Consider the following 144,179-nt stretch of genomic DNA (forward strand, 5'->3'; position numbering starts at 1 on the left):
TACAATTTATACAATTTAAGATTTACAATTTATGAACCTTATTACAAGCCGAACCCAGAGTAAATAACTTTGAGTTTAGGCTGCCATGCCCGGATAGAAGGAAAGTTAGGTGAAGACCCGGGTTAAACCAGGGCCAATGTTTTTTTGTCAAAATCGGAAACTTGAGGTATAAAAGGGGTAGTAATTCTTCCAGTGTTGGCATTAGTCCATTCGTTTTGCCATTCCTGGAGGAACTGGTTTCTTAATCTTTCACTGGCACGTCCAGGTTAACAGAAAACTGGTTGAACTGTGCTGCAATACCCTTCCTTCTACAATACTGAAAGTAATTGTACAGCACCTCGTATTTAATTGGTAGTTTTCCGTTGATGACCTGTAGTGCTGACCTTGAAATTGTGCGACAAGCTCTTGAAGTTGCAATCAGGAAGAAGCGCTGGGCTTGAGTCAAGATTTTTTCCACCGTGACTCCGCGTATACTGGGGCCCCAAGCGCCCGCAGCATAACAGACAATAGGAATAAATATACATTTGTAGTACAGCTTGAGAGTGGAGGGTTTCATACCCCAAGAACCTTTGGTAATTCTGATTAATTTGCCTGTCAAAGTCTTGATTTTGCTTAGTACGTATTTGGGTAATGAATTGAAGTTTGTTATCTAACATAATTCCTAGGTATTTGTATGAGTTAACTAATTTTATCGATTGTTCTTTAATCTTAATACTTGGAGGTCTATTTGGGTCTAATTTTCCTTTGAGAAGAATTTGTTTTGTTTTTGAAAAAGAAATAGTTAATTTATGTGTACTATACCACTCATCTAGGTCTGATAGGACTTCAATAGCACGGATTTCAAGTTGTAGTCTGGAGTTTCCAGAAACAAGGATAATTAAATCGTCTGCGAAAGTGATCTTAGTAGTGCAATTATGTTCGGTAGCCAGCCACCCATCAAGGACCACGTTCCAGCATACTGGTCCAAGAACTGATCCCCGAGGGCAACCGCGAGTCACAGGTCTCGCAACAGAGCAGGATCCACTGGAGACCATAAGTGAGCGATTCTGGAAATAATCCGTGATGAGACGATAAATAGGCACGGAGACCCCGGCCTCTCGGACGTCTCCAGGACACTTTGCCACCAAACCGTGTCAAAGGCCTCTTTCAAGTCCACAAGGAAGCCGAGGACATACTTTTCATTGGAGGCTGAAACGTTATTAATAACTAGGTTTATGACATCCACTGTAGACATCCCAGCAGTGAAGCCAAACTGATATTTGTAGTTTAGGTTTCTTTCTCTATAGTGCTTTTGGAATCTCGCTACAATCAGCATCTCTAGTATTTTTCGAAGACCGGAAGTAGAGCGATTGGGCGGTATGAATTTGCCTGATTTGCTGTTTTGTTGGGATTCTTAATGAGTAATTTTTAAGATTTGATTTTTTCCAAGGAGAGGGGAATGATCCATATTGTAGGCAGGCATTAAAGAGGTTCATCATCAGTTGGGGACAGGTGCTCCAGATTCTTTTAACTACGATAACTTCTAATAGGTCCAGTCCAGGGCATTTGTCATCACGCAAAGTCGCAACAGCAAGACCTACCTCGTATCTGTCAAAATCATCTTAGTGGCTTTGGCCTACGTAGGAAAGATGTTCTAAACGAATGCCTGTTTGTACCGGACTTTCTGATACAGTTTCATCCTGCATAATCAATTCATCAAAATTGTTTCCATAGTCTGGCCATTGTCAGAGTTTCAGAGTTATCAGGTCTAAGTACAGAGGAGAATATTTCCCCCGGATGAATTTTGGCTGGAGTCAGCTTGTAGATCAAGCCCCAGGGCTCCTGGTCCATAGTTTGTTTAACTAAGCGTTTCCAAGAGGAGCGTTTAAATATTATAAATATTGTTGAAATATGTCCTTCTCGCGTTTTTGTATATTTCATTCAATCGGTTTATCTCGTCTTCAGGTCTACCATTTCTCCTAGCTCTCTGAACATCTCGTCTTGCGCTCTTTGTATGATTCCTTAGAGTAGAAAGGGTCTGGGACCACCAAGGAACCGAATTTTGTCTTCTCTGTTTCTTCTTAATCGTCTCGTCGCATATTTTGGCGATGATTGCCATCAATTCTTTTAGATGTTGGTCCAAAATAAGGTTTGTCAGATTTCTCAGTTTTTCCTTAAGTAGTTTCTCAAAAGGATTCCAATTGATTTGTCGAGTTTTGTATCTGGGGAAGTCATGAGTGCCTCTCAAAGCTGCTGCATTTTCATTAGATATTATGTCAAAGGTTATTACATTGTGGTCGCTTACCGACCAAGAGGAGTGAACAGCCCAGTTTTCTATGCATCTCCCGAATGTTGCATTCCACAGAGTGACATCTATGTAAGACTGACCAGAAGGGGATGAGTAAGTGGGCAGATGCTCGGGGGAGTGCCAGACAATCAATCCGTTAGTTATTATGAGTTCCTCCAGTAATTCACCTTTATTATTCGTTACGGGGCTGTTCCACATGGTGGAAGAAGCGTTTGCATCGATCATTATAACCATCTTTTTGCCTGATAACCTAATTAAAGCTGTCTCAAGGAAGTTTAGATAAGGCTCAATTTGTTGAGAATGCTGTGAGCGCTGCATGTAGATTGAGATGAAGAATATTTGTCCAAAACTACTTTTTAATATTATTTGCCTGATACAGGCAGGAACTTCAATTATCCAGTGTTTGTTGTTTTTGTTTTTAGCGTTAATCTTAAACTTCACCTTGACCCCCTTTTTGAAATCTTCCTCATTAACATTGTGCTCGCACAGGTTTTTGACATACAGATCCTCCAAGAATTCTTGGTCTGACATATCTTTTTGTATGTCATAGAATATCACAGTCGGGTTTAGTTTTCGGGGCGAGTCTACAATTAATTTGTGTTCCCCAAATTTCGGGCAGTTCTTTAATTTAGTAATGTCTTCATCAGTGGCAGTTTCAATTACAACGCCTCTTTCTCTAACTTTTGTGATAGATTTTATTTTAATCTGTTTAATTTCGGGTTTAAAATTCGTTGCAATCACCTGTTTAACTTCTTCACTCGTTTTTAATTCACACTTTTCACTAGCTTTAACCAATACTACATGCTTTGACCGAGTTCCCGAGGGACTCAGTTCAGCAGCAGTCTTTATGCCTGCACTCGCTGCAGCCACCTTAGTATAAGTGGCCACAGGGGTGGACATAGGCAAAACTCTCAAGTCTAAATTTGTTTTTAACCTCTCATTATCAATGGTGAGATCAATCACCAATCGTTCCAGATTTTACCAGCTTCCACCACCATGAGGGAGATAACGTTGGATCCTGACTTAAAAATATCTAGAAAATTATTTTTCAGAACACTTAAGTAATCCAAATTAAGCTACAGTTCGAATGCCCCGGGTTATTTACCGACTGAGAATCAGCTGCACCTTCAGGCGATCCCAGTTGGGGTAATTCTTTCCATAGCATATCTATAAATTCGTCTAAAGGTTCTTTCAACCCAGTATTTAGAAAGTCTGCAGCTAATATTAGATCTCCAGGCATGTCCGATAAAGAATAATCATCAGACATTATTACACTGTTAACAGTTTTCCTGTTACAAAACTAAACCACACCTGGAAGAAACACCTGACTTTAACTTAGTTCTGTAAGGCCTGAGTTTTCGTTCAAACCAGGAGCAGTACACAAGGAGAATTAGGGTTAAGCGATTTCTGGCTGCGCTGTATAGCAGTCACAGTCTTTGTCCTTGCAATCAGTCCAGTAAGGTAAGATCAGTTGGAGTAAGGCTACTTGACCCACATGCAGAATGGCATGTTAATCCGGACATGGTTCGTTTTACAGTAGGAATGTACTACAATTGTCTTTCCCATACTGTTTCAAATTCCTTATTTATGTGAAGGCAGTGAAGAAGCTTCAGGCAAGGATTAACCTGCAGGGGTCACTTCCATGCCTTCTTGCGAGGCTCGCGACCTTGACGACGTACCTTGAACAGTCTGACTATGGGAATATAGTCATTTATTAACAGAATTTTCGAAAGCAATTACTAAAGATTTTACCTGTTGTATCTGTCCTAGAGGATGGAGATTAACACTGTATGAAGTGTACATTGCGTCCTCACGATGGGCAAACTTTCAATACCGTTGGCGATTTAGATCCAACCAGAGAACTATGTTGAACACAGAGCACAGTAAAATGCAACCACACTGACAAACGCCACTTAGAAACCCCGGAACAATGTATCACTAGTCTCCGCTATCGATTGTGTACACCCAGCTATGTTACGCTTTTTCCCGAATGGCGATGGTGTCTTCCAAGATGACAATACGCCGAGCCATCGGGCATTTGTTGTACAGGAATGGCTTGAGAAACACAGTTCTAACTTCCAGCATATCTCTGAGTTAGTCGGTCTCAGTGATAGATAGCAAGGTTCTTCACAAAGAATATTCTCACACTCGCGAAACTGCTGACTGGGAGACGATGCCATTTCACCAATTTCAGTGATTTATTACGAACTGAGTTATATTGTATTAAGTTGTATTAATTTGCACTGACTTTTATGTCTATTAATCTAATAGTAATCTGCATAGATTACTATTGTAAGTACATTTAGGATTCCTTCAAAGTTTCTTTTAATTAATTGCGAGAATGTAATTTGGCGAGAGTTGTGTGGTTTCCTCTCCCACAAACAGAAAATCGAACATAGAACACATAATATATGCGACGCAATGTGGTCTAAGTCGCTGATGTGCCTGAATTCTTACAACAACCAACTAATCATAACCACACAGTGTGATATTATGATGGTTTCTCAACAACTATGGCCAACAAGTTTCTCAACAATTATGGCTGTCTATGCCGCTCACATTCGATGCAATGCAGCCCTAATGTGGTAAAACAAGAAGGGGTCCATTTTTGTTGAGCATTTCCAGAGAACTCGTTATAGTGCTCAGAATATTGTCCCAGAAAGAGAATGGTTTGGTATTCTGATAATGTGCAGTTCTTGTGATCCATCTACCGTCGGATGGATTTTAGAAATTAGACAAATTCCGGGAGCAAATCATGTAGAAGAAAATGATCACTTTTGCACTACATTATACAATAACCCCTCAACAAATCCATGTTTTGAATGCAGTATAATTGCGCTGCATTGCTTTCGGGAAACTGTTGCCGAGGGCAGTTCTTCAGGGTTTTTTCGTTTCTAGTGCTTCTGATAAAATTCCTTACGGTATGTTTTGTGTTGTCACATTAAAATTAAGGAAGCATTCTTTTGTACAATGCTTCAGAGCTCCAGCAATTAATAGCAAAAAGGGTTTCACTACAACCAATCATAGTATCTTCCACAGAGACACGATGAATGAATCAACAGAAAACTCCAATATTAGTAATACTTTATAGTAATTCTACATTACGAAATCCTTCTATGTTTTTTTTTAATATTTTGGTGTCCCCATATTTCTTCCCATCTGCTGGTACTTTTCCTTGAATTCATCTTTTAGTAATCTTCGAAGTGTGGAATCTCTGTAGATTTAATATTTTTAATTAACAAAACTTCGGATTTTCAGAGATCGTTTATTTGGACTTTGCACTTTGTTTCCTATAATTTTCTGAATCACAATTTACACCTTTAGGCAATGGATTAGTCACCACTCTTCCTATTGGTCCTTTCCGCAGCTCTTACTCTTGCTACCAGCTTTTCTTATTGATCCATCCGTGGTTACTTAACCTCGCTCAGAAATTATGGAAGGATCCCTCTCTGATTGGTCCATCCCCAGCAGTAATATCTATTTAATGATCTATCCGTCCCAGCAGATCATTAAATTATCGTAGTTTAGTCCCAGTACAGCATTTTACCAGGTAAGTTTCTTTCTTTATAAATTTTTCCCTTTTTTTTTTTTGTTGGTAATAACTAATATATTTATTAATTGTTTTCAATTTGTAAAAACTAATATATGATACATATTTTGTAGTTATTTAAATTACGGATATTTGGTTGATACATCAATATTTAAAACATTTTTTGCCATGGTTTTTTGTTCAATGTTTACAAATTTAGCAATAACTAATATATTTATTAATATAAGTTGATACCAATTCCACCGCTCAAGCGTTGGAACTGGTATCAGCTAATTATGATATAAAATTCACAAGAGTTGATTTTAATAATGAATTTGTTTTCATTTATTTCCAGTGGACTCTGCAATTTTTGTGATTTTCTGGAAAGTTTTAAACTGGATCTTTCGAAAATGTTTTCAACCAGCACCCAACTGAAGAAGTGGACATTTCGCAGCAGTGAGGAGTTGGAAAATTTTAGGAAGGAAGCAAATACTAAGTTTATTCAAGCTTTTGATAATGGAAGATCAGAAGAGATATCTAGAACTTACTTCTTGTCACCAGCAGAGGAGAAAGAGTTCTGCAAATACCAGGAATTATTGCTAAGAGACTTTTGTCGCATGTTTCTGCCACCATTGCCAAGATCAGTTATAGGAACTTCCTTCCATTATTTTAAGCGATTTTATCTTTATAATTCCGTAATGGATTACCATCCAAAGGAAATTTTAATAACGTGTGTGTATTTAGCCTGTAAAGTGGAAGAGTTCAATATTTCTAGTACTCAATTTATTTCAAACATAAAGGATGATAGAGAAGATGCTTTAGAAATAATTTTGAATAATGAATTTCTGTTGGTAGAAGAACTTCGTTTTAACCTCACTATTCATAATCCGTTTCGGCCGATGGACAGACTGTTGAATGATATGAAGACCAGATGTCAAAATATAGATCCTGACCGGTTTAGGCCTTTTATAAATGAATTCCTTGAAAAGATGTTCTTTACAGATGCCTGTCTCTTATTCTCACCTTCAGAGATAGCGCTTGCTGGAGTAGTGTATGCTGCAAACAAAACTGAGCAGGATTTGGAATTTTATTTATCGGAATTCGTTTTTCATCAAAGGACCAATGAGTTATCACTCATAAAACAGACAATTATTAATGTGTTGAATATGATACAAGACTTCAACATTCCTTCAAATGATTATGTTAAGGTCTTGGAGAACAAATTACGTATACTCAAGGATATAGAAAATACTTCAAATGGCGCAGATTGTAAAAGTAAATCTCGAAAAGTTTTAGAAGAAAAAGAACTGGTGTCCCCTGGAAAATGCAGTAGCAATTTGGAGGAAGAAATAGATATGGATTTCGAGTGGATCCAATCAGATAGTGATTCAGAAACAGTGTAATTTGCTCTTACTATTTTAATATCTTTGTAAAATAAAATGTCAAAGGAATCGATTTGTGCAATAAATATTTCCATGCTTATGTTTTTGTTATTATTATTATTTTTTAGACAAAATTGGTGTAACTAGATCTTAATGCGCATGAGTCATAAAGAAGTTAAATGAGCGCTATGAATAAAGTTCTGACTGCATAGATAATGGAGGTCTATCACCAATCTTTAAGATGCCTCCTCTTATCTAAAGAAATACACTCATTTATTCCTGAATTTTTGACTAATTAAACCATAAAACAAAGGGGCCGAGTTTGATTTTAAGATAAAAATTGTCGTTTCCCTATGTTGTTGAGATCTGAAAATAAAAGTATCTTCATTCTTAGTTTTCTGGACCAAAATTCCACCTGTTCTTGAGAATCTGAATAAACTTATAACCAGAATAAAATCGAATGTCTAGTTCAAGATATTGTCAAGTTACAGTTTTGAGAAAATAACATAACCATTGCAGATAAAGTGGACAAGACTTCACACACACACAGGTTTAATTTTTAGCTCTTCAACAACCTTTTATCAGCTGTTAAATTTACTTTGGAATAGATTTTACAAACCGCCATTGCAAATAAAACTGACAGAACTTCAAGGATACACACAATTTTAATTTTCAGCTTTTCAAGAATAGGTGTGGCTTTGACAAGTAAACTTTAAGAACACAGATAATTTTATTTTCAGAAAAAAAAGCTTTTCATCCCACACACAAGGTTCTGGGCGGGCGGCAGCCCTCCTCACAGCATGAACACTCCAAAATAAACTCCCAACATACAACTTCCCTATTAAGACCCACAATGCATTGCCACATAATTAATCACAAAAAAAAATCACTATGACGTCACAACCGATAGTTCGGTTCGTGAGTCATACGTCCACCTGGTACCACCACCCTCTATCGGTTGTGACGTCATTGTGAATAGTTTTAACCTTAAATATGTGGTAATACATTGTGGGTCTTAATAGGGTAGTTGTATGTGGGAGGATTAATTTTCGAGCGTTTATGCTGTCGGGAGGGTGACGCGGCACCTTGTGTGCTGGATGAAAAACTTTATTTTTCTTCTTGAAAATAGGTACAAGATTCACAACAAGTTCCAGGGCTTCACCCTACATTTCAGTGTGATTTAGCAGATGTTTCCAATCTGTCTAAAGAGAACTGAGGCACATCCAATCTTTTGATTTATATCGACGCCTTTTTCAAGATATGTTTGGGTGAGATCACTTAAAAATAAAACTTCACAACAAACGGTTGAGGCATTCAAACCTATTTTCAAAGAAGAAACGCCTTTCAATCTCAACTCAGACCAAGAAAATGAGCTTACAAATAAAGAGGTAAAAGCTTTATTTAAGTCTCTTAACATTAATTTCTATACAACTAGATTTAAAACAAGGCAGCAACAGCAGAGCGGTTCATCAGAACCCTGAAAGAAAAAATATTCAAATGGATAACTTAATCTAAAAGTAAGAAATATGTTCATATGCTTCCAGACATTTTCGATACTTATAATCGAACAACGCATCGCACCATTGGTATGCCCCTGAGCAGTCAGGGGCACCCCTACAGTCCTCCACTGTCCAACCCTGGTTGGACAGTGGAGGACTGTATACAAGTGTTGTGCTGGTCACATGAATGCAAATACCTGGCGAAATACGCCTACGGTCGTATTCCTGTATGGCGCAAGCAACACGAATCCATGGACCCGTCATGCATGAGGCCACCACACAGGCAGGTGGCCGAAATTGCATAATATTGGACATGGTTTGCTGGCAAGAACTAGGAACCCTGATGCGTATGAAACAACATTTCACTGGTGAGGTCTACCAGCAGCTCTTAGAAGACCATGTGCACCCTGCCATGTTGCATTTTTTCCTGGATAGAAATGGAATCTCTAAGGCGATATTGCGCGTGTCGTCGGGCTGTACTGGTGTTGTTGTTGTTATAGGGTTTTGAAAGCATCAGCAACCAGAGCCATATTGCTCTGTGGTCGATTTTCCTGTACTGTATCACTCATCTTGATTTGTCTCCAAATTTGCCTGACCTCAATCTAATGGAACAACTTTAGTTTTTTTTCGAACGGGAAGTGAGTTGTATGGACAGGTAATCGTCATCTGTTCCCATACTGTGAGAATAGATGACGTCTTCAGACATCTATTGGAGTCGATTACCATGCATGAATGGTTGTAGTGGTGACGTGTTGCATTTCTGATGTCGAAATGTCGTTAAGCATGCGTGTACCATCCGAGTTTATGTAATATATATATATATGGTGTGTGTCAATCGTCATAGTAGCCACACGTCTAACAGTCGATACAGATTCATTGTAATAGTTCGTTCTTTGCTGAAGATTTAAGTAAGTAACGCTTTCATAAATAATGATATTTAATATGTTTATACGATGTAAAATTTCATTTTAACCATGGTGGAACCGAAAGCTAGGCAATTTCAAGCTATAAATGTGGATGTATTCAAAATGTAGACAATTGTGTGTACCTGTAACTGGTTCCCCACATTCAACGAGGAAAGTCAATATTACAGGAAGCGCGTTATTTCATTGATGATATTAATTAAATACAAAAATAAAATTAGATTACATAAAACGTTGTTCTGAATTATGGAAAATAATTCATTTACCTTGAGGAGTTATGCGTATTAATGTTAGAGGAGGATTAGACACGAATACCTACCAAAGGATTAGACATTTTGAATAAATTAGTGGAGTTTGCGCCCTCGTAGGCAGCACGGTTGGTAGAATGACCGTCCCCCCCTCACACCTGGTGGAAAAGACCTGAGTTCGAGTTCCTTCCATGACGAGAAGATTTTTTTTCCGGGTATTTTTCCCAACGTGGCAGAATTAGTTGGTTTCAGCCGTGGGTGATGGTTTTTTCTCCCAGAATCGGAGGTTTTTCATCCAGCAAATAGAAAATCGACCAGAGAACACATGCAATTTATAGGCAGTATACACGAAGCAATATGCCTTTAGTCGTTGAGTCTCCTAAAACCACACTAACAACAACATAGTGGAATTTGTAAATTTAAATGAAATTGGTCATCCGATTATATCATTTTGTTTTGTAATTCGTGAAGAAAGTTTGGGTGCTGAGGCATCTGCAAAGCAACTAACTGAAGTTATGACTTTGTGGTGAACGTCATAAATATAAGTGTAGATGTTCATTTATAACATATAGGAGATTTAAATCTTGTTTTGGAAGAAATTGGTATGAATATGGTGACTTATCGCTACAATCGGAAGTTTGTTGGCTGACCAGAGACTAAATTTTAAATAGATTTTTAGCCTGTATGAATGAAATTGAAATATTTGGAGAAAATTAACAAATGAAATGCATTAAATCCATTACGAAGCAGGCTAACAAGAGAAAACTCAGAATCGTGTGCGCGGTTAAAATTAACAAAATACCAACCGTAATTATTAAATTTATTAAACCTTTCTGGAAAAATTCAGGATTAAGGAAGCCATTAAAAATTCTTAGGCTTCACGTACTTTCATCGATTTATTGTAGGGCAGTTTCCTAAGCAGCATGTTAGAGAGACAACTAGAAAGAATAATACTTGAATCCATCCCGAATTTGGCTATGCCCGGAACAAGGTGTACCCATAATCTGAAGTTCAACCCAGAGATTTCCCAATAATTTATTTTTGCATGACGGATAGGAAGTCAACAGCGAGGATTCCCAAAAGAGAATGGAAATGTTGAATAATTATATCGAACATAAATTCCGTTCCAGAAAAAATAATGGAGTCACTGAAGTGCAAAACGATGCACACAGGAGCTCAGTTATACTTCAGTCACAGCAGGCATTTGTTAAAGGGAAATCTTGTCTCACTAATTTGATTGGGAACTGTGATGCAGTGACAAAGGAACTTGATGAAATACATTTCATAACATATACTTGGATTTCAAAAAAGCTTTTAATACAATTGCACATGGAAGACTGCTGTAAAAACTAGAACATTGAGGTATTAAGGACAAGTTTCTGCTGTAGATAAAGGAATGGTTCAGTTGGAGAAGCTAGAGAGTTGTTATCAATGAACACTGCTCTTCGTGGACTAACGTCATCATTGGAGTCCAAAAGGGTTCGGTGTTCCGCCCATTCTTAGTTTCTGTGTAGGAATGACAGGAATGTTGGCAGCGGTGGCTAATAAAATACAGTTGGGGGAGGAGAAATTACATTTGAAATTTAATATTGACAAATGCAAAGTACTGCATATGTGTAGCAGTAACCTCAGATTACCGTACCCATTCTATGGGGCTACACCCAGGTCAGTGATCAATGAAAGAGAACTGAGGTAATTGTGTAGTTCGATATGAAGTTTTCTTAGCACTGCTAACAAGATTCAGCGGAAGCACATGCGTTTTTAGGCCACATCTGTATACGGGTCAGAAAGCTTCATTTTAGAAAGGATATATAGAGCAGCTTCAACGAGTACAGAGAAGGGCAACGAGATTGGAGAGGGGAACGAAAAGTTACTCTTATTAAGGCGCACTCAGATATGAATATTTCGACATTTGGAGGCTGGACACCTGCCATGCGAATTGATTCAGGTGTGTAAAGCGTTGAATTTCTTGAGAGAGGTCAATGCTGATGGGATTCTTTCTCTTACTCACACAACGCACATAAATTCAAATTGGGGAACGATGGTTGCAGAATAGATGTGAGGAAGTTTGTCTTCAGTCAAGGGGTGGTTGAGTCCTGAAACAAACTTCGATCTCATTCGGTAGACGTGTATTAGCTTAAATAAATTCGATGAAGAGCGAGACAAACTGTGGATAGGTCAAATGGGGAGGATTTTTTTTTTGATGATGATGTACAAGCTTGATTTCTTACATCATTTGCCAGTACTAATACTAATCCACCACAACAGCCTTCGTGGGTAGCACAGTTGGTAATATCACCGGGTGGTAAAGAACTGAGTTCGAGTACCGGCGATGACGTCACGAATTTTTATGGGCCTTTTTCACAACATGCCTGAATTAGTTGGTGCCAGGCGAGGATAGAGGGCCAAGGTCACCCGAGGGCTACGTCAACCAGAGCAGACCGCTGTCTTGGTCTAACAGCAAGACTGTAAGCTACAATGGTTTCTTAACTGTCTTTGAGGTTGTTGTGACCACAGGTAAAAATTCTAACCGGACTGTGTTAAAAAGGCTGAATTAAAGGGGACTCTGCGCAAGGAAGACACTGCTTTGTGTCCCATTGACCCCAAACCCGCGAAGAACTCGTTGAAACTGGTGCAGTGAATAAATGTCCCTTATATATGTTTGTAGTTTCTCCCTGTGTCCTCATTTCATCTTTATTCTGTGGTACGCCATATCAAATTTCGCCCCTCTTCATCGCAACCTGCATCAGTTATACCACGTTTTCAACGAGTTCTGTTAATTTTGTCGAGCAGTGTATTATGGCACTTCCAGAAAAAAGACAACAAAATTGTTAGAAATTATTATTAGAAACTTCACCCATAAAAAAAAAAACAATGGCAAAGTATTCACAGGAATGTCGACTTGCTTGACAGACCCGTTAATTTGATACTTTCATTTTTGTTAATAATATTTTCTATTACAACTTTTTTACTGAACATTCTTCTTTTTCTTCTTGCAGAAGTCGTTGCACGCAAGGCAAATTTTGTGCTTAAAATGGAATTTTGGCAGTACACCTTTATAATCCTAGCCCTTATAATCTGTGGTTTTGGGACCTTTGCCAAAATACTAGTAGCAGCAGAAGACGTCATTGTCACCACTAAGATAGGTCCAATCAGAGGTATAAATATTCCAACACCAGGTGGGAAATCTGTGGATGCTTTCCTTGGAATACCATACGCCAAAGCACCTGTTGGTGAAAATCGCTTTCGTCCACCACTGCCTGTTGATCCTTGGATTGATGTCCTAAATGCTACCGAGAAACCAAACGCCTGCTTGCAATCACGGACTAATTCTTCAAATTTTGCAGGAGCTTCGGAAGACCTGTATCCTAAAAATCCTAAAGAGGATTGTCTAACGTTAAATGTATGGCGTCCTCACCCTATGCCCCAGAAAGCTGCAGTTATGATATGGATTTTCGGGGGTAGTTTTGTATCTGGAGCGACCAATATATATTACAATGATCCTAAGGTGTTAGTTTCCGAAGAAGGTGTCATCGGAGTGTCAATGAATTATAGACTCGCATCTATGGGATTTCTATACTTTGGGCGTTCTGATGCACCCGGAAATGTAGGGTTGCTTGACCAGAACTTGGCAATTCGTTGGGTCAAGGAGAACATCGTTGATTTCGGAGGTGATCCAGAAAATATAACATTGTTTGGAGCAAGCGCAGGGGGTGCGTGTGTGAGCTATCATCTGTTGTCTCCACTCAGCCATAGCCTGTTCAATCGGGCCATCATACATAGTGGATCAGCAACTGCTTCGTATGCCATGCACAACAGGGAAAAGGCCATTAGTCAAGGTCTAAAACTTGCACAACTTGTCGGCTGTCCTCATAATAAGGATGACCTTGATGCCGTCCTAGATTGCCTCCGCATGAAAGATGCAAACGAACTAATGATACAAGAGACTGGATTATACGGAGTTTTTGATTTTTCCTTTGTTCCTGTAATAGACGGAGAATTCATTGAGGAAGATCCTCAAGTATTGCTGCAAAACAAGCAGTTCAAAAATACGAGTATTCTCCTCGGAAACACGGCAAATGAAGGATCTTTTTTTCTAGCTATTTATCTTCCTCAGATTTTCAAATTAGTTGAGAACCTGACCATCACTTATGAGGAATTCCTTATAGCCTTGAAGACATTCTCTCCTTCCCAAGACGAATTGATTATACAGTCCATCGTGCAGGAATACACTGACTGGGTAAAATCGGACTATGTTGATGGTGCCGAAAAAGCTGTTTGCGATCGTTATTTCGTTTGTCCAACTGATCAGTTTGCCAAAAATTATGCCAGCGTGGAAAATGATGTCTACCTTTACAGTTTCGATTATCGAGGACCTCTAAATCTACTCCTTCCGAGTTGGATGGGAGTTACTCATGGTTCAGATATTAACTATGTGATGGGATTATATTTGAATCCCGAACAGAATGGTGGTCCTTCAGAAGTGGAACTGTCTTCACGAGTAATGAGAATGTGGGCAAATTTTGCCAAAACAGGGTAAGAATTTTATATTTCTCATGCGTTAATTGTTTATTCGATGGAAGATGTTGAGCTCATCATAGTGGCTAATCCTTTTTGTAAAGATCTATTTCAATAGATTATTATATTCTTATAATGTCAATATTTTAGATTCCTCTTTTGAGTTCTGTGTTATTTAATTAACTCTGTATGCAGGTATAAGTTAGTAGAGAAAGAAGGATGCAAGAAAGCTTCATTGTTTAAATCAGGGGTCCCCAAAGTGGTCAATATCGACCCCCATTAGTCGATGATAGAATCTAGGGGTAGATAAATTTCAAGTGGTCGATTAAAGGTTTTTACTCGTATTCTTAAATTTCATGCCAATTCCAGAAATTGAAGAAATAGTCAAGATTTTAATACAAAAGTATAAAATATCTACAGCATATGTTTAGAAAATTTAGTCATTTTTGAACAACCCAAATTATTATTATTTTTTTATTTACTGATCAAATATAGTTCTCCGAGACCCCTCCCCTCTAGAGTTTCATTAAATGTTTCTCGCATTTTTCAATATAAATTAAGAAACAAATCCTTTTCACTGCTACTAAACTCAGAAACCATCCTTAAAATATTGTTATTGATTAACTGGTGGGGACTGATGAAATATAAAAGATTTCATTAAGGGGTCGCGACTCCAAAAAGTTTGGGAACCCCTGGTTTGGAGCAAACATAACGAATCTAAAACGAAAATTTTATTCCGGTTGATCTAACTGTTTCGTCGTATGAGAGAGCATTATCTTTGTTCACTACGGTACACAAGGACCATGGGCAACAGAGTAGAACCCTTGTCCTATCTACCTCGGGTGGAAAAGACCTGAGATCTGATCCCATCAATGCTGCTAGGAATTTTATGGGTCGTTTCACAACGTGGTTTGGTTAGTCGAAAGCAGAATAGGATAGCATGGTTTCCCCCCTCCACAAATTGGGTTTTTCATCCAATAAACAGCAAATCGAACAGAACACAGGCAATTTACAGATATATTATATAAGACCCAATATGGCTAAGTTGCTGATGCGCCTAAACGCCTACAACAAACACACAATCACTTCTAATAGTCAGGAAATCTTTTCTTATGGAATTAACGGTTATAAGCAAACTATTGATTCATTGTTTCAGTAAAATTACTCTATCACATTTAGAGAAAGAAGATAACACTGAGTAGCACTTTATAGGATATACCTTCCTTTTAGAGAGGAATTCTACCCCTTCAGAACAGCCTGAATTCGTTGTGGCATGGATCCACCGAGGTTTCGAAAGCGTTTCCGACACCTCTTTAACGAAGACTCAATTGCTAGCAGAACGGTCGAACATTGGGTGACTAGGGATCCCACCTGCGAAGACTTTGTTCCACTTCATTCCACAAGAGCTCAATTCAATTGAGATCTCTGACTGGGGCGATCAATGCAATAGGTGGAATTCAATCTCATTTTCCAGAGACCAGTTCTGTACAATTCTGGCCTTGTGGCATGGAACATTATATTGTGCGAAGAACTCATTCTTAGATGAATACACTGAAACCATAAAGGAATGCATATAGACAAAAACAATTTCCATAGAACCTAGAATCTATCAAGGGGTTCGATGTGATGTTCGCCACAAATCATTCCCCACATGATTACACTCCCATAAACAGCTTTCACTGTTGACAGCTGGTGAGTTAGGTCCATGGACCCATCCTGTTTTCGTCATACTCTTTTTCTTGTTTTAATGAAAAACGCAAACATGAGAGATATTAGAACTATAATGCTTAATACCGTGCACGAATTGAAGATTCAGAAGATGGAAGAAGATATTTGTTGAAATTAGACTTCAATTTCTGTAGATTGTAATTTTCAGGAGATATTATATTATATTTATATTAAATATATAAAACCGTCAACAATTTGCATGTAAATCACGAAATATGAATATTCATGACTTTTATTCACAATTTCTGAGCGAAATTGTAAAATAAATATTACTTTCGCGAAAGAATCCCAATAATGAAAATGTCAAAAGGTGTTCATTTCTTTAGCAGTGTAATTAATTTATTTAAATTAGTTTGAGTTTTAATCTTTCGTATTCTCTGTTCCAGAAACCCGAATTTGTCGTCAGATGATGAAGAAATATGGCCTCCTTACACACTGGAAGAGAAAGAATATTTAATTTTCGATGAGGCAAATTCAAGTACCATAGGTTATGGACTTCGTTCCAGGCAATGTGCCTTCTGGCAGCAATATATACCTTATTTGATGCAAGTTGCAGGTTGGTAGAACCTAAATGTACTTATATGTGTTTGTTCTGTGTTTAAACTCCATTTGTGACCACAGCCATGGCTACATTAATGAGGACCTGAGTGACAAAGTAGGGTGTGGCCACAGAGGACCAAATGACGACAATTCATTATAAGGTTTTTCCATATAACCTAGAATCTATCAAGGGGTTCAATGTTTATCACAAACCATTCCCCACATGATTCTGCTGCGTATTTAAGAAAGAAGTTTTATTTTTTGGCGTAGTCAGTTTAAACAGTACCTTGCGATGCCTTCTGAGCATGACAGTGGTTACAACATAGTCCTGATCTTGCCCCATCTGGCAAAAAAAATATCATTTCAGGTAGGATCCAACTGTAGTTCAACGCCATCCTAACACGGTCGTCCAGGATCTCAGTATGGGCCGAGTTATCGAAGTGAAAAGATTGCAATGGCCAGAGAGGTGGAAATTATCATCTTCCTTGTTATTTTTCTATTATTTTTGGATTTCCTCTCATGTTTCCTTAACTATCCAAGTTTTTAATTAGTAAATTCGTAAGTTAAATCATTTTATATAATGTGCTCAAAGTATTGTACATGATATTGCATTTCTTTTGTATTTTTGGCCCTTAAATATTGCCCATCTCATGTAAAAGGACTGAATTGGAATCCTATCAAAGGCCCAAAAGTTTTAATAAACCTTTGACAACGTGGCTGGGTTAGTCGATCTCATCCAGGAATTGTATGGATTTTCATCCAGTTACTCTGCTTTTTCATCCATCAGCCAGGCATATCAAAGACAGAATATACACAATTTTCAAATATAATATATTGTAGCCTCACTGCTTTAGTTTTTATTAAAATTAATTAATTAATTGTTAAATTAAATTATTTTTTTTTAATATTAAAAATGATCAGTTTTGAAGTTTTATAAATATTTATAATATAAAGGAAAACAATAAACTGTAATAATTTTCTGACAAAAAAAAATAATTTGTTAAATATTTTATCATTTCAGATAAACTTGAATTGTGCGAAAACCAAGACGAAAACGAAAACCAAGACGAAAACCAATAATCCATAAAGAATTCATTTAAACTTTGATTTAAAGTTCTGTATAATCCTGATGCAAATTTAAAAATAAAATAAATAAATATTTACTGTTACATCTTGATGGAAAGAATTAGCATTTTATTTCAGAAATATACGCAGACAATGAGTTTACAATGTAGTTAATGACAGCTGGTCTTCAAGAGTCCACACTTTGGTATTCGAACTACCAAAGCTGTCCTGTATACTCAATACATTAAATATTGAATATAATTTGTATACTCCCTGGCCAAAAAATTAGAAATTGTTTCTGCGATCGGTGTCAACAGATAATTAAACATACCGTTTGCAAATGTAAACTGTCATATACCATGATCTAAAGATCCTTGGTGTAAGAAAAATACAAAAATCTTTCAAGGGGTTGCTTAGCAATCCGAGTCCTCGTGGATAGTACAGTTGGTCGAATCGCCGTCCTTCACACATCGATGGAAAAGACCTAAGTTGGAGTCCCACCATCGACGGGAGGAATTTTTATGGGCTTTTTCCCAACGAGGCTGAGTTAGTCGGTCTTAGGGGAGGGTGTCCTGGTTTTTTTCTTCCGGAAATTCAGGTTTTTCGTTCTGCAAATAGAAAATAGACCAGAGAACCCATGCAATTTACAGACAGTATACACGGAGCAATATGGCCTTGGTTTCTGACGCTCCTAAAACCTTATTACAACAACTACCAGCAATGAATCTTTCTCTTGTATTGGATCAACTTCGCCCTGCGATCACTCAGGAAACACCTCCCCCTTTTTTCCTGCTTCACCCTCATGTCGGGTCCTGTGTCCACGATTTCTGAATGGGTGAAGTATGCACAACGTAACTTGGAATTTGCTAATACATTCAGAGCAAAGCACGTGAAAATGTATCTGTACACTTCTGATTTCATAGTCCATTGGACCTTCCCAAATAAAAAATGATTTAGATCGTTGTAAAGGAAGACGCATATGAGCCACACACATTAATTGTTCTCATCATGATAAGTAGAACAGCTGTCTAACCTCGAGAGGGGTGTTACTGTTGGATATTGAATTCCTGACTTGTCGAACTTGCAGTTTTTAACAGCCTACACTATCTTTAGTCCACCGATACTGTTATCAGGAATTGGAAAGCGTGACATTACTACCAGCATCGCACAGAAAACCATGTAAGTTCACCCCAAGTGGCCAGAGGGTATTCAGAAAGGTATTACGACAATTTCATCAGATATCCCTGAAAAACACCAATCAGCAGTTCAAGGCAGCAATATGGTTTAAATCTTCATTTATTAAATAAAGCGGCCCCTAGCCAAATAATCTGGTAAGTCATCCATTATTCAATCTTAACTCTTCCAATTGCAAAAGAATATTCCTTCTCACGAAAACTGAACTTGCAAAGTTTAGAAAGGCAAAAAAAAAAAATTCCCATGTTTTAATAAGCAATAACTCAATCCTATCGACTAGACAGTTACATTATCAACATACAGATCCCCCCCACCAGCGATCATAGACGTGTGTGTGATTTAGCTCCTGATTTATAGTGATTTTAAGTAGTTTTTAAAGGGCATCTTTATAAAATCTGTGTACTGACATGTTCCTTAGATGATTATCAAGCAACTTAGATGGTTTTTATGAAGTCTTCATCAAGTTAAGTACTATTTATTTAAGCTTAAACTTTTAGTGTGCAACGTTACTGAGCCTTTGTTTAGCATAGCTACAAACAGCAATTTTGCAGTCAGCCACTCCCACGTCCGAACTGTCTTATTATTTCTTCAGGCTTAATACTCTTCTCTTCGATTCCCTGCTGTGTCAATAACGGCTCACCTGCTTATTTGTTACATTCTGTTTGCTGATATTTAAAGCCATTCTCAACTCTTCAACATGCCACCTAAAGAAGCGGTTTCATGCAATGTTTGTCTAAAACAGTACGGAATTGGGTTATCTGCAAGGGAATTTGCAGTATGGTTTTTTGTGATGCATGTTCATTAATAAAGAACTTTTCTAAATCCAGTAATTTAAAAAACAATTTCGGATGCCCTTCATGCAAAAGTGCTAACAAGGGAAGTGCAAACTTACAGTCTCCTAGTCAGCATAAGCTGAATTCTCAGGATACCTCAACAGATGCTGATCTCCTTAGCAACGTTGACCATCCCTCGTCTCCCACCGTCAATATAGTACGATCTCCTAAGCCCTCAGACCATACAAGGAAGTCAACTAAAGATGCCTCCGCCCAAAGGGATGACGCTTCCTCTCTGTCCCCACTGCCTTCAACAGCCCGAACAATGATCCCTCATCTGCCTCTCTGAAACAAATGTTGAGGAAACAATTTAGAGAAAAAGAAGATATTAAACAGCATCTCTTTCGAATAGAAGATCAGCAATGTAAATTCTACCACTTGCTTCTCGAACTAAAGGCTATGAATCGAAAGCCATCCGGTGCCTCACCGTTCTTTTCATCAGGCTTCTGCAGTTCCAGCCCTCAGTCCAGACGCTGTAGAATTCGTTCCAGAAAAAACAGCTGCGCGATATCAAAAATCAAGCTCTAGCTCTCTTTCTGTCCGAGAACACAATCGTGCTTCCTCGCAACGTGTTGAAACAGGCAGACAACCGATATCCACCACTATTAGTAATCAACAAAAACCGAGCAATTTGTATGTGCATTGTCAAAATGATCGCTCTGAGCATTATCCTGAAGTGCCTTCCCATAATGGCTTGCCTACCAACTCCCCACGTCTTAAGTTTCCTCGCAGAAACAACAGATATACAAGCATAATAGGAACAAGAAATATGCAGTCTTGTATTAAAATTAGAAACAGAAATAGTTCGACGCTTAGAAGTAACAACATTTTTGTTAGCAGGCTAGACCCGAATACTACTTCCCAGCAGATGGACCAGCTACTATTAGAGCTAGAAATTCCAGGCAGAGCGTTCAAAATAAGAACGAAACATCCCACATATTCATCATTTAGAATTGAGCTAAAGAACTGTGACCTACAACAATATCTAAACCTGATATCTGGCCAAATGGTCTACTCGTCATGCCATTTTATGGAGCTATTGGAGGATCGGTCAACAACTCTATTGAAAAGTTACCAACTAATTCTCAATCTGCTGAATTCTCTGCATAGCTATAGAATAATATTCCTAATTCTCATCCTAATCCACCATTTAACTTGCCATCTAATACATCTGTTTGCAAAAATCCTTCTAACACAAATGTCCATCTCAGCATTTTTCTTCAAAATGTAAGAAGCATAAAAAATAAACTGTCTACGCTTATTTCATTAATGGTTGAAGAATCGGACATCATATGTTTAGTTGAAACGTGGATGCAGGAATCTTTACAAGATGTTTTCCTACTGCCGAAGAACCTCAGCTACACGCCATTCATGACATCAAGAATTAATCGTAGAGGTGGTGGGACAGCAATAATTGTAAAATCCGATTTTAAAGTTTTGAACACATACAACTCTAATACTTTCAACTTTGAAGGAATTTCCCTACTAATCCAAGTTGAGGATTCTCTGCTTCAAATTTATAATATTTATATTCCACCTGGACCTACTGATGACATCATTAATGAAATAATAACCTGGATCACTACTGTTCTTAAGCCTCAAGCAGACAAAGTTCAACATGATGTGTCTCCGGATCAAGCCCTGCTAATTAACCAAATACGCCCTGATAGTAGTGAAGGTCCTGACGGCATCCCTGGTTTTATTATTAGATTGTCCAGCGTATACATTATTGATCCTTTAGTGCATATAATTTCCAGGTGCATCTGCGAGCCATTCCTTCCAAGACAGCGGAAAACTTTCAGGATTACGCTGATTCCTAAAAAAGCTTGCAGAAATAACCATCCCGGTCATCGACCAATTGCTGTTTCGTCAATAATTACTAAAATTATTGAAAAAATCATGCTCTCATATCTTCAACATGCAATCTTCGCTAATGCCCCTTTCAATATGCATTTTGGTCCTAGAGGGCGCTTCACAACTACAAGCCTAGCTGACACCATTGTACGCATCCAAACTGCGTTTCAAGACAAGGCACAATGCGATGTATTTTATTTTGACCTCAAAGGTGCTTTCGACAACATAGATCTCAAAAAAGCTTTTCAAATACTAAAAAATCATTTTCTCGTTGACACAATGATTATTTCCTATCTTCAATACAGCCTAAATCGCAGACTTCTCCTCTTCCCCACTAATACTGACGATATTCTCGTCACAACCTCAACAGGCATTCCCCAAGGGAGCCGTTCTCTCCAGTACTATATTTTCAGCATCTCTTCAACCACTTCTACAAGAAAATCCAAATCTACTGGCATATGCTGATGATTTAAAGTTATTTATAATCTCCAAAGCCAGTGATGATATTCGCAAAGTTATCCATGATGCGAATTCACAGATTTGAGAAATCATCAAATACCTGAAAGATCTCAATCTGAATATAAATGCGAGCAAATCTGCTCAAATTACATATTCCCTTCAGAAACAACCCAACCACATAGAAATAAAAATTGCAGATGTCCCAATCCCAAATGTTTACGCTCACAAAGACCTTGGAATTGTTTTTGATAAAAATCTCTCCTTTAATGCCCACTATTTATATTTTGCTGAAAAAATTCAAAAAGCAAAATGGTTAATCAAACAAGAAACAGCAGCGATTCAAGACAGAAAAACAGTCATTAAGCATATTCAAAGATGCATTTTTCCCTTTCTGTCCTATGCTTCCGAAATCTGGTCTGGTGCTCCTCAAGTAACCGTCAAAAATTCCTTGCCCTAGAATATTGGGTTCCTAGATGGCTCAATAGTAAGCTTCGTTTTCCCCATACAATATCCAGGCAACAGCTTTATAAAAACCTAAAAACAAAGCCTCTGCAACAGATGATCAACGAGTCTGGAGTCATGCTTCTTGCAAAGTTAATCACCTCTGCATGCGATTCACCAAACTTAGCCAATATAATAGCTGCCCCCAACAGGGAAAATGCAAGAAACCAGCGATTCAAATCCAACCTCTCCAGGCTCAAACAAATGGACAGAATGTTCCCCAATGCATCCCTTCGCCTCATAAATCATCAAAACATTGACTGCAACAAGTTAATCAACTCTGAAGCCTACAGGAGTCAGATCTCCGATGAAATGAAGAAAAATAATCCAACCCAGTAATTGCAACTGAAAGCCAAATGTCCTGTTCTGCAATTTTTTTAAATTCATAACTAAAATTCCTAGCCATTGTTAATATCTATATAAAATTTCTACGTACATATACTCGATTATTTTATGTCATTTCCTTTGTATTCTTATCTGCCCCTAGCTATGTGCTGTGATGGGCTTGCTGTATTTGCAATAAATGAATATCTATTTATTTATTATTGAGTAAATGCCTCGTCAACCGCTGGTGATGATGGAGTTCCCCAATTCATGCTCAAATGCCTAAGTCCGTACATTATTCAGCCACTTTTAATTATTTTCAACCAGTTACTCTCGAACCAGATTTTCCCACAGCAATGGGAAAACTATCTTATCAAACCTTTAGCCAAAGTTCAGTCGCCATCGAAACCTAAACATTTCCGACCCATCTCCAACTCCTCCAGCCTGCTGAAGCTCCTGGAGAAGACCTTACTCCCGATCCTCACCAAGCAGATCATGCCCAGTAATCCAGCCCAAATTCACTACTCCCTTCCAAACAGATCAACGATCACAAACCTGCTAGCCACAACGAATACTATCTTGTCAGCATTCGAGAAAAGGCACGAACTAGCTGTGACTTACTTAGACATTGAGGCTGCATTTGATGCCGTCCAAGTAAACCAACTACTCACTCTCCTGGAATGCCACTTCCAGATCACAGGGAACATATTATGCTTTCTCTCCTCTCTTCTGAATAACAGAGTTATAAAGCTTCATACAGGAGATCGCACCCTTACTAGATCCGTCACCGCAGGAGTCCCACAAGGAGGGGTCCTTTCCGGCCTTCTGTTCTCATCTATTATCTTCCCACTGGTTGCACATTCTCGATGTCTACTGAGCTATGCAGATGATATCAAGATACTGACTCCCATCATCCCTGGTCAAGACCTTGATCTGGTAAAAACGGAAATTAACAACACTCTCACTGCAGTCACATCTTACCTCTGCCAGTTCGGGCTCAAGATCAATCCTGCTAAGTCCGAATTCATGGTGTATTCATTGAAGCAAACTCCTTCTTCTCTCCAGCCTTCGGTCGGCAACATCCTCATCCCAATTGCATCCAGCCATCGTGATCTGGGCGTTGTATTCGACTCCAAACTTCGATTCAACGCCCACATAGACATGCTCCTCACACGTGCTTCAAGACTCCGGTGGATAGCAAAACAGCATCTCCTTCATATCAGAGATAAAAAGACAACCGTGAGGTACATAAGAGCAATCATCTTTCCACCTTTACTCTATGCTGCTGAAATTTGGGCGTCAGCGGCACCATCAATAAAGAAACCACTCTTTGCCACAGAATTCTGGCTCCTAAAGTGGGCCAACAGGAAGCACAACCTTCCAGCTCTGATTCACACCACGCAGCTTGCCAACTCTCTCGGGATTCCACGGCTTCCCACCTTAGTCGAAGACCAACGCCTCCTAGCAACAGTCAAGATGATAACAGGCATAATCGCAACACCTTCATTCTGGGATACCTGTGGCTGGAGGATCCCCCCTGCTGCCCTTAGGGCCAATCCCGAGCTCTACTCGCATTCAGCGCGACTCCATCTCTCGGACAGGTTCCTTCCTCAGCAGATGTTCAAGCAAACCCAGGCACTTGACGCCGACCTGAACAAATTCGCTATTGACCGGACTTACAGGAAAAAAATTATGTCTAGTAGGACTAATCTGCATTGACATGTGTACCTTGCATCTGTTCCTGTCTGATTGAGCTGGTGCTCTTATCTCGATGTTAAGTCAGCTCAATCAGACCTAACTCTCGTAAGGAGTTCTCTCCTTTGTATAAAATATGTTTTCTTTTGTAAAATTACCTGTTTTTGTAAATTAATTGTTCTATTTTCCCGGAAGTTTCGGGAAGTTGTACAAATGTAAACCCCTGGCTTTTTGGCCGTGAAGGGCATTAAAGATTATCTCTCTCTCTCTCTCTCTAAATCCAAAAGTAGGGTTGAGATCTGTACGAACGGACTATGCATGGAGCTCCACAGCCCATGTTTTCTTCTGAGAACCCAAAAGCATAAATAAGCCAGCGTCACTAACCAGTAAACAAATCAACGGACGCAGTAATTGAATTCATTCAAAGGTGCCCCTTTCTGCTTGGTCAACCGGTTAACTGGACGATCATTTTCAAGCTGTATTTTCCAAGAGATGGATTCAACTTAAGGATCCACCTCAACGTTGATTCTTCACTCCAACATAGGCCTAACCTATTGGAAAATAAAGTTGCCAATCTTAACCTGCTAACAAATCTCATCACGGGGGTCGTAGGTGCACCCACGAATTTAAGTATTTCACTGCTGGACAAAATAAACAGAACACGTAGAAAGCGTGATGGGTCTAGTGCAGCTTGCGATAAAGCGGGACAAAATTTCGTATGGTAGTTTACCATAGAATAAAGATGGAATGAGGAGACAGCGAGAAACTTCCCTGGGTATAAGGGACATTTATAGGGGTTGTATAAGAATTATCAAAAAAGGTAACATTACAGAAATCGATAGAAGATTCGCGAAAATATGGTCACATGACATCAGTAGGCGTATGATCCCCTCCAACGGCTAAACAAGCATGACAGCTCTGAACCATTCTCAAAAACAAAAAAAAAAAAGGGTGTCTATAAGATTCTGTGTCAACAAATCCCATTTTTACAACAGTGCAGACCTTAGTTCATCAAGTGGCCGAGGATTTGGCTGTCTGCATACAAAGCGATGTCCAAGGGTGTCACACACATGTTTTATCGGATTTAAGTATGGCGATCGTGCTGGCCACAGCAGTCGTTGGAGATCTTCACTTTAAAGGTATTCCTCCACCACTTGAGCCCTATGTGTAGTGAGTGGTGTTTTCGTGCATGAAAAGAAAATCTGGGCCAACCGCACCCCTTAAAAGTCGCACATAGGGTTAGAGGGTTTGTTCTCGGTACCTCTACTCAGTTACAACACCCCTATCAATGAAAAGGTGGCGGCCGTTGATTATTATTCCGCCCCACAAGACAACACGGAATCCATCATAAATGTCCCTTTCTCTGATGTTCGAGGATTGGTAATACATTCCTCGTTGCCTCCAGATGAAATAACGATTAGAATCGTTTGTAGGCTAAAACGATTCTGGTCTATTCTAAAATGATATCAGGGAACGGAACTGTATCCCATTTAGCTGGGCTGCAAGTAGTGACGGTATTGTTTTGACGAGCTCTGGGGTGGTTTGGGGTTATTGGGACTTATAGAATTCTTGAAGGGGTTAATGGGATGCAAACCACTGGCTTCCTTGCGTAGAGTCCACTTAAATTGACCCTTCTTAACAGTCTGGTTGGAAATGTTTTCACCTGTGGCTGCAGCAACATCTAGATACACTTGATGACAAAATATCGCAGGGTTCCATCTTGCTGTAAGAGCCAGGTAGCGGATTACATACATGAATGGTTGTAGTATGCGGAGGCGTGTTGCATTTCTGACGTTGATATATCGATACACATACGTGTAACATCTGAGTTGATGCATAATGCTGTATGCGACAATCGTCATAGTAGCCTGGCGTCTATCAGTCGATACAGATTAGGTGCAATAATTCGTTCTTCAGTGAAGATTTCAGTAAGTAAAACTCTCGTAAATAATTAAATTATATATTTATGTGATGTAAAATTTAATTTTAGCCATGTTGGAAGCTAAGAAGCTATCTGGAAAGAAAAATATGGATGAATTCAAAGTGTAGACTTAGTTTTGTGTACCTGTAACTGGCATTCTACATTCAACGTGGAGATTCATTATTACAGGAAGTACGTTATGTATTAGCATACATAAAACGTTGTGTTTTGAATTATGGAAAAGAAACAGGAACTTTGCGAAATATTTTAGTCAAGGACGGTATTCAACAAAAGCCAACTTTGATGATGCTGCTGTACGTACAGGAAAAAACGGTAAACGTTTCATAGATGATGAGGACCTAAAGAAAACTTTTGTGGATTGCGCTGAGGAACGTTTTAATGACTTTAACAGCAAAGAAGATATATCAAATAGAATTATTAAAGAAATGTCATTGTCCATTCGCACTGTTCAACTTAGAGTCGATGATATATCAAAAGATATTGAAAAACAGTTGAAAAATGACTTAAATTCTATTTTATTAGTACTCCTCTTGATGAAAGCAAGGATATTTATATTGGTCGACTGGCAATAGTTGCTAATTAGGGTCAAATTTAATTAAATCAGTGAATTAAATTTCTTTGGCTAAAACAGCCCCTCTCTACTAAAATTTCAATTACTGTCCCTTAATTTCAGCGCCCTTATTCAATTTACAGCGTCTTCTCAGAGTTTTATAGACCTCAATGATATTACCTTTGAGTTATCAATTCACCAAGCTTTGTAGCCCTCAATTCGAAGTCTTTCCACGTATGAAACACCTCTAGCCAATCAATTTCACGAAGGGTGTTTCCCATTAAGAAAATTGAAGGACATATGTTGCCCATCATTGGACTGTTTCAAATAAATCAATATTTTTCTTTAGGTCCTGTCTCCATACTTGAACACTGTTCCCAATGCACCCTTATATTTGCCTTATACAGTGTAATTATCATCTCTCCTCTCTCTTCAAACAAATGTTCTATAAATCAACGATAGGGCACCATGGACCCACACTTTCCGCCTCTCTACACGCAATTTAAAGACATGGAGCAACTTGGCCTTAGTCATCGATGCTTCTAAAAATCCAATTATAACAACAGCAACTTTATTTCATCTGAAATCCATTTAGCTCAGAGCATTGAATGGTATTTCTCAGTCGGTATGAAAAGCTTACTACCTTCAATAATTATTTCATTGATTTTTTTCCCTTTAAGAATTTGCTGATGGTAAGATCATCAGTTGTTCCCACTCTATACAATTTAAAAACTGTCTGAGACCACTATGAAAGCAAAACGCTACTTTCATCCTTGATGGTAGTTACATCTTTCAATAAATCCCACACTTATGCACTATGATTACTTCCACCTAGAGATTCTTTTATCTGCAGATTCTTGATGCAGAAGAATCACTTCTGATAATCAGATCATGAATATTACTCTCTCTAACATGCCGCTGTAGAAAATAGTCATCCAATAATTCTACAAATTGATGTGTTTAAAGATTTGAATGGCTTCAGCAAGCTCAATGCTGATGGGATTCTTCCTCTTGTAAGATCATGAACATGAGAGGACAAAAACTTAAATTAAGGAAGGACAGTTGCAGAATAAATGTGCAAACATTTGCTTCAATAATCAACCACCTACGAGTGGTTGATTATTGGAACAAGCATATTCAACCGTTTTGGGGGAAATCGATAGTTTGAACACATTCAAGGAAGAAGTAGGCAAGCCATTGGAGAGAACGAATCGGTGAAATAGGGTTCTTTGGGAGGAAATGATGCTGTATAAGCTTGCTTCTTGCATCATTTGCAACTACTAATTTTAACGCAGGGAAGTTTTCCAATTTGGAAGGACAGGGAAAGTTCCATAGGCTCTCTCTCTCTGTCTCTCATTTCTTTTCTCTTTCTTTCTACATACCAGGAATCGGAGCTTTGGGTTTTGTTCCCATAATATTAACAGCGGGAAATATCCTGATATCTAAGAGTTACAATACGCTTGTATCATGAGATGATCGGTGGACTACCATTGTATTTGGAATTTGGAACATTCCATGATACAATGCCAAATGAAGATTATCGGGACTATTATGCAGTGGTTAAAATAACGTAACGTATTCTGGTTCTCAACAAGACAGAGACAGCCATAGTTTTTCATAACAGGGGTGTTGTATTGCGTAATTACAGAAGGCACGAAAGTTGGCTTTGTAAACAGGCACAACTCTAGATTTTTCTGTGTTCTAATCAAGACATAATGTCGATGTCACTCGAGTAACATCAACAGCCTTCAGCAAAACAGTCAAGTAAGTAAATCCAGATTTTCTACAGTTTCTATCATTTCTTATAAATTTTAATAAATGTCAGGTGATATGTTCCTCCACTCGGCCTTTAACGCAGCCACCAGTTCAGCCTTGTCTTTTCGGTGAGCTCGACGTGCACATACCCGACGGTCCAATACATCTCAAAGATGCTCGATAGGATTCAGATTAGCACTCTGGGCTGGCCAGTCCCATTTTTCTACACCCATGTCCTCAAACCACTCTGTTACGGCCCCGAGCAGTATGAATAACGCGTTATCTTACTGATGTATGGGCCTTCGCCGAAGTGCTGCCATAATGTTGGACGGGCATAATTGTCCAGGTTTTCCTGGTATTGTACAACATTCGTGGTTTTGTCGATAACGACTAATGAGCCCGTGAAAGAAGCCCCATACCATGATACTGCCTCCATCAAATTTCATTGTTGAGAGGATAGAATCAGGAAGGAACTGTTCCAAAGGCCATCAGACTGGTAGGGTGCGAACCTTGACTAGTCTGTCCATAGGATTGGCGTTCTTTAGACCATGTTAATCGGCGTCTAACATTTGTTGAGGTGATCAATTCTGTTGAACTTAGTATGTCTATTTTGGCGATAAAAACTGATTTCCAACCTAAAAAGAACTCCATCTCCTTCCACAATCCACTAAATCAACCACTTCCTGGAAAGTGCTTGAGATGTTTCTGTCATTGACACATTTCTAATGAACATACTTGGATTGTGACGGGAATTAGGGTAATTTGAAAGTTTCTGCAATTCTGCCCAGACACGATAGGAGGGAGTATCTGATGAGAGAGAATTGTCAATAAATTCGGCCCTGGAGACATTGCGCAAGGCTCTTGGGGTGGAATTTTTCTCAACGTGGTCTGTGCTTGTTAACAGAAGAGACTGCTTCTACAGAGATGGGATACACTTAATAGAAAGCGTGCTAGATTGATCGAAAAACTGCTAGCTTGAAGGAATACACGGACTAACTAATAGATTAACAGTAGCTACAGGTAGAGGTTATAGTGACTTCTGTACTCTATCTATTAGAACGTGCAGTAGACCGGAAAGTAGGTGCTAAGAATTTCAAGGCCTGCTGTGCGTCATTATGAACGGGTAATTAGAGTAACTAAGAGCAAAAACAGGTGCACCTACACTAATATAGGAGCAGAGTTAATAGATTTTGTGAATTTGAATTACTGATCAAATCATCAAATACAAACATTTTAGGGATGTCAGACTGCGGCTAAATTCCAGAGGAACAACAGAGCAACACAACCCAACACTAAAACTCGCGTTATTTCTGGTCTTTACAGAGTTTGTACTGCGAAACAGAGTATTAAAACGCGGGGTGGGGAGTATGGGGAGTGTATAGTGTTGATTGTCAAGCGGCACCTCCCCACCCCCGCGTTTTAATACTCTGTTTCGCGGTACAAACTCTGTAAAGGCCAGAGATGGTGTGAGTTTTAGTGTTGGGTTGCGGTTGCGTTGCTCTGTTGTTCTTTCGTAATTTAGCCCCAGGACCCTAGTGGGACGCCATGTTTTCCGTCCTCTACCAAGACGGCAGGCAGGCCAAGTATAGAACAAATACAAAGCTATTTGGAAGGGATGAACCCTGGACGATATCTGAGCTTGCCAGAGAGGGCCCCAGAAAAACAACAAAACACTTATGGTAACAAAAATTTGTTACCATATTGTAGGAGTAATCTCAGATTAATGTGCCGACTATATGGCACTGCAGTCAGGTTGGTGGACAATGAAAAAGACCTGGGGTAATTGTGCAGTCCAATACAAAGGTCTCTGAGCAGTGCAGAGAGGCTACCAGGGAAGCACATGGGATATTGTTAGTGATATGCAGGAATTTTGTTGGCGAGGTGTATACAGAATACACCTTGAATTCTGCTTAGGGATCTGGAGGCCTCATTTTACAAAGGATATAGAGCTGCAGGAACGAGTAGTCTGCGCGGTAGCACAGTGGTATCGTAACCTCCCTCTCCACACCTGATGGAAAAGGACCGGGTTCGAATCCCGTCGATGACGCGAGGAACTTTAGTGGGCTTTTTTCACTCCGGGGCTGAGTTAGTTGGTCTCAGGTGTAGGTTTTTCGTCTAGCAAACAAGCAAATCGACCAGAGAACACACGCAATTTACAGAGTATACACTGAGCAATATTACCTTAGTCGGTGGTACTCCTAAAACCCCTACAACAACAAAAAATGTATAGACATGAAGGGATATAAAGTTCACCAGTAATCTGCTTGGCATTATTAACAGAACACAATGTTTTTCATGAATGTTTTATTGTGAACAGGAACCCCGAAGGCAAATATTTGATATAATAGTCATCCTGACATGCAACTTCCGAGTACCCAATATAAATCGATCTAGCACCTTACAGAGCAGTACATTATGCAAATTATCCATATCTTTAAAATCACGGGTTGCAACAAAATTCCATCATTCCCATTTCTTGACTTGCTCAGTGGGATATTCACATCTCCAGTGCTCAGAATGGCAAGTCATGGTTGTTTAAAAACTGTTTATTAGGGTCGCGCGGAGTCATAGATTGGACTAACACCGAACTGGAGAATATCATGAAAAGACAAGGACAATGATGACCAAGAGCCGCCAACACCACCCGAATTCAGCCGTGGAGAGACTGAAAATTACTCGGAAAGAAGAAGGAACGGGTCTGACAGACCTCATCGAGCAACAGAAAACACCGATTGCTAACTTGAAGGATTGCTTCCCGAAATACACAGCAGCACCCCATCAGACCATAAGGAAGAAAGACAAGCGGTATACCCCACTCAACCAAAGCGAGAAAATCCCTCCCAACCAGGAGGCACAAACGAAACTAGAAAGATGGACAGTAGACGCTCCATGGCAGACACTACAATGATCTCCATCAAGATCACATAGATAACATTGCTTCCAATCAACACCAGAAACTATAGAAAATACATCACCATGGACCCCCAAATATTCGATGACACATATTGGATCGTTTCTGAGGCCAGGTGGCCCAGAAACGAATCACCCAGACTGAGCACACTCATAGATACGACCAGGTAGCTAGGATAATACATCAGAAGCTAGCAAGGAAATACCAGTTGATGAAAGAACGCGTACTGTACTTCAAGTACGAACCCCAGGCAGTACTAAAGACTCAAACTCACAAGCTGGGACCGCGCCATAATAACGGATAAGAGAATCCCGAACAACAGAACGGACATAACTCATGTGGGTAAGAAGGAAAAGGATACCTATCTGATTGACATAGCGGTATCCAACACTAGCAACCTGTAGAAACCCACTGGGGAAAATTAGGAAGTTCAAGAACCTAAAACAGGAGATCAAAGAGATGTGGCATGTGCAACAAGTTACGACCATCCAGGTCATCTTGTCAACCACAGATCAGGAGCACAGGTTTTGAGAACAAAACCTGTGCTCCTAAACTTACTCCTGTTCTTTGCCGCCTTTTTTCACTTTCTAATTCCAAAGGTGTTCTTCCTTCTGCTTGGAAATTTGCTCATATAAAACCTGGGAGGGACATGTCATCCTAAAAAGGATGACAAGTCCCTCCCATCCAATTATCGTCCCATTGCAATTACTTCTACTCTTTCTAAAGTAATGGAGAAATCAATTAATCGCGAACTCTTAAACTACCTAGAAACCTTCCATCTGATCAACGATCGCCAGTATGGATTCCGTCAGTGTCGATCCACTGGTGATGTTCTGGCTTATGTTACCCATCTATTGCAAATTCAATGGAAATGTTTGTTGAAACACAAGCAGTTTCTCTTGACACCTCAAAGTCTTTCGATCGTATTTGGCATAAAGGTCTTCTAAACAAGCTTCCATCTTATGGTTTGCAACTGTTTTTTGTAATTGGTTATCCAGCTTTCTCTCTGATTGCCCTCTAAGGGTGATGGTAGATGGCTCTCTGTCTTCTAACTTCTCCGCTAATGCTGGTGTCCCCCAAGGTTCAGTTCTATCCCCCACACTATTCATAGTGAATATTAATGACCTTCTTCCATTGACTGGATATCCTATCCATACTTTTGCCGATGACATCACATTGCATTCCACTTTCCACTTTGAGAAACCTTGTCCTGCTCAATCAGCTTCAACTTCTCGAATATCCGCTATCAAGTGGGGCAAAGACAACTTAGTTGATTTCAATCCTTCTAAAACTCCGTTTTGTCTTATATCTCGCAAAAAGATTCTCCTTCTCCTTTGCTTATCTTTGGTGACACTTCGCTTTCTAGGCAAGATGATATATCTCCTTTTGGGGATTACCCTGACTTCTAATCTCTCTTGGCACAAGCACTACAAATATTGCTCCTTCTGCATCTAAAAAACTTTGGTTTTCTCTTTCGCTCTCGGCATTACTTTTCTTTCAAACAGCAGTTCACTCTGTACAAATCTCAAATCCGCCCTAGCATGGAATGTTAGGGCGGTGCCCCCAAAACCTCTCCTCAGGCTTCTAGATTACATTCAGAACAGGGCATTTAGTTTAATTAATGACTCCTCTCTAACAGAATCTCTTCACTTGCTGTCTCATAGACATTCTGCTTTTGCTGCATGCCTTTTCTGTAGATACTTCCATGGGCGCTGTTCTTCTGAATTGGCTTCTATAATTCTCGCTCTCTCTTTCAAAACAGTCTGAACGCGTGCCGCCACCAGCCATCATCCATTTACTGTACAACTTCAAACTCGCAGAACCAACTTTTCATCTTCCTCGTTTATTCATTCAATTGCCATAGCCGGAGAGTTCCTTGACCACAGTAACACCAGACATAACAACAACCACCCTGTGCATTTGGTAGCACTACATGTCACGAGGTGGAACCCCCAAACAGGGAGAAATAATATAAGGATAATAATAATTTTATTTTGTCTTAATATTTCTATAACAACTATTTTACTGATCATTCTTCTTTTACTTCTTGCAGAAGTCGATGGTCATTGGCTCCAAGGCCACAGTAGAAGCAAACTGTGTTTAAAATGGCATTTTGGAAGTGCATCTTTATAATCCTAGCCCTTGTAATCTGTGGTTTTGGAATCTTTGCCAAAATGAAAACCGAAGCACAAGATATCATTGTGACTACAAACCTAGGTAAAATTAAAGGTAAAAATATTCCAACACCAGGTGGGAAATCTGTGGATGCTTTCCTTGGAATACCATATGCCAAAGCACCTGTTGGTGAAAATCGCTTTCGTCCACCACAGCCTGTTGATCCGTGGATTGATGTGCTCAATGCTACCGAGAAACCAAACGCGTGCATGCAATCAGGAAGGAATTCTTCAGAGTTTCAAGGCGCTTCGGAAGACCAGTATCCTAAAAATCCTAAAGAGGATTGTCTGAAGTTAAATGTATGGCGTCCTCACCCTACACCCCAGAAAGCTGCAGTTATGATATTGATTTACGGGGGCGGTTTTGTTTCTGGGGCGACCAATATATATTACAACGATCCTAAGGTGTTAGTTTCAGAAGAGAAGGTCATTGTTGTGTCAATGAATTATAGACTCGCATCTTTGGGATTTTTATACCTTGGACTTCCTAATGCACCCGGAAATGTAGGGTTACTTGACCAGAATTTGGCAATTCGTTGGGTCAAGGAGCACATTGTTGATTTCGGAGGTGATCCAGAAAATATAACATTGTTTGGAGCAAGTGCAGGGGGTGCAAGTGTGAGCTATCATCTGCTGTCCACACTCAGTCATAACCTTTTCAATCGGGCCATCATACAGAGTGGAACAGCAACTTCTCCGTGGGCCATGCACGATAAGGAAAAGGCTATTAATCGAGGTCTAAAACTTGCACACCTTGTCGGCTGTCCTCATAATAAGGATGACCTTAATGCGGTCCTGGACTGTCTCCGCCAGAAAGATGCAAATGAATTAATGATACAAGAGAAAGGGTTATTATATGAAGGTTTAGATTTTTCCTTTGTTCCTGTAATAGATGGAGAATTCATCGAGGAAGATCCTGAAGTATTGCTGCAAAACAAACAATTCAAAAACACGAGTATTTTTCTCGGAACCACCGCAAATGAAGGATCTGTGTTTCTAATGCTTTATCTTTTTCAAATTTTCAAATTAGTTGAGAACCTTACCATCACGTATGAGGAATTCCTTACAGCTTTGACAACCTTCTCTCCTTCCCAAGACGAGTTGATTATACGATCCATCGTGCAGGAATACATTGACTGGGTAGGATCGGACTACGTTTATGGTGCTGAAAAATCTCTGACTGATCGTTATTTCGTGTGTCCAACTGAGCAGTTTGCCCGAAATTTTGCCAGTGTGGAAAATGATGTCTACCTTTATAGTTTCGATTACAGAGGATCTGCAAATCTCCCGAGTTGGTTGGGAGTTCCTCATGGTGGAGATATTTCCTATGTGATGGGATTACCCCTACTGACTGGTGGTTCTTCAGAAGTGGAGTTCTCTTCACGAGTAATGAGACTGTGGGCATATTTTGCAAAATCAGGGTAAGATTTTTTTTATATTTTCATGTATTTATTGTACAGTGGATGGAAGATGTTGAGATCACCATAGTAACTAACCCTTTGATTACTATAGTATTATGTCAAATTTCGGTATCTCTTTTGAGTTCTGTATTAGTTAATTAACTTCTGTATGCCTGCTGCAGTTAGTAAACAAACAGGGATGCAAAAAACTTCATCCTTTAGAGTAAGCATTAAGACGAAAGTCTTATTTCTGTTAGTATTAACTGTTTTGTTTTATGAGAGAGCAACACAATCACTATATTGTGTCTCTAAATTGCGTGCATTCTATGGTCGATTTGCTCATTTATTCTCTTGAGCCACCTTGTTAAAAAAAACTCCAAAGATATTGCTCACGTCATCATTGGAATCTTGTTGCTGTTGTTGTAGGGTTTTAGGAGCATCAGCGACCAAGGCCACATTGCTCCATATATGCTGTCTGTAAATTGCATATGTTCTGTGGTCGATGTTCTGTTTGCTGGACGAAAAACCCAAGTTTCCAGGAGAAAAACCATGCCACCATTGCGTAGAATGTTTGACTCATCCACGTTGTGAAAAGGCCCATAAAAATTCCTTCCGTTTTCGACGGGAATTGAACTAAGATCTTTTCAACTTGGTGCAGGGAGGACAGCGATTCTCCCAACAGTGCGACTCCAGAGGACCCAATATACACGTTCGAACATTCTACGAAGTATCTACAGAAAATTCGGCTATGGGAGAGAAAGTGGAGAGACACTGTTAGAGATGAATCATTAATTAACCTAACTGCCCTCTTTTGAATGGAATCGAGAAGCCTGAGAGGCGTTTTGGGGCACTGCCACAGATGTGGAAAAAGTATTTGACAGTAGGGTGATTTGCGATTTGTACAGAATCAACAGCTGTTTGGAAGAAAAGTAAAGCCGAGAGCGAAAGAGAAAAATCAAGCTTTTTAGATGCAGAGGAAGCAATCTTTGAAGTGTGCTTATGCCAATAGATATTAGAAGTAAGGATAATCCCCAATTGAGATATATGATCTCAGTTGAAGTCGAAGTGTAATCGAAGATAACGCTTTTTGAAGATATAAAACAGACGGAATTTTAAAAGGATTTAAATGAAGACAGTTATCTTTGCGCCGCTGGAGAATTACCTTTAGCATTTAAAGAATTGGTAGTGGATATTCGAGAAGTTAAACTGTTTGTGCAGAGCAAGATTGCTCAAAGTGTAAGGTGGATGTGGCAATGTGCTATCATCAGCAAAACGATGGATAGGATTTCCGGACAATGTTAGAAGATCTTTGATAGGACGAGAAAACGAGAAAGAACTTAACTTTAGTGAACATCAGCATTAGTAGAGAATTTAGAAGACAGAGAGCCATCTAGCATCATCCGCAGAGCGTGGTCAGAGTGAAAAGTGGATACCCAATTACAAAGAACAGTTGGCAAACCATAAGATAGAAGCTTATTTTGAAGACCTTTATGCTAAACACGATCAAATGCTGTTGAAATGTCAAGAGCAACTGCTTGAGTTTCACCAAACCTTTCCATTGAATTTGTCCATAGTTAGGTAACATGAGGATGTCACCAGTGGATGGACACTGACGGGATCCATACTGGCGACTGTTGATCAAAAGGAAGATTTCCAGACAGTTTAAAAGCTTGGGTTTAAATGATTTCTCCATTACTTTAAAAACAGTAGAAGTAAGTGGAATGGGAGCTATTTTTCGTCGTATTATGATTCTCTCACCAGTGTGAAACAGTAAGAAAGAAGATTCTTCAGACCAGATATACCAATTGTTTTAGTTCCTAGAATGATATAAAATATTCCACTAGTTTCCATTTATTTATTTATATAAAAAATTACTTGAATACTATCATCCGTTCTGTATAGTTATTGTGAAATCGATTCTTCTAACGCTGACAAAGTGGCTTTGGAAGAAATCAAAGTAGAATACATTAAGAACTGGTCACAAAAATTTGCCTTTGAAAGGAAATTATGGATTTATGAACAAAACCAGAGTCTAATGGAACTTCACACAGCTGGGCCTGTTTGGATAATCTTTCAGATATCCAAACCGGCCCGTCTGTGTGAGTTTATATTTTATTTAATAAAATTTTAAATATTATATTATTTTTAAATGAAAAATCAAGGAAGCAAACGCAAATCAAGAAACAAGAATATTCATAATTTTAATTCACAATTTTTGTTCGAAATCGTAAAATAAATCTTACTATCGGGGAAGAATCACAACAGAAAATGTTAATAGCAGTTAATTTCTTTAGCAGTACAATTAATTTATTTAAATTGGTTTGAGTTTTAATCTTTCGTATTCTGTGTTCCAGAAACCCGAATTTGTCTCCAGATGGCACTGAGGATGAACAAGTATGGCCCCTTTACACACTGGAAGAGAAGGAATATTTAATTTTCGATAAGGCAAATTCTAGTTCTATAGGTCATGGACTTCGTTCCAGGCAATGTGCCTTCTGGCAGCAATATATTCCTTATTTGATGCAAGTGGCAGGTTGGTAGAACCCAATTGTACTTATGTGTTTGTGCCTTGTGTAAATTCCATTTCTTACCGCAGCTATGGCTACATTAATGAGAACCTGAGTGGCAAAGTAGGGAATGGCTATGCTGACCAGATTTTTTGCGGGCCAAAGCAGAACACTTGGTGACGTCAAACAGCTTTATTTAAGAAAGAAGTCTGTTTTTGGTGTAGTCAGTTTAAACAGTACCTTCATAATGCCTTCTGCACAGGACAGTGGTTACAACATTTCAACATAGTCCTGACACTGCCCATCTGACTTTCATCTGACAAAAAGAAATAACATTTTAGATAGGAGTCCACCGTACTTCAACCGCAATCGTTGTACTGTCGTCCAGGATCTCAGTATGCGCTGAGTTATCGATGTGAAAAGATTCCAATGGACAGAGAGGTGGAAATTACAATCCTCCTTGTTATTTTTCTATTATTTTCGGATTTATTCTCCTTCTTCCTGAAACTATCCTATTTTTGAATTAGTAAATTACCGGTTAAATCATTTTGCAGATTTAATAATAATGTGTTCAAAGTATTCTTTCGCATTAGCATTAGTAGGGGCATATGATGCAAGAAAGCAAGCTTATACAGCAACAGCCAAAAACAAACTCTTCCCATTTTAGCCATCCATTCACTCCTAATATTTGTATAGTTCTGCCTTCAACTTATTTAAGTTCCTGACCTCCAATACAACAGATGGAAGTTTGTTCCAACTATCAACCTCCCGTCGGCTAAAGGCAAACTTCCGCATATCTGCTCTACAACTGTCATTCCTCAGCTTCAATCTATGCCCCCTCAGGTGAGTATCTGAGCAAAAGGAAGAATCCCATCAGAATTTAGCCTGCTCAACCTTATACACCACCTCAATCAGATCATCTCGCAGTTGCCTAGTCTCCAGACGCTACAATTTGCAAAAGTTAAGCCTTTCTTGGTAAGACACCACCCCTTCATTGCCCTTACCAATCTTGTTGCCCTTCTCTGTACTCGTTCCAGCAGCTCTACATCCTTCCTAAAATGAAGCCACCAGACCGTTAAACAGTACTCAGGGTGTGTCCTGACCATTGCCTTATACAAGGGGAGAATAATTCCCTTATCCCTGCTGAAAAAATCCTATATAATATTGACAAGATACCATGATCTACTTTTGCAGACCACCTGCACTGCTGAGAAAACTTTACAATTACCCGCAGGTCCTTTTCATTCTGTACTACCCTGAGTGTAGTACCACCCAGTTGCTATGTTAATGTGGGGTTGCTGCTACTCATATGCAGTACTTTACATTTGTACATGTTAAACTTCAGTTGCCACCTCTCAGCCCATCTGCTCAACTTTTGCAGATCCTGTTGCAGTAGCGTACTGTCATTAACAACCCTGTCGACCTTCGTATCATCTGCAAACTTATACATTATCCCTGAATACCATTGATAAATACCGAAAACAACAATGGGCCCAACACCGAACCCTGGGAGAATCCACTAATAACATTAGTCCATGAAGGGCAGTCTCCATTGATTATCACTCTCTGTCGTCTCCCACTCAATCATCCCTTTACCCATTATAGCAACTTGCCTCCAATGCCACACTTCTCCAATTTGTGCAGTACTCTTCCATATGCCACAGTATCAAAGGCTTTCCTAAAATCCAAGTATACGATATCAAAATTATCCTATGCATCCAGTTCCTTTGTGAACACATCATAGTATACTATAAAATTTTTCAAATAAGGCTTCTCCTTAACAAACCCATGCAGTCTGAACTATGACTGTAGTCTTGTCTGGTTGATCCTGCAGTGCTTCTTTAACCAGTGCCTCCATTAATTTTTCTGGAACAAAAGTTAAACTAACAGGTCTCGAATTACTTGTGTCACTCTTTGATCCCCCTTTGAGAATTGGGGACACATTTGCACATCTCCAGTCCATAGGGTCCTCTCCTGTATCCAACGAAGCTTTCATAATTATGCCTATGTGTTTCCTTACTTCTTTTGTTGCTTACTTTTGTATAACTAGATAGATACCATCCACCTCAGGTGCCTTTCTTATGCTTAACTTCAACAATTTCGCCTCCACTTTGCTCTCAATTATTACAAAATCATTTAGCTCCCTGCCAGAGTTTGATAAGCTTCTGGTCTCCACTTCCCTAGCGACCCTAGAGACTGCCTTTCATGTGTGGATGTAGAGGCAACATACTCCTTCAGTTTGTCAGCTAACTCAGCAGGTTCATCTGCAATCGAACCGTCGATGTCAAGTGGACCAATCTCATTCATCCCCTTCCTTCTACAATTTATATAAGTAAAGAAGTCTTTGCTGTTTTTCTTTGCATTATTTGCGAAAGATTTCTCGTAATCTACCTTTGTTTGCCTAACCTCCTTTGTGACTTGATTACAGACTAGCTTATATCCACTATAGGCATCTGTGTCTCCTAATAATTTACATGCGTCCCATGCTTTTACTTCCCTGCAACGAGTCTCATTAGGTCATGTGACACCAATTTAGGCCTAAACGTTGAACAGAATTTCTTAGTTGGTATGAAAAGCCCAGTAGCTTCCACGATTACTTCCTTGAATGCTTCACATTTAGAATTTGCTGTTGGTAACATCATCAGTTGGTCCCACTATACAGAATTTAAAAACTCTCTAAGACCGCTGCTGTCACCTTTGCGAAAGCAAAACCCTTCCCCTTACCACTTACATCTTTAAGTAAATCCATACCAGTACACTGTGATCACTGCCACCCAGTGTTTCCTTTACCTGCAGATTCTTAATCGAACCGTCGATGTCAAGTGGACCAATCTCATTCATCCCCTTCCTTCTACAATTTATAATCTGATTATCAGCAGTGAAGTATCACTGCTGATAATCAGATCAAGAGTATTATTCCCTCTGGTTGCCTCTCGAACATGGCGTTGTGGAAAACAGTTCTCCAATAAAATCACAAAAGTCTTACTAGTGTGCGAGTGACCAACTCACAAATCCCAGTCAATATCTGGGAAGTTAAAATCCCCATTATAAGTTACTCTAATTTATTGGCCACTGTATTTCTCTGAATAATTGTTCATTGTACTCATCAGAGTCATTATGCCTATAACACACACCTACTCTCATTTTACCTTTTCCAGTGGTTATGTCACATCAAACTGTCTGAACATTGCAATGTCCACCAACATCAATTGAATGCACTTCCTTAGATTTTATGTGTTTCTTAACTAGCAGCTTAACCCCTCCTCCCTTCCTGTCCTGTCTATGCTTTCTGTACACATTGTACTCCCCAAATTCCAGTTCTGCATACCTTATATCTGCGTGACACTACGTCTCTGATATCGCAACAATATCGAAATCAATGACTTAACCAGCACTTCAAAATCATCAATTTATTTATCCAACTCCTAGCATTTGTGTACATGCAAGTATACACCCACCCATTCTTACTCTTTGTTACTCTAACCCGACCCATTTTTTACTTGTTCCACTATGACTCCCAGCAGTCTGGGAAAACCCCATTGCCTTGCTTTCCAGGCTGCTGCTCATTCCAATAGCAGCATTGCAAGAATCACTTTCACCTCTGCCTGTGACTACCGTTAATCGTTTAGTCTCTGAATCCCCTAACCTAGCAGTTTTCCGACCCACCTAACACTGTCTCAATAGTATCAGCAAATAAAATTTCTTTTATATTTCCATGCTTAAGTATGTGCCCTACCGTAGCAAATCGGATATGATCACAGTCCATTCCACACCTGATGTAAAAGGTCTGAGTTCGAATCCTGTCAAAGACGCGACAATTCTTATGAGCTTTTCATGATGTGGCTGAGTTAGTCGATCTCAGGCAAGAATTGGATTAAGTTTTTCATCAGGAAACTTTACTTTTTTCGGTCAGCAAAAAGGGAAATCGAAGACACCATTTCCAGATACAATTTGAGTCCTCACAGTCTTATTGGGTTAGCACTTAAATCCACTGACAACACGATACTTTGAATATGTCCTTTCGAAAGAGAAATTGAGATGCGAAATTTGTAGGTTGCCATATTAATTTATTAATAGATTTTAAAAAATTGTCATTTGAAGTTCTGTAAATATTAATACAATTTATAATACAAAGATAAATAATAAAAAAATTCCATAATTTTTATAAAATTTGTTAAATATGTTATTATTTTATCGTTTCAGAAAAACTTGAATCGTGTGAAAACCAAGACCAAGATCCATAAAGAATTCATTTAATCTTTGATTTAAATTTCTGTATAATTCAGATGCAAATTAAAAAATAAAACCAATAAATATTTGCTTTTGTATCCTGACAATTGATAGAAAGAATTACCATTTTGTTTCATAAATAGACGCAGACAATGAATTTACACTGCTTTAATGACAGCTGTTCTTTGAGAGTCCACACTTTGGTATTCGAACGACCAAAGATATCTTGTATACTCAAAACATTAACTATTAAATATAATTTGTATACTCACTGGCCAATAAATTAGAAACCTTTTTAATCGATACCAACAGATGATTAAACGAACTGTTTTCAAATGTAAATTGCCATGTACCATGATCTAAAGTTCCTCGTAATAAGTTAAATTCTGTAAGCTTTCCAGTGGTTGCTTTGTCGATCTGGGTCCTCGTAGCACAATTGGTAAGATCGCCTTCCTTCCTACACGGTGTGTAAAAGACACACCGTGTCTTTTACACACCGTGTAGGAAGTCTCAGGCTAGGATAGGATGGTCTCAGGTTAGGATAGGATGCTTTTTTCTTCCCGGAAACTCGGCTTTTCGTACAGCGAAGAGAAAATCAACCAGAGAACAACTGATGCTTCTAAAACCCAACTTCAGCAATAACGTAATCGATCCAGTCATGGGGAACAGGGGAACTCCAAAAACGAGACCGAGGAATTTAAAATGAAAATGACTGAAACATTCAAGTAAAGAAAGAACCCAGTTCCAAAAGAAGTATGCGACGGAATTTGAATAATCTGGGATGTGGTACTTTTGCGCCTATACGAACATTTTTTCACTTTTTTTCATCGATGGTGGGGCGAAAGTGTGGCATCAACCGCATGAAGCCAAGCATTGAGACTGTCTCGTGTCCACCATTCAAGTGGCCGAAGTGGTGTCATGGTATGGGATATGTTCTGTTGATACGAATTGGTACTGTTAGAAAGGTCGTGCTGCCTCCAATGAATGACTTTCTCTTGTATACTGGATGAAGTTCTCCCTGAGGGCTTAATTTTTACCCTGATTGCGATGAAGTCTTTCAAGGCGAGCGACAACGATTAAAGCAAAACATCAAATTATTTACTAAAATAAATCAGACATTTCATTCCATTGCTCATTGGTCTGCCCCTAGTAGTCTATTTTTTAATGTTTCTGTTAACTGTCTTGCCCTTTTGAGTATGAAAGATTCCCATGAATGGTCGTATTTAGTGTTGGTGTTAGTGCCGCAGAATTGCAGTAGACCATATCTTTAATAAGTCCAGCTCCAGAGTCCTGAATCTTCACCACCACAAAAAAGGAGAGATCTTATGGTAGCTGCAGTGCCACACCTGATCCTTGCTCGTTGTCCAAATTGAGACAGATAGGATCCAGTATTTGATTTTATCAACGCAAACATGAAGGATTACTCCCTAATGAAATGGTTATTGATGAAAAACATGATTATATCATTGGGTGCCTTTTTTCCGCGTAATAAGCAGGATAACCCTACATGCTCCATAGCCATGGTTTTCTCTAAGAACCCAAGAGCATGATTAAGCCGGATATCACAATCCACCATCAATGCACGAATCAACGAATGACATAATTGAATTCATTCAAAGATGCCACTTTCTGCTTTCACTATATGCCTCCGTTATTTGTTCCTCAGCTCCACAAAGAGAGCTCAGGATATACAAGGAGATGGCATCTTGAGCTTGCCCAACCGGTTAATTGGACGATCATTCTCAATCTGTATTCGATTAGACTGAGAATCAACCTTGAGTATTCATCTCAGAATTGGCTCTCACAAACATCAAATTAGACATAACCTATTGGAAAATACAGTTGTCAATGTTAACCTGCTAGCAAATCTCATCACAGAGATCGTAGGCGCACCCACGAATTTAAGTATTTCACTGCTGCACAAAATAAACAGAACAGGTAGAAAGAGTGATGGAAGTAGTGCAGCTTGCGATGAACGGGACAAAATTTCGTATGGTAGTTTACCATAGAATAGAGATTGAATGAGGAGACAGCGAGAAACTTCGCTGGGTAAAAGGGACATTTATAGGGGTTGTATAAGAATTGCCAAAAAAAGGTCACATTACAGAAGTCGATAGAAGATTCGCGAAAATATTGTCACATGACATCAGTAGGCGTATGATCCCCTCCAACGGCTAAACACATCTAAACAAGCATGACAGCTCTGAACCATTCTCAATAAAGGGTGTCTATAAGATTCTGTGTCAACAAATCCCATTTTTACAACAGTGCAGACCTTAGTTCATCAAGTGACCGAGGATTTGGCAGGCTGCGTGCAATGCGATGCCCAAGGGTGTCACACACATGTTCTATCGGATTTAAGTATGGTGATCGTGCTGGCCACAGCAGTCGTTGGAGATCTTCAGTTTTAAGGTATTCCTCCACCACTTCAGCCCTATGTGTAGTGAGTGGTGTTTTCGTGCATGAAAAGAAAATCTAGGCCAACCGCACCCCTTAAAAGTCGCACATAGGGTTAGAGGGTTTGTTCTCGGTACCTCTACTCAGTTACAACACCCCTATCAATGAAAAGGCGACGGCCTTGATTATTATTCCGCCCCACAAGACAACACCGAATCCACCGTAAATGTCCTTTTCTCTGATGTTCGAGGATTGGTACCACATTCCTCGTTGCCTCCAGATGAAATAACGATTAGAATCGTTTGTAGGCTAAAACGATTCTGGTCTATTCTAAAATGATATCAGGGAACGGAACTGTATCCCATTTAGCTGGACTGCAAGTAGTGACGGTATTGTTTTGACGAGCTCTGGGGTGGTTTGGGGTTATTGGGACTTATAGAATTCTTGAAGGGGTTAATGGGATGCAAACCACTGGCTTCCTTGCGTAGAGTCCACTTAAATTGACCCTTCTTAACAGTCTGGTTGGAAATGTTTTCACCTGTGGCTGCAGCAACATCTAGATACACTTGATGACAAAATATCGCAGGGTTCCATCTTGCTGTAAGAGCCAGGTAGCGGATTACATACATGAATGGTTGTAGTATGCGGAGGCGTGTTGCATTTCTGACGTTGATATATCGATACACATACGTGTAACATCTGAGTTGATGCATATGCTGTATGCGTCAATCGTCATAGTAGCCTGGCGTATATCAGTCGATACAGATTAGGTGCAATAATTCGTTCTTCAGTGAAGATTTCAGTAAGTAAAACTCTCGTAAATAATTAAATTATATATTTATGTGATGTAAAATTTAATTTTAGCCATGTTGGAAGCTAAGAAGCCATCTGGAAAGAAAAATATGGATGAATTCAAAGTGTGTACTGGGTTGTGTGTACCTGTAACTGACATTCTACATTCAACGTGGAGATTCATTATTACAGGAAGTACGTTATGTATTAGCATACATAAAACGTTGTGTTTTGAATTATGGAAAAGAAACAGGAACTTTGCGAAATATTTTAGTCAAGGACGGTATTCAACAAAAGCCAACTTTGATGATGCTGCTGTACGTACAGGGAAAAACGGTAAACGTTTTATAGATGATGAGGACCTAAAGAAAACTTTTGTGGATTGCGCTGAGGAACGTTTTAATGACTTTAAAGCAGAGAAGAAAATATATCAAATAGAATTATTAAAGAAATGTCATTGTCCATTCGCACTGTTCAACTTAGAGTCGATGATATATCAAAAGATATTGAAAAACAGTTGAAAAATGACTTAAATTCTATTTTATTAGTACTCCTCTTGACGAAAGCAAGGATATTTATTTTGCTCTACTGGCAATAGTTGCTCATTAGGGTCAAATTGAATTAAATCAGTGAATTAAATTTCGTTGGCTAAAACAGTCCCCCTCTACTAGAATTTCAATTTCTGTCCCTTAATTTCAGCACCTTGAAAATTCGCCCTTTTTCAATTTACTGCGTCTTCTCAGAGTTTTATAGACCTCCATTATATCACCTTTGAATTATCAATTCACCAAGCTTTGTAGCCTCAATTCGAAGTCTTTCCACGTATGAAACACCTCTAGCCAATCAATTTCACGAAGGGTGTTTCCCATTAAGAAAATTGAAGGACATGTGTTGGCCATCATTGGACTGTTTTAAATAAATCAATATTTTTCTTTAGGTCCTGTCTCCATACTTGAACACTGTTCCCAATGCACCCTTATATTTGCCTTATACAGTGTATTATCGTCTCTCTTCAAACAAACGTTCTATGTGCACATATGCACATGATTATGCACATGAGAGGACAAAAACTCAAATTGAGGAAGGACAGTTGCAGAATAAATGTGCGAACATTTGCTTCAATAATTTTACTAATTTTAACGCAGGGAAGTTTTTCAATTTGGAAGGATAGGGAAAGTTCCATAGTCCTTCTCTCTCTCTCTCTCTCTCTCTCTCTCTCTCTCTCTCTCTCTCTCTCTCTCTCTCTCTCTCTCATTTCTTTTCTCTTTCTTTCTACATAACAGGAATCGGAGCTTTGGTTTTGTTCCCATAATATTAACAGTGGGAAATATCCTGATATCTCAGAGTTACAATATGCTTGTATCACTCGGATTTCTTTTGATAAAGATCTGTAATCATGAGATGATCGGTGGACTACCATTGTATTTGGAATTTGGAATTTGGAACATTCCATGATACAAGGCCAAATGAAGATTATCGGGACTATTATGCAGTGGCTAAAATAACGTAACGTATTTTGGTTCTCAACAAGACAGAGACAGCCATAGTTTTTCATAACAGGGGTGTTGTATTGCGTAATTACAAAAGGCATGAAAGTTGGCTTTGTAAACAGGCACAACTCTAGATTTTTCTGTGTTCTAATCAAGACCATCACGTGATAAGTTTCACCATAATGTTGATGTCACTCGAGTAACATCAACAGCCTTCAGCGAAACAGTCAAGTAAGTAAATCCAGATTTTCTACAGTTTCTATTATTTCTTATAAATTTTAATAAATGTCAGGTGATATGTTCCTCCACTCGGCCTTTAACGCAGCCACCCTATCGAGTATCTCAAAGATGCTCGATAGGGTTCAGATCAGCACTCTGGGCTGGCCAGGCCCATTTTTCTACACCCATGTCCTTAAACCACTTTGTTACGGCCCCGAGAAGTATGAATGACGCGTTATCTTGCTGATGTATGGGCCTTCGCCGAAGTACTGCCATAATGTTGGAAGGGCATAATTGTCCAGGCTTTCCTGGTATTGTACAACATTCGTGGTTTTGTCGATAACGACTAATGAGCCCAGACCAACCCATGAAAGAAGCTCCATACCGTGACACTGCCTCCACCAAATTTCATTGTCGAGAGGATAGAATCAGGAAGGAACTGTTCCAACGGCCATCAGACTGGTAGGGTGCGAACCTTGACTAGTCTGTCCATAGCACTGTTTTCCGCTGCTCTACAGTCCAGGATTGGTGCTCTTTAGACCATGTTAATCGGCGTCTAACATTTGTTGAGGTGATCAATTCTGTTGAACTTAGTATGTCTATTTTGGCGATAAAAACTGATTTCCAAACTGAAAAGAACTCCATCTCCTTCCACAATCCACTAAATCAACCACTTCTTGGAAAGTGCTTGAGATGTTTCTGTCATTGACACATTTCTAATGAACATACTTGGATTGTGACGGGAATTAGGGTAATTTGAAAGTTTCTGCAATTCTGCCCAGACACAATAAGAGGGAGTATCTGATGAGAGAGCATTGTCAACAAATTCAGCCCTGGAGACATTGCGCAAGGCTCTTGGGGTGGAATTTTTCTCAACGTGGTCTGTGCTTGTTAACAGAAGAGACCGCTTCTACAGGGATGGGATACAATTAATAGAAAGCGTGCTAGATTGATCGAAAAACTGCTAGCTTGAAGGAATACACGGACTAACTAATAGATTAACAGTATCTACAGGTAGAGGTTATAGTGACTTCTACACTGTATCTATTAGAACGTGCAGTACACCGGAAAGTAAGTGCTAAGGATTTCAAGGCCTGTTGTGCGTCATCATGAACGGGTAATTAAATAGCCCTGTTAGAGTAACTAAGAGCAAAAACAGGTGCACCTACACTAATATAGGAGCAGAGTTAATAGATTTTGTGAATTTGAATTACTGATCAAATCATCAAATACGAACATTTTAGGGATGTCAGACTGCGGCTAAATTCCAGAGGAACAACAGAGCAACACAACCCAACACTAAAACTCGAACTATTTCTGGTCTTTACAGTTTGTACTGCGAAACAAAGTATTAAAACGCGGGGTGGGGAGTATGGGGAGTGTATAGTGGTGATTGTCAAGCGGCACCTCCCCACCCCCCGCGTTTTAATACTCTGTTTCGCGGTACAAACTCTGTAAAGGCCAGAGATAGTGTGAGTTTTAGGGTTGGGTGCGTTGCTCTGTTGTTCTTTCGTAATTTAGCCCCAGGACCCTAGTGGGACGCCATGTTTTCCGTCCTCTACCAAGACGGCAGGCCAAGTATAGAACGAATACAAAGCTATCTGAAAGGGATGAACCCTGGACGATATCTGAGCTTGCCAGAGAGGGCCCAAGAAAACAACAAAACACTTATGGTAACAAAAATTTGTTACCATATTGTAGGAGTAATCTCAGATTAATGTGCCGACTATATGGCACTACACTCAGGTTGGTGGACAATGAAAAAGACCTGGGGTAATTGTGCAGTCCAATACGAAGGTCTCTGAGCAGTGCAGAGAGGCTACCAGGGAAGCACATGGGATTTTGTTAGTGATATGCAGGAATTTTGTTGGCGAGATGTATAAAAAATACACCTTGAATTCTGCTTAGGGATCTGGAGGCCTCATTTTACAAAGGATATAGAGCTGCAGGAACGAGTAATCTGCGCAGTAGCACAGTGGTATCGTAACCTCCCTCTACACACCGGGTGGAAAAGGACCGGGTTCGAATCCCGTCGATGACGCGAGGAACTTTAGTGGGCTTTTTTCACTCCGTGGCTGAGTTAGTTGGTCTCAGGTGTAGGTTTTTCGTCTAGCAAACAAGCAAATCGACCAGAGAACACAAGCAATTTACAGACAGTATACACGGAGCAATATTATCTTAGTCGGTGGTACTCCTAAAACCCCTACAACAACAACAACAACTGTATAGACATGAAGGGATATAAAGTTCACCAGTAATCTGCTTGGCATTATTAACAGAACACAATGTTTTTCATGAATGTTTTATTGTGAACAGGGTCCCCGAAGGCAAATATTTGATATAATAGTCATACTGACATGCAACTTCCGAGTACCCAATAGAAATCGATCTACCACCTTACAGAGCAACACATTATGCAAATTATCCATATTTTTAAAATCAGGTTGCAACAAAATTCCATCATTCCCATTTCTTGACTTGCTGAGTGGGATATTCACATCTCCAGTGCTCAGAATGGCAAGTCATGGTTGTTTAAAAACTGTTTATTAGGGTCGCGCGGAATCATAGATTGGACTAACACCGAACTGGAGAATATCATGAAAAAGACAAGGACAATGATGACCAAGAGACGCCAACACCACCCGAATTCAGCCGTGGAGAGACTGAAAATTACTCGGAAAGAAGGAAGAACGGGTCTGACAGACCTCATCGAGCAACAGAAAACAGCGATTGCTAACTTGAAGGATTGCTTCCCGAAACACACAGCAGCACCCCACCAGGCCATAAGGAAGACAGACAAGCGGTATACCCCACTCAACCAAAGCGAGAAAAACCCTCCTAACCAGGAGGCACAAACGAAACTAGACAGATGGACAGAAGACACGTCATGGAAGACACTAAAATGATCTCCATCAAGATCACATAGATAAAACTGCTTCCAATGTGGCTCACGAGCGGGACGCTCTTCCCAGAGACTGAAGGATTCATGCTCGTCATCCAACACCAGGTAATCAACACCAGAAACAATAGAAAATACATCGCCACGGACCCCCGAATATCCGATGACACATGTTGGATCGTTTCTGAAGCCAGAAACCATCAAATTCATCACCGCTGGATGCAAGGTGATCACCCAGACTGAGCACACTCATAGACACAACCAGGTAGCTAGGATAATACATCAGAAGCTAGCAAGGAAATACCAGTTGATGAAAGAAAGTGTACTGTACTACAAGTACCCCAAGCAGTACTAAAGACCCAAACTCACAAGCTGTACTGGAACCGCGCCATAATAACGGATAAGAGAATCCCAAACAACAGACCGGACATAACTCGTGTGGATAAGAAGGAAAAGGCTACCTATCTGATTGACGTAGCGGTACCCAACACTGGCAACCTGTAGAAAACCCATGGGGAAAAATTAGGAAGTTCAAGAACCTAAAACAGGAGATCAAAGAGATGTGGCATGTGCAACAAGTTACGACTGTCCCGGTCATCTTGTCAACCACAGATCAGGAGCACAGGTTTTGAGAAAAAACTGTGCTCCTAAACTTACTCCTGTCCTTTGCCGCCTTTTTTCATTTTCTAATTCCAAAGGTGTTTTTCCTTCTGCTTGGAAATTTGCTCATATAAAACTTGGGAGGGACATGTCATCCTAAAAAGGGTGACAAGTCCCTCCCATCCAATTATCGTCACATTGCAATTACTTCTACTCTTTCTCAAGGAATGGAGTAATCAATTAACCTCCAACTCTTAAACTACCTAGAAACCTTCCATCTGATCAACGATCGCCAGTATGGATTCCGTCAGTGTCGATCCACTGGTGATGTTCTGGCTTATGTTACCCATCTATTGCAAATTCAATGGAAATGTTTGGTGAAACACAAGCAGTTTCTCTTGACACCTCAAAGACTTTCGATCGTATTTGGCATAAAGGTCTTCTAAACAAGCTTCCATCTTATGGTTTGCAACTGTTTTTTGTAATTGGTTATCCAGCTTTCTCTCTGATTGCCCTCTAAGGGTGATGGTAGATGGCTCTCTGTCTTCTAACTTCTCCGCTAATGCTGGTGTCCCCCAAGGTTCAGTTCTAGCCCCCACACTATTCATGGTGAATATTAATGACCTTCTTCCATTGACTGGATATCCTATCCATAGTTTTGCCGATGACATCACATTGCATTCCACTTTCCATTTTGAGAAACCTTGTCCTGCTCAATCAGATTCAACTTCTCGAATATCCGCTATCAAGTGGGGCAAAGACAACTTAGTTGATTTCAATCCTTCTAAAACTCCGTTTTGTCTTATATCTCGCAAAAAGATTCTCCTCCTCCTTTGCTTATCTTTGGTGACACTTCGATTTCTAGGCAAGATGATATATCTCCTTTTGGGGATTACCCTGAATTCTAATCTCTCTTGGCACAAGCACTACAAATATTGCTCCTTCTGCATCTAAAAAACTTGGTTTTCTCTTTCGCTCTCGGCATTACTTTTCTTTCAAACAGCAGTTCACTCTGTACAAATCTCAAATCCGCCCTAGCATGGAATGTTGTTCTCACATCTGGGGACGGTGCCCCCAAAACCTCTCTCGGGCTTCTATATTACATTCAGAACAGGGCATTTAGTTTAATTAATGACTCCTCTCTAACAGAATCTCTTCACTTGCTGTCTCATAGACATTCTGCTTTTGCTGCATGCCTTTTCTGTAGATACTTCCATGGGCGCTGTTCTTCTGAATTGGCTTCTATAATTCTCGCTCTCTCTTTCAAAACAGTCTGAACACGTGCCGCCACCAGCCATCATCCATTTACTGTACAACTTCAAACTCGCAGAACCAACTTTTCATCTTCCTCGTTTATTCATTCAATTGCCATAGCCGGAGAGTTCCTTGACCACAGTAACACCAGACATAACAACAACCACCCTGTGCATTTGGTAGCACTACATGTCACGAGGTGGAACCCCCAAACAGGGAAAAATAATATAAGGATAATAATAATTTTATTTTGTCTTAATATTTCTATAACAACTATTTTACTGATCATTCTTCTTTTACTTCTTGCAGAAGTCGATGGTCATTGGCTCCAAGGCCACAGTAGAAGCAAACTGTGTTTAAAATGGCATTTTGGAAGTGCATCTTTATAATCCTAGCCCTTGTAATCTGTGGTTTTGGAATCTTTGCCAAAATGAAAACCGAAGCACAAGATATCATTGTCACTACAAACCTAGGTCCAATTAAAGGTAAAAATATTCCAACACCAGGTGGAAAATCTGTGGATGCTTTCCTTGGAATACCATATGCCAAAGCACCTGTTGGTGAAAATCGCTTTCGTCCACCACAGCCTGTTGATCCGTGGATTGATGTGCTCAATGCTACCGAGAAACCAAACGCGTGCATGCAATCAGGAAGGAATTCTTCAGAATTTCAAGGCGCTTCGGAAGACCTGTATCCTAAAAATCCTAAAGAGGATTGTCTGAAGTTAAATGTATGGCGTCCTCACCCTACACCCCAGAAAGCTGCGGTTATGATATTGATTTACGCGGGCGGTTTTGTTTCTGGGGCGACCAATATATATAACCACGATCCTAAGGTGTTAGTTTCCGAAGAAGATGTCATAGTAGCGTCAATGAATTATAGACTTGCATGTTTGGGATTTCTATACTTTGGGCGTCCTGATGCACCCGGAAATGTAGGATTACTTGACCAAAATTTGGCAATTCGTTGGGTCAAGGAGCACATTGTTGATTTCGGAGGTGATCCAGAAAATATAACATTGTTTGGAGTAAGTGCAGGGGGTGCAAGTGTGAGCTATCATCTGCTATCTCCACTCAGTCATAACCTCTTCAATCGGGCCATCATACAGAGTGGAACAGCAACTTCTCCGTGGGCCATGCACGATAAGGAAAAGGCTATTAATCGAGGTCTAAAACTTGCACAACTTGTCGGCTGTCCTCATAATAAGGATGACCTTAATGCGGTTCTGGACTGTCTCCGCCAGAAAGATGCAAATGAATTAATGATACAAGAGAAAGGGTTATTATATGAAGGTTTAGATTTTTCCTTTGTTCCTGTAATAGACGGAGAATTCATCGAGGAAGATCCTGAAGTATTGCTGCAAAACAAACAATTCAAGAACACGAGTATTTTTCTCGGTACCACCGCAAATGAGGGATCTATTTTTCTACTTATTTATCTTTTTCAGATATTCAAATTAGTTGAGAACCTTACCATCACGTATGAGGAATTCCTTACAGCTTTGACAATCTTCTCTCCTTCCCAAGACGAGTTGATTATACGATCCATCGTGCAGGAATACACTGACTGGGTAGAATCGGACTACGTTTATGGTGCCGAAAAATCTCTGACTGATCGCTATTTCGTGTGTCCAACTGAGCAGTTTGCCCGAAATTTTGCCAGTGTGGAAAATGATGTCTACCTTTATAGTTTCGATTACAGAGGATCTGCAAACCTCCCGAGTTGGTTCGGAGTTACTCATGGTGAAGATATTTCCTATGTGATGGGATTACCCCTACTGACTGGTGGTCCTTCAGAAGTGGAGTTCTCTGCACGAGTAATGAGACTGTGGGCAAATTTTGCAAAAACAGGGTAGGATTTTTATATTTTTCATGTATTTATTGTACAGTGGATGGAAGATGTTTAGATCACCATAGTAACTAACCCCTTTAGATTACTATAGTATTATGTCAATTTTCGGTATCTCTTTTGAGTTCTGTATTAGTTAATTAACTCTGTATGCCTGCTGCAGTTAGTAGACAAACAGGGATGCAAAAAACTTCATCCTTTAGAGTAAGCATAATGGAACTGAAATGAAAGTCTTATTTATTTCTGTTAGTTTAACTGTTTTGTTTTATGAGAGAGCAACACCAATCACTATATTGTGTCTGTAAATTGATTGCATTCTATGGTCGATTTGCTTATTTATTCTCTTGAGCCACCTTGTTAAAAAAAACTCCAAAGATATTGCTCACGTCATCATTGAAACGTTGTTGCTGTTGTTGTAGGGTTTTAGGAGCATCAGCGACCAAGGCCACATTGCTCCATATATGCTGTTTGTAAATTGCATATGTTCTGTGGTCGATGTTCTGTTTGCTGGACGAAAAACCCAAGTTTCCAGGAGAAAAAACCATGCCACCCTTGCGTAGAATGGTTGACTCATCCACGTTGTGAAAAGGCCCATAAAAATTCCTTCCGTTTTCGACGGGAATTGAACTCAGATCTTTTCAACTTGGTGCAGGGAGGACAGCGATTCTTCCAATAGTGCGACTCCAGAGGACCCAATATACACGTTCGAACATTCTACGGAGTATCTACAGAAAATTCGGCTATGGGAGAGAAAGTGGAGAGACACTGTTAGAGATGATCATTAATTAACCTAACTGCCCTCTTTTGAATGGAATCGAGAAGCCTGAGAGGCGTTTTGGGGCATTGCCACAGATGCGGAAACAGTATTTGACAGTAGGGTGATTTGCGATTTGTACAGAGTCAACAGCTGTTTGGAAGAAACGTAAAGCCGAGAGCGAAAGAGAAAACCCAGCTTTTTAGATGCAGAGGAAGCAATCTTTGAAGTGTGCTTATGCCAATAGATATTAGAAGTAAAGATAATCCCCAATTGAGATATATGATCTCAGTCGAAGTCGAAATGTAATCGAAGATAACGCTTTTTGAAGATATAAAACAGACGGAATTTTAAAAGGATTTAAATCAAGAAAGTTATCTTTGCACCACTGGAGAATTACCTTTAGCATTTAAGGAATTGGTAGTGGATATTCGAGAAGTTAAACTGTTTGTGGAGGGCAAGATTGCTCAAAGTGTAAGGTGGATGTGGCAAGGTGCTATCATCAGCAAAACGATGGATAGGTTTTCCGGACAATGCTAGAAGGTCTTTGATAGGACGAGAAAACGAGAAAGAACTAAACTTTAGTGAACATCAGCATTAGTAGAGAATTTAGAAGACAGAGAGCCATCTACCATCATCCGCAGAGCGTGATCAGTGTGAAAACTGGATACCCAATTACAAAGAACTGTTGGCAAACCATAAGATAGAAGCTTATTTTGAAGACCTTTATTTTGAGTTTCACCAAACCTTTCCATTGAATTTGTCCATAGTTAGGTAACATGAGGATGTCACCAGTGGATGGACACTTAGGGGATCCATACTGGCGACTGTTGATCAAAAGGAAGATTTCCAGACAGTTTAAGAGTTTGGGTTTAAATGATTTCTCCATTACTTAAGAAACAGGAGAAGTGGAATGGGAGGATAATTCGATGGGAGCTATTTTTCGTCGTATTATGATTCTCTCACCAGTGTGAAACAGTAAGAAAGACGATTCTTCAGACCAGATGTACCAATTGTTTTAGTTCCTAGAATGATATAAAATATTCCACTAGTTTTCATTTATATATTTATATAAAAAATCACTTGAATACTATCACCAGTTCTGTATAGTTATTTTGCAATCGATTCTTCTAACGCTGACAAAGTGACTTTGAAAGAAATCAACGTAGAATGTATTAAAAACTGGTTTTACCGTTGAAAAGAAATTATGGATTTATGAACGAAACCAGAGTCTAATGGAACTTCACACAGTTGGGCCTGTTTCCCTCCTGTTTCTATATGAAAAATCAAGCAAGCAAACGCAAATCAAGAAACAAGAATATTCATAATTTTAATTCACAATTTCCGTGGGAAATCATAAAATAAATCTTACTATCGGGGAAGAACCACAACAGAAAATGTTAATAGCCGTTAATTTCTTTAGCAGTACAATTAATTTATTTAAATTGTTTTGAGCTTTAATCTTTCGTATTCTGTGTTCCAGAAACCCGAATTTGTCTCCAGACGGCACTTTGGATGAACAAGGATGGCCTCTTTACACACTGGAAGAGAAGGAATATTTAATTTTCGATAAGGCAAATTCTAGTTCTATAGGTCATGGACTTCGTTCCAGGCAATGTGCCTTCTGGCAGCAATATATTCCTTATTTGATGCAAGTGGCAGGTTGGTAGAACCTAATTGTACTTATATCTGTTTGTTCTGTTTTTAAATTCCATATTTTAGCACAGCTATGGCTACATTAATGAGAACCTAAGCGGTAAAGTAGGTTATTGCTATGCTGACCAGATTTTTTGCGGGCCAAAGCAGAACTCTTGGGGACATCAAACAGCTTTATTTAAGAAAGAAGTCTGTTTTTGGTGAAGTCAGTTTAAACAGTACCTTCATAATGCCTTCTCCACAGGACAGTGGTTATAAAATTACAACATAGTCCTGACACTGTCCATCTGACAAAAAAAAATAACATTTTAGATACGAGTCCACCGCAGTTCAACCGCCAACTGCTCAACTTTTGCAGATCCTGTTGCAGTAGCGTACTGTCGTTAACAACCCTGTCAACCTTCGTATCGTCTGCAAACTTATACATTATCCCTGATATACCTTCATCAATACCATTGATAAATACCGAAAACAACAATGGGGCCAACACCGAACCCTGGGAGAATCCACTAATAACATTAGTCCATGAAGGGCAGGCTCCATTGATTACCACTCTCAGTCGTCTACCACAAAACCATCCCTTTATCCATTGTAGTAACTTGCCCTTAATGCCATACTGCACCAATTTGTACAGTACTCTTCCATATGCCACAGTATCAAAAGCTTTCCTAAAATACAAGTATACGATATCAAATTTATTCTATGCATCCAGTTCCTTTGTGACCACATCATAGTATATAATATAATAATGATCTGTAATAGAGCCACAGAAAAGGTTCGACAGGCAAAGGCAGTTTATGAGAAATCACTAGCAAACAGAGCAAAGAGGGGGGATAAAGAATTCTTCACATATATGAATGCCAAGAAGAGCAGGACAAACCAGATCGGACCTTTATGTAAGGGAAAGGGGATAGTAATAAATACACCAGCTACCGTTGCAGATGAACTCAACAGTTATTTTGCATCGATATTTACAAATGGAAAACCTTTTGTGGCAATGGAAAATTGTGGGAGCGAAGTTAAAAAATACGTAATTAATGATATTGAAATTTCGCAAGATTATTTAATGAAAAAACTTTCGAGCCTACAGACCAGTAAGGCTCCTGGAGTTGATGAAATATACCCTATAATCTTAAAGAAGGCGGCAAGTGAGTGCATTGAACCATTGAGGCTAATTATGCGAGCATCACTAGACTCTGGGGAGATTCCCTTGGGTTGGAAAAGTGCCAATGTATCTCCCATACATAAGGGTGGCTCTAAGAGTGAAGTGGGAAATTATCGACCTGTCAGTCTGACTTCAGTGGTAGGGAAAATCATGGAGGCAATGATCAAGGGTGGATCATTCAGGATCATTTGGATAGAATTGAAATTCTCGAGGATACTCAACATGGTTTTGTAAAGGGAAAATCATGTTTAACAAATCTGGTCCGCTATTTTGAAAGGGTCACTCACGAGCTGGATTTAGGGAATAATTTCGACATTGTTTATTTAGATTTCAGCAAAGCTTTTGACTCAGTCCCACATGAGCGGTTGCTTTATAAGCTGGAACAGGTTGGAATCACTGAAAAAATCCTTAGATGGATAGAAGGATGGCTTCAGAGCAGGAGGCAGAGGGTTGTGATAAATGGCTATTCCTCAGATTGGGTTGATGTAAGAAGTGGGGTTCCCCAAGGATCAGTATTAGAAACACTGTTGTTTTTAATTTTCGTAAACGACATTGGTGAAGGAACAGAGGGCGTGATATCTAAATGATCACTGTCAAGCTGGGCTTCTTCAGAGAGACCTAGATAGACTTCAGGAATGGTCAGAAAAATAGCAGCTATGCTTTAATCCAACAAAGTGTAAGATATTACACCTGGGAAACAGCAATCCCAAAATAACTTATTCACTTGGTGGAGTTCAACTAAACCAGTACTGGAGGAAAGGGACGTGGGTGTTACAATACGGTCAGACAGAAATTCTCTGATCATTGTAAACAAGTTGCAAGGAAAGCCCATGGTGTCCTATCGATGATCTATCGAACTTTTGCAAGTAGAGATAGGGACGTGATAATCCCATTATATAAGGCTTATGTTAGACCACACTTGGAATACTGTGTTCAAGTATGGAGACCGCACCTGAAGAAAGACATCGAGCTTCTTGAAAGGGTGCAAAGAAGGGTAACTCGCCTGGTGAGATCGGCAAAAGGGCGTCCTTATGAAGAAAGACTTCGAATATGTGGGTTGCAGAGTTTGGAAACTAGACACCTTAGAGGAGATTTGATTGAGGTGTTTAAGGCTCTGAGAGGCATCAGTAAAATTAATAAGGACAAAATTTTCAAGATTATAAATGATGCTAGAACTAGGGGACATAAATTCAAGTTATGGGGGGAAATGTTTAGATTGGACTGCAGGAAGTTTTATTTTAGCCAGCGAGTTATAAATTACTGGAATAAGTTGCCTTCATGGGTGGTAGAGGCCGACAGTTTGGGGAAATTCAAAGGTCATCTGGATAGTACTTTCGGGTAAGGGAAGCGCGTAGGATGATAAGTTTAATTTCCTTTTCTTTTGTTAATTATTATTATTTTTTTTATCATTGTTTTATTCGGTTTTTTTTTTTTTTTTGGCTGATTCAGCTGAAGCCATAGGCTGATGCTGAACATAGCCATAAGCCATAGGCTTGCTCAATCCACTCAAAACTTTAAACACACCTTAAATATATCACATAGCAGGTGCCTGGTCTCCAGATGCTGACATTTGCAGATTTGAAGCCTTTCTTGTTAAAAACATCCCTTTGTTCAGCTCACCAATCTCGTTGAATTTCTTTACTAATACTAATAAAATTTGTCAAATAAGCCTTCTCCTTAAGAAACCCATGCTGTCCGAACTAAACTAGAAGATACTGCAGTCTTTCTTTAACCAGTGCCTCCAGTAATTTCCCTGGAACAGAAGTTAAACTAACAGGTCTGGAATTATTTGTGTAACTATTTGATCCCCCTTTGTGAATTGGGGACAGATTTGCACATTTCCAGTTCCCTGTATCCAACGAAGCTTTCATAATTATGATAGATACCATCCACCCTAGTGCCTTTCTTATGTTCAATTTCAACAATTTCGCCTCCACTTTGCTCTCAGTTATTATAAAATCATTTAGCTCCCTGCCAGGGTTTGATAAGTTTCTGGTCTCAACTTCCCTAGCGACCCTAGAGACTTCCCCTCGTATGTGAATGTAGAGGTAAAATACTCCTTCAGTTTGTCAGCTAACTGAGCAAGTTCATCTGCAATCGAACCGCCGATGCCAAGTGGACCAATCTCATTCATCCCCTTCCTTCTAGAGTTTACATACGTGAAGAAGTCTTTGCTGTTTTTCTTTGAATTGTTTGACAAAGATTTCTCGTAATCTATCTTTGCTTGCCAATGTCCTTTGTGACTTGATTACAGACTAGCTTAGATCCACTATAGACATCTGTGTCTCCTAATAATTTATATGCTTCCCATGCATTTTTCTTCCCTGCCACGAGTCTCATTAGGTCATGTGACATCCATTTAGGCCTAAACGTTGAACAATATTTCTTGTTGTTATGAAAAGTAATGAAAAGTCTAGTAGCTTCCAATATTAATCCCTTGAATGCTTCCCATTTAGAATTTGCTGTTGATAACATCATCAGTTGGTCCCACTGTATAGAATTTAAAAACTCTCTGAGACCATTGCAGTCACCTTTGCGAAAGCAAAAACCCTTCCCCTTACCACTTACATCTTTAAGTGAATCCCATATCAGTATACTGTGAACACTGCCATGTAATGGTTCCTTTATCTGCAGATTCTTAATGCATGAATAATCAGAACAAGAGTATTATTCCCTCTGGCTGTCTCTCGAACATGCTGTTGTGGAAAACAGTCCTCCAATAAAATCACAAAAGTCTTCCAGTATGCGAGTGACCAACCCACAAATCCCAAACAATATCTAGGAATTTAAAATCCCCCAATATAAGATTCTCTGATTTACTGGCCACTGTATTTCTCTGAATAATTGTTCATTGTACTCATCAGAGTCATTAGGTCTATAACATACTTCTACTCTCATTTTCCATTTCCCAGTGTTTATATCACATCAAACTGACTGAACATTGCAATGTCCACCAACATCAACTGGATGCACTTCATTAGATTTTATGTATTCCTTAATTAACAGCATAACCCCTCCTCCCTTCCTAACTCTCTATCCTTCCTGTACAGATTGTACTCCTTAAATTCCATTTCAGCACTGCTTATGTTGATGTCTTAACCAGCACTTCAAAATCATCAATTTATTTATACAACTCCTAGCATTGGTGTACATGCACCCGTTCTTACTCTTTGTTACTTTAACACAACCCACGTATTTACTTGTTCCATGATGACTCCAAGCAGCCCTTGAAAACCCCAGTACCTCGCTTTCCAGGCTCATTCCAATAGCAGCAGTGCAACAATCACTTTCACCTCTGCGTTGATCTTTTAGTCTCTGAATCCCCCAAGTTAGCAGTTTTCCGATCCACCTAATACTGCCTCGATACATGACCAAATAAAATTTCTTTTACATTTCCCACCCTTAAACATGTGCCCTACCGTAGCAAATCGGATATGATCACCGTCCATCCCACACCTGATGTAAAAGGTCTGAATTCGAATCCTGTCAAAGACGTCACAAATTCTTACGGACCTTTCATGATGTGGCTGAGTTAGTCCATCTCAGGCAAGAATTGGATTGAGTTTTTCATCAGGAAACTCTACTTTTTTCGGTCACCAAAAAGGGAAATCGAAGACACCATTTCCAGATACAATTTGAGTCCTCACAGTCTTATTGGGTTAGCACTTAAATCCACTGACAACACGATAGTTTGAATATGTCCTTTCGAAAGAGAAATTCAGATGCGAAATTTGTAGGTTGCCATATTGATTTATTAATAGTTTTTAAAAAATTATCATTTCAAGTTCTGTAAATATTAATACAATTCATAATACAAAGATAAATAATAAAAAATTTCCATAATTTTTATAAAATTTATTAAATATTTTATTATTTTATCGTTTCAGAAAAACTTGAATCGTGTGAAAACCAAGACCAAGATCCATAAAGAATTCATTTAATCTTTGATTTAAATTTCTGTATAATTCAGATGCAAATTAAAAAATAAAATAAATAAATATTTGTTGCTGCAAGCTGACTATTGGTAGAAAGAATAGCCATTTTATTTCATAAACAGACGCAGACAATGAATTTACAATGCTTTAATGACAGCTGTTCTTTGAGAGTCCACACTTTGGTATTCGAACGACCAAAGATATCTTGTATACTCAAAACATTAACTATTAAATATAATTTGTATACTCACTGGACAATAAATTAGAAATCTTTTTAATCGATACCAACAGATGATTAAACGAACTGTTTCCAAATGTAAATTGTCATATACCATGATCTAAAGTTCCTCGTAATAAGTTAAATGCTGTAAGCTTTCCAGTGGTTGCTTACTCGATCCGGGTCCTCGTAGCACAATTGGTAAGATCACCTTCCTTCCTACACAGTGTGTAAAAGATGTCGAGTCTTGTCGATGACGTGAGAATTTTATGGGTCTTTTTCACAACATGATTGTGTTTGTCGGTCTCAGGCTAGGATAGGATGCTTTTTTATTCCCGGAAACTCGGCTTTTCGTCCAGCGAAGAGAAAATCACCCAGAGAACAACTGATGCTCCTAAAACCCAACTTCAGCAACAACGTAGTCGATCCAGTCATGGGGAACACAGGCACTCCAAAAACGAGACCGAGGAATTTAAAATGAAAATGACTGAAACATTCAAGTAAAGAAAGAACCCAGTTCCAAAAGAAGTATGCGACGGAATTTAAATAATCTGGGATGTGGTACGTTTGCGCCTATACGAACATTTTTTTCACTTTTTTTCATCGATGGTGGGGCGAAAGTGTGGCATCAACCGCATGAAGCCAAGCATTGAGACTGTCTCGTGTCCACCATTCAAGTGGCTGAAGTGGTGTCATGGTATGGGATATGTTCTGTTGGTACGAATTGGTACTGGTAGAAAGGTCGTGCTGCCTCCAATGAATGACTTTCTCTTGTATACTGGATGAAGTTCTCCCTGAGTGCTTAAGTTTTACCCTGATTGCGATGAAGTCTTTCAAGGCGACAACGATTAAAGCAAAACACCAAATAATTTACTAAAATAAATCAGACATTTCATTCCATTGCTCATTGGTCTGCCCCTATTAGTCTATTTTTTAATGTTTCTGTTAACTGTCTTGCCCTTTTGAGTATGAAAGATTCCCATGAATGGTCTTATTTAGTGTTGGTGTTGGTACCGCAGAATTGCAGCAGACCATGTCTTTAATACGTCCAGCTCCAGAGTCCTGAATCTTCACCACCACAAAAAAGGAAAGATCTTATGGTAGCTGCAGATGCCACACTTCATCCTTGCTTGTTGTTCAAATTGAGACAGATAGGATCCAGTATTTGATTTTATCAACACAAACATGAAGGATTACTCCCTAATGAAATGGTTATTGATGAAAAACATGATTATGACATTGGATGCCTCTTTTCCGCGTAAAACGCGGGAGAGCCCTACATGCTCCACAGCCTTGGTTTTCTCTAAGAACCCAAGAGCATGAGTAAGCCAAATATTACCAACCGCCATCAATGCACGAATCAACAAACGACATAATTGAATTCATTGAAAGATGCCACTTCCTGCTCTCACTATATGCCTCCGTTATTTGTTCCTCAGCCCCACAAAGAAAGATCAGTATATATGCAAGTAGATGGTATCTTGAGCTTGCCCAACTGGTTAACTGGACGATCATTCTCAATCTGTATTCGATTAGACTGAGAATCAACCTTGAGTATTCATCTCAGAATTGGCTCTCACAAACATCAAATTAGGCCTAACCTATTGGAAAATACAGTTTCCAATGTTAATCTGCTAGCAAATCTCATCACAGAGATCGTAGGCGCACCCTAAAATTTAAGTAATACGCTGCAGAACAAAATTAACAGAACACCTAGAAAAAGTTGTGTAACTCGTGCAGCTTGCGATGAAAACGGACAATATTTAGTATGGTGTGGTACCAGAGAATAAAGATGGAATGAGGAGACAACGAAAAACTTCGACAAGTCCCCACATGTTCGATCGGATATAGGTCTGGTTATTGTGATTACCATGATAACCAGCCGTTGGACAGCTTCAGGGGTTCGAGGATCTGTTCTCGGTAGCTGTGCTCAGTTGCAGTACCCTATCAAAAACATGAAGAGGGGTGCAGCCAATGATCATTATTCTGCCCCATAAGAGAACGCCGTATCCACCGTAAATATCCCTTTCTCTGATGCTCGAGGATGGTACCGCGTCCCTCGTTGTCTCCAGATGAAATAACATCTAGGATCGTTTGTGGCTACAACGGAATATCAGAGACCAGAACTGTATCCCATTTGGCTGGGCTTCAAGTAGTCATGGCACCAGTTTTTACGAGCTCTGAGGTGGTTTGGGGTTAATGGGATTCTTGTTTTTTGAGGCGGTCTCCCTACAGAGTTTCCTCTCTTGGAAATGTTTTCGCTGGTGGCAGCAGCAACATTTAGATGCAATTGATGACAAGACATCGCATGGTTCCATCTTGCTGTAAGAGCAAGGTAGCGGATTACATGCACGGTTGCATTATGCGGAGGCGTGTTGCATTTGTGATGTTGACGTATCGATACGCATGCGGGTAACATCTGAGTTGATGAATATATGCATGTGCTGTATACCTCATTCGTCATAGTAGCCAGGCGTCTACCAGTCGATACAGATCGATTGCAATAATTCGTTCTTCAGTGAAGGTAAGTAATGTTTTCATAAATAATTTCATAAATAATATAATTTCATAAATAATTAAATTATATATTTATGTAAAGTAGAATTTAATTTTAGCCATGTTGGAACGAAAAGTTAAGAAAGCTAAGCTGTCTGTGAAGAAAAATATGGATGAATTCAAAATGCAGATTAAGTTGTGTGTGTACCTGTAACTAGCACTCTACATTCAACGTGGAGATTCATTATTCCAGGAAGTAAGTTACTTCAGTGATGAAATAAAATTAGTATACATAGAACGTTGTTTTTCGAATGATGGAAAAGAAACAGGAACTTTGCGAAATATTTTAGTCAAGGACGGTATTCGACGTTATTGTTGATCAATTCGGCCCTTGAAAGATTGTGCAAGGCTCAAGGAGTAGAATTTTTTTCAGCCTGGACTACACTTGTTAACAGGAGAGATTGCTTCTACAGGGATGGGATACACTTAAATAGAAAGGGTGAAAGAATATTTGCTGATGCTATCGAGGCAGTGTTAGGTGGGTCGGAAAACTGCTAGCTTGGGGGGAGACAAAGGCGAATAGATTAACAGTAACCACTGGCAGAGGTGAAGGTGATTCTTGCACTGCTTCTATTGGAATGAACAGAAGCCTGGAAAACAAGATGCAGGGGATTTCAGAGGCTGCTGGGAGTCATTGGGGTACAAGTAAACTCATGGGTTGTGTTAGGGTAGCTAAGAACAGAAACAGGTGCAGGTATACTTGCGTGTACAACAATGCTAGGAGTTTAGTAAATAAATTTGATGAATTTGAGGTATTGCTCAAAGCATCAAAGGCAGATATTGTTGGGATATCAGAGACGTGGTGTCACACAGACATAAGGGATGCAGAACTGCAATTTGGGGAGTACAACGTCTACAGAAAGGATAGACAGGATAGGAAGGGGGGGAGGGGTTATGCTATTAGTTAAGAAATACATAAAATCCAAGGAAGTGAAGCCAGTCGACATTGCTGGACAGTGCAGTGTCGAGTCAGTTTGGTGTGACATAAGCATTGGGAGATCAAAATTGAGAGTAGGAGTGTGCTATAGGCCTAATGACTCTGATAAGTATAATAAGAAACTGTACAAGGAAATAGTGGGCCAGTAAATCAGAGAGTGTTATAATGGGGGATTTTAATTTCCCAGATATTGACTGGAATTTGTGGGTTGGTCACTCACACACTAGCACGGCTTTTGTGGATTTATTGGATGATTGTTTTCTACACCAGCATGTTCGGGAGGCAACCAGAGTGAGTAATACTCTTGATTTGATTATCAGCAGTGATTCTTCATGCATTAAGAATCTGCAGATAAATGAACCACTAGGTGGCAGTGATCACAGTTTGCTGAAGTGGGATTTACTCAAAGAGGTAACTACCATTAGGGGTAAAGGGAAGGGTTATTGCTTCCATAAAGGCGACTACGATGGACTGAGACAGTATTTAAATTCTATACGGTGGAACCAACTAATGATGTTACCAACAGCAAATTCAAAATGGGAAGCATTCAAAGAATTTATCTTGGAAGCTACTAGGCTTTACATACCAACTAAGAAATATTGTTCAAGGTTTAGGCCTAAATGGATGTCAGATTACCTATGAGACATGTTACAGAGAAGAAAAATGCATGGGATACATATAAATTAACACGTGACACAGAAGCCTATGATAGATATAATATAATCTGGTCTATATCCAAGTCACAAAGGAGATTAGGCAGGCAAAGGCAGATTGTGAGAAATACTTGGCAAAGGATGCAAAGAAAAACAGAAAAGAGTTCTTTACTTATGTAAACTCTAGAAGGAAGGGGATGAATCAGATTGGTACACTAGATATTGATGGTTCAACAGTTGAGGATCCTGCTCATGTGCCTAACAAACTAAACGAGTATTTTGCATCTACATTCACACATGAGGAGTTATTCAGGGAGGGGAATGCCAGATGTGAAGTAAACTCTGGCAGTGAGCTAGATGATTTAGTAATAACTGAGAGGAAAGTGGAGGAGAAATTGTTGAGGATAAACATAAAAAAGGCACCTGGGGTGGATGGGATCTATCCAGTTATATTAAAGGAGGCAGCAAAGGAAGTAAGCAAACCCTTAGCCATAATTATGAGAGCATCCTTGGATTTAGAGGAGGTCCCCACGGACTGGAGATGTGCAAATGTAACCCCAATTCACAAAAGAGTATCAAAGGCTGACACAAGTAATTATAGACCTGTGAGTTTAACTTCTGTTCCCGGAAAATTAATGGAGGCACTGGTTAAAGAAGCACTGCTGATCATCTAGACAAGACTTCAGTTATAGCTCGGACACAGCATGGTTTTGTCAAGGGGAAGTCTTGCCTTACCAATTTGATTGGATACTATGATGCAGTCACGAAAGAACTAGATGCAGGGAATAACTTTGATATTATATACTTGGATCTTAGAAAGGCTTTTGATGCTGTTACACATTGAAGACTGCTGAACAAATTGGAGCAGTGTGGCTTTGGAGTCAAATTGCTGCTATGGATAAAGGGGTGATTGAGAGGGAGAAGACAAAGAGTGGTAATCGATGGACACTGCTCTTCGTGGACTAATGTTATTAGTGGAGTCCCTCAGGGTTTAGTGTTGGGTGCATTATTGTTTTCTGTATTTATAAATGATATTGATGATGGTATATCAAGCTTAATGTCCAAGTTTGCAGACGATACAAAGGTTGGCAGGGTTGTTAAGGACACTACTGACGCTATGCTGCTGCAACAGGATCTGGAAAGGTTGAACAGATGGGCTGAGAGGTGGCAAATGAAGTTTAACATTGACAAATGTAAAGCACCACATATAGGAAGCAGCAACCTCAAAGTGACGTATCAACTCTCTGGTACTACACTGACAGTGGTAGAGAACGAAAAGGACCTGGGGCTAATTGTGCAGGCATATATGCAGTTCTCTGAGCAGTGCAGACGGGCTGCAAGAGTAGCTCATGGTGTTTTATCAATGATATACAGGAATTTTTCTAGCAGGGATAAGGAGGTGATTATTCCTTTGTATAAGGCAATGGTCAGGCCACACCTAGAGTACTGTATACAGGCCTGGACACCTCATTTTAAGAAGGATGTAGAGCTGTTGGAACGAGTACAGAGAAGGGCAACAAGATTAGTGAATGGAACAAAGGGTTGCTCTTACGAAGAAAGGCTTAAGTTTTGCAAATTACAGCGTCTGGAGAGTAGGCGCCGGCGAGGTGATCTGATAGAGGTGTATAAAGCCTTGAATGGTTTGAGCATGCTCAATACCGATGGGATTCTTCCTCCTACTCAGAGTAATCACCTGAGAGGGCATAAATTCAGATTGAGGAAAGACAGATGTACGATAGATGTGGGGAAATTTGCCTTTAGCCAGCGGGTGGTTGGTTGGTGGAACAGACTTCCATCCCTTGTTGTGGAAGTTAATAGCCTAAATAAATTTAAGGCTCGGCTGGACAGGTATTTCGAACGAACCGACGGGTGAAATGGAAGTAGTTTTTGTTATTCAACAAAAGCAAACTTTGATGCTGCTTCTGATGATGATGATGTACAAGAAAACAGTAAACCTTTTACAGATGGCAATTAACCGAAGGAAACTTTTATCGCTTGTGCTGAGGAACGTTTTAATGATTTTTACATCAAAGATACATTAAATAGACCTGTGAGTTTACCTTCTATTAAAGAAATGTCTTTGTCCATTCGCATTGTTAAACGCAGTCGATGATATATCAAAAGATATTGAAAAACAGTTGAAAAATGATGTATTTAATATTTTATTATTGTTTTTATGAGTATTCCTCTTGTTGAAAGCAAGACTAGCAATAGTTGCTCGTTAGGGTCAAATTGGATTAAACTGAATGGGAATTAAATCCCGTTGAAATAAATCTCATTGGCTAAAACAGTCCCTCTACTATAATTTCCATTTCTATCCCTTAGTTTCAGCATCAATTTCAGCAGCTTGACAATTCACCCTTATTCAATTTTACGGCGTCTTCTCGGAGTTTTATAGACCTCAATGATTCGGGTAATTGCCACCTTTGAGTTGCCAATTCAGCAAGCTTTCTAGCCCTTAATTTGAAGTCTTTCCTCGTATGAACCACCTCTGGCCAATTTCACTTAGTGTGTTTCATATTAAGAAAATTGAAGGTCATGTGTTTCCCATCATTGGACTGTTTTAAATAAATCAATATTTTCGTATTGGCTCTGTCTCCATGCTTGGACACTGTCCCAATACCATCTTATATCTGCCTTATACAGTGTATTATCATCTGTCGTCTCTTCAAGCAAATATTCTATAAATCAACGATAGGGCGCTATGGACACACACTTTCCGCCTCTCTACACTACAGGGAAAAGTCTATGTCCGCCTGAACAGTAACCTAAATTTCTCTCTTTGTCCTCCTCCTCTACTCTGTTTCACTGAACTCCACTTAATAAATGAGTCATTTCGAGACTGTAATTTCCAAGGCGCAAAAAAAGAAAAAAAAACTTCCATTTTGCACAATAAAATTAAAAGACAGCTCCACTTTTCTAATCATCCCTCAAGGCTGTCCAATTGGTGCCTAAGGAGTGCTTCTTGTCACTGTCATTGACCAGTCTCTCCATCTTGATATTATATGCAATTTTAACACGAGGTTCCCTATCTTTTCGTCAATGTCATTTAAAGAAAATCAGAAGGAACAGCGCTTCCAGCACCGATTCTAGATTGGACCCACTTCTAATACCAGCCTAGTCTTAAGAGTAAAGAAGAAAAAAAAACACTACTGAGTTTCTTAAGTACTTTATTTTTTTATTATAATTTGTCAAAACAGGATTTAATGGGGTCATGACTATTAAAACTTTGGGGACTACACCTGCGTAATTTCGCTCTTTAATAGACTATTAAAATCCTTAATATGTAAACAATTATTACAAATGTTCTCATAAGATTTACAAAACTGAAGACAAAATATATGAAATATTTTGGTAATAAACTTTATCTTTCTACAAGAACATATCATGATGTGTCCTAGAAATAGGTCGACGCGAGCCTGTTTTTCTCCCAAAGAATCCCAGACATGTTCAATCGATTCAATCTGGCCATTTCAACTAAAATATATTCTTACTTGGTAGCGATTCGTCTCATAGCCTTAAAAAGCAATAATTATATTTATTTGTACTGGAACAAGACCTTGCTAGTTTTTCTAGATTCATGTTATGCTTATTTCATTGTCCTGGCGGGCAGATATTCAGTCGAAATAATCGTCATACACCACACCAGTGGAAAACGTGAGTCCGAATCTTTGTATGCCAGTGGAATAGGGTTGCGTTTGAATCTTTACACTCCGGTGGAAAGGAATGAGTTCGAATATCATCCACAACGCGTCAAGAAAAAGGACTTCAGTTCTGCAATCTGCAATCTCTGAAGTTTAGGCACCTATCAGGTAATCTGATTAGAATCAGTGTTAGTAGTGAAAAATTATACAAGAAAGCAAGTGTATAAAGCACCAGCCAAAAAAAACAAAAAAAAAACTTTATACATCCATCCATCCCCTCAAGAAATTTCTCTAGTTATTCGTTGAATTTATTCAAACCACTCGGTTCCATAGCAAAAGGTGGAGGTTTATTCCAATAATCAACCACCCGCTGTCTGACTGTAAACTTCCCCACATCTATTCTGCAACCGTTCTTCTTCAATTTGAATTTTGCCCTTTCATGTGTGTGTACAATCTGAACAAGAGGAAGAGTGCCATTAGCATTGATCTTGCTCAATCCACTCAAAACTTTAAACACACGTTAATCATATCACATCGCAGGTGCCTGGTCTCCAGACGCTGACACTGTAATTTGCAGAATTGAAACCTTTCTTGTTAAGAAAACCCCTTTGTTCAGCTCACCAATCTCGTTGCACTTCTTTGAATCCATCCCAGCAGTTCTACATCCTTCTAAAAAGAGGCCTCCAGACCTGTATGCAGTAATGAAGATGTGGCCGAAAAACGAAGAAGGGTTTTCGCCCTCTCTTGAAACACCTTCTTTCTTTTAAATACTTTTCATGAATTTTGAATTTTTATCACCATACATGACTTCGAATTTAAAAGACTTTTACGTTAAGAAAAACAGATGTAGTGTGCGTGCATCTGCGTTTCATGTCTATTAAACGGCTTGCATTTTAGGGTTAGTTTGTTAGCTGAATGAAAAGCTGTAATTTCTGATAGAAACCAGGATGTAAACTGTGTTTGTTCCAAAATGGGCAAAAGAGGCAAGCCGGCCAAAGAATACACAGATTCTTGTCCAATGTACTGGTACCTCATAGCCTCGGATGAACTTCCACTTAATCTGCATACATGACATTGATGAGATTAGTATCCAGTGGGGAGAAACAATTTTTTAAAAAATATTTTTATAAATATTACTCTTTTTAATTAATGTATTTTGTAGTATATATATATATAAATATATTTGAAAAATTGCTAGCTTGGAGGGATACACGGACTAACTAATAGCTTACAACAGACGAGGGCAGAGGTAAAACTGTTCTTCTACTGTATCTATTGGAACTCGTGCAGCAGCCTTGAAAGCAGGTGGTGGGGATTTCAAGGTCTGCTGTGATTCATCATGAACTGGTAAATAGATGGGCCGTTTTACTAAGAGCAAAAACAGGTGCATTTATACTTTCACCTACACTAATAAAAAAAGATGTTCTTGTTTATATTCCGGCACGAACACCAGATCAGTGGAGTTTACAAAAAATCAATCAATACAATTGTTAATCGTATTTAGCAGTCACAGCCTTGAACCCCGGTCCACTCAAAGAGCGTGTGCTATTGCACTCGCGCTCCTGACCACTCGGTTACGTCGGGCCTAAAATAAATGTTCCTTCATCCATCGTGGGAGTCGACCCACGACCTTTGGATTAGAAGTCCGACGCACTGTCTAATGACTCCCGAGCTCCCTTTTTTTCAATTTCCAGTGTTATTCATTTTCTGGTGCCCTCCCTGGCATGTACAATCATCGTCCAGGATTCATCTGGACAATGAATTTACATGCGAGGGAGGTAAGTTATGGCAGTATATATTGGGACTGTACATACCAGGGAGGGCACTTAAGGAGAGATGATTGTATATGCCAGGGAATAAACTTATGGGGAGTACAATGTACGTACTGTTGATTGTCAAGGGGCACCGAAGTCTTCTCCACAACTCCACGTTTGTATAGTCTGTGTCTCAGTAAAAACTCTGTAGGTAGGGACAGTGTGAGCTTTAGTGTTTCTCTGTTGCGTTTTCCTTCGGGCCATTTAGCCGCATGATCCCTAGTGGGACCCCATGTTGCCCATCGTCTGGCTAGGGAAGACAGGCTGGGTATGGAAGGGAATATTAAGATCTATGGTGGAGCGAAACCTGGACGATGATTGTACATGCCAGGGAGGGCACCAGAGAAAAAAGAAACACTCTGGAAATTGAAACAGAGAGCTGGGGAAACACAGTACAATGCATACAGACAGGATGGGAGGAGGTTATGCTCTAAGTTAAAAATCACATAAAGGCAGAGCGCAACAACTTAACATGAGTGGTAAGTACAAAGTTGAGTTCGTTTCGTGTGGCATAAGCAGTGGGAAAGCAAAAATGAGAGCAGGAGTGTGTCTGAGGCGATAATGCACCAAGCCAACGTGGATTTATGGGATGACAGTTTTCTGCAGCAGAATGTTAGAGAGATAAAGAGAAAGATTATTACTCTTGACTTGGTTATCAGCAGTGATGAATCATTCAGAATCATGTAAACAGCAGAGCAGTTATACCTCAGTCACACAGGGGTTTGTTAAGGTGATATCATGTCTGACCAATTTGATTGGATACTTCGATGCAGTAACAGAGGAACTTGATGCAAAAAGTAGTTTTCGTGTCATATACTTGGATTTAAGGAAATCTTTTGATACTGTTGCACATGGAAAACTGCTGTACAAATTGGAGGGGTATGGCATTAAGGGAAAGTTGCTACAGTGGATAAAGGGATGGTTGAGGAGGAAAAGACAGGGAGTGGTAATCAATGGACACTGTCTTCTTGGTCTAACGTTATAAATGGAGTCCCACAGGGTTTGGTGATGGGCCCATTGTTAGTTTCTGTATTTATTAATGAAGATATATATTAAGCTTAATGTCGACGTTTACAAATAATGGGAAGGTTGGCTGTAGTTGTAGGATACAAAAGCAAGTTTTTGTAAGTTCAATTCTGTGAATATCTCAGTTAGCGCACGTAGGTACTTTTGTACATTGTACATGTGGTTCCTCGCACCTCAGTATTTAAATTTCACATCCTCCCGGCACATTGCCGTACACAGGTGACACACAGTTTCTTGGAGAATTATTTCAGGGAGAAATAATACAAGAGCAATAATAATAATAATAATAATAATAATAATTTCATTTTGTCTTATAACTTTTTACTGACCATTCTTCTTTCTCTTCTTGCAGAAGTTGATGTTCTTTGGCCACAAGGCTACAATAAAAGCAAACTGTCTGCTTATGATGGCATTTTGGAATTACATCTTTATGATACTAGCCTTTGTAATCTGTTGTTTTGGGATCTTTGCCAAAATAAAAGCCGCAGCACAAGACGTCATTGTCACCACAAATCTAGGTCAAATTAGAGGTAAAAATATTCCAACACCAGGTGGGAAATCTGTAAATGCTTTCCTTGGAATACCATATGCCAAAGCACCAGTTGGTGAAAATCGATTTCGTCCACCACAACCCGTTGATCCGTGGATTGGTGTGTTAAATGCTACCGAGAAACCAAATGCGTGCATGCAATCAAGAAAGAATTCTTCAGAATTTCAAGGCGCTTCGGAAGACCTGTATCCTAAGAATCCTAGAGAGGATTGTCTGAAGTTAAATGTATGGGTTCCTAACCCTACGCCCCAGAAAGCTGCAGTTATGATATGGATTCACGGGGGTGCTTTTGTATCTGGAGCGACCAATCTGTATACCAATGATCCTAAGGTGTTAGTTTCCAAAGAGAAGGTCATAGTAGCGTCAATGAATTATAGACTCGCATGTTTGGGATTTCTATACTTTGGGCGTTCTGATGCACCCGGAAATGTAGGGTTACTTGACCAAAATTTGGCAATTCGTTGGGTCAAGGAGCACATTGTTCATTTCGGAGGTGATCCAGAAAATATAACATTGTTTGGAGTAAGTGCAGGGGGTGCAAGTGTGAGCTATCATCTGCTGTCTCCACTCAGTCATAACCTCTTCAATCGGGCCATCATACAGAGTGGAACAGCAACTTCTCAGTGGGCCATGCACGATAGGGAAAAGGCCATTAGTCAAGGTCTAAAACTTGCACAACTTGTCGGCTGTCCTCATAATAAGGACGATCTTAATGCGGTCCTGAACTGTCTGCGCCAGAAAGATGCAAATCAACTAATGATACAAGAGAAAGGATTATTATATGAAGGTTTATCTGTATCCTTTGTTCCTGTAATAGACGGAGAATTCATCGAGGAAGATCCTGAAGTATTGCTGCAAAACAAACAATTCAAAAACACGAGTATTTTTCTCGGAACCACCGCAAATGAGGGATCTTTTTTTCTATCTATTTATCTTTTTCAGATATTCAAATTAGTTGAGAACCTGACCATCACTTATGAGCAATTTCTTATAGCCTTGAAGGCGTTCTCTCCTTCCCAAGACGAGTTGATTATACGATCCATCGTGCAGGAATACACTGACTGGGTAGGATCGGACTACGTTTATGGTGCCGAAAAATCTCTGACTGATCGTTATTTCGTGTGTCCAACTGAGCAGTTTGCCCGAAATTTTGCCAGTGTGGAAAATGATGTCTACCTTTATAGTTTCGATTACAGAGGAACTTCAAACCTTCCGAGTTGGGTGGGAGTTACTCATGGTGGAGATGTTGCCTATGTGATGGGATTACCCTTACTGACTGGTGTGCCTTCACAGGTGGAGTTCTCTTCACGAGTAATGAGACTGTGGGCAAATTTTGCAAAATCAGGGTAAGATTTTTATTTTTCTCATGTATTTATTGTGTCTATAAATTGCGTGCATTCTGTGGTCGATTTGCTTGTTTATTGTATGATCCACCTTGTGAAAAAAACACTCCAGAAATACACTGGTGTGCAAAATTTAAGGACCAGTCTGGTTTTCACCTGTAGCTTCTCATAAGAATGTCCTGGATATGGGAGAAGCATACCAAAGGAACCTCGTGAGGTACAGAAACGATGAAGGAAACAACAACAGAAACAAAACGGCACAAAGGGACTTTATTTAAAAATGGCAACATAGCACTGGCTGCCATGATACAGATGCATCACTGTGAAAAATGGACCAAAGGGAAGAGGTGGTCTTCAGTAGGAGATATTGCCACCCCTAATGTTGATGCAAGCTTTGCACCGCCTGCCAATACTTAGAACAATGTTGTTGATAAGTTCTTGCGGTAACATCGTCCATTCCTCTGTCACCGCCATCTTCAGCTGGTGGGTGTGGACGTGCCGCTAGGCGTCTCCCCAGAGCATCCCATATGTGTTCGATGGGATTTAGATCAATTGAACGGGCAGGCCAATCTATACGAACAATGTCCTCACTTTCCAAAAGCATAACAACAGCTACAGTACGATGGGGTGTGGCGTTATCATTCATAAACACGAACTCGGGGCCAATGGCACCTCGGAACAGATGCACACGGGGAAGAATTACCTCAGTACAGTAGCGTGCACCGGTTACAATACCGCCTTACAGTATCTGTAGTTGTGTACGTCCATCGAAGATAACGCCTTCCCAGATGAGAACACTTCGACTGCAATATCGATCCCTTTCAGTGATGTTTGCAGGGTGATACCGTGTGCCAACATCTCGCCAAATTAGCTGACGTCCAGAATCCCTGTGAGACTGAATCTACCCTCATCAGTAAACAGTATCTTAAGTAAAGATTTTGTGGCTCTAATCTTTAGAAATAATGTTGGTCCTTAAGTTTTGCACACCAGTGTATATGCTCACGTAATCGTTGGCATTATTGTCGTTGTTATTTAAGACCATATTGCCCCATATATGCTGTCTGTAAATTGTGTGTTCTGTTGTCGATTTCTGTTTGCTGGACGACAAACCCGAGATTCCAGGAGAATAAACCATGCAACCCTTTCGCAGACCAGCTACCTCAGCTACGTTGCGAAAAATGCCCAAAAAAATCCCCAATAAAGTTGTATTATATTGCCTAGAAATCAGAGTGTCGTCGAAGATAAGCATAGGGGCAGAAGAATCCTTTTCATGAGATATAAGGCAAAACTGAGTTTTAGAAGGATTTAAATCAAGCAAGTCATCTTCGCGCCACTGGAGAATTACCTGGAGATCAGCATTTAAGAAATTAGTAGTGGATATTCGAGAAGTTGAAACTGTTTGTATCAACAGCAAAACGATAGATAGGATTTCCGGTAGAAGGTCATTTATATACAAGAAGAAAAGAGTTGAAGAAAAAATTGAACTTTAGGGAACAGCAGCATTAGTGGAGACGTTAGAAGACAGAGAATCATCTACCATTATTCACAGTCTGAATGAAAACTGGATACCCAATTAAAAAGAACAGTTGGTAAACAGTAAGATGGAAGCTTATTTAGACCTTTATCCTAAACACGGTAAAATTCTTTTGAAATGTGAAGAGCAACTGATTGAGTTGCACCAAAACATTTGCATTGAATTCGTCCACGGATGGATAACATAAGCCAGAAAGTCATCTGTGGATCGACACTGACGGAATCCGTAGTGGCGACTGTTGATCAAAAGGAAGATTTCCAGACAGTTTAAGAGTTTGGGTTTAATTGATTTCTCCACTACTTTAGAAACAGTAGAAGTAAGTGCAATGGGACGATAACAGGATGGGAGCGATTTTTTGTCGTATTATGATTCTCTCATCAGTGTGAAACAGTAAGAAACAAGAATCGTCATTCCAGATATAGCTATTGTCTTAATTCCTAGAATGTTATAAAATATTCCATTAGTTTTCATTTATTTATTTATATAAAAAAATCACTTGAATACTATCATCAGTTCTCAATCGATTCTTCAAACGCTGTCCAGTGGCTTTGGAAGAAAGAAACGTAGAATACACTGAGTGATCACTGACTTAGGAACACCTACCTAATACTTCGTAGGTCCTCCTTTTGCCTCAGTACAGCAGCTATCCGACGTAGCATTGATTCAACAAGATGTCGGTAGCTTTCGGGAGGTATGGCCAACCAAGCTGTGTCTAATGCGATCAGCAGTGCAGGTATGGAGGTGATTGCTGTATCCAGACGCCTGATATACCTTTCCATAGTGTCCCACAAGTGCTCTATGGAATTGATATTGGAGGAGTTCGGAGGCCAATCGATACGCTGGAAGTCAGAACTGTGTTCCTCAAACATTCTTGCACAACAGGTTCCCGATGGCTCGGCGAATTGTCATCTTGGAACGGACCATTGCAATTCGGGAAAAAATGCAACATACCGAAGTGTACACAGACAAGAAGTTCACAATAGCGGAGACCACTGATAAGTTGTTTCACGTGAACCCGGAGTACAAGGTCCTGCCAGCAAAACATGCTTCACACCATACAACCGCCTCCATCGGCATGCACTTTTGATACCATGAATGATGGATCAAGAGCCTCATCGTTGACGCCGAATCCTTACACGACCATCCACGGTGTGGAGTAAATAACGTAACTCAATCCGACCAGCAAACCTTCTTCCAGTCTTCCAACGTCCAACTACGTAGGTCATCTAATTCCCTACCTTGTACTTCACCTAGTCAAAAGGTCGTATTCTGTTTTCTCATAGGGGTGGTCATAATTCAGTGATCAGGCATGTGTATTAAGAACTGGTCACACAAATTTACCTCTGAAATGAAATTAAGGATTTATGAAAGAAACCAGAGTCTACTGAAGGTTCACACCGCTGGACCTCTTTGGATACCTTTCAAATAGTCAAACCGACTCTCATGTGTGAAGTTTATATTTTAAATTATATTTAATAACATTTTAAATATTATATTATTTTTATACGAAAAATCAAGCAAACCAAGAAACAAGAATATTCATAATTTTAATTCACAATTTCCGTGGGAAATCATAAAATAAATCTTACTATCGGGGAAGAATCACAACAGAAAATGTTAATAATTTCTTTAGGAGTGTAATTAATTTATTTAAATTAGTTTGAGTTTTATTCTCTCGTATTATGTGTTCCAGAAACCCGAATTTGTCTCCAGATGGCACTTTGGATGAACAAGGATGGCCTCTTTACACACTGGAAGAGAAGGAATATTTCATTTTCGATAAGACAAATTCTAGTTCTATAGGTCATGGACTTCGTTCCAGGCAATGTGCCTTCTGGCAGCAATATATTCCTTATTTGATGCAAGTGGCAGGTTGGTGGACCTAATTGTACTTATATGTGTTTGTTCTGTTTTTAAATTCCGTTTTCTTAACACAGCTATGGCTAGATTATTGAGAATCCGAGTGTAAAAGTAGGGTGTGGTCAGGCTGACCAGATTTTCTGCGGATCAAAGCAGAACACTTGATTATAAGGAGACTAAGGAGTCGTCAAACAGCTTTATGTAAGAAGAAGTCTGTTTTTGGCGTGGTCAGTTTAAACAGTACCTTCATAGTGCCTTCTGCACAGGACAGTGGTTATAACATTACTTCTGAAACAGTGGTTATAACATTACGAAACAATTGACCCTGAGTCCCCAGTGGCTTTCACTCCCCCTCTTACGTGAGGATCAGAGTGGAAGCAGAGGTTGCTAAGAATCTCTGGGTACGACCAGGCTGCCATGCACGGAAACTGAACTTGGCCTGTTACAACGAAAGATCGCTCATCAGTGAAGACAGGATATTAGAGCTGGAAAAGGAATTAGAAAATGGGAATTGGAATATCATCGGTTTGGCTGAAATAAGAAGAAGAAACGAATCACTTATAAGTTTATCAAGTGGAAATCTGCTGTACACCAATGGAAACAGTGAAAGGAGCGAAGGTGGAGTTGGGTTTCTCGTCCATAAAGATATAAAAAACAACATTTTGGAATTCAAAAGTACATCACCAAGGGTGTCAAGACTAATACTCAGTATTTCTAAACGGTACAAGCTAAAGATTATAATGATTTATGCACCAACATCGAGCCATGATCATGAAGAGGTTGAAGAAATGTACACCGAACTTGAGAGTCTTCTAGATGAGCAGAAAACCCACTACACTCTTATTATGGGGGACTTCAATGCTAAGGTTGGAAAAAGGCAAAACAGCGCAAAAAGGGGAACTATAGGAAATTTTGGAATTGGTGAAAGAAATGAAAGAGTTTAAAGACTTGTGGAATTTGCAGAATCTCAAGGATTGTCAGTAATGAACACTTTTTTTCAAGAAAAAGGTAAAAAGAAAGTGGATATGGAAGAGCCCAAATGGATTAACAACTAATGAAATCGACTTCATCCTCGCTAACAGAAGATATATCGTGAATGATGTTACCGTCCTGAACAAGGTAAATGTTGGAAGTGATCACAGAATGGTAAGATGTACACTTGATATAGATGTAGGAAAGGAAAGGAAAAAACTGACTCTAGTAAATAATACAAAGGTCTTTGAGATAACAGAAGAGGAGAAAAAGCAGTATGTACTGGAACTTAAGAACAAGTTTGAGCTTCTGCAGACTGCTCAGGACCAAGATATCGACGAGGAATATTACAACTTTCTGAAAGTGATAAAGCCCAAGAAACCTATAGGGAAACAGAAATCCGAAGAAGGAAAAATTAGTCAAGAAACACTTGTCATGATGAACCGAAGACGACAAATGAAGAGCAAGAAAAACAATGACAGGGAGAAAATTGAGTATACTGAGTTATGCAAAGCCATTAGAAAGAGACTCAGAGAGGACATAAGAAGATTTAACACAAGAAAAGTAGAACAAGCATTAAGGGAAAACAAAGGATTTAAATCAGCAGCCAGGAGCAGTAATACAGAAAGACAAATGATACTGAAACTGAAGAATAGCGATGGTGTACTTATAAACAGCAGAGAAGGCATAATTCAAATAGCAGAAGACTACTATAGAGAATTATGCAAGGAGCGAGGGAATGATACCAGCAGTGGGGAAGATGGATTGCAAAGTAGCAACACATACGACATACCCGATATTCTTCCTGATGAGGTAGAACATGCATTGAAGAAAATGAAGAATCGGAAAGCCCCGGGGGAAGATGAAGTTACTGTAGAGTTGTTAAAATTGGGAGGAAGAGACATAACACAAAAACTGGCAAGGCTCTTCACAAAGTGCATTAGAAAAGGTGTGACGCCTAAGCAGTGGAATAATGCAATCATAGTTTTGCTGCATAAGAAAGGAGATAAATCAGAAATTGGAAATTATAGACCAATTAGCTTGTTATCCCACATCTACAAGTTGTTCACAAGGGTCATTACTAACAGATTAGAAAGAATACTTGATGAGAATCAACCAAAAGAGCAAGCTGGCTTTAGGACATAATTCTCAACTATGGATCACCTTCACGTAATGTCACAGCTAATGGAGAAAGCAAATGAATATAAAACACCATTATGCCTGCCATTTGTGGACTATGAAAAGGCATTTGACTCCATACAGCATAAGGCAATGTTTCGGGCACAGGAAAGACAAGGCATAGATACCCCATATATTATAATTTTGAAGAAAATATATGAGTGCTACCTCCTTTATTAGACTAGACAAAGACAGTAGCAAATTTAAAATGGAGAAAGTAGTTTGACTTAAGATCTCCGAAGTTGTTTACTGCTGTCTTTGAGGAAGCTTTCAGAAGATTAGACTGGTCACAGAAAGGAGTCAATGTGAACTGAGAGTACCTAAACCATTTAAGATTTGCAGTTGACATTGTGGTCATAAGCCACGATCACAAAGAATTAGAGGAAAATTTTAAATCAGTTATGCAGGGTTAGTAAGGATTTTGGACTAAAGATGAATATGGCTAAAACAAAAGTAATGATGAACAAGTATGCCACAGAAAGTGACATAATGATTGAAGGAGCAGTAATTGAAAAGGTGGAGTCATATACTTATCTGGGACAAGTTATTAGCTGTAATAATGATAAATGGCTTGAAGTCAAGAGAAGAATACATTTTGGATGGATAGCATTCAGGAAATATAGTCACATACTGTAGAGCAATATCCCAGTTTGTCTGAAACGTAAAATAATGAACCAATGTATACTCCCCACCATGACTTATGGAAGTGAAACTTGGGCACTCACCAAAAGAATGGAGGAGAAGCTGAGAACGACACAGCGAAGAATGGAACGAATTATATTGGGAATCAGACTGTTAGATAAGAAGAGAAACACATGGATTAGGCAGCAAACTCAAGTCAAGGACATTCTTATTAAAACTAAAGAATTAAAATGGTCTTGGGCAGGACACATAGCTCGAAGACATGATGACAGATGGACTAAGAAAATAACAGAATGGTACCCAAGAGGAGCTAGAAGAAAACCTGGAAGACAAAGGCGGAGATGGGTAGATGAAATTCATGAGTTTTTGGGTAGTAAATGGATGGCCATTGCACAAAACAGAAGGAACTGGAAAGTTGCTGGAGAGGCCTTCATCCTGCAGTGGATTTAAAATGGCTGATGATGATGGGTTTGCTTACTTTGGGTTTGCTTTATGGGTTTGCTTACTTTCTTTGTTGCTTACTTTAATATAACTAGATAGATCCCCTCAACCCAGGTGCCTTTCTTATGTTCAATTTCAACAATTTCTCCTCCACTTTGCTCTCAGTTATTACAATATCATTTAGCTCCCTGCCAAAGTTTGATAAGCTTCTGGTCTCCTCTTCCCTACAGATCTCGTCATGTGTGAATGTAGATGCAAAATACTCATTCAGTTTGTCAACTATCTCAGCAGGTTCATCTACAATCGAACCGTCGCGGTCAAGTGAACTGGACGATGACAAGTATATAAGTAAAAAAAGTATTTGCTGTTTTTCTTTGCATTCTTTTCTAAAGATTTCTCGTAATCTGCCTTCGCCTGCCTAACCTCCTTTGTAACTTGGTTACAGATCAACTTGTATCTATCATAGGCTTCTGTGTCACGTGTTAATTTATATGTATCCCATGCATTTTTCTTCTGTGCCACATGTCTCATTAGTTCATCTGACATCCATTTAGGCCTGAACCTTGAACAGTATTTCTTAGTTGTTATGAAAAGTCTAGTAGCTTCCAAGATTAATTCCTTGAATGCTTTCCATTTAGAATTCAACGTTGGTAACATCATCAGTTCGTCCCACTGTATAGAATTTAAAATCTGTCTTTCACCACTGTAGTCATCTTTACGAAAGCAAAAACCCTTCCCTTTACCCCTGATGGTAGTTACGTCTTTAAGTAAATCCCACATCAATACATTGTGATCACTACCACCCAGTGGCTCCTTTATCTGCAGATTCTTAATGCATGAATAATTAGATCAAGAGTTGCCATTCGAACATGCTGCTGTAGAAAACAATCATCGAATTTAATCCATAAAAGCCTTGCTAGTGTGCGAGTGACAAACTCACAAGTTCCAGTCAGTATCTGGGAAATTAAAATCCCCCATTATAAGGCACTCTGATTTACTGGCCCACTCTATTTCTCTGTACAGTTGTTCAGTGTATTCATCAGATTCATTAGGCCTATTACACACACTTACTCTCATTTTTCCTTTCCCAGCGCTTATGTTACACCAAACCGATTCAACACTGCCCTGTCCACCATGTCAACTGGATGCACTTCCTTAGATTTTATGTGTTTCTTAACTAATAGCATAACCCCTCCTCCCTTTCTACCCTTTCTGTACACATTGTATTCCCCCAATTTGCAATTCTCCACTGCTTATGTCTGTGTGACCCCACGTCTCTGATATCCAAACAATATCTGGCTTTGATGTCTTGACCAGCACTTCAAATTGATCAAATGTATTTAGCAAACTCCTAGCATTGGTGAACCTACAAGTATACATGCACCTGTTCTTACTCTTTGTTGCCTTAACACAGCCCATATATTTACTTGTTCCATGATAACCCCAAGCAGCCCTTGAAATCCCCAGCACCTCGCTTTCCAGGCTGTTACTCATTCCAATAACAGCAGTGCAAGAATCACTTTCACCTCTGCCTGTGGCTACCATTAATCTTTTAGTCTGTGAAAACCCCCAAGCTAGCAGTTTTCCGACCCACCTAACACTGCCTCGATACATCAGCAAATAAAATTTCTTTTACATTTCCCACCCTTAAATATGTGCCCTACCTTAGCAAATCGGATATGATCACCGTCCATTCCACACCTGATGTAAAAGGTCTGAATTCGAATCCTGTCAAAGACACGACAAATTCTTACGGACCTTTCATGATGTGGCTGAGTTAGTCCATCTCAGGCAAGAATTGGATTGAGTTTTTCATCAGGAAACTCTACTTTTTTCGGTCACCAAGAAGGGAAATCGAAGACACCATTTCCAGATACAATTTGAGTCCTCACAGTCTTATTGGGTTAGCAGTAAAATCCACTGACAACACGATAGTTTGAATATGTCCTTTCGAAAGAGAAATTGAGATGCGAATTTTTTAGGTTGCCATATTAATTTATTAATAGTTTTTAAAAAATTATCAGTTTGAAGTTCTGTAAATATTAATAAAAGATAAATATTAAAAAATTGCCATAATTTCTACAAAATTTGTGATATATTTTATTATTTTATCGTTTCAGAAAAACTGGAATCGTGTGAAAACTAAGATCAAGATCCATAAAGAATTCATTTAATCTTTGATTTAAATTTCTGTATAACTCAGATGCAAATTAAAAAATAAAATAAATAAATATTTGTTGCTGCAAGCTGACTATTGGTAGAAAGAATTGCCATTTTATTTCATAAATAGACGCAGACAATGAATTTACAATGCTTTAATGACAGCTGGTCTTCAAGAGTCTACACTTTGGTATTTGAACGACCAAAGATATCTTGTATACTCAATACATAAACTATTGAATATAATTTGTATACTCACTGGCCAATTAATTAGAAACCTTTTTAATCGGTACCAACAAATGATTAAACGAACTGTTTTCAAATGTAAATTGTCATGTACCATGATCTAAAGTTCCTCGTAATAAGTTAAATGCTGTAAGCTTTCCAGAGGTTGTTTAGTCGATCCGGGCCATCGTAGCACAATTGGTAATATCATTCGATTGCTCATTGGTCCTCCCCTATTAGTGTATTGCTTAATATTTCTATTAACTGTCTTGCCCGTTTGAATATGACAGATTCCCATGAAGGGTCGTATTTAATGTTGGTGCTGGCCGCAGAATTGCAGCAGACCATGTCTTTAATAAGTCCAGCTCCAGAGTCCTGAATCTTCACCACCTCAACAAAAGGAGAGATCTTATGGTAGCTGCAGATGCCACACCTGATCCTTGCTTGTTGTTCAAATTGAGACAGATAGGATCCAGTATTTTATTTTATCAATAGGCTATGTATTTTATTTTAATAACACAAACATGAAGGATTACTCCCTAATGCAATGGATATTGATGAGAAACATGATTACATCATTGGAAGCTTCTTTTCCGCGTAATAAGCAGGATAACCCTACTGCTGCGTTTCTTGTCTCTTATCCACAAGACTATTAAAGTATGTCAAGCCTACAAGGGTTTCACTAATTTTATTGAAGTCTAAATTTAAAAATTTTATTTACATTTTCTTCCTGCACATAGGGGAAACTCTGGAGGTCTCCCTCCAGAGTTTCCCCTATGTGCAGGAAGGTGTTAATGGGACACAAACCACTGACTTCTTGCGTAGAGTCCACTTAAATTGAGCCTTCTTAACACAGTCTGGTTGGAAATGTTTTCACCTGTGGCTGCAGCAACATCTAGATGCAACTGATGACAAGACGTCGCAGGGTTCCATCTTGTTGTAAGAGTCAGGTAGAGGATTACATGCATGGTTGTAGTATGCGGAGGTGTGTTGCATTTCTGACGTTGATATATCGATACGCATGCGTGTAACATCTGAGTTGATGCATATGCTGTATGTGTCAATCGTCATAGTAGGCGTCTACCAGTCGATACAGATCAATTACAATTATTCGTTCTTTAGTGAAGATTTCAGTAAGTAATACTCTCTTAAATAATTAAATTATATATTTATATGATGTAAAATTTAATTTTAGACATGTTGGAACCAAAAGCTAAGAAAGCTAAGCTATGTGGGAAGAAATATATAGATGAATTCAAAATGTAGGCTGAGTTGTGTGTACCTGTAACTGGCATCCTACATTCAACGTGGAGACTCATTATTCCAGGAAGTAAATTACTTCAGTGATGATGAAATAAAATTAGCATACATAAAACAACGTTTGAAAGAACGGTTGAATACCGTTCTTTCCTGAAGTCAACAAAGTCGATGATATATCAAAAGATATTGAAAAACAGTTGAAAAATGACGTATTTTATATTTTATTCCTGATTTTATGAGTATTCCTCTTTTTGAAAGCAAGTATATTAATATTGCTTGACTAGCAATAGTTGCTCGTTATGGTCAAATTGGATTAAATTGAATGTGAATTAAATCTCATTGGCTAAAACCACCCCCTCTACTATACTGTAATTTCAATTTCAGTCCCTTTGTTTCGGCATCAATTTCAGCACCTTGAAAATTCGCCCTTATTCAATTTACTGCGTCTTCTCAGAGTTTTATAGACCTCAATGATATCACCTTTGAGTTACCAATTCACCAAGCTTTGTAGTCCTCAAGTCAAAGTCTTTCCTCGTATGAAACACCTCTGACTAATAAATTTCACAAAGGTAAGTGGATCTCTTCCTCGATACCGAGGAACAGATGTCCTTTAATTTTTAACACATGTCCTTCAATTTTCTTAATGTTTCCCATTAAGAAAATTCAAGGACATGTGTTGCCCATCATTGGACTGTTTTAAATAAATCAATATTTTTCTTTAGGTCCTGTCTCCATACTTGGACACTGTTCCCAATACACTCTAATATTTGCCTTATACAGTGTATTATCATCTCTCGTCTCTTCAAACAAACGTTATATAAATGAACAATAGGGCACCATGGACCCACACTTTCCACCTCTCTACATTACGGGGAAAACTCCATGTCTGCCTGAATAGTAACCCTAAATTTCTCTCTCTGTTCTCCTCCCCTACTGTCTTTAACTCAACTCCACTTAATAAATGAGCCATTTCGAACATTTATAATCATCCCTCAAGCCTGTAAAATTGGTGCCTAAGGAGTGTTGCTTGTCATTGTCATTGATCAGTCTCTCCATCTTGATATTATATGCAATTTTAACACGAGGTTCCCTATCTTTTCGTCAATGTCATTTAAAGAAAATCAGAAGGAACAGCGCTTCCAGCACCGATTCTAGATTGGACCCACTTCTAATACCAGCCTAGTCTTAAGAGTAAAGAAGAAAAAAAAACACTACCGAGTTTCTTAAGTACTTTATTTTTTTATTATAATTTGTCAAAACAGGATTTAATGGGGTCATGACTATCAAACCTTTGGGGACTACACCTGCGTAATTTCGCTCTTTAATAGACACTATTAAAATCCCTAATATCTAAACAATTATTACAAATGTTCTCATAAGATTTACAGAGCTGAAGACAAAATATATGAAATATTTTGGTAATAAACTTTATCTTTCGACAAGAACATATCATGATGTGTCCTAGAAATAGGTCGACGCGAGCCTGTTTTTCTCCCAAAAGAATCCTAGACATGTTCAATAGATTCAATCTGCCCATTTCAACTGAAATATATTCTTACTTGGAAGCGATTCGTCTCATAGCCTTAAAAAGCAACAATTCTATTTATTTGTACTGGAACAAGACCTTGATAGTTTTTCTAGATTCATGTTATGCTTATTTCATTGTCCTGGCGGGTAGGTATTCAGTCGAAATAATCGTCATACACCACACCAGTGGAAAACGTGAGTCCGAATCTTTGTATGCCAGTGGAAAAGGGCTGAGTTTGAATCTTTACACGCCGGTGGAAAGGATTAAGTTCGAATCTTCACGCACCAGTAGAAAAGGACAGAGTTCGAATATCAAATAAATAAATTTGATAAATAAATTAAAATAAATAAATTTAGTAAATAAATTTGATGAATTTGAGGTATTGCTCAAAACATCAAAGGCAGATATTGTTGGGATATCAGAGACATAGTGTCACACGGATATAAGCAATGCAGAACTGGAATTTGGGGAGTACAATGTGTATAGAAAGGATAGAGAGGGGAGGAGGGGTTATGCTATTAGTTAAAAAACACATAAAATCCAAGGAAGTGAAGCCAGTCGACATTGATGGACAGGGCAGTGTCGAGTCAGTTTGGTGTGACATAAGCATAGGTAAATCAAAATTGAGAGTAGGAGTGTGCTATAGGCCTAATGACTCTGATGAGTATAATAAGGAACTGTACAGGGAAATAGAGTGGGCCAGTAAATCAGAGAGTCTTATAATGGGGGATTTTAATTTCCCAGATATTGACTGGAATTTGTGGGTTGGTTACTCACACACTAGCAGGGCTTTTGTGGATTTATTGGATGATTGTTTTCTACATCAGCATGTTCGGGAGGCAACTAGAGGGAGTAATACTCTTGATTTGATTATCAGCAGTGATTCTTCATGCATTAAGAATCTGCAGATAAATGAACCACTAGGTGGCAGTGATCACAGTGTGCTGAAGTGGGATTTACTCAAGGAGGTAACTACCATCAGAGGCAAAGGGAAGGGTTTTTGCTTTCGTAAAGGCGACTATGATGGTCTGAGACAGTATTTAAATTCTATACAGTGGGACCAACTGATGATGTTACCAACAGCAAATTCAAAATGGGAAGCATTCAAGGAACTAATCTTGGAAGCTACCAGGCTTTACATACCAACCAAGAAATATTGTTCAAGGTTCAGGCCTAAATGGTTGTCAGATGAACTAATGAGACATATGGCAGAGAAGAAAAATGCATGGGATACATACAAATTAATGGGTGACATGGAAGCCTATGATAGATATAAGTTGGTCTGTAACCAAGTCACAAAGGAGATTAGGCAGGCAAAGGCAGATTATGAGAAATCCTTGGCAAAGGACGCAAAGAAAAACAGAAAAGAGTTCTTTACCTATTTAAACTCAAGAAGGAAAGGGATGAATCAGATTGGTCCACTGGATGTTGATGGTTCAACAGTTGAGGATCCTGCTCAGGTGGCTAACAATCTAAACGAGTATTTTGCATCTACATTCACACATGAGGAGTTATTCAGGAAGGGGAATGTCGTAGGTCAAGTAAACATTGGCAGTGAGCTAGATTATTTTCTAATAACTGAGAGGAAAGTGGAGGAGAAATTGCTGAGGATAAACATAAAAAAGGCACCAGGGGTGGATGGGATCTATCCAGTTATATTAAAGGAGGCAGCAAAGGAAGTAAGCAAACCCCTAGCCATAATTATGAGAGCTTCTTTGGACTCAGGGGAGGTACCCATGGACTAGAGATGTGCAAATGTAACCCCAATTCACAAAGGAGGATCAAAGGCTGACACAAGTAATTATAGACCTGTTAGTTTAACTTCGGTTCCAGGAAAATTAATGGAGGCACTGGTTAAAGAAGCACTGCAGGATCATCTGGACAAGAATTCAGTTATAGCTCAGACACAGCATGGTTTTGTTAAGGGCAGGTCTTGTCTGACCAATTTGATTGGATACTATGATGTAGTCACAAAAGAACTGGATGCAGGGAATAACTTTGATATTATATATTTGGATCTTAGAAAGGCATTTGATACTGTTGCGCATAGAAGACTGCTGCACAAATTGGAGCAGTGTGGCATTGGAGGCAAATTGCTGCTATGGATAAAGGGATGGTTGAGTGGCAGAAGACAGAGAGTGGTAATCAATGGACACTGCTCAACGTGAACTAATGTTATTAGTTGAGTTCCTCAGAGTTCAGTGTTGGGTCCATTGTTGTTTTCTGTATTTATAAATGATATTGATGATGGTGTATCAGGCTTAATGTCCAAGTTTGCAGACGATACCAAGGTTGGCAGGGTTGTTAAGGACACTACTGATACTATGCTGCTGCAACAGGATCTGGAAAGGTTGAGCAGATGGGCTGAGAGGTGGCAAATGAAGTTTAACATTGACAAATGTAAAGTACTACATATGGGAAACAGTAACCCCAGATCAACGTATCAACTCTGTGGTACTACGCTGACAGTGGTAGAGAATGAAAAGGACCTGGGGGTAATTGTGCAGGCAGATATGAAGTTCTCTGAGCAGTGCAGACGAGCTGCAAGAGTAGCTCATGGTGTCTTGTCAATGATATACAGGAATTTTTCTAGCAGGGATAAGGATGTGATTATTCCCTTGTATAAGGCATTGGTCAGGCCACACCTTGAGTACTGTATACAGGTCTGGAGGCCTCATTTCAAGAAGGATGTAGAGCTGCTCGAACGAGTACAGAGAAGGGCAACAAGATTAGTGAATGGAACAAAGGGTTGCTCTTACGAAGAAAGGCTTGAGTTTTGCAAATTACAGAGCCTGGAGACTAGGCATCGGCGAGGTGATCTGATAGAGGTGTATAAGGCTTTGAATGGCTTGAGCATGCTCAATGCCGATGGGATTCTTCCTCTTGCTCAGAATAATCACCTGAGAGGGCATAAATTCAAATTGAGGAAGGACGGATGTCGGATAGATGTGCGGAAATTTGCCTTTAGCCAGCGGGCAGTTGGTTTGTGGAATAGACTCTCATCGCTTGTTGTTGAAGTTGATAGCCTAAATAAATTTAAGGCTCAGCTGGACAGGTATTTCGAACGAACGGAGGGGTGAAATGGGAGTATTGGTTGTTTTTTTTTTTTTTTTTGGCTGATGCTGAATAAGCTTGCTTTCTTGCATCATATGCCTCTACTAATGCTAATGCTAATGCTAATCATCCGCAACGCGTGAAGAAGAAGGGCTTCAGTTCTGCAATCTGCAGTATCTGAAGTTTAGGCACCTATGAGGTAATGTGATCAAGGAATTTCCCTAGTTATTCGTTGAATTTATTCAAACCACTTGCTCCATAGCAAAAGGTGGAAGTTTATTCCAATAATCAACCACTCGCTGGCTGACTATAAACTTCCCCACATCTATTCTGCAATCGTTCTTCTTCAATTTGAATTTTTGCCCTTTCATGTGTGTGTACAATCTGAACAAGAGGTAGAGTCCCATTAGCACTGAGCTTGCTCAATCCACTCAAAACTTTAAACACCTTAACCAAATCACCTTGCAGGTGCTTAGTCTCCAGAGGCTGTAATTTGCAGAATTGAAGTCTTTCTTGTTAAGAGCCCCGCTTTCTTCAGCTCAACAATCTCGTTGCACTTCTATGAATCCGTCCCAGCAGTTCTACATCCTTCTAAAAGATGCCTCCAGATATGTATGCAGTAATCAAGAATTGGCTTGACCATTTCCTGATACAATGGGATAATCACCTCGTACCTTATACCTGCTAGCAAAATGTCTGTATATCATCGACAACACTACATTATATGCCCTGGTAGCCTATCTCCAGTGCTAAGAGAACTTCTTAGACTGCAGAATTACCCCAAGTCTTTTTTCCTTTTCCACTATGCTCATGTAGTACCATACAGTTGGTACGTTAGCTTTCTCCTATTTAACTATCAATTATTACAAAATCACTTAGCTCCCGCTTAGAGTTTGATAAATTTCTGGCAGCCACTTCATAAAGAATTCCTTGTATGTGAATATCCATTAAAAATTCTCATTCAGTTTGTCAATCTGAACAGGATCATCAACAGTCTAGCCATCGATATCAAGTGGATTAATGTAATTTATTCCCTTCTTTCTGATGTTAACATAAAAAAGAAGTCTTTGCTATTTTTCTTTATATCCCTGCCAAAGATTTTTCATAATCTGCCTTAATTTGCCTGACACCCTTTGTGATTAGATTGCAGACAAATTTATATCTTCTATATCACTTGATAATTGAAATGCGTCCCATTCATTTTTCTTCTCTGGAACGAGTTTGGTTTCTTCAAGCCCTCGTGGGAAGCAGGTTGGTAGGATCGTTGTCCTCCCCGACACCGGGTGGAAGAGACTTCAGTTCGAATCCCTTCGATGACGGGAGGGAATTTTATGGGTCGCTTCACAACGTGGCTGAGTTAGTCGGTCTTAAGCGAGGAAGCAAAGTTTTTTCTCCCGGAAACTCGGATTTTTCGTCCAACAAAAAGAAAATTGCCTTCAGTACACACGCAATTTACAGACAATATACACGGAGCAACATGGCCTTAGCCCCCGATGATTATAAAAATCCAGTAATAAGAATAACAACATTACTTCATCTGACATGCATTTAGGTCAACGCATTGAATGGTATTTCTCAGTTGGTGTAAAAAGCTTACTACCTTCAGTAATTATAATAATTATTTCCTTGATTGATTCCCTTTTAGAAATTGCTGATGGTATCATCACCATCATCAGTTGGTCCCACTTAATACCATTAAAAACTATCTGAGACCACTCTAATCTCTTTTATGAAAGCAATAACCCTCTTTCTATCCTTAATGGTAGTTACATCTTTAAGTAACTACCATTGAATCCCCCATGAATGTAGTATAATCACCGCCACCTAGTGGTTCTTTTTTATCTGCAGATTCTCGATGCATGAAAAATCACTTCTGATAATCAGATCATGAATATTTCTCTCTCTAACAGGCTGTTGTAGAAAACAGTCACCCAATAATTCTAAAAAATTGATGTGCTTACAGATTTGAATGGCTCCAGCAAGCTGATGGGATTCTTCCCCTTGCTAAGACTATGCTCATATGGGGATAAAAACTCAAATTAAGGAAGGATGGTTGCAGAATAATGGGCTGATGTTTGCTTCAACCTACGAGAGGTTGATTTCGGAACAAGCATTCAACAGAAACTATAGAAAATACATCGCCGAGGAGTCCTGGGTGTCTGATGATACATGTCGACGATGACACCTGGCCTCAGAAACGATCCAACACATCACTGCGGGATGCAAGGTGATCACCCAGACTGAGTACACGCGTAGACGCGACCAGGTAGCCAGGATAATACATCAGAAACTAGCAAGGAAATAGAAGTTGATCGAAGAAAGTGTACCGTACTGCAAGTGCGAATCAGCAGACTTAAATCCAATCGAACATGTGTGGGACGCCCTTGGGCGTGGCATTGCACGAATGGGATTTGTTGCCACAGAATCTTATAGGCACCCATATTTGGAGCATGGTTCACTGCTGCCAGGCCTGCTTAGCCGTAGGAGGGGATCGTACGCCTTACTGATATCATGTGACCATATTCACATCGATGTCTACCTGCTTTATAGATCAGTCAACTTCGATACTTTCATTTTGTCTTAATGATTTCTATAACAATTTTTTAATTGACCATTCTTCATTTTCTTCTTGCAGAAATCTATGCTCATTGGCTCCAAGGACTCAGTAAAAGCAAACTGTGTGTTTATAATGGCATTTTGGAAGTATATCTTTATAATCCTAGCCCTTGTAATCTGTTGTTTTGGGAACTTCGCCAACCTACTAGCCACAGCAGAAGATATCATTGTCACAACAAAGCTAGGATCAATTAGAGGTAAAAATATTCCAACACCTGGTGGGAAATCTGTGGATGCTTTCCTCGGAATACCATACGCCAAACCACCTGTTGGTGAAAATCGCTTTTGTCCACCACAGCCTGTTGATCCGTGGTGTGATGTTTTAAATGCTACCGAGAAACCAAACGCGTGCATGCAATCACTGACTAATTCATCAGCTTATGAAGGAACTTCAGAAATACAGTTTCCTAAGAGTCCTAAAGAGGATTGTCTGAAGTTAAATGTATGGGTTCCTCATCCTAGGCTCCAGAAAGTTGCAGTTATGATCTGGATTTATGGGGGTGGTTTTGTATCTGGAGCGACCAATCTATTTTACAACGATCCTCAGGTGTTAGTTTCAGAAGAGAAGGTCATTGTAGTGTCAATGAATTATACACTTGCATGTTTGGGATTTCTATACTTTGCGCGTCCTGATGCACCCGGAAATGTAGGGTTACTTGACCAGAATTTGGCAATTCGTTGGGTCAAGGAGAACATCGTTGATTTCGGAGGTGATCCAGAAAATATAACGTTGTTTGGAATAAGTTCAGGGGGTGCAAGTGCGAGTTATCATCTGCTGTCTCCACTCAGTCATAACCTCTTCAATCGGGCCATCATACAGAGTGGAACAGCAACTTCTCCGTGGGCCATGCACGATAGGGAAAAGGCCATTGATCAAGGTCTAAAACTTGCCCAATTTGTTGGCTGACCTCATAATAAGGATGACCTTGATTTGGTCCTAGACTGTCTCCGCAAGAAAGATGCAAATGAATTAATGATTCAAGAGGCCGGGTTATATGGAGTTTTTGTTGCTTCCTTTGTTCCTGTAGTAGACGGGGTATTCATCGAGGAAGATCCTGAAGTACTGCTGCAAAACAAACAGTTCAAAAACACGAGTATTCTCGTTGGAACCACCTCAAAAGAGGGATCTTCGTTTCTAATTGGTACTCTGCCTGAAATTTTCAAATCAGTTGAGAATCTCACCATCACGCATGAGGAATTTCTTACAACTTTGAAGACATTCTCTCCTTCCCAAGACGAGTTGATTGTACAGTCCATCACGCAGGAATACACTGACTGTATAAAATCAGACTACGTTGATGGTGCCGAAAAATCTGTGACTGATCATTATTACGCGTGTCCAACTGAGCAGTTTGCCAGAAATTTTGCCAGCGTGGATAATGATGTCTATCTCTATAGTTTCGCTTACCGAAGACCAGTAGACATTCCGAGTTGGATGGGAGTTCCTCATGGTGGAGATGTTTTCTATGTCATGGGACTATATTTGAATTCCGAACAGAATGGTGGTACTTCAGAAGTGGAGTTATCTTCAAGAGTAATGAAACTGTGGGCAAATTTTGCAAAAACTGGGTAAGATTTTATATTTCTCATGTATTTGTTGTATAATGGACAGAAGATGTTGAAGTCACCATAGTAGCTAATTCTTTTAGTATAGATCTATTTCACAGATTTCTCTAGTATTATAATATATCAATATTTTTGCTTTTCTCTATTGAGTTTTGTGATAGTTAATTAACTTTACGCGGGCAGCAGTTAGTAGAGGAAGAGGGATGCAAGAAAAGTTCATTGTCTTGGAGTAAGCATAATGAAACTAAAACGAAAATCTTATTCGGCCGGAATAAGATGCCCGTGTGTGTAGCACAGTTGGTACAATCGCCGTCTTCCCCACACTGAGTGGAAAAGACCTGAGTTCGAGTCCCGTCGATGATGTGAGGATTTTTATGGGCCTCTTCACAACGTAGCTGAGTTAGTCGGTCTCAGGCGAGGGTAGCAGATGTAATACGGAGAAATATGGCCATAGATACTCCTAAATCCTGCTACTACAGCAACAACAATTCCATCAATGATATGAGCAATATTTATGCAGTTTTTCAGGAGAATAAACAAGCAAATCGACAAGCAAATCGACCACAGAATACAAGCAATTTACAGACACAATATAGTGACGCCTCGTAGCTTTGGTGCCTTAAACAAAACTCACAAATATGCAGATGTTGTTGGCAGTGGGATTCAATCTCAGGTCTTTTCTACCACGCAGGGTAAAAAAGACCTGAGATTGAATCCCAGTGATTGAGTGATTTTTGTCCAGCAAATAGCAAATCGACTACAGAACACACGCTATTTATAGATACATAACCCCACCATTAATATACGGACACCCCTCCATGGATGGTGAAACAGGTCCTATGCTTGCAACACGTCACAGAACCTGCTATAAATAGGCACACTGGGCTTCGAACAGACAATTGTAAAAGTGGGCATGCAAATGACACGTTTAACAGAATTAACAGACTTCCAACGTGGAGTGATAGTAGGGTTCCTCATTAGCAAGCGTTCTGCACGAGACATCGCAGTCACTGTGGGGATCCCTAGGTCAACGGTTGGTGACTTCATATGCAAATGGTAGCTGAATGGGACCGAATCTGCTAAAAAACGGCCTTGTAAACCCAGAAAACTAATAGAACGGGACAAGAGCATTCTGCGAAGGACTGCGTAAAAATCGTAATTTGCCATTGTCTCAAGTCACGCAAACCCCTCTGTGAGAGTATTGGGACTAATGTCAGCGCTGGTACAATACGAACGACACTACACTCCATGATATGGGTTACAATGATCGTGGAGCTATTCACAAGCCATTGATCACCTCAACAAATGCTAGAAGCCGTTTAACATGGTGTAAGGAGTGCGAATCTTGGACTGTAGAGCAGTAAAAAACAGTCGTATGGACAGACGAGTCGACGTTCGCACTCTACCAGTCTGATGGCCATTCCTGGATGTGGCGAATTCCAGGGGAACAGTTCCTTCCTGATTGTATCCTCTCAACAGTGAAGTTTGGTGGAGGCAGTATCATGGTATTGGGCTGCTTTTCGCGGTTTGGCTTGGGCCCATTAGTCGTTATCGACAAAAACCATAAATGCTGTGCAATACCAGGACATCCTGGATAATTATGCACTTCCAATAAAATAATATATGGGTAGATGTAATCATTTACAGTGGACCCTAATATCATAATTTGTTTTTGTTTTTTTTTTCGTTCGAAGAACTCGTTTGTAGATGAATACACTGAAACCATAAAAGACAAAAACAATTTCCATATAACCTAGAATCTCTCAAGGGGCTTCAATATGCGCCAAAAGAAATTCCCCAGATGATTATATTACTACCACCAGCCTGCGCTGTTAACAGTTCGCAAGATGGTTCCATGGACTCGTCCTGTTTTCGTAATTTTTTTTAGACCCTACAGTACCTAGGTGTTAAAATCTATTAGTACTTAGTACCCTATTAGACCTATAGTATTTCGTACAATACATGGGTTGAAGGTTGAGATGATGAGAAAGATATTTGTCGACATTAGACTTGAATTTCTATAGATTGTAATTTTCAGGAAATACATACGAAGGAAGATTGTTCCAGAAAACGGAAGTTGGATGAATAAATGAGGAAGAACAAGAAAAGATATTTCTGTGAGTTGGAAGTTGGACAGTGAAAGGATGTTGCAGCACATGTTCGGACTGTTTTGGAAGACAGAGCGGTAATTCTAGAAGCCAATTCAGAAGAACAGTGCCCATGGAAGTATCTGTAGAAAAGGCATGCAGATGAATACACTGACACAATAAAAAGTCTATGAGAAGGAGGGTGTAGAGACTCTGTTAGAGATGAGTAATTAATTAATTTAACTGCCCCCCTCTTGAAGCCTGAGAGAGGACGCTGCCCCAGATGTTGAAACAATATTCCATGGTAGGGAGGATTTGCGATTTGTACAGAGTGAACAGCAATCTGGTAGAAAAGTAACGACGAGAGTGAAAAAGAAAACCCAGTTTTTAGATGCAGAGAGAGCAATATTTGTAATGTGCTTATATCAAAAGAGATCAGAGGTCATGGTAATCCCCAATGATCTTGCTTAAAATCAGAGTGTCATCGAAGATAAGCAGAGAATCAGAAGAATCCTTTTTGAGAGATATTAGATAGGACTGAGTTTTTGAAATGAAGTAAGTTATTTTTGACCCACTGGAGAATTAACTGAAGATCAGCATTTAAGGAATTGGTAGTGGAAGTGGATATTCGAGAGGTTGAAGCTTTTTGTGCAGGGAAAGTTTCTCAAATTTCTCAAACTGGAAGATGGAATGCAATGTGCTATCATCAGCAAATCATTGGATACGTTTTCTGGTCAATGGAAGAAGGTCATTAATATACAAGAGGAAAGCAGTGGGAGAAAGTGTGAACCTCGGAGAACACCAGCATTAGTGGAGACGTTAGTAGACAGAGAGCCATCTACCATCACCTGCAGTGAGCGGTCAGTAAGTTGGCAAACCATAAGATGGAAGCTTATTAAAAGACTTTTATGCCAAAGCCTTTGAAATGTGAAGAGCGACTGCTTGAGTTTCACCAAACCTTTCATTGAATTTGTCCATAGATGGATAACATAAGCCAGAATATCATCAGTCGAGCGACACTAACGGAATCCATACTGGATCAGATCGAAGGTTTTAGATAGTTTAAGAGTTGGCGGTTAACAGATTTCTCCATTAACTCTATGGGAGGTAATTTTGTCATATTATGGTCCTATCATCAGTTCATAACAGTAAGAACCAGGATTCGTATACCAGATATACCTACTGAGTTTTAGTTCCTAGAATGATATAAAATATTCCATTTGTTTTAATTTATTTATTCATATAAAAAATCACTTCAATACTATCATAACATATTATGTTATATTTAATAAAATTTTAAATATTATATTATCTTTATATTAAAAATATAAAACTATCAACAACTTGCATGTAAAGCACAAAAGAAGAACATAATTTTTATTCACAATTTTCTGAGCGAAATTCTAAAATAAATCGTGGAAGATTCACAACATAAAATGCTTAATTAAACTAGTTTTAGTTTATTTTTTTTAATTTCTCGTATTCTGTGTTCCAGAAATCCGAATTTGTCACCAGATGGCACTGAGGATGAAGAAGTATGGCCTCTTTATACACTGGAAGAGAAGGAATATTTAATTTTCGATAAGGCAAATTCTAGTTCTATAGGTTATGGATTTCGTTCCAGGCAGTGCGCCTTCTGGAACCAATATATACCTTATTTGACACAAATAGCAGGTTGGTAGAACCTATATCACTCAGTGTATATACTTATACACTGAGTGATCACTGAATTATGACCCCCCCTATGAAAACTGAATGCGACCCGTTGACCACGTGAGGTACGAGAGTGCGCAGTTCGTCAACCTACGTAGCATAGATAAGGTGTCAGTGGTTCAGTAGGTAAAATTTCAAGCGTGATAGGTAAAAGGAAGGATTTATCGGACTTTGAAAAAGGACAGATTGTGGGAGCTCGACGAGCTGGTGCTTCGATTTCCCAAACGGCTGAACTTGTTCAGGCGTCTGGATACACCAATCACCTCCATACCTGCATTGCTGACCGCATTACACACAGCTTGGTTGGACATACCTCCGGAAGGCTTCCAACATCTTGTTGAATGAATGCCACGTCGGATAACTGCTGTACTGAGGGCAAAAGGAGAACCTACGAAGTATTAGGTAGGTGGTCATAATTCAGTGATCACTCAGTGTATGTGTCTATTCTGTGATTAAATTCTTGTTTTCTTACGGCAACTATGGCTACGTTAATGAGAACCTCAGTGGGAATTTTGGGTGTGTCTATGCTGAGCAGATCTTCTGCAGACCAAAGCAGAACACTTGATTATAAAATGTCGTCAAACGCATATGTTTATTTTTGGTATAGTCAGTTTAAACAACACCTTCGTAATGCCTTCTTGTTATAACATTAGAACATAGCCCTGACCTTGCCCCATCTGACTTTCATCTGACAAAAAAAATCATTTCAGGTATGAGTCAACTGAAGTTCAACCGCCATCGTAATAGGGTCGTCCAGGATTTCAGTATGCGCTGAATGATCGATGTGAAAAAATTCCAGTGATCAACGAGGTGGAAATTACAATCCTCCTTTTTTACTTTTCTGTTATTTTCAGATTTCCTCTAATTTTTCTTTACCTATCCTATTTTCGATTAATAAATTTGTCGATTATGAATTATTTTATATATTTAATAAATTAATTTAAAAATATTCAATTATCTATCTATACATTAAAGAAGTTTTTATCCTAGTGATATTTATTCGAGCCAATGGGAGAATAGGACGGAGCAATTACTTCACTACAAATGCGCAGGTAAATAATTACATAGGTAATTTCCTGATTGGATTTCGATCAGTGCGTTATAATGTTAATATATTAGTATAACGTTATTATTATACAAATAATAACAAACCGTACAAATATTTACAAAAAACTAAACTACTTACTACATCGGGACGATGGATCCTTTCATCAGCTGACATTAATATACAAACAACGTTACAATGGAATATCAAATCATGCTGGGCATGGTCATGTATTAGTGAACATTAAATGGAAGGAACACAAATGGGTTACTGGGCAGAATCAGACACTTGCTGTTTACAATATAGAGTGCGTACGTGGGATGCATTGCAAGTCAACTGCCTCCATAACGTTCACCAACGTCATGCACGTGCTTCATTGTCTAAAACAGTGTTTCTCAATCTTTTTACTCTCGTGGCACATTTTCCAAAGAAGAAAAATTTCTCGGCACACCTACGTAGTCATAGAAGAAGAAATTTCTAAATTTCGCGGCACACTTGGAAAATTTTGCGGCACACTAATGTGACGCGGCACACCCTTTGAGAAACACTGGTCTAAAATATGACACCTGGCACCATTTTGATGTTCCATTGGTATTTTTGTATATAGGTGGACAGTTGGGTAGCCACGTGGCTAGTGACGTGTTGCCCCGCCCTTTTCTCCCATTGGCTCGAATAAATATCACTAGGTGGAAAACTTTTTTAATGTCTAGAGAGATAATTCAAAGGTAAATAATAATAACTGTCATAATCTGTTAAATATTGTATTATTTTGTCGTTTCAGAAAAACTTGAATCGTGTGAAAACCAAGACCAAAATGAAAGTTTGTGGACTAAATCATTAAGAATGAATTTAATCTTTGATAATTACATTAGTTTTGCTAGTAAGCTCTTGCTATAAATATTTAATTTAATCTTTGATTTAAATTTCTGTATAATTCAGTCGAAAATTAAAAAATAAAATAAGGAAATATTTGCTGTTACATCCTGTTGATTAAAAAGAAAGAACTGACATTTTACTTTAGAAATATGTGCGGACAACTACTGTACTTTAGAATGCTATTACACTGAGTGGACAAAAATCATGGCACCTCCCTCGTTGAAGTTGGCGGTGATTTGTGCCACTGTCGCTCTCCAGTTTGGCTGAAATAATGTGAGACAGACGTCGATGGCCAAGTTCATACACCACCACCTTTCTCCTCCCACAGCACTGTCCATGTTGAGATGTTATTCCAGAAATGGCGTATTCCCGATACACCCTTGATACTATCGAACGGGGATAGTGCAATTTCTGTACCACCTTCGCGATAGAGTGACCCATGCGTCGAGCACCCACTATCATTCCTCTTTCAAAGTTGATTAACTCACAACGCTTATCCATCTGACATCGAATTACCGTCTACATGAATGCAGTGATACAGTGTACAGGTATACTTGCCAAGTGGTGGATTCGTCCATTAGCAAGAGGGGTGACAGCGTCGCTTTGCCCAGGAACCAAATTTCCCAAATATTCTGTCCTTTCAGTGTAATGACAGCTCTTCTTCAATAGTCCGTCCTTTGGTATTTGAACGATCAAAGCTGTCTTGTATACAGCCCTCATGGATAGCACTGTTGATAGGATCATCCTCCTCATAGCGGGTGGAGAAGACCTGAGTTCCAGTCCCGTCGATGACTGGAGAAAATTTTATGAGCCTTTTCCTCAACCTAGCTGGGTTAGTCGGTCTCATACGAGGGTATCAAATTATCAATTATATTAGGATTTCCCTTAATTGATTACATAAACCCGTATTTGTGTCTGTAAATTGCAATAGTTCTCTAGTCGGTTTGCCTGTTTTGCTCGACGAAAAGACTCCAGTTTCTGTATGGAGGGAACCTTGCTATCTACGCCTGAGACCGACTAACTCAGCCACGGAGTGAAAAAAGTCCATTACAGTACCTCGCGTCATCGATGGGATTCGAACCCGGGCTTTTTCGAACAGGTGTGGGGAGAACGGTGACGATACCACTGTGCTACCAGCGCAGACTCACACGAGGGTATCGCGGTTTTTCATCCAGCAAACAGAAATCGACCACGGAACACGCAATTTACAGACAACATACACGGAGCAATATGGTTTTATTTGCCGATGCTCCTGGAACCCTACTACGATAACAAGAACATAGTCGATCCGGCCATGAGGAATTCAGGTGATCCTTCCGATTTTCAGAAAGGTGTTATCGTTGGTGCACGTATAACGGGAGCTACAATTGAGAAAAGAAAGGACACCACAGGTGTATCAAAAGAAACCATATCAAAACTATATAATGAATTGATGACTAAAGGAGAACGAAAAGAGGACGAAGGGAGTTGACTTCAGCTGAAAAAGAAGAAATGTAGCAGAAAGTCTGCACGCCAAAGAACGAGACTGAAGAATTTAAACCGAATTGTGTCAGAATAGAAATTCAGTGTGTAGAAAATGACTGGAACATTCAATTTAGGAAAAGAAAGAATCCAGTTCCAACGTAACTATGCGGAGGAAGTTGAAGAATCTGAGATATGGTGGTCTGGATGAATCCATGCATCCAGACTGTCTCGTGTGCACCACTCAAGCTGCTGAAGGTTGTGTCATGGTATGGGATATGTTCTGGGATAAACTGGGTCCGCTCATACTGTTAGAAAGGTCGTGCTACCTCCAATAAATGTCTTTCTCTTGTATTGGATAAATTTTTCCCTGCAATGCTTCATTTTTACCCAGATTGCAATGGATTCTTTCAAGATGACAACGAATAACGAAAAACACTAAAGTTATTTCGTTAATTAAATCACACATTTCATTGGATTGCTGATTAGTTTACCGCTAATGTTCTTTTGCTTAATCCTTAATGTTTCTATTAACTGTCTGGATCAATCCTCTTGAATGTGACAGGTTCCCATAACCATAAAGGGTCATATATATATATTTTTTTTTGGTTTTGGTTTTTTTTAGTTATTGGCGCATCGGCTTCTGTGGCCATAATGCACCTTCCGAAGTTTTTTTTGCATTTTACTCTCATCCAAGCCCGAGGCGGGATTCGAACCCGCGACCTTTGGGTTACCAGGCAGGCACTTTACCCACCCGGCTAGCCCGGTCGGCGAGTCATATTTAATGATAGCGTATACTGGTGTTGGTATCTCACAATTACAGAAAACCGTGGCTTTAATACGTCCAGCTCCAAATTCCTGAATCTTCATCACCACAACAAAAGGAGAAACTTTATGGTAGCCTGCCAGATACCACACCTGATGCTTGCTTTTGAAATTGAGACATTTTTTGGCTGATGATAAGCTTGTTTTCTTGCATCATATGCCTCAATTAATGCTGAAGTGTTTGAAAATCAGTTGTAAAGTTTTAATTTTATGAGACCACTGAAGAAAGAACAAACGCGTACCGAAACGGTTGAATTGTGCATGTTTTAAAAAATTAAAAAAATACACAATTTTCAAATGTTTTTTTGTCCATAAATGTGTATTTAAAGTTTTTCGTTATGACTTTCGGCGATTAATATTTAAATATTAAATCGTATTTTAATTTTTTTTAATAATTATTTTATTTTTTTATAAATAAGCCTACATTTCTTTTGTATTTCTTTCCAGTTAAATTTAAAAATTTTCCCTTTTTTAAAAATATATTGTTCGTTTGTTTTTTTTGTTTTTCTTAAAATTACATAAGAACTGAAACATCTTCGGCTACACCACTTTATTTTCTAAAGTGGGGAAGGAAAGAGCGATATATCTAGGCAAGACCCAAACATAATTATATAAACCGTGGTTACAAATTTATGGGACAAGGCACTCCAGCACATCTGTCCCTCGAAAAAAGTTGCTTATTGTGAGCTTTATTTATTTATTATTTTTTTTTTTTATGGGGGCATGATTTTCCGGTCAAGTTGCCCTTCATCGATCACTCAGAAAACTGCCTCCCACCCCTTTTTCCTGCCTTCTTCCCCCCCCCCTCATATCGGGTCCTGTATCCACAATTTCAGAATTGGTGAGATGAACACACGCAATATTGTCGAAATCTGCTAATGCCTTGAGAGCAAGGCTGGTTAAAATGTATCTGTACACCACTAGTTTCATAGTCCATTGGACTCTCCCAGATGAACAAATGATTTCGACCGGTGCATAAGGGCAACGTATGAGCCACACACATTAGTTGTTCTTGTTCTTATCACAGCTGACTGACTTCGAGAGTGGTGTTACTGTCGGATGTTACATTCCTGATGTCCCTATAAAACATCAACCAGCGTTTTAAGGCATCAACAGGATTGAGATCTCTACAAACGGATTACGTACAAGCTCCACAGCCCAAGGTTCTCTTCGGAGAACCCAAGCGCATAAGCAAGTCGAATGTCACCAACTGCCATTAATGGACGGATCAACGAACGACATATTGAATTCGCTCAAAGATGTCACTTTTTCCTCTCACTCCTTGCCTCCGTTATTTGGTTCTCATCTTCTTAACCGACTCTTAGGGTAGCACAGTTTGTACGAGTATAATCACGTCCTTCCCACACCGGGTGGAAAAGATCTCAATTCGAATCCCGTCAATGACTTGAGGAATTTTTATGGGTCGTTTTCAACGATGTTGAGTTAGGTGATCTCAATCGAGGATAGAATGTTTTTTTCTCTCGGAAACTCGAGTTTTTCGTCCAGCAATCAGCAAAAGGGCCACAGAACACATGAAATTTACAGACAGATTATATACGGAGCAACATAGCCCTGGTTGCTGATGCTCCTAAAACAATCCCTATAACAACAAACAACAACCCATTATTCAAATTAAATTAAAATATATGTAAATAAAAATTACCAATACTTATCTTCTGATCTTGTGAATGCAGACACCCTACCCAAGGAGACGCAAGTTTCAGCGCTCGTGAACTCTGAAAACAATGGCATTCCAGTCATTGACCACTATCCAGCATAATGTTAATGGTTGTCCCTATACACAACAGACATAAAATAATGAACAGAACTCAAAATTATAAAGTATGTCACACGGAGCAATATGGCCTTAGTCGCTGATGCCCCTGAGAAACTACTGCAACAACAACAGTCCTCTTATGTGCAGAGTTTCAGCAAGAGGAAGATCCCATCAGCATTGAGTTTGTTCAATCCATTCAAAGCCTTAAACAGCATTATAAGATCACCTACCAGGTATCTCTTCTGCAGACTCTGCAATTTGCAGAACTGATGTCGCTTTTCTTGGTAACAGCACCCCAAGAACCAGTCATTGTGTAAGTTTTTTATTTCATCAAAATATATAAGAACCGTACAATAGAACGAAGAAACAGTGTTTTTGGTGACAAATTTGCATATATATTGACTAGCATTTGATTTTAACAAAATATATTGAAAGATTATTGCTCTGTTCCGATGTACATTGCCTTACAAAAAGATCCCAAGGTTAATTTTGTGGTACTGTCATTCATCAGGATGAAACGACGAATAATTTTCCTGCAATTCTTTTCTTTTCTTCACGGAGCATTCCAGAGAGTTTCGTTCTGGTCTTTCTTTTCACAATTATCCAATTTATCTGAAACCAAAAAATAATATATTGTTACAAATTATTTTTGTCAGAAAATTAAGACAATTTTAATTACATATCATTACATTATAAATATTATTAATATTTAAAAAAACTTCGAAAGTGATCCATTTTGTTAATATTGATAAATTGAAACAGCAAATTACAAATATCATCTGTCAAGTTGAAGATTTTCTATTGTGGGATACTCATATGGTGACTGGGATACTTCTATTGTGACAAGACACTTAAATTTTGGACGTTTTGCTTCACTGGACTTTCACCCGAATTGGACTTGACTGACTTCAAAACTTCTATTACGACAGAATGGCAAGAGTGACAGGATATACAAATTGCTGGACTTTTTTTCTGATGGAACACTCACTTGAATTGGACATTACGGACTTTGGGTTGTTACCTTGATATATTTATATAGTGACAGGACCTAGATTGTAACAGAAGTATATTGTGACAAGACACAAAAAATTTTGGACGTCTTGCTTGATGGACTTTCACTTGACTTGGACTTGACTGACTACTTTAGAACTTCTATCATGACAGAATGGACAGAACTACAACGGGGACAAGATATATAAACTGGACGTTATCTTGGAAGCGACTTTCACCTGAATTGGACTTGTTGGACTTTGGATTGTTCCTCTCCTATGATTCATATTGTGATGGAATTCATATTGTATCTCCATTGTGACAGGATTTATAGATTAATACGACATTTTGCTTGATTGGACTTGACTGCACAGCGTTTATGCTTATCTTTCTTGGACTGAACTGTGAGTGTGCCTATATAGTGTATATTGCTGTAAGTAACTTTAATTCCCTATTGATTGAAAGTACCTATGAGGCACGATTTTTTCCATAAGTTTTGGATTTTTTTTCTTGACAGAGATCATGATGAAAATTGAATTATTGCTGCTAATTCTATAGAAATAGGATGGGATTCCTATAGAATATTATCCTATGATTGGAGAAGCAAGTTCCACTTCTCCTTCTTTCTTCTTTACTCTTGCTTTGACTTATATCTTCTAAGGCGGAACCCTCAATCTGATCCTCCTCTTTTCTATCCTTTCCTCCCATACTCCCAGTTCCAAAACTTCTTCTGTAACCCTCTCCCTCTTATTGCTCTTAGTTGGGCTCTCTTGGGATTTTTCCCAAGCTTTGCCTAGTAAGCGATAGCAGATCCTGGCACACCTCCACGCGGCGGAGATGGTACGTGGTGAGTCTGGTGACCAGGTGTTGCTGCTTCCCACCTGCTAAGATGCCAGACACCAGTCATACAACACTACACAAAACTTGCACACACGATAGGATATGGCGAAATCCACTTCACAAGATATACAAAAACGGCTAATGGGGGAAAACCCTGGGGTCCGCAACAACACCTGAACCTCTGGTCGAATTGCCTTTTTTTTTGGACGAAAAACCCGACTTTCTGGGAGAAAAAACCATGCTACTTTCGCCTGAGACCAACTAACACAGCCACGTTGTAAAAAATACCTATACCCAAAACAAAAATTCCTCCCATCATTGAGGGGATTCGAACTGAAGTCTTTTCCACTCGTTATAATTTTCATTGCGATATATCAACCGATACCCACAAGAGCTGGAAACCTGGAATATGAGAGAAGAAGTTAATGCTTCTAAATGTAAGATTTTGCACTCGAAGAGCCCTCGCGGATATAATTATCGGTGGAAAAGATCTGAGTTCGTATCCTGTCAAATGGTACGAAAATATTTTTGGGATCTTTTTCACAATGGCTCAGTTAGTCTGTCTCCGGCGAGGATGGCATGGTTTTTTCTCCCCACAGTTAAAACGTGACCTATCCAACACTGAAATTTAAACACAGACCAAACACAATTTAGATTTTACCAACCTGCCACTTGCATCAAATAAGGTATATATCGGTGCCAGAAGGAACATTGTCTCGAACGAAGTCCATGACCTATTGAGCTAGAATTTGCTTTATCGAAAATGAAATATTCTTTTCCTTCCACTGTGTAAAGAGGCCATGTTTCTCCAACGTCAGTGCCATCTGGTGACAAATTTGGGTTTCTGAAACACAGAGTACGAGAGATTGAAACTCAAATTACTTAAAATAAATTAATTCCATTGCTTAAATTACTTTAAATTAATTAATCCAATGTTAAAAATATTAACTCATGTTTGCATTTTCATAAAAATCATGAATATATATTGACAGCAATATATAAATTCCCAAATAAATATAAAAAATTTATATATATATATATATATATATCCATTATTTTAAATTAAATAAAACATAAGCCAGTAGTATGGCAAAAACTATAGAGCGAAAATTAACATAAAAATAACCCAAATAAACAATCGAACGAAAAGAAAGAATAGATATAAATAGTAGCCCAGAAACCCTAATATAATTTCGATCTTTAAATCCGATTAACAAAAACTATACAAATTTTAGAATAATGCCAATTAGTTATTAATTTAGCGGTACCCCCCCGAGAGGTACCAGTTCCGAAAGACGTGAAATATCACCCAAAGAGGGTTAAAGGAACTACCAAACGATAACAAAATCAAAATAAACTAAAATAAAATAGAATAGACTGACCATCATGCCCCATATCGACAGAGGACCACGAGGCCAATAATGGTCATGGAATCGCTGCATTTCAATCGTCATACAAAACATCGCAAAGGCGGAAATATCGAAGAACCAAACCACCCTTCCATTCTCCGATAGATCAACCAATGCAGAGGATTTGCATGGCGGTGGTCCTTATGCAGCGAAAATAAACTATAGAACAGACAGCACTCTAAAGCAGAGCCACACTACTGACATACTGTAAGCTGAATCAGCTTATATTGAAGAAAAAAGAAAATAGATGGCAGCACAGGCGTTGCTAAATTAGCATATCGACCCATTACTATTGAATTATAATAAATGTTGACGAAAATTAAATTATAATAAAAAATTAAAATAATTAAGCATTCATTAGAGGCAGCAACTTGCAATTCCTCCATATGAAGCCGAAATACATACTATCATTGAAATATATTAAATAAAGTTAAATTATAATAAAATAAAGAAATAATTAAGCATTCATTAGAGGCAGCGACATGCAATTCCTCCATATGAAGCTGAAATACATCCATTATTTTAAATTAAATAAAACATAAGCCAGTAGTATGGCAAAAACTATAGAGCGAAAATTAACATAAAAATAACCCAAATAAACAATCGAACGAAAAGAAAGAATAGATATAAATAGTAGCCCAGAAACCCTAATATAATTTCGATCTTTAAATCCAATTAACAAATTTCCATGACCATTATTGGCCTCGAGGACCACGAGGACCACGAGGCCAATAATGGTCATTCCATGACCATTATTGGCCTCGTGGTCCTCTGTCGATAATGGGCATGATGGTCAGTCTATTCTATTTTATTTTAGTTTATTTTGATTTTGTTATCGTTTGGTAGTTCCTTTAACCCTCTTTGGGTGATATTTCACGTCTTTCGGAACTGGTACCTCTCGGGGGGGTACCGCTAAATTAATAACTAATTGGCATTATTCTAAAATTTGTATAGTTTTTGTTAATGGGATTTAAAGATCGAAATTATATTAGGGTTTCTGGGCTACTATTTATATCTATTCTTTCTTTTCGTTCGATTGTTTATTTGGGTTATTTTTATGTTAATTTTCGCTCTATAGTTTTTGCCATACTACTGGCTTATGTTTTATTTAATTTAAAATAATGGATGTATTTCAGCTTCATATGGAGGAATTGCATGTCGCTGCCTCTAATGAATGCTTAATTATTTCTTTATTTTATTATAATTTAACTTTATTTAATATATTTCAATGATAGTATATATATATATATATATATATATATGTGTGCGTGTATATACACTCAGTGTTCACTGAATTATGACCACTCCATCCGTACCTCACCATGCCACATAGCTCGCAGTATAAAAAGTCGAACAGCTTCGTACGCCTAGTGGTAATTTGCATCTAGTGGTGGAAGTAGTAAAGATATCACGGTGTTTCTAAAGGATATCATTGTGGAAGCTCGTGCGTCGGGTGCTTCCATATCAGAAACTACACATCTTATTTGATTCGCACGATCCAGTGTGGTTAAGGTGTACAAAGAATGGTGTCGAATGTGTCAAATCACTTCCCACGGACAGGACTCTAAAGGATTACACAAGGGGAGGATGTACTTGGTGAGTGAAAGGTGCAAGGCGTTATACGGACACAAGCAGGTCATTATGAGACAGTTGACATCGCAGTACAATATCGGAAATGAAGATGCACTGCACACATTCAGACGTATGGGGTTCCACAGCAGATGGCTCAAGACTCACCCTCTCCTCACCGCCGACGATGAATGCTGTGATCTCAACAACACGCTGGTTGGACATTGGAGGATGGAAACGAGTGTGCTGGTCAGATGAATCCAATTATTGGTACAGCACACCGACGAATGCCTTCGTGTGTGGCGCAAGTAACGCGAGTCCATGGACAGTTCGTGGATGATGCCCACTATACAGGCAGGTGGCGGTGGTTGATTAATCTGAGGCATATTTTTGTGGCAAGAACTAGGACCCTGATGCGTATAGACAAACTTTTCTCTGGCGAGGTCTACCGGTAGCTCTTAGGAGACCATATGCACTCTGCCATGTTGCACTTTTTCCGGACAGAAATGAGATCTTCCAAGACGATAATGCACGTATCATCGGGCCCGCATTGTGCACGAGTGGTTCGAGGAACATAGTGAAGATATCCGCTGTCTTGATTAGCCTCCAAATTCACCTGACCTCAATCCAATTAAACACCTGCGTGATGTTTATGTTTTGGAACACGAAATAAGGTATGGACAAGCAACCTACATCTATTCCAATACTGTAGTAAGCCTTGCAAGCAGCATGGCTGCTTGCAATGAAGTCTTCAGACATTGCGTGGAATCAATGCCTAGGCGAATACCGGTTGTTATCCTTGTGAACGGTGGCCCAATATGGTATTAGGTGGCTAGTGATAATTCAGTGAGCACTAAGTATATGTGCCAACTATATGATACTGCACTCAGGACAGTGGAAAATGGAAAGGACCTGGGAGTACAGCGAGATATGAAGTTCTCTGAGCAGTGCAGTTAGGACTACCAGGACAGCTAATGAAATTTTTTTTGTCAAGAATATACAAGTACTTTGATAACAGGGATAAGGAGGTGATGATCCCATTGTATAAGGCAATGATTCGACTGCATCTTGAGTAGTGCATATAGTGGTAGCCTTATTTTAGAAAGTATGTGGATGTAGTATCTGCTGGAACAGGTACAGAGGAGAGCAACGAGATTGGTGAAGGGAACAAAAGGGTGATATTACCAAAAAAAGTCTTAAATTCTTCAAATTGTAGCGTCTAGAGACTAGGTATGTGCGAGGTGAGCTGATCGTGATGTTTAAGGATTTGAATGGATTGAGCAAGCTTAATGCTGATGTCATTATGCTTGCTCAGACTACATACATCTGAGAGGACTCATACCCAAACTGAGGAAGGGTGGTTGCAAGACAGATATGCAGAAGTTTGCCTTCAGCTAGTCCGTGGTTGATCGTTGGAACAAACTTCCATCTTTTGTTGCGGAAGTGGATAGTTTAAATAAATTCAAGGAGGAACTGGGTAAATTGTTGGAGGGATGGGCATGTGAAATGGAAAGCATGGTTTATTTGGCTGATGCTTTCTTGCATCATTTTCCCCTATTAATACCAATACTGAGTAAAGCTGGCAAAAGCAGCTGGAGATACGGATTTGCACTTTTGTTATTCTCATTTCTCAATGACTTTCCATTATAATCATAATGGTTCGGACGGTCACATTCGAATACCTTCAAGATCCTTAAATCTCGCGAGCATTGCATGTCAAAGCATTTGTTGTGCATTATGATTCAGTTTATATTAAAAGATCACTGAATAATTGTTACATTTCCATTCCCCATTCTGTTATAAATACCACTTTCTTTAAATACCACTTCCATGGAGACCATGGAAGAGGAGACCAAATTTAGGTTCTCAGGATAAGGTTATATGGTATTTCGTCTAGAATTTGGATTTCCATCCAGCAAAACAAGTGAACCACCATGTAATACGCATGCATCTTGTAAACGTTATACACTATACCTCATTGTTTTAGTGGCATTTTAGTGTATGAGAGTCACAAGAGGAGTAAGAAAATTACTCTACAATACTATTGCGATGTCATAAAAATAGAGGTACATGACATAGATCAACTATTCAATATTCAGAATGCAACAAAAACACTTTGGAAAAATAAATCCTTACCCTGTTTTTGCAAAATTTGCCCACAGTCTCATTAGTCGTGAAGAGAGCTCCACTTCTCGTACATCAGCAATGGTGCAAGTCAAATAAAGTCCCATTACATAGGGAACATCTACAACATGGGGAACTCCCATCCACTTCGGTGGCTGACTCTTTTTAAATGAAGGTCCATCGTATTCAAAGCTATAAAGGTAGACATCGTTTTCCACGTTGGCAAAATTTCTGGCAAACTGTTCAGTTGGACACACGAAATGACGATCACCAACTGATTTATCGACACAACCAATATAGTCCGATCCTAACCAGTCTGTGTACTCCTCAATAACGGCGCGTTCAATCAATTCATCGTGGGATGGAGAGAATGTCCTCAGAGCTCTAAGGAATTCATCATGCGTTATGGTGAGGTTCTCAACTATTTTGAAAATCTCAGGGAGATCGCTAGCCAGAAAAGAAGATCCCTCGTTCAAGGTGGTACCGAGGAGAATACTTGTGTTTTTAAACTGCTTGGTTTTTACCAATACGTCAGGATGTTCCTCAATGAATACCCCGTCAATTACAGGAACAAATGAAAAATCGACAATTCCATGTAACTGCCTCTCTTGTTTCATTAAGTCTTTTGCATCCTTCCTGCGTAGACAGGCTAGAACCTCATCAAGGTCATCCTTATTATGAGGGCAGCCGACAAATTTAGCAAGTTGTAGACCTCGATTAATGGCATCCGACCTATCGTGGAAGGCCCAAGGAGAAGTCGCAGTTCCGCTCTGCATGATGGCTCGATTGAAAAGATTCTGGCTCAGTGGAGACAGTAGATGGTAGCTCACACTCGCACCTCCTGCACTTGGTCCAAACAAAGTTATATTTTCTGGATCGCCCCCGAAATCAATAATATTCTCCTTGACCCAGCGGATCGCCAGATTCTGATCAAGTAATCCTACATTCCCGGGTGCATCTGTAAGTCCAAAATAGAGAAATCCCAAAGATGCCAGTCTGTAATTCATTGACACTACAATGACCTCCTCTGAGGAAACTAACACTTTAGGATCATTGCAATACAGATTAGTCGATCCAACTACAAAACCACCCCCGTAAATCCAGATCATAACTGCAACTTTATGGGGGCGAGGATGAGGAACCCATACATTTAACGTCAGACAGTCCTCTTTAGGATTCTTTGGCACCAGATCACTCAAAGTTTCATTGCCGTCATCATCACCCGTTGAAGAAAATTCTGACTGCATGCACGCGTCTGGAATCTCGGTAGCGTTTAGCACAACAGTCCATGGTTCAATAGGCTCTGGTGGACGAAAGCGATATATACCAACAGGCGGTTTGGCATATGGTATTCCAAGGAAAGCATCCACAGATTTCCCACCTGGTGTTGGAATATTTTTACCCTTAATTGGACCTTGCTTTGTCGTAACAATGAGATCGTCTCCTGCGGCTTGTATTTTGATAACGTTACCAAAACAACAGATTACAAGAGCTAGGATTATAAAGATGTAGTTCCAGAATGCCATTTGATACATACGATTTGCTTTTACTGTGACCTTTGAGACAATGAGCATTGACTTCTGTAAAAAAAAAAAGAAGTCAGTACAAAAGTTGTTATAGAAAATACTAATAAAAAATGAAAGCATCAAGTCAATTGATCTATCAAGCAGCTAAACATTCACGTGAATTTTTTACCTTTGTGTCTTTTGTCTTTCTATCGTGGCTGAAGTTTCTAATAAACTATTTTTTTTTGTCTTTTTGTAGAAGTGGAATTGGTTGGTTGTTGTATGATTTTAGGTATATAGGGCCTCCTAGCCAGGAGTGGAAGTGCAATAGCACACGCTCTTTGAGTAGACCGGGATTCAAGCCCCTGACTGTTAAATACCGTCAATCTGCCAACCCGCAATGAACCAGCATGGCAGATTGTGGTCCATTCCCTTAACATGAATCGTTCAGGAGGCTTCCATCCTGCAATGGATAGATAATGGCTGCAGTTGTTGTGCCATATATAATATGTCTGTAAATTGTCGTGTTCTTTGGTTGATTCGCTGTGTGCTAAACAAAAAAAAAAAAACGATTTTCCATTAGGGAAAAACCATGTTGCCCTCGCCTGAGACCAACGCAGCCACGTTGTGAAAAAGACCCATAAAACTTCCTCGCGTCTTTCACGGATTTCGAGCTTAGGTCTTTTCTCATCCAATGCGAGAAGGGCTGTGATTATACCAACTGTGCTTCTAACGAGGGCTGGAAGAGGAATAACGTTTGTGAACTTTGTAACCCTCCATAGTTGTAGGATGACCTACTTTCCTTCCATTTGGGAATGTCAGGGTTGGATTCTCGTCATAATCCAAGTTGGCTTGTTGTTGATGATAGAAAAGTTTCAAGGACTTCTCAAGTAGTGGCTGATTTAATTGATCTTTGATGGATATATATATTTAAAAAACACAGATCCAGTTAGTTCGATCCGGTATAAAAGACACTCGTGAACTACAACCCCATTAGATAGATTGCTCACAAAAACGCTATCAGTCTATCAATTATAAAAAGTGCATATTGAGATGAAATTCAGACTTAACGAAGATACCACCAGAAAGAAGAATCCATATCATCTGACTTGATTCAATGAAGTCTAAAATAAGTGATGGGTTCACTAAATATAAATAAATATGTGCTCTGTATGAGGTACACTTGCCAGACCTGTAAACACTGTTAGCAGCAAGTCCAGGTAAGCCTCATTAAGTCCACCCATTATCAGCAGTCCATCAAGTATATATAATCACTAAATCAGAATATAGTTCAAGCTGAAACTATTGCAGCACACAACTCAACAGAGGAAATGCAACTAGGTGAGCAGCAGACATCGGGAGTTAAGGAAGGTAGAGCAGAGCAGAATCCCATCAGTAATCAAAACAGTACCCAATGGTAACAGTATCCTAAGTCTTAAATATTAATCTGTACTGATGCACAGCCTCAGAACAGATTAATAACTCGCACAGATTGCAAGTCAGTGTGCTGCTCCAATTGGAGCTTTTTTTTTTTTTTTCAATTAGGCGGTCACTGCCAAATTTGGGCAACCTGGCCGTTCATTTACTTCCTGTTTCCACGTCTGAAGAAAGCTCTGCAAGTCAAACTCTATGATGCTCGAAGAGCCACAACGGACGCACGTCTCAGTCTTTGGAAAAATGGCTTGCAAGAAGCATTTAATGCGTGGGTACGACCGTGGCGAAAGCATGTAAAGTTCAAGGATCATTAAGGGTCATAAAGTTCAAGAGTATTTCGAGGAGAAATCCACAGAAGATTCAGTTGATGACAATTAAGATAAGATCTTGCACCAGTCCGCGAATTAAACGATCACTAGTACATTTAACCAGTTTTAAAATAGGCAGAACTGAATTTATTAAGGGGTTTCATTAAAATTTACAGAATCTATGTATTATAGTTATATTTCAGTACTGTAATAATAGTGATAATAAAATTCCAAACAGTATAAACATCGTTCAGATCATGAAATCATCTCTAAATTAAACACAAAAGATATGAGTATTTGAAGAAGAATTTTTGGGATGATAACGCTACAAACTCTGTGAAAGTCGAATTATCTAATCTATCATATAATAAACAATAATTAACTGAGAATAATATCAGTGATATGATGTGGCAATAATATGAATGATTTAAGAATTCCTTGGTGGCTTTTAAATACCTTTCTGGAACGCATTATGGCTTCCAGAATAACTTCCCTCCTTCGTGAGGCTAATTTAATATCACCTTAACAATATATGGATCTTTCCCTATCCTTCAGGGAAAGATCCATATTGTTAAGGGGAAAGATTCATATTGTTCCATATGTTGAAAGATCCATATTGATCCGGTGAGGAAGCGCTTGTGGATTTTGAGTCAAGAAAAATTCTTATAAATATGCACTTGCTATTTTCGTGGATTTCGAGAAGGCTTTTAACTCCCTTTGGTGGGAGAGAGCCCTCGAAAGACCACATCAAGCTAATTGCCCTCAGCAGTTATATAACTCAGTACGAAGTTATTTTTCCCAAAGGCAAATACTGGTGAAATAAAAATTTCAACTGATGGCGGTGTAATAGCGTGAAGAGCATTTTCATGGTGCACATTTGGCCTTTGACACTAGAGGAACAGCGTGCTATCTAGAAATTGTTTCCAGCCAGGCGTATCGTCTCATGGCTACAGTATATCGGTATGCGGTTGGGTTCTTCCAAAAGGATGAATTATCTAAAAAGAAATTCTAAAATGATAATTATGCATTATCCTTCTTCCAAAAGCAAATGCGCCATTTACCAATCCGGATTTGTACATAAATGGTTCCAGACATCAGAGTGAATTCATCCTACTGCAGGGGCATCCCAGCCACCGCACCTGTGCAAAGACAAATTGAGGTATGGCGATTGTGGACGGTTTTTTTTTTCATTTAAAATTTAAAAAAAAACATCGTATACTAGTGGTATCATATGTCACCCCCACGTGCGTATATGCCCTCATGCGCATGCGAGCGATATTTAATAACACTAGCACGCGTTGTTTTTTTTTTTTTTTTTTTTTCATTTTAAATTAATATTTCTCTACTTTGATGAAAAAAAAAAAAACCGTTCTTGTTTTTTTTTAGTAAAGTAGAAAAACCCATTAACTCGGGTTTTTATTGACTCCTCATAGCCTTGGTTACTTTGGTGTTTAAGTCATCCACCAAATCGTACATTCTTTGGTTGACTTGCTTCTCTTGAACCATGGCTCAATTAGCAACAGATCAAACCGCTCTGCGAGAAGTTTACATGTTTTTTCCCTTAAATACATGGGCTTTTCATCCAAGCACAAAATACATGCCCAAATTATAGAGATGATGGAAGCCCATGATTAAATTATGTAAATTTAAATTGTCCAATCTTATTTAACTGTTAACAATGAAATGGATTTCAAAATTAAAACAGTTAATTAAAATACAGCCATTAAATAATTTAGAAATAAGAGTTTATAAAATCTGCGATTTTTTTTTTTAACTCTTGATGATCCGAAAAAAAATCATAAAGTAACCTTTGGACTCAACTGGGACTGCAACGTTTACAATTAGGCCTCTGGTTAAGGCCAATTATTATTATTTTAATTTTACTAAACAGTACTGAATTTCACATTTTAATATCAATTCTGTCACAGTTATTTATACTGTGATGACATCATAAAAACATTAGAAAATGAGGTTTTACTTACTTGACTGTCTCGCTGAAGGCTATGGAATGTTGATATTATGGGAGTGATTAGAAATCTTTTGATGTACACGAAGGTGGCTTATGCAGAAACGTCACGTGATACTAATGATTACAGCATAGAAGAATCCAGCGTTGTCACTGTTTACAGAAATATTTTTATGGCTTCGTTAATTATCTAATACTGAAATATTGAAAGTCTGCTATGGAAAAATTCGACTGTCTCCATTTTGTCCAGAACTGCGGTAGGTTATGTTATTTTCCTTCGCAAAATGATTAACATTTGGCCCTGTACCATGGAATGGCATCTTGCTATTTAAATAAATAATGATGGTGTAACGCCTATCTAATGGTTGCAGATCCTTATCAAAAGAAATAGGAGAGACCCAAGTCATGCATATGGTAATTGACTTCTAGATAGCCTTCACTTACCATATTATTAAATGAGAAATCCGATAATCCTGATCAGATACCTGTCTGCTGGACTTTTCATTTTTATTATTATTATTACAATAAGCCAAACAGTTTCCTTTGAGTTATTCAAGTTCAAAGAGCGTCATAGAGAGAGACACAAGCAAATTATATATAAAATTATTATTAATTTTTTATTATATAAAAAAAAACCTACTTTATACGGGATTTTTAATGCCCTGTGACTGGTACCAACTGTATGGGGCGGTTGGTTGTGTTCGATTACTATTATTGTTATTGTTATGTTGATCGAGGAACTGTCTACTGTCCTACAGGTGTTCAGGATCGTGGCTTTCTGGAGTTTCATGTAAGTGTTCTCTGGGAGGTCTATTGTTGCTAAGTTCTTATGGAGGCTCTTTGGCACCATTGTGTTGATTGACATGATGATTGAGATGGTCATTACTTGTTCCATATGCCCCATATCTTTGACTTCTTTCCCGGCTCATAAACATGCCATTTTCCTCAGAGCCATCTGGTGACAAATTCGGATTACTGAAAAGCAAAATACAATAGGATAAAACTGTAATTTATTTAAATTAGGAAAAATTTCTCATATTTAGGACTGAATTTGCTAAAAATTATCATTCTGAACGTCAGATGCAAATATACAGTTCTTTTTTTAATATTGTCTAATGCTAGGCATGCTCATTTTTCGCTATATGGCCAGAATTTGTTTCAAACAACGGCACATTACCCAGGGCAGGATTAAGGATGAAAGAGGGCCCTTTAATATATATATATATGTATGTTATGCACATAAATATAAATACTACATCCTTCTTCTTCTAGTCACATAGCTCCCTGAGGAGCTGTTGTGGCCACCAACAAATTGCTCCAACTGCATCGATCGTGTGCTATACGAGCAGCATCGCAAAGTGTCATGCCCAGAAGTCCACTGATACCATCCTTCCACCTAGTTGCTGGTCTTCCTCTGCACCTCTTCCCCTCGGTTTTTCCTTCCATTATATTCTTCAACAGAAAGTTTTCCCTTCTTACTATATGACCAAAAAACTTCAGTTTTCTTTTGTTGATGCTATGAAGAAGAATTTTAGGCCTGCCAAATTTATTCAATACCCACTCATTTGTTCTTCGATCCAAGTAAGCAATACGCAGTATTCTCCTGTAACACCACATTTCAAATGCCTCAATTTTCTTCCTATCAACTCTTTTCAGATTCCATCCTTCACATCCATAAGTAGCAACTGGAAAAATTAACAAATCAATGATTCTCAGTTTCGTCTTTAGGGGCAGATCATGATCTCTCCATGATTTTATCAGATCAGCGACCAACGTTTTAGAATTACCTGTCGTCCCTTTATATCGTTTGAGCAGTCACTATTTTTATTTATTCTTGACCCCAAGTAATCAAATTCATCAACTTCTTCGATATCTTGCCCATTAACCTTCACTTTACTGGAACCGAGTTTATCACCATAATTTTAGTTTTACACACATTCAGAAACAATCCTTTTTTCCTTACTTGCTTCACATACTCTCCTCAAAGTTTCTTTAAGATGATCCATAGAGTTACAAATTAGCACAGTATCATCTGCATAACGAAGGTTGTTTAACTTCAGTCTTCCAATTTTGATGCCAGTCTCTAAATCTTCCAAAGCTTCACGCATACCTTCGGCATAAAGATTAAAAAGGTGAGATGACAAAATACAGCTCTGCCTGACACCGTTACCTATTGTGAAAAAGTCCATGTTTCCCATGTTCGTTCTCACAGTTCCTTCCTGTTTCTGGTACAGTAGCTTAATCAGCTGAATTATGTAGATTGGGAAACCCATAATCAGTGGCGTAGGAAAGCGTTGGCATTGGGACAGATCCAAAGGCGCCGACACGAGAAGGGCACCACTGACAGGCCACATCAGTACAGTGCCAAGCTATTTCGACACCCGAGGCTAGCTGACGAAATGGCGCCCCTCGATGATGTCGAATCAATATGACAGCACAGGGAGGGTGAAAATCAATTTCACACGGCGATTCAAAGTCTGCATGCATCCTTACATCTGAGTACATACTGCATAGCATCATAGATCTATTTGCTGTCCAGAATGTAACTTTGAAGGACCAATCAGGCGATCGCTTCATCAGTGCATGCTCGAATGCATAGTAGTTTGCAATTCACGCATTGTGTACAAACTGAATAAGTTATAAGTTATAGTGTTTTTGTGATTGCTATATAAACAGGTAATCGTGAATATTATGATTTATAATTTAAATAAAACAATAAAGGCCAAATTAATTTTAGACATGCCACGAAAGAAAAAAAGTGGACATAAGTACTGTGCAGAATGACTGCTTAAAAAGGAAATTAGAAAAAACATTCCGCTAGTTTACAAAACTGGATTACAATAAGCCACTACAAACCTGAAAGTGACAAAGAAAACAAACATGATTGGAATGAAGATGACACAAATGTCAAAACAAACAAATGTCACTGAAATGAAAGTCCAAGAAAAGCTCAAACAGTTAAAGTTATTTTAAAAGAATTAAAAAGTTTGGACAATACCAACAACAGTTGGCAGAAGAAAATGATGGTAGCAATAATATTAACATGGAACATGTAAGTCTGAATTTTAATGATCCGACCACATGGAACTTTAATACCCACAAAAACAGATCTCTTATGGTGCAACACAGTCCCGAACATATAGTCTTAAATACGTATCCTGTCACTAATGGCCGATGTTTCAATAATTCGTGGAAATGCAAAAATGAAGGTACTGAAGGAAAACAATAGAGGAAATGGTTATTTTATTGCAAAAACAAAGATGCAATATATTGTTTTTCGTGCCTCTTATTTGTATCTGGCACAAATAATGTTCCATTTTGCAGCTCAGGTAGATTTAAAGATTGGAAACATCTAAATCCAAACGTTCTTTTTCATAAGAATTCAAACACAAACAATTTCACACAATGGAAATTATTAGAAAAGGATCTTCAAAAAGATGGACTAATTGATGACGCTGCACAAGCAGCACTAAGAAGCGAAATTTCGAAATGGCGTCATATATTGAAATGTATATTGTTCTGTGTTGAAAATAATTTGGCATTTCGTGGACATGCTAGTCATATGAAAATCTGCACCTGACAGATAACTAGCAAGCATTGAGCTCAGCTGGAAACCTAGCTAACCAAAATTACCCCCAATGGAACCCGGATCCTGTGAATGACATATGCACTGAATGGACAGCCAGCCCTGGTGCTGGAACCTGCCTGGACATTTCTACCCATGATATAACAAATAGCAGAAATGCTACTGCAGAACCATAATGGCGATCTGAGTCAGCTCCCTTGCCTGGCTCACTGACGAGCGGGGGGGATCACGGTCACCTGTCTCCCCCCGCTCGTCACCCCTCTCCTTCCCTCTGGTGGAGCATGGACATGCCCCATTGACATCTGATTGGAGTCACCTTCACTATCGACCCCATACTTCTTTCTTCCCACCTCTATCTGCAAGCTAGCGTACGCCCACACGTCAAAATCTAACTTTATCCAAATCACTCTTGCAACTTTTTTGGCCTTTCATACTTCAAGCGCTCTCCCTTCGCAATCGAACGAATTTTTTTTTTTTTTTTTTTTTTTTTTTTAGGTCCTTGCCACTGAATTCTCAGGAAACTAGGTGGCAGAACCTGCCAGAGTAAACTAACTACTGGGTACCTGGTCTGCCTCCACGGGGCGAGGTGTGGGCAACGTCGGGCCTCATCAGAGGTCTGGTGGCTAAATGGCCAGAAGAACAACGGTACATGACATTACACACTTTTAAATCTCTGGCCTTTACAGTGCACTCTTATCACCTGACAATGTAAACTAAACGGAGATGGGGGAAACCCCTGGTGCCGCTTGACTCTAAACACACTTTACCGAAGAAAAACGATGTGGCGTATTTTAAAACTTGATAAAATTTGTCAGCCAATTTGACTTTGGTATGAAAAATGCTCTGGAATCGCATATTAAACACCACACTAATTATTTATCTCCAGAAATTCAGAATGAATTTATTAATTTGTTAGCAACAAAAGTACAAAGTGAAATAACTGAAAATAACTAAACGCAACAAGGCATAATATGTTAAGAGTAAGAGTTTTATATCTATATAATATCAATGTAGATGCACCATAGATAGTAATGTAGGAGGCATCATTTCCTCTGTGTCTAATATTGTGCTCAATGATAGGCAAATAGCTTTGAAACGGTGCCGTTTCAAAGCTATTCACCTTCGTTTCTCTTCCACGAAACAACAGATGATCGCTTGTCGGAATAAAGGAAAACCACTCTCTTCTAAATCTCTAACAGGGTGCTTACAATAGAAGGTTGACCAGAGCCTAATGTCCAAATGTTTAATACACCTTGGTCTGCCCACTGACTATGGATACACAGAAAGTAGTTGACCAGCTCGACTTCTCAGTATGTGGGACAGGTAGACGGATAGGTTTTACAGGTCCCACTGAGTTGTTGATGGTAATTTCTTTACCCTTTAATTTGGGCATAACAACAGCACTATTGCTTGCTTGAAGGCCATGGGTGCGAACAATGTGTACCTAGTTAAGTCTCGTAATGCAGTCGTTATATGGAAATTTTTCTTCGTTCGTAGAACGAAGAAAATTTTCGTTTCCATAAAACGAAGAAATAAAAATTCTAAAAAAATTCGGTAAAAAGAAAACATTTGTCTAAATAGAAAAATTTGCTATAAAGAAGTTTGTTAAACAGAGGTTCGACTTTACTTATTATTATGATTTTACAAAGTATCAAAAAAAGGTGCTTGGCCACGAATTTGCCAAGGGCGCCGAAAACCTAGCTACGCCTCTGCACGTTGGCACTAACCACCTTAAGCATAAGAGATCTGCAGATTTACTTAACAAGTACAGGTCAATGCTGGAAAAAAGTCGCTAGTTAAGCTTAAATTTGAAAGTGCCTGCAATTCTGTATAGACACGATAGGAGGAAGCATATGATGAGGACCTTGTCAATCAATTCGGTCCTGGAGAGATTGCGCAAGGCTCACTGGGTAGAATTTTTTTTAAACGTGGTCTGTGCTTGCTAACAGGAGAGACTGCGTCTATAGGGATGGGATACACTTAAATAGAAAGGGTGCAAGAATATTTGCTGTTGCTATCGAGGCAGTGTTAGGTGGGCTGGAAAACTGCTAGACTGAGGGGGAATTCACAGATTTAAAAGATTAACGGTAGCCACAGGCAGAGACGAAAGTAATTCTTGCACTGCTTCTAACGAGCAGCAGCCTAGAGAGCAAGCTGCTGGGAGTCCTCATGGAACAAGTAAATACATATGCTGTGTTAGGGTAACTAAGAGTAGAAACAGGTGCATGTATACTTCCATGTACACCAATGCTAGAAGTATAGTAAATAAAATTGATGAATTTGAAGTGCTGATCAACACATCAAAGGCAGATATTGTTGGAATATCAAAGACATGGTGTCACACAGATATAAGTGCAGAATTGGAATTTGAGGAGTGCAATGTGTATGGATAGGACAGACAGGATAAGAAAGGTGGAATTATGCTGTTAGTTACGAAACAAAAATCCAGCTGACACAGGCGGACAGTGCAATGTTGAGTGTTTGGTGTGACATAAACACTGGGAAAGGGAAAATGAGAGTAGGAGTATGTTATAGGCCTAATGACTCTGCTGAGTAAAATGAACAGTTGTGCAGAGAAATAGAATGGGCCAGTAAATCAGAATGTCTTGTAATGGGGAATTTTAACTTACCAGATATTGACTGGAACTTGTGAATTGGTCACTCGCACGCTAGCAAGACTTTTGGGGATTTATTGGAAGATTATTTTTTACAGCAACATGTTCGAAGGGCAACCAGAGGGAGTAATACCCTTTATCTGATTATCAGCAGTGATTATTTATGCATTAAGAATATGCAGATAAAGGAACCACTAGGTGAGAGTGATCACAGTGTACTGATGTGGGATTTACTTAAAGATGTAACGACCATTATAGGAAGGGTTTTTGTAAAGGTGACTACACTAGTCTCAGACAGTTTTTAAATTCTATACAGTGGGATCAACTGATGATGTTACCAACGGTGAATTCTAAATGGGACTTAATCTTGGAGGCAACTACTTTTCATACCAACTAAGAAATGCTTTCAAGGTTCAGGCCTAAATGGATGTCAGATAAATTAATGAGGCTCATAGCAGAAAAGAAAAATGCATGGGATGCATATAAATTATCAGTCGACCCAGAAGCCTACGGTAGATATAAGCTAGTCTGTATTCAGGTCACAAAGGTTAGGCAGGCAAAGGCAAATTACGGGAAATCTTTGGTAAAGGACGCAAAGAAAAACAGCAAAGAATTCTTTACTTATGTAAACTCTAGAAGGAAGGGGAGGAATCAGATTGGTCCATTTAACATAGATGGTTCGACTATTGATGATCCTGCTCAAGTAGCTAATAAACTGAATGAGTATTTTGCATATACATTCACACGAGGAGTTACTCAAGGAAGGGAATGCCTGAAGTTTATCAAACTCTAATAGGGAGCTAAGTGATTTTGTAATAACTGGGTGTAAAGTGGAGAAATTGTGGAAGTTAAACATAAATAAGGCACCCGGGGCAGATGGAATCTATCCAGTTATATTGAAAGAGGCAGCAAGGGAAGTAAGCAAACCCTTAGCCATAATTATGAGAGCATCCTTAGTCAGGGTAGGTCCCCAATGGACTGGAGATGTGCAAATGTATCCCCAATTCACAAAGTAGGTTCAAAAGGTGACACAAATAATTATAGATCTGTTAGTTTAACTTCTGTTCTGGGGAAAATAATGGAGTCACTGATTAAAGAGATGATACAGGATCACCTACACAAGGCAGCAATAATAGTTCAGATACAGCATGGGTTTGTTAAGGAGAAGTCTTGTCTGACCAATTTGATTGGATACTACGATGTGATCACAAAGAAACCGGATGCAAAAAATAATTTTAATATCATATACTTAGATTTTGGGAAAGCTTTCGATACTGTTGCACATGGAAGACTACTCTACAAATTGGAGCAGTGTGACATTGGAGGCAAATTGCTGCTATGGATAAAAGGATGGTTGAGTGGGAGACGGCAGATAGTGGTAATAAATGGACACTACTCTACGTGGACTAAGGTTATTAGCGGAGTCCTTCAGGGTTCAGTGCAGGGCCCACTGTTGTTTTGTGTATTTCTCAACGATATCGATGAAGGTATATCAGGCTTAATTTCCAAGTTTGCAGATGATACAAAGGTTGGCAGAGTTGTTAATGACAGTATGCTACTGCAACAGGATCTAGAAAAGTTAGGCAGATGGGCTGAGAAGTGGAAACTGAAGTTTAACATTGACAAATGTAAAGTACTCCATGTGGGTAGCAGTAACCCGAACGTACCAACTGTGTGGTACTACACTTGGAGGTGGAGAATGAAAAAGACCTGCGAGTAATTGTGCAGTCAGATATGAAGTTCTCTGAGCAGTGCAAATGGGCTACCAGGGCAGTTCATGGAATCTTGTCAATGATATATAGGATTTTGCTAGTAGAGAAAAGGAGGTGACTATCTCTTTGTACAAGGTAATTAGCATTAGCATTAGTAGAGGCATTTGATGCAAGAAAGCAAGCTTATGCAGCATCAGCCAAAAAAAAAAAAAAAAAAAACCACTTCCACTTCACCCCTCTGTTCGTTCAAAATACCTGTCCAGCTGAGCCTTAAACTTATTTAGGCTATCAACCTCCACCACAAGGGATGGAAGTCTGTTCCACCAACCAACCACCCGCTGGCTAAAGGCAAATTTCCGCACGTCTATCCTACATCTGTCTTTCCTCAATTTGAATTTATGCCCTCTCACGTGATTTTTCTGAACTAGAGGAAGAATCCCATCAGCATTGAGCATGCTTAAACCATTCAAGGCTTTATACACCTCTATCAGATCACCTCGCTGGTGCCTAGTCTCCAGACACTGTAATTTGCAAACTTAAGCCTTTCTTCGTAAGAGCACCCCTTTGTTCCATTCACTAATCTTGTTGCCCTTCTCTGTACATCTGTAATGGTCAGCTCACACCTTGAGTACTGTATACAGGTCTGGAGGCCTCATTTTAGGAAAGATGTAGAGTTGCTAGAACGAGTACAGTGAAGGGCAACCAGTCCATTTATTTAATATCATAGCTAAGCATCAATTATCCAATATTGTTTATTCATAAAATATTCAATTTATTGAAACAACTAATAACAACCATGATAAAAATACAGTAATTCATATCTAGTTTTTCTGTCTTTCTTTACTTTCTAATTTTTTTTTTTTTTTCTTGTAAACCAGTCATTTATTCTAAACTTATTACTACTATGCTGCTGCAGTGGGTAAGATCCCAATGGCTTCAGAGTTTAAAGATAAATGAGCAGCTGTGCACTTCTGAAAGTACCTGGAGGCATGTTGAGACCATTTTATCCTCTGCAGCTACTGCTTTTGAAGTTTGAAAAAATAAAATATGCAAGGGAGTGAAAGTTAAATATATCTACTGACATACAGTAGATATATTTAACTTTCACTCCCTTGCACCTTCAATTTAACAAAGGTGCTCGTATGGCATCTATGAGACATCCCTTTTTGTTTTAATTATAAAAAATTAACTTTTTTTTACTGAACTGAAAACAATGATTATTATGATCTACTAAACTCCATTAAAAATTGTGAACAAAAATAAACAAGAAAAACCAATAATAATAGGTTTTTATCATATTTTTTCACAATTTCAATGCTGGAGACACCTCAATCAGATCACCTGCGAGGTCATCTGATTGAGGTGTATAAGGCATTGAATGGGTTGAGCAGGCTCAATTCTTATGGGATTCTTCCTCTTGCTCAGATTACAAATCTGAGAGGGCATATTTCAAATTGAGGAAAGACAGTTATAGTACAGATGTGTGGAAATTTGCCTTTAGCCAGCGGATAGTTGATTGCTGGAACAAACTTCCATTTGTCGTTGTGGAAGTTGATAGCTTAAATAAATTGAAGGAGGAACTGGACAAATGTTTAGAGGGAATGGATGTGCCAAATTTTTTTTTTTTGGCTGATGCTACATAAGCTTGCTTTCTTGCATCACATGCCTCGATTACTACTACTACTATTTGTGGAGCACCAGTTGAGAAACACTAATTTAGAGGTTATTATCTTAGAAGTATGCTATACCCTAAGATTTTTTGTCACCAAGGCAATGTGTGTTCCAATCATACATCACTTTTTTTTTTTTTTTTTAGTTTCTCAGTTCTCAATACATGTACAGTAGAATCTCGTTAATACAAAGTTCAAGAGACCTAAATTTTCATGTTTTGTAATAACGAGGTTTGTAGTAACGAGGTACCCCAAAAGTGTCAAAATTTTATTTTTATTATTTTGTTATTATTACTTTTTTCAGCACATACTATATATCTAATATTAAACTAGCCACACTCAATATTATGACACTGTCAGGAAAAATTGAGGAGTGTGTGGACATCTTAAAGGACAGAAAAATAAGCATACTTGGATTGAGTGAATCGAAATGGAAAGGAAATTGGTGTAGAGAGTTACGAGGAGGCTATTACCTATATTGGTCTGGGGGTGATGTAGCAAGGAAGGGTGTAGCCATCATTAAAGATCACAGGATTAAGGAAAGGCTAATGGAGGTGAACAATATCAGCGACAGACTCATGTCAATTAAACTGCAAATGAATGACAGCGAAACATTGAAGATAGTACAATGTTACGCACGGCAAACCGGTTGCGAAGAAATGGAGAAGCTGGAGTTTCAGGACAAGCTCGAAGAGAACATCACAGGTGGAGATATAGTTATCATGGGTGACCTGAACGCAAAAGTCGGAGTGGAGAGACAAGGACTAGAATACATTATGGGTCCGCATGGCTGGGGACCTAGGAATGATGATGGTGACAGGCTGTTGGATTTCTGTTTATGGAACAGCTTGGTCATAGGAAACACCTAGTTCAAGAAGAGAGAGTCACAAAGTGACAAGGTTGGGATGGTCAACAGGAATCCCTCCTTGACTATATACTCGTGGATAAAGAGCGACACAGAAAGACTAGTGGACGTCAAGGTTATTCCTAGTGTCTCCTTGGGTAGTGATCACAGGTTGGAGTTTTAAGATTCCATAAATTGAAGAGGATCAAAATAACAAGAGAGAGAAAACTACGGGTGTGGAAGCTGAAAGAGGAAAAAGGGATGATGTTCAGAGAAGAGTTCAGGGAGGTTGTACCTAAGACAGTAGTGAACAGTGTGGAATCAGAATGGAAAGCATTCAAAGACTGTATAGTAGGACTGACAAAGCAGGTTTGTGGAATGACAAGCAATAGAAGGAGATGGAAAGAAACCCCCATGGTGGAATGATAGGACAAGAGAGGCTGTGAAAATCAAGAATAATGTATTCGGGACCTACTTTCAGAACAGAAATGGCGAGAATAAAGAGAGACATGAAAACGTGAAGAGAGAGGCCAAAAGGATAGTTAACGAGGAAAGAAGCCTGTGGTTGAAAGAGTGGAGCGAAACTCTGCGACAAGATATCGACGGTAATAAAAAGACACTGTATGGTATGGTGAGGAAAAGGAGAAGAGAGGGTGAACAGAGCAAATACTTGATGGATGAGAACCTAATAACCAAGGACGAAGAGATAAGAGAAACATGGAAGTATTTTGAAAATCTGTTGAACATGCAGGAAAGCCAGCAAAAGGGACAAAGGCAGGTTGATCATAAAAGAGGGGATGAAAGCGAAGATATGGAGAGAGAGCAGACAGACTTGACTTGGAATGATGTAGTGCAGGCATGGAAATACATCAAGACAGGTAAGTCTGCTGGTATGGATGAGATAAATGGAGAAATGCTGAAGGCTACAGGCAAGGCAGGGATAGCGTGTACTTACAGACTTCCATAAGATCTGGGATGAGAGACAGGTGCCAAAGGACTGGAAAGAAGGTTTGATCATCCCATTGTTCAAAAAGGGGAACAGGAAAGTGTTCCAATTATAGAGGCATCACACTGACATCGCATGTGAGTAAGCTGTATGAGAAAGTGTTAGAGCGGAAGATAAGAGGAACGATTGAAAATAGGATGGCTTTAGGCTTGGTAGATCAACAGAGGATCTAATTTTCCGCATCAGGCAACTGATGGAAAAGTGTTATGAACACAATAAAGAATTATGGATGGCATTTTTGGATATAAAGAAAGCATTTGATGCCATAAAGATAGAGAAAGCGTGGGAGGTTTTGAGAAACTTGGGGATAGAGGAACATCTTGTGGAGAGAATTGAGAATATGTGCACCGATACAGAGAGCAAAGTAAGAACAGTGGTGTGGTTGACGGTTTGAGGCAAGGAGGCATCCTGTCACCACTACTGTTCATAGCTGTCATGAATGATGTGCAATGTAGAGTGGTGGAACAACTTGGACATGGCCAGATGAAAGTCATGCTCCTTGCAGATGACCTCTGCATATGGGGAGAGAGTAGGGAACAAGTGCAACGGCAAGTTGATATATGGGCTAGTATGGCCAATGAATTTGGACTGGTTTTCAGTCAGGAGATGAGTGAAGTAATGGTTCTAAATAGGAGTGACGAGCTTGATAGATACATTACAATGGAAGGGAAACAGCTAAAAATGGTTAACAACTTCAAGTATCTAAGAAGCACCATTATAAAGACTGGAGTAATAGATGAAGAAATAAATAGAATACAAGCGGGTGAGAATTTCTATAGGCAGACAAAAGATCTGATCTGGAACAGACCACTGAAGTGTAAGAAGGCTATATATCAGGCCTATTATGTACCAATTCTGACCTATGCATCTGAAACTTGGACTATGAAGAAAAAGGATGAAAGCAGAATTCAGGGGGCAGAAATTAGATTTGTGAGGAGCAAGACGCGATAAAATCAGGAATGATATGATTAGGGAGAGAATTCGTGTTGAAAAACTCCAGAATAGGATTGAAAGGCCACGTTTGAAATGGTTTGGACATGTCAAGAGGATGAACGAGAGGCGTTTGCCAAGAAGAATGTTAGATTTACAATTAAGGGACAAAAGACCAAGGGGGAGACCAAGAATGAGATGGCAGGACATGATAAAGACCGATGTCATTAAGAGAGGAGGAAACTGGAGTGAAATCAACGACGGAGAGAAGTACACGGACAGGGTATGGTGGAATAGCAGAACAATGATAGATGATGATGACTATATACCTAAGAATAATATCAAAAATAAATAAAAAAATAATAAAAACAAAAGCCTTGTCTAACAATGCAGCAGGATTAACACACTTTTTAAAGATTTTATTTTTGCAAGATAAACTAAGAGAAAAGCAATTAACAGAAATGAAAATATTGTACAGTATATATTTTGATATATACAATATTTTAGTATAACAGTAAAATAATTAATCTTAATATAAAAGGAGACATACAATCCATTAACTTTTTGATAAATTAATCTAATTTTAAGAAAGAACCAATGTTGTTGCACAGTTTTTGTCCTATATGCATTTTTAACTACAGCACAGACATTACAAAATGCAATAGTTGTTTCTTAATCGTTACTGCAGGCCAACACATTCTCTAGCTCAATGCATTTTGGGCATTTTTTTAGATGGTAGTGTGTGTGTGCTTCTTCACTTTTGCTGGTAACAAAAACATCGTTTTTCTTGGTGCCTAGCAGTTCTAGTGTTGAGTTTCTGCGGTACAAATTACATGTACCGCAGAAACTCAACCATGTTTTTCGATGAATTCTCTCCAAAGCCACTCTTTCTGAAGCAGTTGAATATTACACTTGATGCAATACTGTCCCAAGCAATAACAAGATTGTGGATAGCATCCAAGGCATTCCAATTTAGTTGCAAATTGTTCCCTCCCTCCTATGTTGTGGATCAAGTACCTTATCAGGCAGGCTCTATATGCTCCCTTGTGGTTATAAATAATGTGTTGATCCAGTGGCTGCATAAAACTGGTGGTAAAAAAAAAAAAAAACAGGGTAAACTGCAGCCATTATCACTCACTGCAGGATGGAAGCCTCCTCAACAATTCATGCTGAGGGAAATGGACCATAATCTACCACACTGGTCCAGTGCAGGTTGGCAGCTCAACCATATCGAGCAGTTAGGGGCTTGATCCCTGGTCTACTCAAAGAGCATGTACTACTGCACTCCTGCTCCTGATCACTCGGTTACAGATGGTAATGGGAGGTTAAAAACAACAGCCGTATATTTGTTAACTTAAGTGTCTCGGCAGAATGTGCTGTACAATGATCTAGAATCACCAAAATGTTTCTTTTTTCTGAAGCCATTCTTCTGTCCACTACTATAGATAACCAAGACTGAAAAATTTTGACTGTAAGCCAAGAACTTCTATTGGCCACATAATCACAGGGAAGTTGGTTAACTTCTTTAAAACATCCTGGCTTGGAAAACTTACCAATCACCAGTGGACACAGTTTTGTATTGCCATTTGAATTGCAGCATAACAGAATAGTGAGTCTTTGTTTACTTAATTTCCCACCACGACAAGACTCTCCTAGAACAGCAAATATTTTGTTTGGCAGCAAATTATAAAATAAACCTGTCTCATCAAGATTAAAAATATCCTTTGCCTCATATTTTTCAAGAATGGACCATACAGAACACAACCAGACCAGTCGGTAGCCTTTTCCTTGTCAACTAATCCAGACTCACCGTAAACATTTTGCAAAACCAAGTCATTCCGGTCTTCAAATTTTTGGAGCAAGCCACTGCTGCAGTTGAAGTTGCTAATTCCATGTTGCTGAGCCAGATAATTTGCCTCTTCTCGCAAAATCCGACCTGATATTGGCAAATTAGATGCACACATTTTTGGTACCATTCGAAACATTTTGTTTCAAGCTCCTTGTGTTTTGAACCAGGAATTCGTTTCCTGTTTTTTTTTTATCACTGCTCCAGTGTCGACGCAGTTCTTCAAGTTTTTTCCAGTTTTTCAGTATTGTAGATAAAGTAGGTAAAGGGACGTTGTATTCCTTTGTAGTGTCCTTTTTACTAAGTTCAATCCTATCAGCACCTTGTATAATTTTCAGTTTAATTTCCAGGCTCAATTCTGTCAGTTTACATTTTGTAACCATAACACTACTAGATGAGATTTAATATAAACAAACTTTAAATTAATTTAAAGACACAATATCCAAAAAAGACATCAGCTCAGATAAAATGGCACAAAAAAAAAAAAATAGATTACTGTATACTGTAGCAAAAGATTCTTTGAACTGCCATAACAATTGCAACTTACCTTAATCCCGTGGAAAGCAAGGGAGTGTATGTAAACAACTTAGAAAAACTGTTTTTATTCTTTTGTTAACTTACCATGATGTTTTTCAGAATGCACTTATGTTGTAGCTACTATAAACTGGTTTTGTTTACACAAAAATAATTTCTAACAAGTCAGTGCCATCCTTCAGGAAGCTCGTTCGTTCGTTCGTTCGTTATTTGGTTTTTAGGAGCATTAGCAACTAAGGCCATATTGCTCCGGGATATGCGGTGGTCATTCCTTGACCTTTCCGCATACTCCGTATTTGGTGGTGACGGGCTCGAACCCCGGTCTAATCAAGAAGCATGTGCTACGCACTGCTGCTCCTTCCCACCTGGCTACGGAGGCGCCCCTTCAGGAAGCAGGGAACTGTGTGGCCAGAGGCAATAATATGGGCAATAATCAGACAGCTGTGCTAAGATTTGTATACATGTACAAAATAACAATATTTATTTCTCACAGGGTGAAGATGAACTTTGCAATACATATTAACTGAATTTTGTAATCAACAAATATATTTACATAGAAAAGCTTTTCCTTTCACAGGGGAATGGTATGTACTTCATATAAACGAGTACCTTGTATAAACCGAGTTTGTATTAACAAGATTTTACTGTATCATGATTGGAGATAGTTATCACAGTATGAGGACACAGATCCTCAACCTGATCCTGTAGCAGGATTTAGGGGTTAGTGAAATTAGCATTAGCATTAGTAGAGGCATTTGATGCAAGAAAGCAAGCTTATGCAGCATCAGCCAAAAAAAAAAAAAAAAAAAAACCCACTTCCACTTCACCAGTCTGTTCGTTCCAAATACCTGTCCAGCTGAGCCTTAAACTTATTTAGGCTATCAACCTCCACCACAAGGGATGGAAGTCTGTTCTACCAACCAACCACCCGCTGGCTAAAGGCAAATTTCCTCACGTCTATCCTACATCTGTCTTTCCTCAATTTGAATTTATGCCCTCTCAGGTGATTTTTCTGAGCTAGAGGAAGAATCCCATCAGCATTGAGCATGCTTAAACCATTCAAGGCTTTATACACCTCTATCAGATGACCTCACTGGTGCCTAGTCTCCAGACACTGTAATTTGCAAAACTTAAGCCTTTCTTCGTAAGAGCACCCCTTTGTTCCATTCACTAATCTTGTTGCCCTTCTCTGTACTCGTTCCAGCAGCTCTACATCCTTCTTGAAATGAGGCCTCCAGACCTGTATACAGTACTCTAGGTGTGGCCTGACCATTGCCTTATACGATGGAATAATCACCTCCTTATCCCTGCTGGAAAAATTCCTGTATATCATTGACAATACTCCATGAGCTACTCTTGCAGCCCGTCTGCACTGCTCAGAGAACTTCATATCTGCCTGCACAACCACCCCCAAGTCCCTTTCATTCTCTACCACTGTCAGTGTAGTACCACAGAGTTGATACGTTGCTCTGGGGTTGCTGTTTCCCATGTGTAGTACTTTACATTTGTCAATGTTAAACTTCATTTGCCACCTCTCAGCCCATCTGCTCAACCTTTCCAGATCCTGTTGCAGCAGCATAGTGTCAGTAGTGTCCTTGACAACCCTGCGAACCTTTGTATCATCTGCAAACTTGGACATTAAGCTTGATATACCATCATCAATATCATTTATAAATACAGAAAACAATAATGGACCCAACACTGAGCCCTGAGGGACTCCACTAATAACATTAGTCCACGATGAGCAGTGTCCATTGATTACCACTCTCTGTCTTCTCCCCCCTCAACCACCCCTTTATCCATAGCAGCAATTTGCCTCCAATGTCACACTGCTCCAATTTGTGTAGCAGTCTTCCATGTGCAACAGTATCAAAAGCCTTTCTAAGATCCAAGTATATAATATCAAAGTTATTCCCTGCATCCAGTTCTTTTGTGACTGCATCATAATATCCAATCAAGTTGGTCAGGCAAGACTTCCCCTTAACAAAACCATGCTGTGTCTAAGCTATAACTGAAGTCTTGTCTAAATGATCCTGCAGTGCTTCTTTAACCAGTGCCTCCATTAATTTTCCTGGAACAGAAGTTAAGCTCACAGGTCTATAATTACTTGTGTCAGCCTTTGATCCTCCTTTGTGAATTGGGGTCACATTTGCACATTTCCAGTCTATGGGTACCTCCCCTGAGTCCAAGGAAGCTCTCATAATTATGGCTAAGGGTTTGCTTACTTCCTTTGCTGCCTCCTTTAATATAACTGGATAGATCCCATCCACCCCGGGTGCCTTTCTTGTGTTTATCTTCAACAGTTTCTCCTCCACTTTACTCCCAGTTATTTCAAGATTCTGTAGCTTACTGCTAGAGTTGAATACACCTCTGGCATTCCCCTTGCTGAATAACTCCTCATGTGTGAATGTCGATGCAAAATATTCATTTAGTTTGTTAGCTACCTGAGCAGGATCATCAACAGTTGACCCATCAATATCAAGCGAACAAATCTGATTCATCCCCTTCCTTCTAGAGTTAACATAAGTAAAGAACTCTTTGCTGTTTTTCTTTGCATCCCTTGCCAAGGATTTCTCGTAATCTGCCTTTGCCTGCCTAACCTCCTTTGTAACTTGGTTGCATATCAACTTGTATCTATCATAGGCTTCTGTGTCATGTGTTAATTTGTAAGTATCCCATGCATTTTTCTTCTCTGCTATATGCCTCATTAGTTCATCTGACATCCATTTTGGCCTAAACCTTGAACAATATTTCTTAGTTGGTATGTAAAGCCTAGTAGCTTCCAAGATAAGTTCTTTGAATGCTTCCCATTTTGAATTTGCTGTTGGTAACATCATCAGTTGGTCCCACTGTATAGAATTTAAATACTGTCTCAGTCCATCGTAGTCGCCTTTACGGAAGCAATAACCCTTCCCTTTACCCCTAATGGTAGTTACCTCTTTGAGTAAATCCCACTTCAGCACACTGTGATCACTGCCACCTAGTGGTTCGTTTATCTGCAGATTCTTAATGCATGAAGAATCACTGCTGATAATCAAATCAAGAGTATTACTCCCTCTAGTTGCCTCCCGAACATGCTGATGTAGAAAACAATCATCCAATAAATCCACAAAAGCCCTACTAGTGTGTGAGTAACCAGCCCCCAAATTCCAGTCAATATCTGGGAAATTAAAATCTCCCATTATAAGACACTCTGATTTACTGGCCCACTCTATTTCCCTGTATAGTTCCTTATTATACTCATCAGAGTCATTAGGCCTATAGCACACTCCTACTCTCAATTTTGATCTCCCAATGCTTATGTCACACCAAACTGACTCAACACTGCACTGTCCGGCGATGTCAACTGGCTTCACTTCCTTGGTTTTTATGTGTTTCTTAACTAATAGCATAACCCTTCCCCCCTTCCTATCCTTTCTGTAGACGTTGTACTCCCCAAATTGCAGTTCTGTATCCCTTATATCTGTGTGACACCTCGTCTCTGATATCCCAACAATATCTGCCTTTGATGTTTTGAGCAATACCTCAAATTCATCAAATTTATTTACTAAACTCCTAGCATTGGTGTACAAGCAAGTATACCTGCACCCGTTTCTATTCTTAGCTACCCTAACACAACCCATGTGTTTACTTGTACCGCAATGGCTCCCAGCAGTCTCTGAAATACCATGCATCTTGTTTTTCAGGCTTCTGCTCATTCTAATAGAAGCAGTGCAAGAATCTCTTTCACCTCTGCCAGTGGCTACTGTCAATCTATTGGTCTTTGTCTCCCCCCAAGCTAGCAGTTTTCCGACCCACCTAACACTGCCTCGATAGCATCAGCAAATATTCTTGCACCCTTTCTATTTAAGTGTATCCCATCCCTGTAGAAGCAATCTCTCCTGTTAACAAGTACAGTCCAGGCTGAAAAAAATTCTACCCCTTGAGCCTTGAACAATCTTTCCAGGGCCGAATTGATCGACAAGGCTCTCATCATATACTCCCTCCTATCGTGTCTGGGCAGAATTGCAGACACTTTCAAATTCAACCCTAATTCTCGGCTTTTGTTCAATGAAATCTGTCCCTTTTTCTTTTTTTCATTCACTGAGACCTTGTGGTTTCTGATAAGTCTGAGTATTAGATGGATGAATCCCTTCTTAATTATATTTAATTATTGAAATTATTTTTAAAAATTCAAATTTATATTATCCTATTTGATTTTTTACACTTCAAAAGTGACAAGACTGTCTTTGTAAATCTTCTATACTTTGGCAAGTGATTTTTAAAAATTTCCTTCAAACTTAACAATATATTGTAAAACATACACAACCTACATATACATATCTACATATTCTATTTGCAGTGACCCTATAAATATTAAATGTTTATTTACAGTGGTTCATTTTTCTGTTTTGGGAAAATAAAAATAAGAGCAATCACAAAAGGAAACTACACAACAAAAGGTGAATGGAAAAATTACTTAAAAAGTGTTTCCAAGATAGGAGTGGAACAGTACCTATCAGCAATTCGACCATCAGCTAAAAAATGAATGTACGTATCCATTATATACCTTCTGAATGGAAAGTTTAATAAGTAAGTGTCACTACGTTGACCAAAACTTCCTCAATCAATCAACTATAAACAAAAATAAATAGTACAGACTACAAACTCTTCAGTAGCATAATTGTAGCACTTCTCTTTTATACTAATGGAAGTACTTTTATTACTTTTTTAATCCAAAATGTGTGGTTACAATTGTATTCATTCAACTTATGTATGTTTTAAAGATTGTTCAACTCTCATGAGGAAGAATATAAATTTTAATTCCAGGTTTTAAGTTGTAAAAATCCAGAATCATCCCATTTGCACAGATTCCATTAAGTATTTTCAGAAACAGGTGCTTTTAAAAGTGACAGGTCTAAAATTTCATAGGATTTCTAAATTTTGGATTTTTTTTTTTTTTCTTTTGTCTCTGCCCATATTTAATAAGTTGTGAAAATGACCTACCTGAGGTTAAATGTTTTATTATTTATTTTTTTTTTGATTTGTATGAATTTTGTGATGCCTTTTCATATCAGATGATTCTGCAAACGACATACCACACGTATCTAACATTAAAGACATCTCGTTTGTGTGAATTCCTTTTATTTTGAAATTTTATTCTGTAGACAACTTACCATATTTCACAGATTACACATCAGAAGAGTCAATTCCAATTTTTGAGTTTTCTGATGTCTTTTCGGCAGATAATTTGGAAAACGAAATGCCTCTTATTTCACGTGCAAAAGGTTTCACATTTCTGTGAACTCTTTGATGTCTTTTCATATCAGACGATTTTATAAATGAAGTGCCACATATTTCACACATAAAAGGCTTTTCATTTGTGTGAATCCTTCTGTGTACGTTCAGATTTGATGAAACTGAGAATGACTTGCCACAAATTTCACAAGAAAAGGGTTTATCATTTATATGAGTTCTCTGATGTCTTTTCATATAAGACTGTGCAAATGGAACACCACATATTTCACACGCAACAGGTTTCTCATTTTTCTCATTTATATGAACTTTTTGGTGTCTTTTCATATCAGATGATTTTACAAATGAAGTGCCACATATTTCGCACATAAAAGGCTTTTCATTTGTGTGAATTCTTTTGTGCACATTGAGATTTGAAGAAACTGAGAATGAACTGCCACAAAATTCACAAGTAAAAGGTTTTTCTTTTGTATGAATTCTTCGATGCCTTTTCATATCAAATAATTTTGAAAATGAAATGCCACATATGTCACATTTAAAGGGTTTCTCATTTGTGTGAATTCTCCTGTGTGCATTGAGATTAGATGGTGTAGAAAATGACTTGTCACATATATCACATGTTACCTGATTCTGCTTTTTATGACTCCTTTGATGTCTTTTCAAAAAAAACAATCTGGAAAACGAAAGGCCACACATTTCACATGTAAATATTTCCTCATTTGTATGAATTTTTTTGTGCACTTTCAGATATGATGGTCTTGAAAATGATTTGCCACATATATCACAGGTGATAAGTTTTTCATTTTTATGAAATATTTTGTGACTTTCCATATCAGATGAATAAGCAAAGCAAATGCCACACATTTCATAACCGAACTATATTTCTTTGATTTTATGTATTATACATTCATTTAGCTTTGATTACTGTTAAAACAACTTTCCAGATATTTCACAGAAAAGAAGCTCCTTGACTTGGTTAACTCCTGTATTGGTATTCAAGTGAAAGCTTTTTAAGAAAATTCAATCTTCTTGTATTTTAGTGCTTTCACAAATGCTTTCATTTAGGAAAAATGTCAGTTAAAACACTTCAACAACTGAAATATACGTTTTAACATTCATTGGTAGACTTCATCCAAACAGCAAATCTCATTTTTGAAAAATTAATTAGCTTCTTTTTACTGCATGGTAACTGAACATTCGTTTGTTTACACAAATTGGCTTAAAATTACGTTGCTCAAATGGAACTTAAAATCCATTTCATTCTGTACTTTAATGCATAGCAGATTTGCATGTATAACAAGTTATGCATATAAATTATAAGCTAATCATCTTCCATCTATATTAGAACAAAATCAATTTCATTTCTTACTGCACTGATTATATATTTAAGTGACCTCTAAGAATGTTTATATAAACTGGTCACCTTCCACTTTTTGATAGTTATCATACATTCTCAAAAATTCCAAACTCTGTTCCCCTTACATTCCTAAAGTTACTATAGAAACATTATCTTCAACAGGGTTAGATGATGCGTATAACATCAGTTCACACACCAAGCTCTGGAAAAAAAAAAAAGAAAAAAGTTATTATATACAGGTTTTAAAATTAAATAATTACAGCATATGGTACATTAAATATTTAACAGACAGTTCTGTTTGATAGTAATAGTAAAGTATGTACCCAAAAAATAACTAATCATTAATAATAACATATTAAATTAAATATTTCCCATTGTAATTTTATTAATTCATATTAATAAAAGAAAATTTACAAAACATTATGACTCTCTGCAACTTTCCCATATCTTTACAGCCATTTCCAATTCTCACTGTTAATATCATAAAAACACCCCAAGTAGGCTCTGGGGTGTGTTTATAGTCAGTATACGAGGTGTGACAATAACGTTTTGAGAATAATTCATTTAAAAATTTTATTTTGAAAATTATACAAATGTGAGGCCATCGCCTTTAAAGTAGTCCCCTTCAGACTGTACACATGCATTCCAACGTAGGATCCATTGACTGTAACATTTCTGGTATCTGTTTTAATACCCGTGTTACATTACTCTGAATTTCAGAAAATGACTGAAAATGCGTTCCTTTCATGACTTCTTTTAGTCGAGGAAATAAAAAGTCGTCGCAAGGAGACAAATCAGACAAATACGGAGGGTGCTGCAATGCTGTGATCGATTTTGAAGTTAAAAACTCTTTCACTACAATGGCGGAACGTGCGGGAGCATTGTCATGATGCAAAATCCACGACAAAGCAATTTCAGGTCAAACCCAGTTGACTCGCTTGCGAAGACATTCCAAAACTTGAAGGTAAAATTGTCGACTGACAGTTTCATTAGGTGGAACAAACTCTTTGTGGATGATTCCTTTTTGATCAAAAAAGCAAATTAACATGGTTTTCTCTTTTGACTTTGACGTTCTCGTTTTTTTGGGTCTTGGTGAAGAAGCTCCCTTCCATTGTTGACTTTGCCTTTTTATTTCAAGGTCGTAAGCAAATACCCAGCTTTCATCCCCTGTAATCATGCGAGAAAAGAAATCTGGAATATCTTCAATGCTTTCCAACATCTCCTGAGAATGCTGCAACCGAATTTCTTTCTGCTCGTGAGAGAGGCTTTTCGGTACCAGCTTTGCACAAACTTTCCTCATCAACAAATTTTCAGTCAAAATTAATCTAACACTTTCCCGATTAATGTTTAGTTTTTCGGCAATCATTCTTGTGGTTAACCACCTATCGCTTCGAACAAGATCACGCACACGAACAATGTTTTCATCATGTCAAGTCGTGGAAGGATGTCCTGAATGCTCAGCATCTTTGATGGATTCACATCCTTCTTGAAACTGTTTTTCCCAATTGAAAACACGTGGTTTCGACATGGTATAATTTCCATAAATTCTGGTCAACTTTTCATAAATAACCGTTGCTGATGCGCCACTTTTCACCAAAAATTTTATCACAACTCGTTGCTCTAAATTGCATTCCATTTTTCACAGAACTGAAACAAGTCTTTACACAAACAAACTTGTACAATGACTGACGACATTTACCCTTTGCATGCAGGTAGAGGGGGTTCAGGCTACACAGCGGAAGGATGTAACGGTTTACAGTGTGTCCACTTTGACGGAAACAAAATTATTCTCGAAACTTTATTGTCACACCTCGTATATCCTAAGAGGACAGAAGCAATGCAAGAGTCTAAACTACCTCTAGTTTTAACAGGGAATGGGGAAAACAAGTCAATGCTTTTAATGGCATTAATTTGCCTCCTACCTGCCAAGTTTCTGAAACACTTATCTCTGCCTCAATAACAGTCCCTTCTGTAACAAGTACAGGTTATTCCACGAGTCCTGCAAAATCTCTTTAGGCTGAAGTTGAATAACAAGGCTTAAGGCACAAACTCCCTCCTAACATGCCTGAGTAACTTTCTCAACATTGCCTCATAAAGTTGAACTGATGACCTCAGATTACCTTATCTTAATATCATTAATACCTATAGGTCAATTTTTTATTCATCTGAAGAATCATAAAATATTCTTTAGAAACTGAAAATTAACTAATGAACTATATTTAGCATGGTTGGGAAATTCATGCCACAGCAAATTCAATGTGCCCTTAACAATTATCAATAACGTATCACAATCAGAGTGTGAATTGTGTGTAAAACATGCTCCAACATTTCATGATTCAAAAAAAATTATCTTCAATCACTTTCAATGCAAGAATGGATTTTGGATTCTTTAAACACTAACTATGAGATAATCCCAGATATAAAAATTCATGGTTTTAAATCAGGTAAACATTGGAGGCCACACCAGTCCTTCAGCATACACCTAAAAGCTGTAATTAGAAACCACCCTATTACCAAAATTTCCTCCAGGAAATCTAGGAAAATTCCTGTGCTATTCAACATTGCTAACCAAATCTTCAAATCTCTTTCCACAGTAATGATGTTGTTGGTACAAAATATTTCAAGCTTGCAAAACTGCAAAGAAAATAAATGTATGATGAATTTAAAAATATCACTCTTTACATTAATAATATATATCACAATGTCTTTATACAAAATGATATAATATCATTAACCTTGATCCCTGGCTGGCAAATTGTAATCTTATTCTGTCTCCTTATTACATTGTACGTACCATTTATACATATATTCATTTCTCTAACAATTGAGCCACCCAGAATCATAAAACTTCTTGTGAAGGTAGTGCCTTCTATACCTGATAGTTCTTCCCTGCAGCCCATTGCACAAGAGAAGACCCCAGTATTGAGTTGGAAAGCTGATTAGCCCCCTGAATTAATTTCTTTCAGGGTATTAACCCTTTTCTACAGGTAGCCAATTTTGTTCAACAAAACTGCTTAATTTCATTGCTCTCCATGCACTTAAAACACAAAGAATCGTCTGTGGCACTACTGAACCTGTAGAGACAGTTTAAATATATTCCAGTCAGTATGCAGCAATTCACAATCAGTCAATGCCATCTCAAATCACAGCATTCTTACCAGATATAGTTTTCACCCTAATTACAGCAGAATTACAGTGAAATTATAAATTCAAAGAAGTGACAATATAGTATACTATAAATAAATTACACTATAATGCAAAATGCTTAAGACTGGCACCTATCCTGGTCTCACAAAAAATAAATAATTAAAATTAATTATTAACAATAATTAATAAAACTAATATTACATTAAGCAAGTCAGGAATGCTTAGTTTTTATAGACACCTCTGTGCTGTGAACTATTGCCATCTATTAATTAAAGAAAAAAAAATTTTTGATATATATATATATATATATATATATATATATATATATTTTTTTTTTTTTTTTTTTTTTGCTTTTAGAAGTTGGGAGTCTAGTTGTCACTTGTCAGGTTCTTATAAGCATATTACATTAGGATCTACTTTATAAAAAAAGGAAAAATCAGAATACACTTTCAGAACTGTCGATGCGATACGTGAGACTGCGTAGTGCGCATGCGAATCGTATGTATTTTAGTCAGCAGTGTCTTTTAACCCTTTATTTTGACTTAGTAGCTGTTGTGAGTTACTAACTGTCTGTTGGAAGTTGAGGAATCAGTGACCATCATTTTATTAGGATTGTTCTTTTAAATTTTTACTTCTAAAAATTGGGGGATGGATAGCAATTACGAAATGCATGCACAGCATAAAATTTTAAATGTCACTCCAAAATAAAATCATAAAAACGCAAGTATTTGGTGTCCCGTTTCATATTTGTCGGGATAACTCAAAAATAGAACGAATCCGTTAAAAACGGGCCGTCTCGCATTACGTATCAGTATATAATAGCGAAATAAAAAAAATCTGTTTCTGTTGTCCATCAAAAAATCTGGCAACCCTAAACATACACAAAAACACACTCGAACAAACCAAATAAGTAACCTACCTCAATTTTGCATTCAACGACAGCAGCAACCGGAAACGAGCACCATTGATTGTAACTTAAACACAACTAGACAGATGGGAGACTACTTCCTGTAACTGTTACTTTGGAACTACAGTATTTATAATTGAATCAGTCAGTTTGTTACCTCGTGGTCGAAATAACAGTTTTCGTAACTGTTATTTAAAATAAAACTGTCATAAATCCAGGATTCAAAAATTCGGCACTATTTGAAAAATTTTTTGGAGAATATTATTATTATTAGCCATGTGGTGCAAGGAAGCCTGGGGCTTATGTTGCACCAGCCAAAAAAAAAAAAAAATAATAATAATTTCTGAGTCACCCAGAGAGAGAGAGAGAGAGAGAAAAGTAGAAGGGAATCACTAAGAAAGAGAAGAATGATGATTCCAGCTCAGGACCCTGGGTGTGCCAAGTCCATACTCACCAGATGTGAGCCCCGGGGGTTAGTCAACATTAAAAAATCCGCACGTTTTAAATTAATGCATTATGTTCCAATAATAATTTTCAAGCGCCAGTCTCTTTCTGTTTTACGTATTTCCTAGATTGCCACACATCAAATCATTAATTTCGTGAGATATTCAAGTTCACTGTATAATACTTATCGGTACAGCAATATGTTTTTATTAGATGATTCAATTGCACTGAATATTATATATATATGGTGGATGTGGGTCTCGGTAAATAGTACAAAAGTAAAAGGCGATAGTCAGAACTGACGTATAGCTACACAAAATATATTTATGGCTGTCAGATTTACACAAATTGCGATTACTGATACATCAAAAACCATGTCTATGTCTCTTGACTATAACATCTAGCATATGACCTCCATCGGCATCGATGCATTTCTGCAAGCGTTCCCGGAAGCTCATCATAACGTCCTTAATCATTTCCTGGGGAATGGCCTCAATCTCTTCTCGGATTGCCGTCTTCAAATCCACAATACTGTGTACCCGCCGGTAGAAAACTTTGTCTTTGAGTTATCCCCAAAGAAAAAAGTCTGGGACTGTCAGGTCTGGAGACCTAGCCACGAGACATCCCCAAATCGTGAGATCAGTCGATGTGGAAAGAACTGTTTCAGCTTGGCCATCGTGGTACAGGCTGTGTGGGCTGTAGCCCCATCTTGCTGGAACCATGTCGTGTGAAGACCACCTTTTCTCCGTACTTCTGGAACGAAAAAGTTCTCAATCATGTTCCCATACCGCTCGGCGTTGACAGTCACTGTGTGTTCTTCATCGTCTTCAAAAAAATACGGCCCCACAATGCATGTGGCAACTGCGATAGCACACCTCACGACGATCTTTGGACTACTGTGAGGTTTTTCATAAAGAAGGTGCAGATTGCTGTTTGCCAAGTAACGGAAGTTTTTCTTATTCACAAACTCGTTAAGATAAAGTTCGCTTCATCAGACATAACCAGAGAAGTGAAAATTAACTCATCCTGCTCGAAAATATCTCAAGGAATTTTGTGCAGAAGTCTCGCGTGCTCACTTTAGCTGTCGGCCGTAGCTCTTGAACAACTTGCAACCTGTACGGTTGGAACTTTAAAGAAAATTTCACAGTCCGACGCAGGGAACTGCGACACATGTGAAGTGTCCTTGCATGGCGACGAATCGATCGTTGGGGACTTTGCTGAAGAGCCTCGCGGACTCGTTGGACATTGTCAGGCGTACGCACTGTCTTTTGGGCCCCTCATACTTCTTATCGGTGAGTGAAACCGTTTGTCGCCACTGTTTCACCCACTTGGATATCGTCCTTCTGTCAGGAACACTGAAAGTTGTTTCCGCGGAGCAACTCACGCTGCACGGCAACAGACTGCTTAAAAATCCGGTATGTGCTATGTCCCGAGAATCAGGTTGTTGTCATTATAGTGTAGTTTAGGAGCATCAGGTACTAAGGCCATATTGCTCCGTGTCTGTATATTGCGTCTGTTTTGTAGTGAATTTTCTGTTTGCTGGATGAAAAACCCGAGTTCCCGGAAGAAAAAACCATGCCACCATAGCCTGAAAAAGCCAAGAAAAACGTGAAAAATTCCCATTAGAATACCTCGTAATCGATGATACTCGAACTCACGTCTTTTCCACCCTGTTTGGGGCAGACTGCAATTCTACCAAACGTGCTACCCACTAAGGCTGTAGGATCAGGCTATACTGTATTTCCTGCAGAACCATGAGGCAAAGTTGAACAGTTGGCTAAGTAGAACCTCATGTATCATGTGGGGTTCGACCTTACCGACAACTATTTCTAGAATTAGCTATCAAGTATTCTACACTCACTGACCAAAAATCTTTCAAACATTAATTATCTCATCATCAACGTCATAGGTTGCCGTCCATTGTGGGCTTGGCGATCAGCATCAGTTGAAAACATCATTCAGTGTCTAGTAGGCACTTTTTCCCGAATTACAGCCATACACGTCATGCCACAGATTCCACTAGCTCTCAAGGCTCCAGATTTGATTATTCTTCATCAAGATTTGTCAGTTGCTGTACTGTGATCAGTAGAGAACTGTAAAACCGAACTAACTTTTTTAAGCCATACCAGACATTCTGAACTGGATTGAGATTGGGGGAATCCGTCGCATTCCAGGTAAAAATAAAGCACTGCAGGGTGAAATTGGTCCGATAACATAGAAAGATATTCGCTGGAGGTAACATGAACTTAATGATATGAACGAACTCAACTCGCTGAGCTCACCATTTTCACAAATGGATCAGTCTCAGGCAGGGCCGGATTTTAACGTTTGTAGGCTCTAGTCACTTTTAAGAATAAAAAGTGGGAAAACAGGAGTAAAATATTTCTTATAATAAATTATACTGTATTAACACACTTGACCGCAAATTACATCTTTTGATATAATGCAAGTATGCAAAGTCGATCAGCGCAGCAGCACATGCACGTGTATAAACTTGTATAATTGTTGTTTCATGCTTATCTTGTTAAACTGACTTGTTTCGTAGAAAGTTAAACGTGCATTTTCCTGTTCAAAACAGTTGTACCCACAAATGTACACGTTGGCACTAATGATATTAAGAGTAGGAGACTGGCAGAATTACTTAACAAGTACAGGTCACTGTTGAAAAAAAGCCGTGAATTAGGGTTGAATTTGAAAGCGTCTGCAATTCTGTCCAGACACGATAGGAGGGAGTATATAATGAGAGCCTTGTCGATCAATTCGGCCTTGGAAAAATTGTGCAAGGCTAAAAGGGTAGAATGCCTGGTCTGTGTTTGTTAACAGGAGAGACTGCTTCTACAGGGATGGGATGGGATACACGTAAATAGAAAGGGTGCAAGAATATTTGCTAATGATATCGAGGCAGTGTTAGGTGGGTTGGAAAACTGCTAGCTTGAGGGGGGGGATACAAGGACTAATAGATTATCAGTAGCCACTGGCAGAGGTGAAAGTGATTCTTGCACTGCTTCTATTGGAATGAGCAGCACCCTGGAAAATAAGATGCAGGATATTTCACAGATTGCTGGGAGTCATTGCTGTACAAGTAAACACATGGGTTGTGTTAGGATAGCTAAGAATAGGAACAGGTGCATGTATACTTGGGTGTACACCAATGCTAGGAGTTTGATAAATAAATTTGATGAATTTGAGGTATTGCTCAAAACATCAAAGGCAGATATTGTTGGGATGTCAGAGACGTGGTGTCACACAGATATAAGGAATGCAGAACTGGAATTTGGGTAGGACAATGTGTACAGAAAGTATAAACAGGACAGAAAGGCAAGAGGGATTATGCTATTAGTTAAGAAACACATAAAATCCAAGGAAGTAAAGCCAGTCGACATCGCTGGACAGTGCAGTGTCGAGTCAGTTTGGTGACATAAGCATTGGGAGATCAAAATTGAGAATAGGAGTGTGCTATAGGCCTAATGACTCTGATGAGTATAATGAGCAATTGTGCAGAGAAATAGAGTGGGCCAGTAAATCAGAGTCTTATAATGGGGGATTTTAATTTCCCAGATATTGACTGGAATTTGGGGGCCGG

The 144,179-nt window shown here is 38.9% G+C and overlaps 4 protein-coding genes and 5 pseudogenes across 6 annotated transcripts in view; 7 read left to right on the forward strand and 2 right to left on the reverse strand.

Moving 5' to 3' along the window:
- The window catches only part of LOC150091921 (cholinesterase-like), a 14,218-nt gene extending 11,031 nt beyond the window's left edge, over positions 1-3,187 (reverse strand). Inside the window, exon 1 of the mRNA XM_090370256.1 lies at positions 1,904-3,187. Within this exon, the coding sequence (XP_090226382.1) occupies positions 1,904-3,187 (1,284 nt within the window). The remainder of the gene's footprint in view (positions 1-1,903) is intronic.
- A 3,039-nt stretch (positions 3,188-6,226) lies between these two features.
- LOC150091922 (cyclin-H pseudogene) lies at positions 6,227-7,219 on the forward strand (annotated as a pseudogene).
- Positions 7,220-12,902: 5,683 nt separating this feature from the next.
- LOC150091923 (acetylcholinesterase pseudogene) lies at positions 12,903-17,734 on the forward strand (annotated as a pseudogene). The gene is made up of 3 exons (XR_016546764.1): positions 12,903-14,404; positions 16,501-16,670; positions 17,676-17,734. The product of XR_016546764.1 is annotated as an acetylcholinesterase pseudogene (transcript).
- An 8,704-nt stretch (positions 17,735-26,438) lies between these two features.
- On the forward strand, positions 26,439-42,102 carry LOC150091924 (acetylcholinesterase pseudogene; annotated as a pseudogene). The gene is made up of 4 exons (XR_016546765.1): positions 26,439-26,507; positions 33,791-35,332; positions 37,666-37,844; positions 42,022-42,102. The product of XR_016546765.1 is annotated as an acetylcholinesterase pseudogene (transcript).
- Positions 42,103-45,168: 3,066 nt separating this feature from the next.
- LOC150091925 (acetylcholinesterase-like) lies at positions 45,169-61,090 on the forward strand. The gene is made up of 4 exons (XM_090386163.1): positions 45,169-45,247; positions 52,009-53,550; positions 55,785-55,963; positions 61,010-61,090. The coding sequence occupies exons 2-4, from the start codon at positions 52,061-52,063 to the stop codon at positions 61,048-61,050; spliced, it is 1,710 nt and encodes a 569-aa protein (XP_090242289.1). The 5' UTR covers positions 45,169-45,247; positions 52,009-52,060; the 3' UTR covers positions 61,051-61,090.
- A 2,652-nt stretch (positions 61,091-63,742) lies between these two features.
- Positions 63,743-82,613, forward strand: LOC150091926 (acetylcholinesterase-like). Its single transcript, XM_090377430.1, has 4 exons — positions 63,743-63,798; positions 72,257-73,800; positions 77,025-77,203; positions 82,546-82,613. The coding sequence occupies exons 2-4, from the start codon at positions 72,263-72,265 to the stop codon at positions 82,569-82,571; spliced, it is 1,743 nt and encodes a 580-aa protein (XP_090233556.1). The 5' UTR covers positions 63,743-63,798; positions 72,257-72,262; the 3' UTR covers positions 82,572-82,613.
- Positions 82,614-91,341: 8,728 nt separating this feature from the next.
- LOC150091927 (acetylcholinesterase pseudogene) lies at positions 91,342-92,175 on the forward strand (annotated as a pseudogene).
- Positions 92,176-92,241: 66 nt separating this feature from the next.
- LOC150091928 (acetylcholinesterase pseudogene) lies at positions 92,242-96,603 on the forward strand (annotated as a pseudogene).
- Positions 96,604-103,086: 6,483 nt separating this feature from the next.
- LOC150091929 (acetylcholinesterase-like) lies at positions 103,087-114,947 on the reverse strand. Its single transcript, XM_090386173.1, has 4 exons — positions 114,780-114,947; positions 109,563-111,130; positions 105,114-105,292; positions 103,087-103,230 (listed from the first exon to the last, which is right to left on the reverse strand). Exons 2-4 carry the CDS (start codon positions 111,122-111,124, stop codon positions 103,172-103,174), a joined length of 1,800 nt encoding a protein of 599 aa, XP_090242299.1. The 5' UTR covers positions 111,125-111,130; positions 114,780-114,947; the 3' UTR covers positions 103,087-103,171.
- Between the last annotated feature and the right edge of the window lie 29,232 nt (positions 114,948-144,179).

This window comes from Mastigoproctus giganteus, chromosome 1, assembly GCF_048544385.1.
Source record: "Mastigoproctus giganteus isolate SK-2022 chromosome 1, ASM4854438v1, whole genome shotgun sequence".
In the NCBI taxonomy this organism is placed as follows: Eukaryota; Metazoa; Arthropoda; class Arachnida; order Uropygi; family Thelyphonidae; genus Mastigoproctus; species Mastigoproctus giganteus.

Bases quoted from the DNA above. Each gene is read 5' to 3' on its own strand.
- LOC150091925 (XM_090386163.1), top strand. From the start codon at position 52,061: ATGGCATTTTGGAAGTGCATCTTTATAATCCTAGCCCTTGTAATCTGT. The intron at 53,551-55,784 runs GTAGGATTTTTA...TCTGTGTTCCAG, and splicing joins GCAAATTTTGCAAAAACAGG to AAACCCGAATTTGTCTCCAG. The intron at 55,964-61,009 runs GTTGGTAGAACC...TTATCGTTTCAG, and splicing joins TTATTTGATGCAAGTGGCAG to AAAAACTTGAATCGTGTGAA.
- LOC150091926 (XM_090377430.1), top strand. From the start codon at position 72,263: ATGTTCTTTGGCCACAAGGCTACAATAAAAGCAAACTGTCTGCTTATG. The intron at 73,801-77,024 runs GTAAGATTTTTA...TATGTGTTCCAG, and splicing joins GCAAATTTTGCAAAATCAGG to AAACCCGAATTTGTCTCCAG. The intron at 77,204-82,545 runs GTTGGTGGACCT...TTATCGTTTCAG, and splicing joins TTATTTGATGCAAGTGGCAG to AAAAACTGGAATCGTGTGAA.
- LOC150091929 (XM_090386173.1), bottom strand. From the start codon at position 111,124: ATGCTCATTGTCTCAAAGGTCACAGTAAAAGCAAATCGTATGTATCAA. The intron at 105,293-109,562 runs GTAAGGATTTAT...TCTGTGTTTCAG, and splicing joins GCAAATTTTGCAAAAACAGG to AAACCCAAATTTGTCACCAG. The intron at 103,231-105,113 runs GTTGGTAAAATC...TTTTGGTTTCAG, and splicing joins TTATTTGATGCAAGTGGCAG to ATAAATTGGATAATTGTGAA.